The 144,179-nt window shown below is 43.1% G+C and overlaps 5 protein-coding genes and 2 long non-coding RNA genes across 16 annotated transcripts in view; 4 read left to right on the top strand and 3 right to left on the bottom strand.

The window, feature by feature from the left end:
* Window positions 1-1,440: 1,440 nt before the first annotated feature.
* On the bottom strand, window positions 1,441-6,455 carry LOC120039798 (queuine tRNA-ribosyltransferase catalytic subunit 1). Its single transcript, XM_038985177.1, has 9 exons — window positions 6,161-6,455; window positions 5,103-5,171; window positions 4,683-4,821; window positions 4,368-4,562; window positions 3,997-4,135; window positions 3,791-3,866; window positions 3,480-3,589; window positions 3,018-3,102; window positions 1,441-2,940 (listed from the first exon to the last, which is right to left on the bottom strand). The coding sequence occupies exons 1-9, from the start codon at window positions 6,446-6,448 to the stop codon at window positions 2,788-2,790; spliced, it is 1,254 nt and encodes a 417-aa protein (XP_038841105.1). The 5' UTR covers window positions 6,449-6,455; the 3' UTR covers window positions 1,441-2,787.
* Window positions 6,456-6,756: 301 nt separating this feature from the next.
* On the top strand, window positions 6,757-47,450 carry LOC120039808 (dynamin-2). Of its 9 annotated transcripts, XM_038985182.1 has the most exons (23): window positions 6,757-6,810; window positions 6,935-7,228; window positions 25,950-26,023; window positions 26,381-26,530; window positions 26,809-27,012; window positions 27,315-27,413; window positions 27,513-27,673; window positions 27,942-28,084; window positions 28,215-28,350; window positions 28,522-28,589; window positions 29,180-29,318; window positions 32,455-32,541; window positions 32,975-33,045; window positions 34,548-34,599; window positions 35,745-35,756; window positions 35,970-35,996; window positions 39,020-39,130; window positions 40,821-40,930; window positions 41,136-41,247; window positions 41,797-41,961; window positions 42,232-42,455; window positions 42,792-43,034; window positions 43,555-46,081. In XM_038985182.1, the coding sequence occupies exons 2-23, from the start codon at window positions 7,068-7,070 to the stop codon at window positions 43,622-43,624; spliced, it is 2,619 nt and encodes an 872-aa protein (XP_038841110.1). In that variant the 5' UTR covers window positions 6,757-6,810; window positions 6,935-7,067; the 3' UTR covers window positions 43,625-46,081. The 9 variants fall into 9 exon arrangements, with proteins under 9 accessions (XP_038841110.1, XP_038841138.1, XP_038841116.1 ...); XM_038985210.1 differs by lacking the exon at window positions 43,555-46,081 and adding an exon at window positions 46,763-47,450 and having other exon boundaries at window positions 6,774-7,228; XM_038985188.1 differs by lacking the exon at window positions 29,180-29,318 and adding an exon at window positions 30,344-30,482 and having other exon boundaries at window positions 6,774-7,228.
* Window positions 37,709-40,233, bottom strand: LOC120039883. Its single transcript, XR_005475536.1, has 2 exons — window positions 39,944-40,233; window positions 37,709-39,476 (listed from the first exon to the last, which is right to left on the bottom strand). It is a non-coding gene; the product is annotated as an uncharacterized LOC120039883 (long non-coding RNA).
* Window positions 47,451-48,442: 992 nt separating the features above from the next.
* On the bottom strand, window positions 48,443-53,996 carry LOC120039908 (transmembrane emp24 domain-containing protein 1-like). 2 transcript variants are annotated; one of them, XM_038985232.1, is made up of 4 exons: window positions 53,471-53,996; window positions 50,678-50,775; window positions 50,233-50,419; window positions 48,443-50,093 (listed from the first exon to the last, which is right to left on the bottom strand). In XM_038985232.1, exons 1-4 carry the CDS (start codon window positions 53,660-53,662, stop codon window positions 49,875-49,877), a joined length of 696 nt encoding a protein of 231 aa, XP_038841160.1. In that variant the 5' UTR covers window positions 53,663-53,996; the 3' UTR covers window positions 48,443-49,874. The 2 variants fall into 2 exon arrangements, with proteins under 2 accessions (XP_038841160.1, XP_038841167.1); XM_038985239.1 differs by having other exon boundaries at window positions 53,793-53,990.
* A 1,223-nt stretch (window positions 53,997-55,219) lies between these two features.
* On the top strand, window positions 55,220-62,264 carry LOC120039893 (tumor necrosis factor ligand superfamily member 14-like). The gene is made up of 4 exons (XM_038985225.1): window positions 55,220-57,336; window positions 58,721-58,754; window positions 58,952-59,038; window positions 59,239-62,264. Exons 1-4 carry the CDS (start codon window positions 57,136-57,138, stop codon window positions 59,631-59,633), a joined length of 717 nt encoding a protein of 238 aa, XP_038841153.1. The 5' UTR covers window positions 55,220-57,135; the 3' UTR covers window positions 59,634-62,264.
* A 34,530-nt stretch (window positions 62,265-96,794) lies between these two features.
* LOC120039926 (phospholipid phosphatase 3-like) lies at window positions 96,795-126,908 on the top strand. Its single transcript, XM_038985245.1, has 6 exons — window positions 96,795-97,617; window positions 120,811-120,968; window positions 121,266-121,552; window positions 122,012-122,069; window positions 123,705-123,881; window positions 125,025-126,908. The coding sequence occupies exons 1-6, from the start codon at window positions 97,413-97,415 to the stop codon at window positions 125,124-125,126; spliced, it is 987 nt and encodes a 328-aa protein (XP_038841173.1). The 5' UTR covers window positions 96,795-97,412; the 3' UTR covers window positions 125,127-126,908.
* Window positions 126,909-143,189: 16,281 nt separating this feature from the next.
* The window catches only part of LOC120044636, a 2,094-nt gene continuing 1,104 nt past the window's right edge, over window positions 143,190-144,179 (top strand). Inside the window, exons 1-3 of the long non-coding RNA XR_005476573.1 lie at window positions 143,190-143,264; window positions 143,394-143,447; window positions 143,621-143,674. This is a non-coding gene — a long non-coding RNA (uncharacterized LOC120044636). The remainder of the gene's footprint in view (window positions 143,265-143,393; window positions 143,448-143,620; window positions 143,675-144,179) is intronic.

Consider the following 144,179-nt stretch of genomic DNA (forward strand, 5'->3'; position numbering starts at 1 on the left):
TGGCAGCCCATTCTTGCATAATCAATGCTTGGAATTTGTCAGAATTTGTGGGTATTTGTTTGTCCACCCGCCTCTTGAGGATTGACCACAAGTTCTCAAAGGGATTAAGGTCTGGGGAGTTTCCTGGCCATGGACCCAAAATACCGATGTTTTGTTCCCCGAGCCACTTAGTTATCACTTTTGCCTTATGGTAAGGTGCTCCATCATGCTGAAAAAGGCATTGTTCGTCACCAAACTGTTCCTGGACGGTTGGGAGAAGTTGCTCTCGGAGGATGTGTTGGTACCATTCTTTATTCATGGCTGTGTTCTTAGGCAAAATTGTGAGTGAGCCCACTCCCTTGGCTGAGAAGCAACCCCACACATGAATGGTCTCAGGATGCTTTACTGTTGGCATGACACAGGACTGATGGTAGCACTCACCTTGTCTTCTCCGGACAAGCTTTTTTCCAGATGCCCTAAACAATCGGAAAGGGGATTCATCAGCGAAAATGACTTCACCCCAGTCCTCAGCAGTCCAATCCCTGTACCTTTTGCAGAATATCAGTCTGTCCCTGATGTTTTTCCTGGAGAAAACTGGCTTCTTTGCTGCCCTTCTTGACACCAGGCCATCCTCCAAAAGTCTTCGCCTCACTGTGCATGCAGATGCACTCACACCTGCCAGCTGCCATTCCTGAGCAAGCTCTGTACTGGTGGTGCCCCGATCCCGCAGCTGAATCAACTTTTGGAGACAGTCCTGGCGCTTGCTGGACTTTCTTGGGCGCCCTGAAGCCCTCTTCACAACAATTGAACCGCTCTCCTTGAAGTTCTTGATGATCCGATAAATGGTTGATTTAGGTGCAATCTTACTGGCAGCAATATCCTTGCATGTGAAGGCCTTTTTGTGCAAAGCAATGATGACGGCACGTGTTTCCTTACAGGTAACCATGATTGACAGAGGAAGAACAATGATTCCAAGCACCACCCTCCTTTTGAAGCTTCCAGTCTATTATTCGAACTCAATCAGCATGACAGAGTGATCACCAGCCTTGTCCTCGTCAACACTCACACCTGTGTTAACGAGAGAATCACTGGCATGATGTGAGCTGGTCCTTTTGTGGCAGGGCTGAAATGCAGTGGAAATGTTTTTGTGGGATTCAGTTCATTTGCATGGCAAAGAGGGACTTTGCAATTAATTGCAATTCATCTGATCACTCTTCATAACATTCTGGAGTATATGCAAATTGCCATCATACAAACTGAGGCAGCAGACTTTGTGAAAATGAATATTTGTGTCATTCTCAAAACTTTTGGCCACGACTGTAGATAAAGGCGATTTTCTTAGAGAATTCATCCAATAGGTCTACAATATCCCATAAAATAATCTAATTCAAGTGACACGCACAGACTTAGGTAAAAATGTGATTGTCAACTGTGTTGATTCATTAAAGAATAACTTGCTCATTACTATTACATGTTTATTATTATATGTTTAGCATTCTAAACTAATAACTGACAGGTATTCACAATTACAACCCATGTATAAACTCTGTAGCCTATACAGGGTGGCTTTATTTAAAGATCTTGTCTCTCAACTAGAGGTAACAGGTGCTTTTACAACTGCAATGTAGCCTATTAAAGCTTTAATTAGATGTCTTACAATGAAAAACTGAAACAGAAAGGACCTCAATTTCTAACAGAAAAACAGGAACCAATCAAACAAAAAAATCTTGCCTATTGTTTTCCAATGTGTCTTTGATCCTGGTGTGCTTCAATGGCAGATTATGACACCCTATTATTCTCTGTCCTCTGACTGTCTTGACTGCTGGAACTCTTTGTATTGGGTGTCATTTTTTGTTTGAGAAAGTAGCACTTCGGAGGCACAGGAAATTGTGATGCCCTAAGCCACTTCCTTGAGAATTGGTTTGCCACTACTCTGTCTGCCCTCAGCATGTAAATCTGACTAAACCATACATGCTCTACTTCTCTGCTTTTGAACCAAACTGGGTGGGTATAATTCCCATTCCTTCCTATGAAACTTCTCCAGCATGTCAACTAAACAGATGGTGTAATCTGGCTCACGTGCATTTTCATCAGGTTTAGAATATTTTTGCCCTCTAGTGGCCCAAAGTCAAAAGCACAGAAATGTGGGTTCCTGTGTCCTCATCTCTTGCACAACAAAACAGAACTCAATTATAGAAATGTATTCGCTTCCTCCTGCTGGTAAAGGTCGATAATAAGCCCTAGGAAATGTTCCGAATCTCTCTAATTGTTAGTTTATGACCACATTTCTGTGTTAGAAGTCATGCATGGAATTTAAAGAGGGTGGGCCGCTGGTCTGTAGCCATGGTAACAACTAAAAGTGCCTGAATATATCAGAGGAGACAGTTCCTGGACTTCAACAACACTACTCCACTCCTACATTATCATACACTGAAAAGGTCTGCAGTGAAAACTGGATGTCACAAAAGTACTGTATGTCTGACAGGAGTTGAAAGCAGTACAATGTAAATTCATAACTTTCAACAGAATGTTTAGCATATAAATGACAAAAAAAAAACGTACTGTAACAACACATGAACGTAACTAAATCATAAAGACAGTAAAATATTCAGGCACATCACTGTCATTGAACCATTCAGTAATAAGTCTGACAGAATATACAGGCAGAAGCAATTACTCAAGTGAAGCATAAAAGTAGAAAAAGCGATTTCATAACAAACAAAACAATTTTTAAAAAGGAGATCTGATTTCTCATATAAAATGTCTTATTGGCCATTTCAGAGGAAGTCCCAGGCTGTGTAAAGCAGTTTAATTCAATGTGATGTTGACTGTTCCTAGAGCATCCACCGCCCAGCCTGGATACTGTTCAGGAGAGGGGAACATTCTCTTCATGAATGTCCTCACAAAGTCTGGGAAGCGACCATCTATGATGCTCTGTCTCATCGACCGCATCAGAGTGAGCTGGACGCAAAGATAGAGGATAAGGTTATTATCTCATCTATGGCAAATAGTAACTTAACCATTCTAGAAACACAGACCTGGTAGGAGATGTTGTGGATGGTAATGTGATGCATGGCTGCGGTGTCACTCTTGAACAGAGCATGCAGATAGGCCCGACTGTGCCTGGAGTCATTGGGGAGCAAAAGAAAACCGATAATGTATTTAAAAAATAGATATATTTAAACTTTATTTAACTTGGCAAGTCAGTCAGTTATATTATTGACAATGATGGTCTTGTTCAGGGGCAGAGCGACAGATTTCTACCTTGTCAGCTCGGGGATTCAATCTAGCAACCTTTTGGTTACTGGCCCAATGCTCTAACCACTAGGCTACCTGCCGCCCCATGAGAAAACAATCCTCAGAATCATTCAGCCTACAACTAAAAACATCCATTGAAGAGAACTGAGATTTGTAAACCAGTTTCTCTAACCCCTACAAACTCCATTCCTTCAACCCTCCGTATTCTGTCCCTCAGTGTACCAGGGTTAATATGGCTTTACCTCCTGCAGGTGGGGCACTGGCAGTCTGGGTCTATTGCCTGTAGATCCTTGGCAAACTGCTTCTTGGTAATCGTCAGAGATCCCCACGGGACCAGTGCTGAGCCAAACCTCTGGGATGAAAGGAAGAAGATCACTTCATTATCATCATAACCATAATCATCAACATAATCATTATGAAGAAAGTAGTACTGCTATGGACTAAATTATAAAAGAAGCTATTGGGTATCTCTGCACTTGTGATAAGAATACTTATTTCGAAGTAAATTAATAGAGTAGGTGACTCATAATATGTAAGAGAATGGAATACTTACTGCAGTGCGTGTTGGGAAGACACAGTCAAACATGTCACAACCCAGAGCAACACACACCACCAGGTCTACTGCATAACTGTGACCCACAGCAAAACACATGAACCACATACATACAAATATCTGTACGGCACAACAAAACATTTGCAACTTATGTCATTTATGCATGGAAATGTGCTGTTATAACATAAGGAAGATGGCAGCCATACCCAACCCCCATGAGGTAGCGAGGCTTCTCCCGAGGCAGGTGGTCTGTGCTGAGTGTCACCATCCTCCAGAAATCATCCTTCTCTTCACCTCCGCTCAGCCCACCGATAGCAAAGCCAGGAACATCCCGTTTTGTCATTTCTGTAAAAAGCACAGGAACAGAAAAAAATGATATATGTATCCTCTGGAAATACGCAAATTGCACGACATTTGGTATCAGCATCTGCATAGATAATGTATTTTTCATTAGCTCTTTTCCACTGTATTTCCAAAATAAGATGTTAAACTAATTAGCATGAAGACAGAGCAATTTGCTGTGCTGAATGGCTTTGAGGGAGGTTAGTCATCGATAGACATAGATGAAACATCTTACCGTCTAGACAGGCTTTGCGCAGCTCTGCGTTCAGGCCCCCCTGGATGATGGCAAACAGGTTCTGTCTATCTGGATTCTTATTGGCTGCAATGCAGCGGTCCAGCCAGCGAATCGATCTCCACGTAGCCTCCTCCACCCGCGGCCCAGTCACCGTACTGCTGACCACGTCATCCAACTGCATCATGATGTCTGACCCTGGACAAAACAGAAATGGTGCGATATTAAAATTAAGAACAGGAGTACTACCTGAAGTATAGTGGCTTTACTTTCCAGACTGATTCATTGGGAGTGGATACTGGATTGTGTCCTTCTTACCCAGACTGTTCTGTATGGCAATTGACTGCTCAGGACTCAGAAGGATCTCCTTCCCATCGTACGGAGATTTGAACTTGACCCCCTCCTCAGTAACCTCAGATAGTTCAACAAGAGACACCATCTGAAAGCCCCCACTGTCCTATGTAGAAATGGTAGGGATTCAAGGAAAATTCCAACCAAAAACTATCTTTTGGTTTGTGTTTCAATAGTCCATCATTGACATACTGTAGTCCCAAAATGTTTTTCTTGTCAGCACTCAAGTTTTCAAGATATGTGACCTTCAAAATACAGAAATCCTCCCCATATGATGCATTTTGCATCATATGATGCTCACATATCTTGAAAAGCAGACATTTGGGTGAAAGAGACCCTTGTTCTTTTTAGCCCACTTACGCAGTCAACACATTAGCTGATACTCACAGTCAAAAGGTTTCTTTTCCAGTTCATGAAGCCATGCAGGCCATTTGCTTTCTCAATCAGCTCAGGACCCTGTGATCGGACAGACAGACAACACCATCCTCACTGTCTGCAGCACACCAGACACTGACAACAAAGAGCTGTCTACAAGGTCAATCATCTTTGATACACAATGTGAATAGCCCTAGCACCACTTAATGTAGCCCTTGATAATGACTCTCAGTGCCATTACATTACACATAAGAGTTATTGGACGAAGGCGTCTTCTATACAGGGGAGTTCTGTTAAGAGCCCTGAAGCTCAGTCTGAACATTAACACGCATCGCTTGCAGTACAGTTTTGGAAGCATAAGGACCTTATATCTTTCATATTAGCAATAAATAATTAAATCAAATAAAAAGTTACATTTATACACAGCTTTATAGGGTTATACACAGCTTTACAGCTTTTTGTCAATGAAAAACACTGTTGGCCGCAACTGTGTTAAACCAGTTAAAACAGTCTACAGTAAGTGTGCATTTGCGAAATTATTTTGATGTGATATGAAAGTAGAGGGATTTATGTTTCTAGAACCGGACCGCAAGTGAGAATCAATTGTTTAGATGGAGTATTTGGCTGTTTTGGCTTCCTGAGCAAATTTGCCTTTAAAGCGCAAATCAGCAGTTGAAACAATAACAAAACCCCTCTCCACCACTGTTGTAACCATTCTCAAATTCATAGACAGAGGTATGGATGCAAGGACTGACCATCCATGATATCAGAATTATAGCTTTGACCATGTTTTGAGGCTATACTGTGTTTGTTTACATTAACTTTGTTTACAAAGATTGGAGTAAAACAAAGTTATATTTTATATATTTTGGGGGTATGACAGTTGAACTAAGCTCATGAGGCATTTATAAATTATATTCTTCAAGAATCAATGGGTACATATCATTAATGTATAAATCCAAAAATGGATGTAGCAAATTCTGATTGCCCCTTTAAACAGAACATGTAAGGTCCTTGGACTATAACGAGTAACGTTAGGCTCCTTTCTTACATTATTGGGCTACACTTACCGGCCTCATACCCAAGTGGTATGTGTTGCCAAGACAAATCTGACATCCCAGATCATCGAGTTGGTCCACAGTGATTCCCTTCATCGTGCCTTGTGTACCAACAGGCATGAACACTGGGGTGCTGACCGTACAGTGAGGAAGTGTGAGATCACAAGCCCTCGCTTTGGTCACTGGACATTCGGCGATGATTCGGAGAGCAAGAGGAGCAACGATGGAAACGGCTTTCTTGACAACCATGCCTTTTTCAAGGCTGCTCGTTGCAGCTACTCTGGCCAGGGACGCAGCCATGTTGTTGCACACAGACGACGTCAACAAGCACGTGACATACCGGAACTACAGTAATCTAATATGTGCATTGAGTTGTCAAAAATATGTCTTCATTACAATACTATTGACAGCAAACTCGTAGAAGCTATCCTTGCATGTCTTGTCATTTAATAATTGTATCATCAAGTATTAATTTGCCCATTGAAGCAATGTCCAGGGGTGAACACACCCCTTTGACGTTGAAAACAACTAGCCAATGAAAGGAGAGTGATTAGAGACAAGCAGTGAGATTGACCAATTATTTAATTGACAGGAGGCGGTAGCCTAATCACCGGTTAGGTCGGATGTCGACTTGCCTGACCGGATGGTGGAAGTTTTGTTTTGTGAGTTTTCTATCCGTTTCGTTTGGTTGACTTTGAGTATTTTTCGTGTTTATAAGAACACGTTGTTGTAATCCCACTAAATTGGGAGTTACACAATTGTAAACAGCATATTTTCCTTTGACAGAGTGAAGACAGGGCGGCTTGAAAGGTGGAATTCAACACTTCGGAGTAACCCGAGCACCTTGCTAACTAGTAACGTCAACGTAGTAGACTAACGTTAGTTTGCTCTTCGGGAGGGGAGCCGATCCAACGAAACCATGGGGAACCGGGGGATGGAAGATTTGATCCCCCTTATCAACAAACTTCAGGACGCTTTCAGTTCCATCGGCCAGAGTTGTAACTTGGACCTACCGCAAATTGCTGTGGTCGGTGGGCAGAGTGCTGGAAAAAGCTCGGTCTTGGAAAATTTCGTTGGCAGGTTGGTGGTGCTCAAAGCTAACGTTAGCTAGACAGCTATTATATTTGTGGTTTATCTCACTCAACTCAATTTGCAAAAACTCCCTGGAGTCAACTTTTAGTAAGGAATTTCGCTAACTAGATAACCAGTTGGTAAAGTTGTGAGATGATCCGTGATCCTAAACGGGTATTTGGTCACATACTCATTTACGCACTTGGCGTAAGCAAACAAAACAAAACGAAAGAGGAGGAACGAAATGTAGACGTTAGTTGCGACGTTTGCGTGGCAAGCCGGGGCGAATAACAAATGTTTCAAAGGAAATCGTGAGAAGTTGCCTGGAGGCACTGGTCTAGGACCAGAAATCTTACATAGTAGTATATATTTATGTAAGGAAATGAAACAAAATGCAATAAATATGGACCAAATAACTTTGCTATCTAGCGTTTTGGGGGCAACTTGCTCCTGCAATAGTGTCAGCGGTTGTCAGCAGGGCCGAACACGGAAATCAGGCTACTTCAGTCGACTGATCAGTAGATTAGATTGATAACTTAATTATTTGTGTATTGTAGACTGTTCCCAGTACACATTGAATTGTTTTCCATTTAAGATGTATGTAATCTATAACTCTCTAGGTGACATGATGACATTACACAACAACAGAACACAACTAGCTACAGTAGCTGCTTTTTTCAGTCTGACAGGCTATGTTGAGCATAATCTGTATGGAGTGTGGTCTAGACTTTAGGTATATGAAAAACATTTAGTTGAATATTAGGCTGCTTGTCCCCCTTTAATCCACTTAAATATGATGCTGCGCTTGTCAAGATTGGGTGCCACAAAGAGGCCAAGAACATTGGTTTCCCAGTGGTGTTTGCATAGGATCTGCTCTTATGTATAATTTATATACCCTTATGAATTTTATACCCTTTGCCTGGAAATAAAATAAAATATTACCGGTAGTTAGGCAATGTATCCTGCATAAATGTTCTGTATAGTTTTGTGGGGTCCAAAGAACTCGTTTATAGTGGGTGAGTACAGAGATAATAGGTGGGTGTAGTGTAGACTGGAGAAAAATGTATTTTGTGTGATGTCACACTGGTGTTTAGCCCTTGAATGACTCCGTTCCATTACATTACACAAGTCATTGGAGGAAGGAGCTTTGTTGATATCCCCGACGCTCGGTCTGAACATTAACGCCTTGATCACACTGACAGTGTCATTGCATTTTGGTACACCAGGAGTACATTAATTTCCAATGGAACACTGCGTTTGCCTTGCAGCAGAGCGTTCTGTGTGGGGCATACGTTGGATTTATCAAGGGTATGCGTCCAACTGTACGCATAGACGGCTTGACAGAAATGTTAGCAGAAGGTGAATGTTAAACTTTTGTTGCACACCATCCAGATGCTGCAAACCATTTTGCACAAGCAGACTGTAGGTGTGATCGAGGCGTAACGTGCATCGCTTGCGGTTCGGTTTTGGAAGCATGCGGACCTTATCTTTCATATCAGCGGGAAATAATTTTCTAAAACGAAAGCATAAATTGATATACACCTTTTTTATATGGTTATGGTTAATGTTCTCACAGCGCCATATCTCCATGTTACAGCACATGTTTATGCGAGACATATGCTAATTAGCTATCTAGCATGCTATGAACACCTGTGTGTGACGGAAGATGGCTGCAAGAAATGTGTTGTCACTGAAAATACTGTCAGGTGCAACTGTGATAAAGCCTGCTAAAACATTGTATACTAAGTGTATGTTTTGCGTAGTGAAATGATATTGGTGTAACATTAAAAATAAAGGGCTTTATGATTCTTGAACCGTTTCGCAATTGAGAATCGATTCACGTTTAGATGGAGTTGTGGGCTGCCAGAGCCAGTCTACCTCCTGAAAATAACAACACAAGATCCTTGGACCTTAAGGAGTAACGGTAGTCTTCTTAAGAGTACATCTTGGGCTAACTGATGTTCTGCCCTTGTTTCAAAGGGAAACCTCGGTGTAGGCTTGTCTCCCATTGGTCTATTTATAAGTTCCATGCCACATGGACAAATTCTTTGGGACAGGACCCAGTATGCACAACCTATATTATGGCAGTCTATCACTAGGCTACAGCCTATACTTTTGTGTTGCTCATAATAGCCTTGGGCCTAATAGTTTCCCCCTGTGAGGCTAATGAATGAAAATGTGTACTTTATACATGAGCTGCACCAGTTTTGTTAATTTATAATGCACTGACTGTCCCTCTCACTCACTAACCCAGTTTAGTGTTGGCTCTGAGGAGACTGTTGGATAGGATGTGTGTATGATGTATGAACAGCAGGTGTGTACCTGGCCCTGTGGGGTCTGTCATCATTTCCTATTTTCTCGCTAGCCTAGTCTGTTTTTAAACTAAAATGATCTATCAGCAAGAAATAGAATTTCACGACTATAGCATTGTGTTGACTCATACAGCTTATTGCAGAAATAGGCAACTCATCATTTCCACTTGAGTGCTTCCTCTTTCTCACCACATTTGATTGTTTTCTATCGAACAGTAGAAATTCACAATCTCTCCTTGCCTGTTTGTGTTGTGTGCTCTAACCCACAGCCCTCTTTAACAGGCGGGTCCTGTCTCTGTCTCCCACATCAGCAGTGTGTGAGATCACCCTTCATATAAAGACACAAAACAAGCACCCATGAAAGCAGCTCGTTAAGCAGGTTTTCACAATTCAAAGACTCACTCAGAAGAATATGACACACACACACTTTTTCTAGCTATGCATAGCCCTCAAATACATGGAGCATTTCCATAGTCAAATGGAAGCATACTAGATGACCACTCAACATACATATGTAGTTTCAGATGAGGGACTTTGCACTCAAACAGCACTTGACACATCTCTGCTGTGATTAACATTAGTCATTTGCTGCTGACCTCAATTTTCCTGCCAGAACAGACCTCCCACATTCCCCTGTTGACAGCTCTTAGGGAAGTAAGTTAACACACAGGTGCACGCACAACATGCCTACACAAATACACAACAAAGCCGTTTTACGCTCATAGGGTTATGCACATATGAGAGGGACATGTGTAACGGCCTCCCGGGTGGCGCAGTGGTCTAGGGCACTGCATCGCAGTGCTAGCTGCGCCACCAGAGTCTCTGGGTTCGCGCCCAGGCTGGGCTGGGTTCGCGCCCAGGCTCTGTCGCAGCCGGCCGCAACCGGGAGGTCCGTGGGGCAACGCACAATTGGCATTGCGTCGTCCGGGTTAGGGAGGGTTTGGCCGGTAGGGATATCCTTGTCTCAGTATGTAAAATGTATGCACTCTACTGTAAGTCGCTCTGGATAAGAGCGTCTGCTAAATGACTAAAATGTAAATGTAACGGGGGTCAGTGTGATGCTAACAGCTTAGCTTCCTCCACTGTCCGACTGCCCTTGCCTGGCTACCCAGACACCTTGCTTCGGCCAAATGCTACGCCATCCCCACGGACCTTAGATCCAGACTCATTGCTGAGAAGGAACTGAGTACCTCCCCGACCCTTTACCGAATGCGAACACATTCTGGGCCGTCTGATTGGTCCTGAAACCGATGGGTTGAGCCAGAACACGTGGGTAAAGCAGCTGTTTAAAAATTTGTGATTGATTAGAGACGATCCAATCGCTGATGACTTTGTTTTGTATGACACCCCTGGTCACCACAAACGACTTCAGTGATGGCAGTCTCAGACTAAAGTATGTAGCGAATCACAGAGCAACGGAACAATTTAGTATGAGTTTAGTATGAGTTGTCAGGCCCATACTGGGCTTGAACCTGTGATCCTCTGCTTTGCAACACACGTGACCGCCCTCAACAACCTTCCAACGGGTTATGCCACCCAAAATATATCCAAATTGGATTGTTACCACCACATCATCAACATTAAGGGACATGGGCAGCTGTGAGGAGCAGGGTTTATTCTCCAGGTCTTTAACTGTTTTCCAGAACTTCTTGGGGTTAGACCCACAGAGAGAGAATTGCTCCTTAAAGTAACTAACTTTGGCCTTCTGGATAGCCTGAGTGCACTTATTTCTCATTTGCCTGAACGAGAGCCAGTCAGCCTGAAGATGCTTGTGCCGAGCTTGCTAACGTAGCTAGCACGTCTCTGTCCACCATTAACACGGAAGGGTTTGGGTGCTGCTGCTGATCACTACGGCAATTAGACTGTTCAAAATGTTTTCTTCTGTTTTGATGTTTTTGGGTATCTTTTTGTTACATAAGTTCAAATCAACATGTATTCGTCATATGCACAGGATACAGCATAAACGGTGCAATACATTTTTTTTCTTGTGGACTTCCTCAACACTGCAGTAATAATACAATTACCAATAAAACTAAATCTGTCATTAATAGTATAAAAGTGTACAATAAAGTAATTAAAGGATTTATATAAGTAATAACTAAGGATTTATTGTAAGCATTTACGGAATATACTGTGAATATTACAATGCCAGTGTGCTGATATCAAGTTGTTGTGTTAAGGGGTGCTTAGGCTATATGAAGTGTTTTAGCTCTTGGTTTGAGACAGGCTTACTTTAAGAGAGTATGACTCCTTTGGCATAATGCAAGCTACAGAAGCAAACATACATGGCATGTGGGTGAAAGAGAAACCTTCTGAGAGAGAAGTGGAGTGTTTGACTCATTTTTATGAATATCCTTTGAAGTAGCGTCATACCATCACAGAAGTTCCTCTGGGGGTGAAGATGGTCATTTCTGTCAGTGTGGACATGGAGACATGCGAGAGAAGTGTAATGACAGACTGGTTGTGGAGGTTTCTCTCTCTCTGTGTGTGTGGGTGGGGGGGACTGGCCGTAGTATATCTCCTCTGTCTACAGCAGCAACAATGAATGAGTCCACCAGTAGGAGTGGGAGTGGGAATACACCCTAGAAATTAGAGCAGCTCTTGTTCTGTCCCGCCTTGGCTGCCTGCCTCCAACATTTTGTTGTGCTAGGTGAATTCCGTTGAGCTCTGATGTCATCAAGCCTAGTGGTTGACTGGCAGCCGCTTAAGTCTTTGACTCTGACTCATGCGTTCCTCTTCCATTGATTATGACGTTTCACAACATGCAAAAGTCAGTTCGGTTGTCATTGAAATGTACCACCGCAAGATATCTTGTAATGAGTGGTGTAGCAGCCTTTCATAAGGCAGTCAAATTGAATGTGGACCTCCGTCTCCCAGGTGCCATGATGCTATTGACTGTCGCTGGTCAGGTGGGATGGCGTTAGTCTGTGGTATTCTGTTTATTTTGGAGACGTGATCGACTTTCCTTGTTGTTCCCTGAAACTGAACAGAGTGGTTGTTTTTTGTGTGATTTTAGGACATGTTTATATATCAAATCTAATTACGCTGCATATAGAGACTGGAACGAGCTGCAAAAAACACTCAAACTGGACCGTTTTATCTCCATCTCTTCATTCAAAATCTCAATCATGGACACTCTTACTGATAGTTTTTAAATGTGTATGTGTGTTATTGGACTATGAATAACTTGATGTAGATCATTGAGGATCATGTGGTCTCCACTCTGGCTCTCTGTGTGGCTGTTGGACTGTGATGTCATTGTCCCTGGGGGTGGGAGTATGGAGGTCATATCTAGCTGTACAAGCTGGTTGGGGCTGGGCTGTTATCTGATTTGCTGTGCCAGTGCTGGCAGCGGAGTAGAGGAGACTAGTGGACTGTGAACCTGGGAGGTGACCAGGAACTGACTCACTCACATGGTTTGCGAATTGGAAGGTTTTGCCTAAATGGTAACAAATTGAGGGGAAATGATACAAACCCCTTGGAGGGAGAAGCAATAGGAATGTTGACCATCTGAAATCTGTCTTGTACATCAAGCTGCAACTTTGCAAAAGCTCAGCCACATACATTGTCCACTCCGCTTTTGTAGTCTATTTGATTCTTGAAAGTGGACTGAAAGCCTGGCGAGGCAGTCAGACTTGAGGCTGTGAATGTGGGAACCATGATGATAGAGGTCTAAGATGCCACATGAGTTAACCCCACGCCTCTCACCAAACCTCAGACCCATGTTTGTGTTCCACACCCCTCCTGGTAAACCAGTGACCTCAACATTTCAGTCTACTACATAGTCATCCACGTACAAAGTCTACTACACACCGTCTACTACACAGTCATCCAGAAACAGTCTACTACACACCGTCTACTACAGCGTCATCCAGAAACAGTCTACTACACACAGTCTACTACAGTCATCTTAATCTTTTTGCATCTTAATGAAAACAGACAAACATTATTAATAATTATAATTTATTAATTGAACATGCTAACCTTTTGTCTTTGTTTTTAAACATTTTACTATGGAACCCTTTTATATTTAGATCAGGCCAGTACTCTACACAGACCGGCGCACCATAACCAATCAGAGCTGCAGTAGGCCTATATGCAAATAGACATTGCCATATATGGATCTGCAATTCACTTTGAACTGGACTGTGTTTACAGCATGAGCGGTCACTAGATGCGCTTGTTTTGAGATCAAAGCGAGAGCTGCATGTAGCCACCCGTGCACGTGTTCATATTCCTTGCTAGTTAGTGAGTTATTATTATAGTTATAGTTAACTTCTAGTCAACAATGGAGTGGTTGCTTCCTAGAAGAGTTCAAAATGTGGGCATTTCTAGCCATCTTTGAAAAGCGAGTCAGTTAAAGAGCTTTTCTTTTGTCTTAAAGGTGCAGTGTTGTATTTTGAGACTGTATTGAATAAGCTAAGTGGAACAATAGGCAGAGGGTAGCATCATTTGTCTGATTCTCTGTAATAATGGTATGGGAATAATGCATTTTATTTTGTAAAGGGTTTTCTTGCATCAAACAACACATTTTCAGTCACCTTGTCTGAAGGACAAGTGGATAAACAGGTTAATGACAGGCCCGGCATGTTTCTTTTCAAAAGTCTCATGGAATGTACAGTAGTTGCTCCACTAAAAGTTTTGCAATTATGCTGCGGGACTTGGAGGCAATTTGTGCTTTAGTGCAGTACCCTGCGTCACCACTTCATTGCGCCAGACTGGGAGGGGATTTATGCTTTTGCATTTATGCTTTTGGGTTCTACTGTGTCTCTAACTGACTGACTACTGTGTCTCTAACTGACCGGTCACGTTGTCACAGCGCCTGAGTGGCGCAACGGTCTAGGACACTGCATAGCAGTGCAAGCTGTGTTTCTACAGATGCTGGTTCAATACCTGTGCCGTCCTCTACTGGGAGACCCATGAGATGACTGTCGGTTTTTGGTTTCTCTCCCTCTAAAAACAGAAATAAATCATTCTAAATGGCTTTATTTACAAATTAGTGACATTGTCTCACTCCATGTTCAAGAATGGCCTTTTTTCTCTCTCATTTTACGTTATTTGAAAACGAAATAATTTCCAAAATATTGTTATTTTTTTAAACAAAGCGATTATTATTAATTTAGAATGATATAAAAGCCTGTTGAATATTCTCACAGATATATTATTATTAACCCTCTTATTAGCAGGACAATATATATTGGTCCCAAGGGGGGGCCGCCACACTGGCAACATCTTAAGGGGCATTGCACTAATAATGGCGCTGACTAGGGAAATGTTCCCGCTGTTCTGTTCTTAGTGCCAGTCTGCACGTTCAAACTAAAACAATGTAACTAATAATGGCATCTTTATGCTTTCGTTAATAAAATAATTATAATACTCTTTCAAAATGCCAATATTTATTTAGTTATGGATCCGTAACGAATTACTATGGGAATAAATATCACTGAATTACAGAAATATTGGAACAAAGTTGTCTAATGAAGGTAAACAAATAGTTGCTTACTGGAAATACTCTTTCAAACACACACGATCACGTTGTACAGTGCCATTATGGATATTAGCAGGGCTATATTTTGACCTTTATGGGCAGCGCACAATTGGCCCAGTGTTTCTCTCCCTCTAAAAACAGAAATACATGTTTTGGCATTTACAAATATTATTTTGGCCTTTATTCAGATTAAAATCGCTCATGTTTTTTTAACGAAATAACCTGAAATATCGTTATACACTGCTCAAAAAAATAAAGGGAACACTTAAACAACACAATGTAACTCCAAGTCAATCACACTTCTGTGAAATCAAACTGTCCACTTAGGAAGCAACACTGATTGACAATACATTTCACATGCTGTTGTGCAAATGGAATAGACAAAAGGTGGAAATTATAGGCAATTAGCAAGACACCCCCAAAAACGGAATGGTTCTGCAGGTGGTGACCACAGACCACTTCTCAGTTCCTATGCTTCCTGGCTGATGTTTTGGTCACTTTTGAATGCTGGCAGTGCTTTCACTCTAGTGGTAGCATGAGACGGAGTCTACAACCCACACAAGTGGCTCAGGTAGTGCAGTTCATCCAAGATGGCACATCAATGCGAGCTGTGGCAAAAAGGTTTGCTGTGTCTGTCAGCGTAGTGTCCAGAGCATGGAGGCGCTACCAGGAGACAGGCCAGTACATCAGGAGACGTGAAGGAGGCCGTAGGAGGGCAACAAACCAGCAGCAGGACCGCTACCTCCGCCTTAGTGCAAGGAGGTGCACTGCCAGAGCCCTGCAAAATGACCTCCAGCAGGCCACAAATGTGCACGTGTCAGCATATGGTCTCACAAGGGGTCTGAGGATCTCATCTCGGTACCTAATGGCAGTCAGGCTACCTCTGGCGAGCACATGGAGGGCTGTGCGGCCCCACAAAGAAATGCCACCCCACACCATGACTGACCTACCGCCAAACCGGTCATACTGGAGGATGTTGCAGGCAGCAGAACGTTCTCCACGGCGTCTCCAGACTCTGTCACGTCTGTCACATGTGCTCATGTGCTCAGTGTGAACCTGCTTTCATCTGTGAAGAGCACAGGGCGCCAGTGGCGAATTTGCCAATCTTGGTGTTCTCTGGCAAATGCCAAACGTCCTGCACGGTGTTGGGCTGTAAGCACAACCCCCACCTGTGGACGTCGGGCCCTCATACCACCCTCATGGAGTCTGTTTCTGACCGTTTGAGCAGACACATGCACATTTGTGGCCTGCTGGAGGTCATTTTGCAGGGCTCTGGCAGTGCACCTCCTTGCACTAAGGCGGAGGTAGCGGTCCTGCTGCTGGTTTGTTGCCCTCCTACGGCCTCCTTCACGTCTCCTGATGTACTGGCCTGTCTCCTGGTAGCGCCTCCATGCTCTGGACACTACGCTGACAGACACAGCAAACCTTTTTGCCACAGCTCGCATTGATGTACCATCTTGGATGAACTGCACTACCTGAGCCACTTGTGTGGGTTGTAGACTCCGTCTCATGCTACCACTAGAGTGAAAGCACTGCCAGCATTCAAAAGTGACCAAAACATCAGCCAGGAAGCATAGGAACTGAGAAGTGGTCTGTGGTCACCACCTGCAGAACCATTCCGTTTTTGGGGGTGTCTTGCTAATTGCCTATAATTTCCACCTTTTGTCTATTCCATTTGCACAACAGCATGTGAAATGTATTGTCAATCAGTGTTGCTTCCTAAGTGGACAGTTTGATTTCACAGAAGTGTGATTGACTTGGAGTTACATTGTGTTGTTTAAGTGTTCCCTTTATTTTTTTGAGCAGTGTATATTATCACGTTGATGACATAGCCCAGCACCTACATAAAGCTGAGTGACTCATTCATTAATGGCTTTGGATCAAAATAAATCAGTACCAACATGCTTTCTGATAGTCTTTAATAAAGAAATGTTTTGGCCTAGACACCATGTACAGTATTAAAATAGCCCATAATGGCTATTAGCAGGACAATATACCTTTACCAACACCTCTCTGTATTTTGATACATTGTGGATGGGGGCTCCTGCAGTGCAAAATGCATTGCTACAGATGCAGGTTCGATACCCATGCCGGCCGCCACCGGGAAACCCATGAGGTGGCTTTTGGTTTTAAGTTAGATTCCTCAAATCCTCTATATGTAATTATTGGCGGAGAGTCATGCCATATTTTTTGATATAATGTAGGCCTACCGTAGACGACGTGAGTCTCACTAGTGTTGAGTAATGTGCTGTTAAAAGTGGTGTAGGTCTTATTTATTTAAAGAGCATATTGAAGTTAGAAGCAATAGGATTTGAAGCAATAGCCTACAACTATTTTAGAACCTTTCCTGCTGCTCTGAGACAAGCATGGGGACTGGTCTTGATATATCAATGAGATTTTATTTTCTCTGATTGGTTAGACTAGAATTAGAAAATGTTATGCTCTAAGTGTAACCTTTTATTTAACTTGGCAAGTCAGTTAAAACCTCTAACGAGTCACAAACCCGGATCCGGGATCCCCCCCATCAAAAAAGCTGACTAGCATAGCCTAGCCTAAAGCGACAGGGATATCATATAATAAAATGTTCATGAAATCACAAGTCCAAGACACCAAATGAAAGATACACATCTTGTGAATCCAGCCATCATTTCTGATTTTTAAAATGTTTTACAGGGAAGACACTATGTATTTCTATTAGCTAACCACCATAGCAAAAGACACAACTTTTTTTCCCCACCATTTTTTTCCTGCATAGGTAGCTATCACAAATTCGACCAAATAAAGATATAAATAGTCACTAACCAAGAAACAACTTCATCAGATGACAGTCTGATAACATATTTATTGTATAGCATATGTTTTGTTCGAAAAATGTGCATATTTCAGGTATAAATCATAATTTTACATTGCAGCCACCATCACAACTCTCACCAAAGCAACTAGAATAACTACAGAGAGCAACGTGAATTACCTAAATACTCATCATAAAACATTTATGAAAAATACGCAGCGTACAGCAAATGAAAGACAAAGATCTTGTGAATCCAGCCAATATTTCAGATTTTTTAAGTGTTTTACAGCGAAAACACAATATAGCATTATATTAGCTTACTACAATAGCCAACCACACAGCAGCATTGATTCATGCACGTTAGCGATAGCGAATAAACCAGCAAAAGATATTACATTTTTCACTAACCTTCTCAAACTTCTTCAGATGACAGTCCTATAACATCATATTACACAATACATATATTGTTTGTTCGAAAATGTGCATATTTAGCGGCACAAATCGTGGTTATACAATGAGAATAGTAGCCAAGCTGCCAACAAAATGTCGGGAGAAATCTTGGGAGAGGCACCTAATCTAATCAATAACTAATCATAAACTTGACTAAAAAATACAGGTTGGACAGCAAATGAAAGATACATTAGTTCTTAATGCAACCGCTGTTAGATTTTTAAAATTAACGTTACTACGACATACAGCGTGCGTTAAAGCGAGACCGCACCAAAATTAATGGCGGAATAGTAGTGTAACATTTTTCAACAGAACAACGAATTAACATCATAAATTGTTCTTACTTTTTGATGAGCTTCCATCAGAATCTTGTGCAAGTTGTCCTTTGTCCAGAATCATCGTTGCTCGGTTGTAGATTGTCGTCTTCAACTTAGCTAATGTTTGCTGCTAATTCCTATGTGGCCCAGACGTGTCCAACTCTTCATAACGCAGCACAAAGAAAATTCAGAAAATCGCAATATACTGATATAAACTGATATAACTCGGTTTAAAATAACTACATTATGATGTTTTTAACACCTATATCGAATAAAATCAGAGCCGGATATATCTAAGGCATATAACGAGAGCTTTTCAGAATGCCATCCTGAGGTCTGTCTTGCGTCATGACGAACGTTGAAAAGAGTGCACCCCCGGTTCCAAGAGCTTTTATACGGCCTCAGATCTGCCTAACAACCCCATTCCAATTCTCACTGCTTACTGACATCTAGGGGAAATCGTATGCAGTGCATGTCGACTCATAGATTACATGCAAATTAATAAACTGACCCTGGAACAGAGTGCCCGATTTCAGATTTCTCACTTCCTGACAGGAAGTTTGCTGCAACTTGAGTTCTGTTTTACTCACAGATATAATTCAAACGGTTTTAGAAACTAGAGAGTGTTTTCTATCCAATAGTAATAATAATATGCATATTGTACGAGCAAGAATTGAGTACGAGGCAGTTTAATTTGGGAACGAAGTTTCACAAAGTGAAAACAGCGCCCCCATATTGACAAGAAGTTAAGAACAAATTCTTATTTACAAGGACAGCCTACTCCTTCTTTAGCTAAATTTAGCTAGATTCTATAGATAAATAGCCCAGTACTGTACTCCAGACCGTCACGTTGTACAGCGCCGTATTTTCCATTCCATCCTAATGGAAACCCAGAGGGTTTTTCATATTTCTTGGAGTAGAAACACCATAATATTAATTAAGCAAGTACCAGTGAAAAGTTTGGACACCTACTCATTCCAGGCTTTTTCTTTATTTTTACTATTTTCTACATTGTGGAATAATAGTGAAGACATCACAACTATGAAATAACACATATGGAATCAGTTAAGAACAAATTCTTATTCACAAGGACAGCCTACTCCTTCTTCCCCGTCGGGGAATTGAACCCTGGTCTCCTGCATGCCAACACGACATGGGGATTCTTTAGCTAAATAGCCCAGTACTGTAGCCTACTCCCGACCATCACGTTGTACAGCGCCATATTTTCCGCTCCATCCTAACGGAAACCCAGAGGTTTTTTTGTTTGTCTTGGAATAGAAACACCATTTGCAGAAATGTTGCTTAATTAATTTTCTTAATATCAGTCCCATATACTATGTTTTTACAAAAAAGGTTTTAAATTCTCTAGTACAGCCACTATTGAAGGCTATTAAATGCTTCTCAAAGATGCTCTCTGGTGGTCAAACTAGCATTAATGATACCAGTGGTTGACACTTAAATAGCGTACCATAGAATTCTGCGGCACCATGCAAGATGCGTTGCTGTACGCTGCAACTTTTAAAGGGCGAACCACTGTATGCCTACACTGAACACCACACATTTGCTGCTACTGTAGACTGAATGATAGAACATCTATTTCTGTAATGTTATGGGATGCTTTTTCACTTCATTGTTTTTGATGGTAGGCCACTCTGGTAGGCATACATTATGATGAAATAGCCACAGTACACTACTTGGCCACTTAAAACTGTAAGTTAAAGCGGGTACAGCCTCCGTGTTCACAGTAAGCACACGCCGGAAGTTGCACAGAATTTTGACAATGTTCAAATTTGCGCTCCGCTGACCTGAAATGTGCACCTTTCCCTCAAAAAAATGTAAGAACATTGCTTAGAACTATAAGTTAAGAATAACTATAGGAAATCTAAGATGCGTCAAATAAATGATATCCAGCTCGGCGCTCCAGCTATGCATTTTGGTTTGCTAACTAGCTAGCTAAGGGGCTAGATGTCAAGATCAAGCTTCTTGGTTACACCAGAGACATTCAATCCCCTCCTGGACCAACATCTCTGTTGCCTAAATTGTTTTGTGCGCCCAAAAATATAAATAAAATATACATTATTTTGAAATAGCGCCCCTTGTCTGCACTTCCGGTAATACTGTATACCCTGGAAAAAAGGGACATGAAGGGTATGACGGTATGAACATCTAGATACCGCCCAACCCTACAGTCTACTACACAGTCTACTACAGTCATCCAGGGACACCGTCTGGAACACATCTACTACACAGTATACTCAGTCATCCAGGTACACTGTCTAGAACACATCTACTACAGTAATCCAGGGACACAGTCTAGAACACATCTACTACACAGTCTACTACAGTCATCCAGGGACACAGTCTAGAACACATCTACTACACAGTCTACTACAGTCATCCAGGTACACAGTCTAGAACACATCTACTACACAGTCTACTACAGTCATCCAGGGACACAGTCTAGAACACATCTACTACACAGTCTACTACAGTCATCCAGGTACACAGTCTAGAACACATCTACTACACAGTCTACTACAGTCATCCAGGTAAACAGTCTACACAGTAATCCAGGGACACAGTCTATAACACATCTACTACACAGTCTACTCAGTCATCCAGGGACACAGTCTAGAACACATCTACTACACAGTCGACTACAGTCATCCAGGGACACAGTCTAGAACACATCTACTACACAGTCGACTACAGTCATCCAGGGACACAGTCTACACAGTAATCCAGGGACACAGTCTACAACACATCTACTACACAGTCGACTACAGTCATCCAGGGACACAGTCTAGAACACATCTACTACACAGTCGACTACAGTCATCCAGGGACACAGTCTACACAGTAATCCAGGGACACAGTCTATAACACATCTACTACACAGTCTACACAGTAATCCAGGGACACAGTCTACTAGTCATCCAGGGACACAGTCTACACAGTAATCCAGGGACACAGTCTAGAACACATCTACTACACAGTCGACTACAGTCATCCAGGGACACAGTCTACACAGTAATCCAGGGACACAGTCTAGAACACATCTACTACACAGTCGACTACAGTCATCCAGGGACACAGTCTACACAGTAATCCAGGGACACAGTCTAGAACACATCTACTACACAGTCGACTACAGTAATCCAGGGACACAGTCTACTAGTCATCCAGGGACACAGTCTACACAGTAATCCAGGGACACAGTCTACAACAGTCAAGTAGTCTACTGCAGAGCTGAGCATATGTAATAGGCTTGTCACACAGTCTATTACTGTCATCCAGTCTACTACAGTACATAGGCTTCTCTGAACCAGACCATGCCGGGCTGCTTCCAGCCTCAGTATAACAGTCAGGGTTGGTTGAAGTTGGGAACAATTCCATTTCTGTCAGTAGATTTATTCCATAGGGATCCTACTCAAACCCTGATCTTGAATTTAGATGGAATTCACCCCAACCCTGATGGCTGTGGAATCCCTGGTAGTGAGAGTCAGATCAGAGGCAGGGGAGTGTTCAATGTTGGTTCTGTCTGACCCTTCTCTTTCATTATATCTATTTTCTGCGGCATTGAAGGAGGGAGGCTCAGAGACTGCTGGTCTTTGCTTGGCCTATTCATAATGCATAGAATGATACACAATCTGTTCAGCTCCTCTATCATTTACAGCACATCAATAATGGACATGCACCCACATGTCCTCTCTTCCCTTCTAGTGGGGGCTTTTATGGCTGTATATCTTTGTGGATATGGTGTGTGTGTGTGTGTTAGGTCATGTATTTCTTCTGTGCACAAAGTGCATGTACTCACAGAAGTATGTTGTTCTGGCCGTGTCTCTGACTATCTGTGTGATACTGTGATCATGTGGCTGTGTGTCCGTCTTTGTCCAGTTGAACTGATGAAGTGTGTGTGATGGGAGAGGTGGGGTCCAGTGAAAGTGGTGGTGATGTATAACTAGTGTAATACATTAACACTTGGAGGTCAGCTCTCTGCTCCTCAGCTCCCTCTCTCAACACGTCCTCAGTCTGCTCTCTGTGTCCACTCCACTGAGGCTAGTCCAGCTCTTGCTCTCCCATTTCCCTCTCCCTCTCTCCCCTATTCCCGCTCCCCTATTCCCTCTCTCCCCTATTCCCTCATGCCCCATCTCCCATTTCCATCTCCACCTCTCCCTTTCCATCTCCACCTCACCCTTTCCCTCATGCCCCATTTCCCCCTCTCCCTTTCCCTCTCTCCCCTATTCCCTTTCTCCTTATTCCCTCACGCACCATCTCCCTTTTTCCCCCCTCTCTCTCCACCTCTCCCTTTCTCTCTCACCCCCTGCCAGAGCTTTTCTATACTGGCATCCCACTCTCCCAGTTAGGCAGGCTTTCTCTATGACAAACAAAGCACTCTACATGATCTGCAGCACACAACATTAGTGCTGAACTCAGGCCATCCAGAATGTTCCCACTGTTCAACAGGTCTAGTCTATAGTGTGAGTGCCTCTGTAATAGTCAACAGTATGACTCCATCCTGATTGTCCTGTGTGTGACACATAGAGTCAGTCTGCTTTAGACTAGAAGCTATCTCCATTCCCTCAGGCGTCTCTCTGCATGTGGCATTAGATGTTGGGTTAGAAAGAGGAGGAGGAGGTAGGTTTGTTGGACTGTGCTGTACCAGGCCCAGAGTTCAGCATTATTACCACCAGATGTAGGGAGTTTTCTGTTGCACATTTCATTTATTTTATTTAACCTTTTATTTAACTAGGCAAGTCCATTAAGAACAAATTCTTATTTACAATGACGGCCTACCCCGACCAAACCCTAACCCGGACGACGCTGGGACGATTGTGCGCCGCCCTATGGGACTCGCAATCACGTCCGGTTGTGATACAGCCTGGAAACGAACCAGGGTCTGTAGTGACTCCTCTAGCACTGAGATGCAGTGCCTTAAACCGCTACGCCACTCAGGAGCCCCAAAGTCAGGCTAGAGGCTACAGCAGGCAGGCAAGCAGGGCCCCAGCCCAGAGCGGGAGAGTCCTGGGGAGAGGCAGGGTGTGGTGGCTGGTGGTTGTGGGGTATGGGTTCCCCTCTGAGAGATGACTCAATTGGGCTGTTGGGTTAGGAATGGTCCTGACTGGTGCCTGGTGATGGTCTGTCACTTTTTAAGAGGGAAACAGACATAATATACACAAGAAAGAAACAACAATAGGCAACTCTATGCACAGTTGCACATGGTCAGGCTAGTCTGCACTGTAGGCCCATGTTTCTGTCAGACTAAAGTTCAAATAAACTCAGAGAAATAAAGAAACGTCCTCACTGTCAACTGCGTTTATTTTCAGCAAACTTAACGTGTAAATATTTGTATGAACATAACAAGATTCAACAACTGAGACATAAACTGAACAAGTTCCACAGACTAACAGAAATGGTGTGATTAATTATGTGACTAACAGAAATGTAATAATGTGTCCCTGAACAAAGGGGGGGGTGGGTCAAAATCAAAAGTAAGTCAGTATCTGGTGTGGCCACCAGCTGCATTAAGTACTGCAGTGCATCTCCTCCTCATGGACTGCACCAGATTTGCCAGTTCTTGCTGTGAGATGTTACCCCGCTCTTCCACCAAGGCACCTGCAAGTTCCCAGACATTTCTGGGGGGAATGGCCCTAGCCCTCACCCTCCGATCCAACAGGTCCTAGATATACTCAATGGGATTGAGATCCGGGCTCTTCGCTGGCCATGGCAGAACACTGACATTCCTGCCTTGCAGGAAATCACACACAGAATGAGCAGTATGGCTGGTGGCATTGTCATGCTGGAAGGTCATGTCAGCATGAGCCTGCATGAGGGGTACCACATGAGGGAGGAGGATATCTTCCTTGTAACGCACAGCATTGAGATAGCCTGCAATGACAACAAGCTCAGTCCGATGATGCTGTGACACACCGCCTCAGACCATGACGGACCCTCCACCTCCAAATCAATCCCACTCCAGAGCACAGGCCTCGGTGTAATGCTCATTCCTTTGGCGATAAACGCGAATCCGACCAACACCCCTGGTGAGACAAACCGCGACTCGTCAGTGAAGAGCACTTTTTTGCCAGTCCTGTCTGGTCCAGCGACGGTGGATTTGTGCCCATAGGCGACGTTGTTGCCAGTGATGTCTGGTGAGGGCCTGCCTTACAGCAGGCCTACAAGCCCTCAGTCCAGCCTCTCAGCCTATTGCGGACAGTTTGAGCACTGGTGGAGGGATTGTGCGTTGCTGGTGTAACTCGGGAGGTTGTTATTGCCATCCTGTACCTGTCCCGCAGGTGTGATGTTCGGATGTACCAATCCTGTGCAGGTGTTGTTACACGTGGTCTGCCACTGCGAGGACGATCAGCTGTCCGTACTGTCTCCCTGTAGTGCAGTCTTAGGCGTCTCACAGTACGGGAATTGCAATTTATTGCCCTGGCCACATCTGCAGTCCTCATGCCTCCTTGCAGCATACCTAAGGCACATTCACGCAGGTGAGCAGGGACCGTTTTGGTGTTTTTCAGAGTCAGTAGAAAGGCCTCTTTATTGTCCTAAGTTTTCATAACTGTGACCTTAATTGACTAAAGTCTGTAAGCTCTTTGTCTTAACGACCATTCCATAGGTGCATGTTCATTAATTGTTTATGGTTCATTGAACAAGCATGGGAAACAGTGTTTAAACCCTTTACAATGAAGATCTGTGAAGTTATTTGGATTTTTATGAAATATCTTTGAAAGACAGGGTCCTGAAAAGGGACGTTTTTTGTTTATCTATGTTCGATGTGGACTGGCTAGGACTAATGAATCATCTTAATTGTCAGATAAGTGAATGTATTACATATACTTCCGCTCAATGTCAAGTATCATGGCTACTGTGGACGTAATCTTATCTTAGGCGATATCTTACATATTAACACAGCCAGCTTGCAACACACACAATCACTTGAAATATTCAACTGAAAGTATGCGCCTCGCCTTGCTTCCTCATCAAGAGGCTCTCCCCTGTTCCATCGTGCTGTGAAACCACGAGTGACTGAGTGCATCGTTCTAAATCGCCACATTACCCAAATCTGTGTAACCATGGCAACAAAGTGGCTGAGCAAATTAATTGATCTTCAGGGGCATCATGAGACCAAATTACTTTGTCACTTCTAATTTGTTGACAGACGGGTCATGAAGTGTTACATTTCCCCGTGCTCATCTATTTCGCACAGGATATAGTGTGAGGAAATGGACCTTTTAGTGTACTGAGTAATTTGACTTTCTGTTTTTTCTGTCTGTCTGGGGCTCGCCCCCTCACTTTCTTGGTCTCTTTTTCTCTCCCTCACTTAATACATTTTTCCTCTTCTTTCATTTCTTTCTGTCTCTCTCAGGGATTTTCTTCCTCGAGGATCAGGCATTGTTACCCGTAGACCTCTGATCCTGCAGCTGTGCTTTAACAAAGCCGGTGAGTCTGAATTCTCATACAACCATGGCCTTGTCTGTCCTCATTGCTGCTGCCATTGACCTGCCTCCTCCACTCAGCAACACTGTCTGGTGCCTGGTAAAGACTTTCTTCTCTCTCTCTCTCTCTCTCTCTCTCTCTCTCTGTCTCTCTGTCTCTCTGTCTCTGTCTCTGTGCCTCTCTATCTGTGCCTCTCTATCTGTGTCTCTCGCTCGCTGTGTGTCTCTCGCTCGCTGTGTGTCTCTCGCTCGCTGTGTGTCTCTCGCTCGCTGTGTGTCTCTCGCTCGCTGTGTGTCTCTCGCTCGCTGTGTGTCTGTCTCTCTCTCTCGCTCGCTCTGTCTCTCTATGTTGTGTCTGTAGAGTATGCAGAGTTCCTACACTGTAAAGGGAGGAAGTTTGTGGACTTTGAGGAGGTCCGGGCGGAGATCGAGGCGGAGACAGACAGGATCACAGGCTCCAACAAGGGCATCTCCCCCATCCCCATCAACCTCCGGGTCTACTCCCCTAACGGTAATGCTCACCAACAGTTATTCATTTGGGGGTAATTTTAACATATGTATGCACACGTTCAGTTGGACACATGCGTACTCACACATAAAAGCGCAGCAAACACTTGCATTCATGTATCAACCTCTCAAAGAAACTACCTTCGCCATGCCATACAAGGACATGTATACACAATGTAACACACACATCAGGCAGTCTACATGGCAACAGTGATAACCTTCTCCCTCCCCCTCCATCTCGCCCTCCATCTCTCCCTCTCTCCCCGTCCATCTCGCCCTCAGTGCTAAACCTGACTCTGATCGACCTGCCGGGGATGACTAAGGTGGCAGTGGGGGACCAGCCGCTGGACATAGAGCACCAGATCAGGGACATGCTGCTGCAGTTCATCACCAAGGAGAGCTGCCTCATCCTGGCCGTCACCCCCGCCAACCAGGACCTGGCCAACTCAGACGCCCTCAAGATCGCCAAGGAGGTGGACCCACAGGGTAAGGGACTAGCCTAGTGCTGCTGTACTGGTTCTCTATTGGAACTCCCAGGACCAAAGGATGAGGATGGGTACTTGATTTCTGGGTGGTGTTCATTTGGTGCACCAAATAGACTGAAACATTGACGCAGTACCTGGACTTGTTCAATAACAAACGCTAATTGATCTTTTTCCCCCCATTGTTTTTCCTACTGAACAATTGTGTTGAGTTGAAGGAGATGAGGAATGGAAGGCTGGGTGGATGGTGGACAGGCAGTAGTCAGGATTAATATGATGAGATGAAGACTGTTTGGTTCTGTTCAGGTCTGCGCACTATTGGCGTGATCACAAAGCTGGACCTGATGGACGAAGGGACGGATGCTAAAGACATCCTGGAGAACAAACTGCTACCTCTGCGTAGAGGTGAGGGGAGACACACACACACACACACACACACACACACACACACACACACACACACCTCATTGACTGCAGAGGAATAAGTGTGCGCTCTCTCTCCAGGTTATATCGGCGTGGTGAACCGCAGTCAGAAGGACATAGACGGCAGGAAGGACATCCGCGCTGCGCTGGCTGCTGAGAGGAAGTTCTTCCTGTCTCACCCGGGCTACAGACACATGGCCGAGCGCATGGGCACCCCACACCTGCAGAAACAACTAAACCAGGTGAGAGATTACTCAACGTTCACCTTTCTGTTATTCTACACTGATGTTCTAGTCTGACTTCCAGATCAGTTTTTTTGCTTTCTTGTGAAGTCTGAGAGACGGCACCAACAGATCTTAAACCAGGCTATAATGTTCCTTGAAACTCACTTGATCTTTCATTCACTACACATTCTCTCCCCTCCTATTCTCCTTCTCGCTCATTCTATCCCTTCCATTTCTCCTCCCTCCTCTCCTCCCTCACTCATGGTGTCCCTCTCTCTCTCCTCAGCAACTGACCAACCACATCAGGGACACTCTGCCTGGGCTGCGCAGTAAGCTGCAGAGCCAGGTGCTCTCCCTGGAGAAAGAGGTGGAGGAGTACAAGAACTTCCGTCCCGACGACCCCACACGCAAGACCAAGGCCCTGCTGCAGTGAGTAGAGGACACGCTCACACACCTACTCGCACACCTACACACACACACACCTACACACACACACACACACACACCACCATAATGAGTAGCTCCAGAGTTGACCCTGACTCTCTGTCTTTCTCCCCAGGATGGTGCAGCAGTTTGGGGTGGACTTTGAGAAGCGTATCGAGGGCTCTGGGGACCAGGTGGACACAGCGGAGCTGTCGGGCGGTGCCAAAATTAACCGGATCTTCCACGAGCGCTTCCCCTTCGAGCTGGTCAAGGTGAGCGCTGCGGTCTCAATACTCACTGTCACAATATTTCTACAAGAAGTTCATCTGCCTGCTTGACTGTTTTGACCACAGTTGGTAGACTTGTTTAGAAGTGTGAATTTTGGAGTGCAGAATGGATGAACAGTTTTTCTATTGTTTGTTCTTCTCTCTTTTCTCTGTCAGATTGTGTTTGATGAGAAGGAGTTGAGGAGGGAGATCAGTCATGCCATCAAGAATGTCCATGGTGTCAGGCAAGTGGAGGAGAGGGGCCGTCCTGTGTCTTCACACACCACCACCACTGTGTTCAGCTCCTTCCTCTTCACTGTCAATCCTCTCTGTTTCCTCCTTTCATGTAAAACTGACACACAGCATGCTTAGCAATCCCAGAGCAATTAGCCTAAAATGCCCACAGATCACTCTCCCACAGAACGGCCTATCATACACTCAAATGGTGGTTGTTCAATGTGAAATCTAAACCATGTAATCTTCCCCCACTCCTTCCTCCCCACCTCTATTTGTCTGTCATATCTTCCTTCCTATTTCCTTGTGCATACATCAATCACTGATTTGTGTGCTGTTTCGTGTTTGTATGCTGATAACCTTGGCTCTGCTCTCTCTTCCTTATTTCTGTCTGTCTGTGAATGTCTGTTTTATTATCTTTTATTTGATTTTTTTTATATGTACTGTTCTCATTGTCTGGACTGACTCGTCGATCTGCTTTTGTCTGTTTGTCTGTTATCTCTCTGGACAATAACTTGTCTGTCGTCCTACCTCTCTGTTTTTTTTTTTTTTTGTCCCTTATCTCTGTCCTCCCCCCGTCTGTGTCTTTGTGCGTCCTCAGAACGGGCCTGTTCACTCCCGACCTGGCGTTTGAGGCCATTGTGAAAAAGCAGATCATTAAGCTGAAAGAGCCCTGTATCAAATGTATCGACCTTGTCATTCAGGAGCTCATCAACACAGTCAGGCAGTGCACCAACAAGGTACTGCAGCCTGGTGTCCAGACTCCCGTCCTGTCTCGACCCAGCCTGGCCACAAGGGGGCGACGCTGAGGGGGGCACAACACTGACCCACTCTGCTCCACAACAGCTGTCCATCCATGGCCTCTATGACCCTTTAGATAGTACAACTAGGGCCCAGAGATTTTCCAGTCAGGTCATGTAGTTAGTTAGTAAATAAAAACTCCTGGCCCTAATCAGAACGTCTACTGTGTAACCACCCGGGGGCTCCTGAGTGGCGCAGCGGTCTAAGGCACTGCATCTCAGTTCAAATCCAGGCTGTATCACAACCAGCCGTGATTGGGAGTCCCATAGGGCGGCGCACAATTGGCCCAGCGGCGTCCGGGTTTGGCTGGTGTAGGCCATCATTCTAAATAAGAATTTGTTAAATAAGGTTAAATAAATAAAATAAAAACACGCTATACACACTTGCATAGTGTAGATGTAGTGTGGTGTATGTCCAGAGGACTGGATGGTGCAGATATGGGGACAGTTTGACTCCCCCCTCAGCCAGCCACAGCTAGCCTGTGTGCCAGGTGCCGCTGTCGTGTTTTGTGACGGTTGTGGTGTCGTCGTCGTGGAGACGGGATGGTTGGGGATGGCCATTCCCCGAGCATCACTGGTCTCACATGGACAAGCTGCAGGTTTCATCTGTCTAAGAATGATACACACTTAGGACTGACATAGCTAGGGTGTTAGTTATGTGGGTACTGTGAGTTGAATGTGCCCACATATCTATATTATACACCTAGTTTGAGAAGAACTGCCCTGTCAAGAGAAGAGGACGTGAACGCCTGCGGCTTGTCCTTATCTTCTTGCTTTACTTGTATTTCTAGAGACCAGATTTCTAGTTTGACAGATAACTAACTAAACTAAGAATCTTCTTGTTTTTCTTTCTTTCCTGTATTTCTCTCTCTCTCTCGCCTCTGTTGTTATTTCTCTGTCTATCCCTCTCTCTCTCTATGCTGCCCCCCTACACTACGCTCCCCCACTCCCCCGTACCCCCTCAGAACGGGCTTGTTCACCCCTGACCTGGCCTTCGAGGCCATAGTCAAAAAGCAGATCCTCAAACTGAAAGAGCCCAGCCTGAAATGTGTGGATCTGGTAGTGTCCGAGCTGACCGCACTCGTCATGAAGTGTTCCGTCAAGGTAACCAAGAGCAGACTCACCCCTCACAGGAAAGAGGGGGGGAAAGAAGGAAGAGAGAGAGAGTGTTCCGGAGCGTATTCTCTCATCTGTGATTGAATGCCCGTCCCTGTTCCCCTCGCACCTCTCCTCCACCGCTCTCCAATCAGCAACCTATCCTAATGAAATCATCCCCCACGCCACCTCTCCTCCACCGCTCTCCAATCAGCAACCTATCCTAATGAAATCATCCCCCACGCCATCTCTCCTCAGTGCCTGGATTGTGTGTGTATCCCTCCCTCGCCACGCACATCCTCTCCTTTTGTCCAAGCCACACGTGTCCGATCAAGCATTGACTTGCAAATCACGTCTGATTTTAAGCAGCGCGTCTTAACTTCCTTTCAGCAGCCCCTCTCCTCACCCGTGCCCTGTTTGATTTGAGCACATTCAGACTGATTCTCCATCTGCCTCCACCCTCCATCTGCCACCTCCATCCCCATCTCCCCTCCTCCTCAAGACCCAGACCTCTGTCTATCAGAACATCAGAGCCCAGATCTCCAGAGCTATGTTTACATGTCCTGCAGAGCTCCAGGGCTATAAGGCTGTGCTCCCTCACTGACCCAGCACTGCACCATTGACATTATTCTGTCTGCCTAACCGGATGGAAATACAACGTGAGGGAAACAATATAAATATCTGCTGGCGCGCTGTGCCGGGGGTTGCCATAGCAACAGTGCTGCTCAACAACCATGCCATCTTGTGGATGGAGGGGGGAATTGCATTTCAAAGACCCACCACAGTCCATCCCTTTCACTGTCACTACCTCTGGTATTAGTTCAGCTGAAGAAAGGATCGCCCTTCACTCTGTCCTTCACCCTCTTCTTCTTCATTCTCCTGATCTGTTCGTCACTAACATGAAATAATATCAGCAATCACCGTCAGCTTGGAATGATTGTTTACTGTCACAGGAAAACAATAGTGTCAACTGTAAGTTAACTTACTTATTTTTACGTTGAATGATCTAATTTCCTAAATGTTTCTACTCCAGTCAACTAGAGCTAATCATCATGACATCAGTCCTCATGGTGTCCATCATGGTCATTCCCAGCTGAGGCTGAAAGCGCTGCCCTTATGCCATAGATCACAGACATTCATCCTGTGTGCATGCCCATTAAGGTGTGTGTGTGTGTGTGTGTGTGTGTGTGTGTGTGTGTGTGTGTGTGTGTGTGTGTGTGTGTGTGTGTGTGTGTGTGGTAGTCAGGCATTCAGCAGTGAATATAGTAATCATACTATGTCCTTCCCCTTTCCTGCACACTGAGTGTAAGAAACATTAAGAACACCTTCCTAATATTGAGTTGCACCCCATTTTGCCCTTAGAACAGCCTCAATTCGCCTGGACATGGACTCTACAAGGTGTCGAAAGCGTTCCACAGGGATGCTGGCCCATGTGGACTCGAATGCTTCCCACAGTTGTGTCAAGTTGTCTGGATGTCCTTTGGGTGGTGGACCATTCTTGATACACACAGGAAACTGTTGAGTGTGAAAAACACAGCAGCGTTGCAGTTCTTGACACACAAACCGGTGCGCCTGGCCCCTACTACCATAACCTGTTCAAGGGCACTTAAATATTTTGTCTTGTCTATTCACCCTCTTAATGGCACACATACACAATCTGTGTCTCAATCGTATCGACGCTTAAAAATCCTTGAACCTGTTTCCTCTCCTCATCTACACTGATTGAAGTGGATTTAACTTTAAGGTGACATCAATAAGGTATCATAGCTTTCACCTGGATTCACCTGGTCAGTCTATGTTATGGAAAGAGCAGGTGTTCTTAATGTTTTGTCCTCTCAGTGTATGCGCTTCACCTCCTGTCTGTTGTATATGTAAATGGAAGGTAGGTCTGCATGGATAGTCATGCCAGAGTGTTAGTGTATGCTAGTGATTCTCTTTGTCTATATGGTCAGTGTTGCAGTTGTTTTGTGTTACCTTGCAGCTGGGTTCCTACCCCCGGCTGAGAGAGGAGACCGAGAGGATCGTCACCACCTACGTCAGAGAGAGAGAGGGCAAGACCAAGGACCAGGTCAGTGCATTTAGGGCCTGTTTTTACAAGGAGTCTCTGGGTAGGATTGCTGACGTAGCATCAGTTCAGCCTTTTAGATCATAATGAATTAGATGATATGGTCAGGGGGACCTGATCCTAGATCAGCACTCCTACTCTGAGATGCTTTTTTAATGCAGGACCTGACCACTGACAGAGAAACACTCCCAACAGGAGATTTTTAAGAAATATTATAAATATTATTTAAGAAATATATATTTCTCCATTTGAAATCAATTGTTTGTACTTGCCTTTCTTGCACTTGTCTTTTCTGTACAAGGACTGGCTTTGCTTGATTGTGCTAAGTGGTTGTTGATGCGCGGATTGTAAATTACGTCTGTTCAACGACTAAATGAATGTAAATGTGATATAAAATGAACTCTATTGTCATAGTGAAGCTCTGTCTTCATTCTAGGTGATGCTGCTGATTGACATTGAGCTGTCCTACATCAACACCAACCACGAGGACTTTATAGGCTTCGCCAAGTATGAATCCTACTACCCCCCCCCCCCCCCCCCCCCCACCACCCTAATACACCTCACCCTTTACCCAAGCTCCCCTACCCTTCCCCCTCTCTCCCTAATGCTCGTGCCCCAGCTCTCAGCTGAAGGTGTGGTTGTGATGTAGTCCTGGGCACCAGACTAACTCAATACTGCCCAAAGTCAGATGTGTACTGTTTGCTGAACTGGGCATGGACTGAACTGAACTCTGCTGAAGATAGATCTGGTAGAGTCCCATAAGCTTGTGTGTCTGACTGCCTGTGCTTGATAGTTATTCCTACAGTAAGTGCCATTCCCTATAGACTTGAAACAATCAATACCTCAATTGCTGTTTGGCCACTTTATCACAACCCCCAAAGACACTCACAGAGACCGCTGTCGCTACAAACCACAATTACCGCTACTTTTATCAGTATTACTGAGCCTAACAAGGGGCTGTATCTGTGGATCCTTGATCTACATGCTGTAAACCAGCTGTGACTCAGTCAGTCTGATTGATCCACCATGAAGGCAGATCAATGAACGTGGTTAGAGCACCGTAGAATACGCTCTAGGGGAGGCTAGGGGTCAGACAAGGTCGATCTAGCTCTGCTAGATCGTTGCTGCATGGTCCGTCACGGTTAGTTCTGCCTCTAATGAGCTGAATCAAGCATGCTAGTTTGTGCACCCTCCCTTTCTGACTCTGTCTCTCTGGAGCCGTTTTGATTTTTCAAGGACCCTTATTTGTTGTGTGCTTAGGGATTGACCTGAGTGAGTTAGTGGAGTTTTTATCTGTTGACTGCATTGGTTATTACTAATAACATGGTGTTTTGGAATCCTGAGTTCTTGCATCTTGCTAATCGGCCAGCCCTAGCCACTCATACTGGATGTCCTACCAGAGCTTGACATGTGTTGACCTCTGCCCTCTACACTGTCTCCAGTGTAGCAATTACTATAGGATGCACAGCATGTAGCTAGCTGAGTTGAAAGTCTCTTCCATAGAAATATAATGACTTCTGTTTCTATGGTCTCTTCCCTCTGCCTGAGGTATGCATCTGATTACGTAACATAGCATTGTCCTTTGCGGGTCTGAATGGCGTGCGGGTTCCTTTCCAATCATCCGCATGGAGAATGGGTTGATGGATTGATGAGAAGTGTTGTCAGGTAGGTAGGGGTGGTAACTTGTCTCTCGTGGCGTCACTTTCAGTCTTGACTTCAGAAGGCACGATGATGGTAGCCCACCAGGGTACGGCAACAACAGGTGGGCTGTCACGAATCGGGTGTCCCTCTTCCTCTCCGCCTGTTCCCCCAGACCCCACTCCCACTGTTCCCCCAGACCCCACTCCCACTGTTCCCACGACTATGTTTGATAACTTGAATTGTAGGACAGGTTTGATAGCTGTAAAACGATTTGATTGATCAATACACATTATTACCCAAACATTGTTGATGCTGGTTGTGATTTTGAATGTGTTTTTTTTCCTTCTGAACCTGTCCTTTTCTAACAGTGCCCAGCAGAGAAATACACATCAGAACAAGAAGAGGGCCATTCCAAACCAGGTACACTTGGTCCCTCCTCCTCCCACCCTCTTACTTACCCAGCCCTCCCAATCTGATCAACCCCCAGATTAAGCTTCCCCAGACTGACACTTCCCCCTCTATCATATTTACATGTTGTAACATACCTAACCTCTGACCCTATGCTACCAATGAATAGACTCAACTACTAGTAACCTGACACTTACAACCTAACAGCACTTATTTACGTAAGTATAAGTAGCTTCAAGATAACCCCTGCAAATCATGGCCAAGTTACCATCCTGTCTTTAAGTCAGATGTTAATTTGACTCCTTGGCCACTGTGTTATAAACCTGGCACCTCTCTTCCTGTGTTATCCAAACAGTTCTAAAAGTGTTTTGAAGTCTCTGCTTTATTGATGTGATATCTAAATACCTGAAATCATGTGACTATGTTATGTCAGCTTCAATGTCATCAACACTTATAGAGTGCACTTCTCAGGTTCCTGGAAACCTAGTAAGGGTACATATTTTATAGGATATACATTACATCCTATAGAAATACCTTCTAACACTGTATTTCAGCGAGGGGAGAGTTGCCCTAGACTAGAGTCATTCAAGCCCTCCCTGCTTCCCTGCATAGGAAATGAACAGCTATGTTTCTACTACAACTATCACTACCTTATCACTATTTGCACAGCACTATAACACAACCAAGGCATGATACCCAACAGCAAAGCAACAATCATAGAATTGTTTATCAACTAACCCAAGCACTTTTTGTATTGTAATTCAGATTGTGCATGGGACCCAGCTTCGCTCAATGAAGCAACCAATATCAAATAACCGATGTGTGGTACTTGAAGGAAATCTAATCGCATGTAACTCTTGTTCTCTTGCTCCCTCTCTCTCATCTTTCTCTGTCTCCATCTTTTCTCTCCTTCCATCTTTCTTTCTATCCCTCAACCTCTCTCTCCATCTCTCCGGTTGTCTCATGGATTCCTTCCATTTCTGTCTCTTACCTTCAAACCTTTCATTCTACCATTTCAAATGTCCCCCCCACACCTCCCCTTGCCTATTTTCCCACTCCCCCATCTCCCTCCCTCCCTGGCTTGCTTGCTTCCCCCTTTTTCCCCGGTCTATGATTTATCCTGCCATCTTTTGCCCTAACCACTCCCATCCCTGCAGGGTGAGATTCTGGTAAGTACCCCACAGATTCAAGCCACACCCTGTTAGGAGTCAGCAGGGGTCACCAGAGCAGGATTACTGAGGCCAGACATCTGACACTTAGGAAAGAATGGGGGGTTATGGGAATTGGTGTTATGACAACTTGTTCCAGGTTACTTCTTTGTACAGAACTCCTCTTCAAAATGATGAGCTGTTTTTTCTCGTCATATCTTCCCTACTCCACAGGGACTGAGAGAGGGCGAGCAGGAGAAGGTAGTAGAGTCTCAAAGTCTCAAGACTTATGGCAAACCGGAGATCAATTAGAATCGTATCGTAGAGATGTAATTCTCCTCGGCTTTACCCTTACCCGTAATCGGTAACGGCTTTCTCAATAACATCCGGGTTATGCTCAATAATTATTGGTTTCACTTAACAAGAAAGCAATTGTCTTTAATTGGACAAGTAGATAGTAATATTCTAACATTTTACTTTTTACTCTCAAACCTATTGAAACCAGTTCTGTCCAAGCACAGGCAGAATTGTTACATTTTTTTGTCACGTTCTTGAACCACACTGAAGTGTAATGTCATGATTCCCTGTGAAAGACTATGGAAGAGTTGGGAGGATGTGAGAGTGGCTGGTGTCAGTTCTCCTGCTTTTGGTCCTTACCCATGCTGCCCTGTCCAGGGGTTTAACTAGTGACCGCCACAGTTTGCCTTGCTGTCGAAGGGTCCTGAACATTCCAGGGATGGGGGGAGGAGACATGAATCACCAACAATCATACACTAGATGTTCACATTTTCATCCTTTTGGTGTCATTGAAATCTCCTCTTGATGTTTTCTCTCTTTAGCTTATCGTGGCATGTCAACTTTCCACAACTCAATATTCCAATCATCACTATAACAATATGTTAGTAGCACACCTCACAACTGTCCACAAACCATTCTGTGTGGGACCTGTGACTGTCATCCAATCAGGGACCAGAGGGTGGCAGTAGAGGGTAGAAGGGCATGGGGGGGTGTCATGATTCAATCAATGATTAGAATTTACTTAAAATAACTCTGATCAAATATGATTTTGAAGTAATATAAATTGGGTTTAATAATGATTTGGAATGTGTGTATATCCATACATCTAATGTATCAATGTTTGATTTACCAGCTGGTAGAAGACCTAAAATAATGTGTTTACTTTAGAAATGAGTGACTTCAATGTAGGGAAGCTTTTGACAGGAATTGAGGCAATGATGGCATCAAGTGGCCTAACTTTTCTAGAGTGATAATAACCTGAACATTAGATGTAGCTGAAGATGGAACAGGCTAAATGTCTTTCTTTTGTCATCACTGACCTATCCTGTATGTCAGGGCTTCTGTTTAGACAGTGAGGTAAGAAGTGTCATGGCATTAAAAGCATCTCACTATCCCTATTCTGTCACCTCACACTCCTCTTGTCTGTCTCTCACCTTCAACACTTACGACACTGAACACTGACTGCCAGCCAGGTTTAAAAAAAAAACTAAAAAAAACGTTCTCATTACAGAGGGGTGTAAGGCAATTCCTCGCCAAGGCAAACTGAGAATTAAGCTGACTCCTATGTTACAGCCTCTTCCTCTCTCATTTCTTTTGCTACTTTCCTACTAATTACACCCCCCCCCCCCCCCCCCCCCGTCATAAACCCCAACCAGTCTTTAGGACACAGGAGAGGGAGAGGGAGGTTGATGTTCTCTCTGTCTTATCGGCATAACTTGACAGCATCCTTGTCCAAGCTTGATATCTGCCGCCCCTGATGGTTCTTTGTAATGGCACTAACAATGAGAGCATTACTCTAATACAGGGGTACTACAACCAGGGGTCAGCAACCCCCTAGGTATCCAACGAGGTACTGCAGGGGGTCCCAGAAAAGTGATTTTTATTTAAAGGTTTTTATGAACATCGCTAGCAACAGAATAAGCAAATGTTGAATTACATGCAGTGGAAAATAAGAGTATCTTTCTGATATCAACTTTATTTTTCAACTCCTAATATTGAACAGATTACACTCGTTAAAGATAATTACACTCGCTGGTGTATCTGACATAGGCTTTGAAACAGCACCTGTGAATAGACTTCCACTGTGGCAAGTGCTGCTGGCTGCTGCAAAGCTTTGTTGACTTGGACATACATTTTTGGCCAGACATGGCTAACCTTTGTTTAACCAGCGCTAAACAGTTGTTCTTAGCAAAAATGTGTTTGGAGTTACCTTTTCTAGCGAATAGGCTGTTAGTTTACACTTCCTCTTCCAGTTATAATGTGGCGAGGTCAAAATAATGAAAAACTCTTTACCAAATCTATTCATTTTAAAATGTTATTACTTCTGCTTGACATTATCATTCACCTGATAAGACAAGTCGTGAAAACAATGTTTGCTAACTTAGGATGGGGTTCCCTGCGTTGTCGGTTTGCCTGCGACGGCGTCCCTGGGCATGAAAAGGTTGAAGACCCCTGCTCTAATACAACTTGTCTACAGAAAGAACCTCTCAACCCTGACTCATCTCTCTTTCCTCCCTCCCTCTCCCTTCCTTAAATCCTCCTTTTATTTTTTTCACCCCTCTCTATCTACCCGTCCGCTCCGTGAGCTGTGGCTCAATCTACCCGTCTCCACTGTCTCTGCATATCGCTGTATTCCTCTCCCACAGTCTGGCCCACCTCTTGCCTCTCCATCTCTTTTTATCTCCTGTTCCTTAGATAGGCGTTTAGCCTCCTACAGTGCCCTACACTGGAGTGTATGTCTGACGACTCTGCCCAGTTAACCCACTAACCCTAGTCTGTTTTGGCTAACCGTGTATAGGCAAGCTTTTACTGACCCGCTCACTCTAACATACCACCGCCGACCCTTGATCCCTGACCCTGTGTGGGTCCCATTTGGTCTGGATGACCCATATTAGTTAGTATTGAGGTTATTAAGGTTTGTTTGAGGTTTCCTGTTTAAATCTCCACCCCTTCAGTTAGTCATCCTTTCTGAATGATACTTTTGTATGCTTACTGTATACATCAGGGTTCATGTTCAGAAACATTGTTTAAATTGTAAATCTTTATACTCAGAATAGAAGAGTAAATTTAGAGTATGTAGAACATCTTAGTGCTTATATTGGTAAGACAGGATCAACCAAAACTCAGTTAAGAGTGTCATATCACAAGATCTCCAGGAGGTAAATCATGAGTACTTTAATGACATGTTTTCCCTCCATCTTCCTGGTATACCTTGTCCCCCACCACCCCTCGCTCCCCTGTTCCCCCACCCCTATCTCCCCTAACAGGTGATCCGCAAAGGCTGGCTCACCATCAACATCAGCATCATGAAGGGAGGCTCCAAGGAGTACTGGTTCATCCTGACCGCAGAGTCACTATCCTGGTACAAGGATGAGGAGGTGAGTGTCTAACACTGGGATAAGTACAACACTAAATAATACAATACAAACTGCCAGAAAGATTCTGCTACTACTCCATGGGCTGATATATGATCTGCATTGCATGCTCCCTCCTCCCTCTCATTGTCATGGTGGAGAATCAGATCCGGCCAGAGCCTCTCACCAGAGCCCCTGCTGGCTGGTGGTTAGATGTGTCCTGAGTGTGTGTGTGTCCCGGCCCAGCCTAACCAATGTGCAGACTACTGTTCAGCTTCAGCCTGATGAACAGGTAGTCTGAACACTGGGCAGGCGGGGGGGTGAGGAGGGGGGAAGGCCCGCGGGGTCGCTCCGTCTGCAGGTCACTGCCCTAGGGACAGGACAGAGGTGGGGGGGAGAGATGGAGGGAGAGTAAACATTCCTCTGATAAATAAAGCAACCAAACTCAGAATGAGGTCCAAATATATAACTGTATTGAATAATTTAGTATGTTGATGTAATGGAGAGATGTTGAGCTTACAACTTTTTTTTAATAGAATTTGATCAACTTAGTGCACATTAACAAAACAGAAAAGTGTTTGCCCACTCTGTGACCACACACTACTCTCTACAGTCAGATTTCAAATGCTCTGTAGGCCATTTCAAAGGCTGTAAAATATATGGAAACGGCATGTCGATAATACATATTTTATGATGTTTTACTGGAACAAAGTTGAAATAATATTAAAGAAATAAACCAAAAGCACTAGGGATCAGAAAGCACTAGGGATCATCCTAGGAAAGTTAAACATTTACAGACGGATGCATTTGGAAATATGTTCTTACTTTTAAACTTACCATTAGTTCGGTCAGAGCAGCCCAGGCCTTGGCAAAGATGTCCCCTCTCTCAGCGAAACAAAAAGAGCTTCAAAAGATATCGCTGACCAGAGCTAAAGACAAACCTTTAACCCGTCAGTCTGACTACGCCTCAAAACAACTGGTACCGTTCAGTTTCTACCAGTCCTCTGTGGCGGAAAGAGCGAGAGAAGGAGAAAGTGCAGAAGAGAAAGAGGAGCGAGGGAGGATGGTGGAAGCAAACTGACGTGGCAGGCGGGTTGAAATGTTCCAGCAGGGATCTGCCTTTGGAATTTGCAGGAAATCGTACTGGGTTACTTGGGGCGGGTTGGGGGGTGGGTGGGGTGGGGGTGTGTGTTTGTCTTGGTTTGTGGTTGTATGCCACTTTCATGCATCTATGTGTTTACGTGTTTGCATTTGCACAAGCACATGGGTGTTTGTATGTTTTCATGTGTGTGGTTATATATTTGTGTTTCTGTGTGTGTGTGTGAGACGAGGACATTGGCTTAGAGTGGTGTAACTGTTGGGACTGAGCGGCTCTGTGTTAGTGCAGACATAAACGCTTCCAGATGCTTCTCCTCAACAGTGCAAAGCTGGCATCCCTCCCCCCATCTCTCCCTCATGCTCCTCCTCTCTCCCCCTCTTCTCACCAGCCTGGTGGTCTGGGTTTTATACAGAGGAAATGCATTCCACTCTGTCTGCTCATTGGTGGAGAAGCCTAGTGTTGTATTCCACTGTTTTTCAAAGTTACCCATGAAGCAGTTTCTTAATGGCTCCCTCTTATTTGTGTACTTTAGTGTTTTTAATGGCTTCAAGGATTTGTTTCTCAAGATGTTATTGCTATGAGTTCAGGTCCCCGTCCCCCCTCTCTGTGTTTTAGGAGAAAGAGAAGAAGTACATGCTTCCCCTAGATAACCTCAAGCTGAGGGATGTGGAGAAAGGCTTCATGTCCACCAAACACGTATTTGGCGTCTTCAACACTGAATCCAGGTCAGGGAAATGGATGTGTATGTGGGTCCTGTTCCACACAAGTCTGTCATTTCAATTCAGTGAATCAGGAAGTAAACTGACATTTTAAATGTTACAAAATTTTCATCGAGAAGCATTGAGGGAAATTCACTTAGTGAATTGACTGAAATTAAATAGAATTTACACCCACCCTGATTGTGTTTGTGTTTTGCCATCCATCAAGCAGGAATGTGTATAAGGACCTGCGTCAGATTGAGCTGGCCTGTGACACCCAGGAGGACGTGGACAGTTGGAAAGCCTCCTTCCTGAGGGCTGGGGTCTACCCTGAGAAGGACCAGGTACTGAACCCAAACTCACTCAAATAGTCTATGGGTCGCTTTCCCGGGCACAGATGAAACCTAGTCCTGGACAGACTTAAGGACATGCTCAACGGAGATTCTCCATTGAAAGGGTTTTGTAGTCCAGGACTAGGCTTCATCTGTGTCTTGTAAACCGACCCTTGAAGTTTGATTGTTAGCAGAAGCAGAGGTCAAACGAACAGATGCGTTGTGGTGACAGCCTTTGTCAGTATTTGATGAACACTAGGCATGCACCTATACTTCTTGATGACGTCACTGATGATTGTCCTACTGCTTGTTTCTTTCTTCTCATGCACGCCAATTCATGATTCAAGGGAGATTATGAGGTACTAATATCAGAGCGATTGGATGTATGATTCACAATGGCATACATCTACCGCAAATGTATCCCAATGGCATGCAGTAGTATTAGCTATGGTGTATTGACCTCAAACACTCAGAACAGGTACGTGTGGCCTCAATTCAAAGGACCTGTTTGGACCGGTCATGTGTCCTCACTCAGAGGTAACGTCTCTCTGTGTTCCTCAGGTGGACACTGAGGATACGGCCCCTTCAGAAACCTTCTCCATGGACCCCCAGCTGGAGAGGCAGGTGGAGACCATCCGTAACCTGGTGGACTCCTACATTGGCATCGTCAACAAGTCCATCAGGGACCTCATGCCCAAGACCATCATGCACCTCATGATCAACAGCGTGAGTGAGAAAAGCCTAGAGACAGTCTATACTTAGCAGGCTCTGTCTTATAGCAGGGGATTCCATCAGATGGTTGTATGCCAGCTTTGTGTTCCTGTGTGTTGACGTGTTTCCACAAGCGCCGGGGTGTTTGTGTTTTCTAGCATCACTGAAGATTGACTATTCAGTGACTCCATCTTTCCATGCAGACTAGTATGATGTGAGTAGGGAAAGGAGTAGGACACCACCGTTTCTCCGTAGTCGATGGTCTTCCTCTCCTCTCCTCCCCAGGCTAAGGACTTCATCCACTCAGAGCTGCTGGCCTACCTGTACTCGTCAGGTGACCAAAACAGCCTGATGGAGGAGTCAGCTGACCAGGCGCAGCGCCGCGACGAGATGCTCCGCATGTACCACGCCCTCAAGGAGGCACTGCACATCATCGGTGACATCACCACCACCACCGTGACGGTCCCCGTGCCGCCGCCCGTCAACGACAGCTGGATGCAGGAGGCCAGGTGAGAGGAGAGAGTGTGTGTGTGTGTACACATTCACACATACAAAAGGGATTTGTTGACTTTGACGTTAATGTGGATTGAGTGAATGTACCTTAAATTCTCTCAAATTCATGTAATGGAAGATGTTTTGCTTCATCCATTTTCACATGTGGGAACTAAAGGGGGTCATGTGGGAACTAAAGGGGGTCAGAGCTAAAGGGGGTCATGTGTAAGAGACTGTACAGTCGACCAAAGCTTATTGTTGTTGTGCAGTGTTTGTATAATGTATATTTCATTGTCTGTCTGTTCTTTTTCCATTCCCCATACCTCTTTCTCTCTGTTCTCGTCTCTCTCCAGTCCTACCCCCCAGCGCCGCCCCCCGGCCGCAGCAGCCCCTCCCCCAAGCCGTCCTCCTGCAGTGAGTGGCCCAAGGCCGGGACCACCCCTCAACCCCTCCCCAGCGTTTGGGGGGCCCCCCATCCCCTCTCGCCCAGGCCCGCCGCCCATTAACGCCTTTGGCAGCAACAACCATCAGGACCCTTTCAGTGCCCCCCCACTGATCCCCTCTCGGCCCGCTCGCATCCCCCCTGGCGTGCCCAGGTAAGACCACCTCTCAGAAGGGAGCAGTACCTACCTACTTATCCTCACACAGGAATAATGTCTCCTCATCAACACTATTTTAACCTGTGTAACCCTCTTTATTCATTGTTGAATTGCCAGGTTATCACTAACTGCAGCACCTGGCTCTGACTGTCTGTTGACGTCAATAGATGGATTTAAGTTTCCTCCCAGTCCCACCTTTCACATTACTACTTTAACCTTTTCTTTACACACTTCTCTTCCTTTCTCTTTCCTCTATCTTGGTTATCTTCTCTGTTTCATAAACCCCATCTCTTAACTCCTCTCTCTTTTGTGCTCAACTCCCTTTCTCTGTTTCTTCTTCTGTTCTCCCTATCTCTCTGTGGTAGTGTTTCCCTCCATTCACGTCTCACAATCTCTCATCTGTTCTCCTGCTCGCTCTATCTCTCTGGGTTTGTTTCATTGCTCTCTCTCGTCTCTCCGTGAGCGTATCTCACCTCCTGTTCTTGCTCTCTCTCTCTCTCTCTCTCTCTCCCCGCAGCCGAAGACCCCCTGGCGCTCCTCACCGGCCCACCATAATCCGCCCTGCCGAGCCCTCCCTGCTAGACTAGACTACCCAGTAGAACCAGCCAGGCTCACCTGTGTGTGTGTGTGTGTGAGACTATGTGTGTACTGAGGCCAGAGGGGAGGGCTAGAGAGCAGGGGAGGAGGGGGCCCCTATACAGTATCTATGCACATTGATATATGCTATTTCAACCAGACTTATCTAATGTAGTCGACTCAAACTGTTCTCTGATATAAGCTGCTAACCCTCCCTTAGTCTCCTACACATGTGGGCTCTCTCTGGTCTCCACATTCTAAAGAAGCAAAGGAACCATAACCACTTGAATCAGAAGAGATATAATTACACTGTTTTGGATATTGTACCATATGTATCAAAAGATTCATAAAGACTTAATCGCTCACCTTTGACCAGCAGGGTGCAGTCACGGCATCAGATGTGGATGGTTACATGGAAGTGACATGCCCCTAAGTGACCTATTTTCTGTGGTAACAGAATTGTTAATTTCCTCTCTGAAAATGTGGACTGCAGCATAGTCCACAACCTTTCTAAACGTAAAAGGCTAGCTACCCTCCCTCCATCTTTAGACGTGCCCTCACCTCGTGCTCTACACCCTACACCTCTGTGTAATATACACAGACATCCTGTTCATTGTTTTGTGGTTTTTCTAACTTGATTTCATACTGGAAAATAGTCATTGTAATTACGACTACGGTGGTGTTGATTACTTTCTTCTTGTTATTTTATTTGAGTGACTTGCCTGTTTTAATGCCCCTTGTATGTAGCTTTAAAACCAGTCTCAAATCACAGCAAAAGGAGGCATAAAAAGACAATTTAGCAGTGCAGTGCTACATATGAGGCTGAGAGCAGCCTTATAAAATGTGCCCGTTGTTACTGGAATGTCCTGCCACTGTTGAGAAAATGTCATCTAGATTGACCACTTGAAGCACTCCTTAAGTATAGAATTATCCCAGGACCTTAAGTCAACCTCACTGAGGCCTTAACCAACCTTCATTCAAAGTCCCATTCAGGACAGGGACAGGTAAAGGGGAGAGTACAGTAGGGTCTCCTGGAGGAGGGGGGGGGGGGGGGGGGGTTAGAGCTATAGAGACGGCAGTTTACGACCGAAACTTCTTCCTGTCACAATTCAATGTTCATTTGTCTTTATGGACGAGAGACCCTCCCGGTGTCTTGGAAACACCGTTGTACATAGCTGATGGACAGTCTCAGTACAGACACAGAGATGGTGATGTCTCCAGTTTTAAAAAGAATGGATGGAGAATGATGTTTAATGGTGTTCATTGAAAACCAAACATTTTAATGTGTACTAATCGTTATACTAATTGAAGCACTAACACACAGCCGTTATATTGACTTGGCTTGGGATGTAGGGAAACGTTGAGATTTGTGATCTCCAGATCGCATTAATTCATTATTTATAACCCTGGGCATTTGTCATGTATCGTTTTGATAGAAATAATGTCCGCTGTATACTGCACCTGCAGCCTACTACTCCCCCTCTGGAAGACTGAACGTCTTTCTGCTAGTGAGTTCCACTACAGGGTTCTAGTTGCAATAACTGTTGCCACGGGGAGGGTTTAAATAGGAGTGAAGCTGGGATTCTGTACTGATGAATATCATTTGATTCCTCTGATGGTAATTTGATCATTGATTTTGGGGGTGGGGTGGGGAGGAGTTTGGAGGGTGAGTGACAAATGGACTACATTGATGTTTTGATTTGGTGATAAATATTGAGGGTGAGCAGGGGGTGGGAGTTCAACTTTTGTTGCTCTTTCTGGTGTACATACACATCCTGCCTGGAGAACCTGTCCAAACTATATAGAGCTCAGTCCAATACCTTGTACCCCTTACAGAAATCCATTATATGAGTAAATGTGGTACAGGTAAAGGGTGAATTTGGTAGGAACTGTCTAAAACCATATTTTCTGGGCAGAATGTGCTTTTCTTCCCATACATTTCCCATCAGGTCTGTCTACAGTGACCGTGCTGCTAGTGGGTGTCTGACTCTGATCTCAGCTAACTCCAAGTAAAGCCTCTGGGAAATGGAGTCTATCCATGCTCCAAAAGGTTTCAATCTCTTGACCAAGTATAGAACCCCTACTAGGAAGAGATTTGACCTTACATTTATGCTGTCACTCTCTGATGTTGAAGAGTCTTAAGGGAATCTAAAACGTCCTGTTCTTATGAAAGTGTCCCTGTTCACTGATGGTACCGGTCACTGTAGCCTGTCCCCCTACACCCCGTCTCCTGATCTGTAAAGTGTAAGATGTTGGTGACTGCCTTTCTCCATAATGGATATCGTCATCCCCCACTCACTCATGCTCTGCATCTTTCATATTGTGGGTGGGGGGAACTGACCTGCATCAATCTTTCTATAGTTTTTGCAAAGCCTTGTCAAGTGCCTCTAGTAATTTCCTGGATTTGAATAAACAAATGAACCCATTTGGAACATGAGCGCTAAATAAAAGGTGTTGTGTACAATAAAGAGACTGGTGGTTGGTGTCTCCTTGTGTGGTCCCCCTTCTCTCTCCTCTCTCATTGGTTGTCCTCACTCATGGTTCTCTCTCCTGGTATGCCTTCCTCTCTTCTCCCCCCTCCTTCACTGTGGATGTTGCTATGGTGTTTCTGTGCTAACGGGCTGCCTGCCTTTTGACTTGAGATGAAAGTTGTGAAGGACAAGAATTCCTGGAATAATAACTTATTCATTCTTCTTTCTTCCTTCCTGATGTTTCTCTGAATGCAAGGTGCATATACTCTACAACTCAATACTCTGCTGTAGTGTTAGTAAGAATAGTGGTGGGTTGTAGAAGGCCTTGGTGTACAAGTATACTGTTTTTCAATTAAATGTTTATGGACTAATCAACTTGATTTGATTTGTCTCTTGCTGCCCATAATAGATCACATTGCCTGTAGAAAACAGGAAGCTATGGTAATAGGAGGAATCATCAGCTAAAGAAAGCAGGAAGAAGTAGAAAATGTGATGGACACAAACTCAATTATAGGAAATTAATGTTGTTGGGTCTTCCCTTTACAAAAAACTTTTCTCAAAAGGTCTCTTGTGAGTTGTTAGACCCCTCACAATCACCAAACTGTATTACGTATCAAAAATACTTGAATGGGAGAGAGTTATTAATGTTGGTCTGTCATTATGATTGTCCCTGAACAGGCGGCCTGCTCCTGCTCGTCGTAACCAGTGGTGACCTTGCCCCAAAGCAGGATAGGATTGGAGATGCACTGTCCACATACCAGCAAGAGAACCAGACCTGCAAAGAATTTCTAAACTTTGAACACATTAACCTTAAATATTCTCCAAAGAATAGGTTTCAGAACTGATTAAACTCTAAAAGCCATAACTTAGTTTATAACATGAAATACAAGAGGCAGCTTTTTCAATGGCAACTGTCAAACGTACTCGTTTCACAATAACTGACGGCATTTCAGGAAAATCGGACTCCTTTAAGTTTTTTTTCATAAAGTGAAATGAAATCTCATTGCATAAGCTTTAATAAAATACTCGCCACGTGGTAAAGAAGACAACTTTACCCTCACTCACCATCTCATTAAAACTGTTAAAGGCCCAGTGCAGTCAAAAGTGTGATATCTCTATGCTTTATATATCGTTCCACACTATGAGGTTGAAATTATACTGTGACAATTATGATAATGTACTTTTAGTGTAAGGGTGGTTTGAAAAACGCCTGAAATTTCAGCCTGTTTTGGTGGGAGGGAGTTTTAGCCTGCCTGTTGTCGTCACCAGGCTGTATATTACTAAATCCACCAGTAAGAAAGAGACTTCCAAACCTTTCTGCCAATAACAGCTAGTTTTCCCCTCCCCGCTCAGACCACTCCCAGACAGTCCTAGCAACATTCTTGGTTGACAAATTGCTCTTTGCTAAGAAGCTATTTTTGTTTGTTTTCAGTTTAAAAAATGTAAATAAATCACAGTAAGGTACTTCATTGTTACCCGGAAATGATTTGATTTTGAGATAAAAACAGCTGCATTGGGCCTTTAACAGCTGGCACCTACCCAGACTGTCCTAGAAGTGTGGGGGATGTATTCTGAAATTTTCAACCCCTCCAGGGGTTTTAGCGAGCTGTAGCCTGGCTGAATTCTGACACCACTCTCAGTACGGGTTCAACTTCTGTTCACTATTTCCATACTAAACAAACATTGAGAAAATGAAATTATTTTTGTACTGATAAAATTGTTTCACTGCTCATGTGCCAAATAATGAAATCCAGTGATTGTTTGTGTTAGCTATCTCCTGGGGCACAACCTCTCCTCTTGGTTTTATGTACAGTGCAGTTTTAAAATATGGGCATTTCTCAACAGATTTGTGTCTGAATTACTATTGAACAAGTTTGTAGAACACTCCTATAAAAATGATTGAAGTCTAGAAGTTTGGTTTATTTAGATGATTGTAAATACATTGTGTGTAGGTGGAACTGTAGATATGATTATTTGAGATCTCACTCATACTGCATTGTGTTCGATGCTACAGTTAATCATTTGACGTGTCAGTTGGGGAACACCACATGGGATGATGACAGCCATTAATATTATATGGTAGTGTATTGGGAGGGCCCCAAAAACCAAACAGTAAGTTGACTATTTGAAGGGATGAGGTGAAGGATGCTAGGAACAGTTCAATTAATCAGGTAGTGCTGGGTACTCCACTGCTGAGTGAGCACAGAAGCATACAAAGCTTTTAACAGCGAGCGTCATGTCATGTTCAGAAGAGAACTTCAATCCATGTATATTCCAGTTCCAGTGGATGCCTTACGCAAGGGTCAGTCGGTAGAGAATTGTGCTTGCAACACCAAGGGCCATAGGTTCGAATCCTGCTGGGACCACTTATACGTGAAATGTATGCACGGATGACTGTAAATCACTTTGAATAAAAGCCTCTTCTATATGCTGTATGTTATTATTATACAGTTTATTTATACTGTAGTAAGGGTAATTGTATGAAGAAGGGCAAATACCGGTAATGTGATTATAATGTAGTACAGTGTCAATAATAGTTCCAACTGATGTCAACTGCAGAACTTTGCGATATGCCTTTAATCCAGTGCTGTTTTATGGTAGCCAATAAGATTGCCTTATTTTCTTTCGCTGCACACTTTTGACACTCAAACTTGCACTACTGTACCTGTAATTGAAAGGAATGGATCATTAAGATTTTATAAATACAATCTTTTTTTCAAATGAATGATTGTATCTTGTTTTGTGGTGTTGGAGGTGTATATAACAACTATGCTTGTGGTTGACTTTGCAACATTCTCCTGGCAGGAATAATTTTTGAATGTCTCAACTCTTTGGCTTTGTCTCACCAGATCTCTGTCAAACACTATACATTACAATAAAAATGAAATATCTGTAATTCAATAAAACCATCCCATGAGAACAGTCATTGTTGCATGTAAGACTTCTTTCTCTTGCCTCGTAATTACCAGACTGATAACCACTGCAGCTTTGAATGTAAGCTTGCGGGATCAGAGCTTTACAAGGCTACTCTTTCTCCAGAATTAATTTATTTCACAGTATAATGTTTTTTTTGTGTGTTTATTTTGTTGTAGTTGTGTTATAACCATGTCATTAAATAAATTATATTTGTAAAGTCACTCTTAAGATCCCATGTTAAAAACATACAACCACATGATCTATTGCATTGATATCTTGTTTGATAGATTGACACTAAATTGTCAAAACATCATTATACAGTGTTTATGACTCACATACAAACATGCACTTTTCTGCCACTCAAAAGCTGAATCAAGCTCATCACACACAAACATCACTAAATCCTTACTAACAGTCCCTCATTTACCACACATCACTGTTGTCAATAGTCTATCTCTCTTCTTCAATCTCTGAGACCATTACTTTACAGTAGGTTCCTGTTAGTCCCAACACCCTTCTATGGCATCTTTGCGGAAGATACCACTGGGAAGGGGGTGGTGGAAGATACCACCGGGAAGGGTGTGGGGGTGGTGGAAGATACCACTGGGAAGGATGTGGGGGTGGTGGAAGATACCACCGGGAAGGGTGTGGGGGTGGTGGAAGATACCACTGGGAAGGGTGTGGGGGTGGTGGAAGATACCATTGGGCCGTGTGTGGGTCTGCTGGAAGATATCACTGGGCATGATGTGGGGGTGGTGGAAGGTACCACTGGGAAGGGTGTGAGTCTGCTGGAAGATACCACTGAGAATGGTATGGGGATTGTGGAAGATACCACTGGGAAGAGTGTGGGGGTGGTGGAAGATACCACTGGACACTAGGGTTTGCAGACCCTCTTGTCGTCGAAGAGGCGTCGGAGGGTGTAGACCTGTGTGACGGCCACGGTCAGGATGACCAGGAGGCTCATGGAGGACCAGAAGGAGACCCTCCACAGGTTGTCCTCCAGTAGGTAGCGGTCCCGGGCCTCGAAGGCCCTCAGCATGGTCTGAAGCTGGCGGCTCCGCTCCAGGTGCCTGTGCACTGAGTCCATGGTCTCCTACAGGGAGAGACAGTGAGTAAGGTGGGAGAGGATAAGAGAGAACATGTGACAAAAAAGGGGATGTGTAAAAATAGAGGGATAGAAAGACACCAGTCCCAGTGGCTGAGCGTTTGGGTGTTCCTCCTGTCCTTCTCACCCTGATGTCTTCCAGTTTGTACTCCACCATGCTCTCTGGCTCGGCCATGTCAGCCCACTCTTCGTCGCCCCAGGCGTCCCCAGGCTGGCCCTCAACAATCACCTCGAAGAACACCATCTTCTCAGAAAGCTTACTGAAGCTGTTGTCAAAACACAGCCGGTAGTCTCCGTCCTCTGTAGGCTCCACCCTGGGAGACAGACCAATGAGGAAGAACAACATGATGTCAGAGAGGGTCAGAGCAAGTCAGACAGTATTCAGACTGTCATATAGAATAGTGTAGAACTTTACTGTCTGTAAGCCAGAGGATGGAAAGGTGTCTTTTGCATCACCTTACAAAAACTTTGAATCACAAACCATCGAGCATGGTGAGACCTTCATACCACTCCAAAGAAGTTAGAGGAGGTCAGGTTAGTAGGTCTTGTGTTACTAGGTTTCGCCCACTCACGTGTGGATGCCGTCAGATGTCCTGAACTCAGAGGCCAGCTTGTATCCGCTGGGGGAGATCAGGGTGAAGCCCACATCCAGGCCTGCACCTGCAATCACCTGGAACAGGAGGGAATGTATTGAATGATATTATAATCCAACTCAAAGTGTTCCTATGAGAATATCCAGTGTTACAGACAGACACTAAAGACAGACTGAAATCCACCACGTCTACACACACACAGGTCTTCACTTCCATACATACTGTAGACACATGAACACTGTGGTGGTGGTATAGTCAGTGTTGTGGTGGTGGTATAGTCAGTGTTGTAGTGGTGCCTGGAGAAGTGATTTTACACTAATTTTGCCCATTTCCAAAATGGCCCAGCCGACGACGGAAAAGTGCCCTGTGTAAAAAATTGAATGACAAACAGTGACATACACTCTGAATGGCCTAAAATTATAAATCACATAATGGTCTTTCACAGTCAGGCCAACCCAAGCTGTACCGTGCAAATCAGAAATTCAGTCAAGTTTTTACATTTTTTTTGCTTTCAAAGTCACACTTAACAGAAAAACTGGTCTGGGATAAATAAATAAATACATTTTTTGAATGTAGTTACCTTTTAATTCAAGTGCACAAGCACCTAGTACTGTTGTTTGGTTAGCTGTGTTTCTGTAGCACATGATATGGAGTTTGCAAAACAAATTACCACTGGATTGATGCAGATAATCATGATATCATTCTGCCAGGGAAGCATAGACTACTTTGTAGCTAGTTAACATTTCATTGATACGGATTTTGGGAAAGCCTTTCCATCTATGCATTGTTATATTTTTCCTGATCCTTAATTGTTTGAAACCTGGATGTTTTACTTCATATGAGTCATGTTTTTCTTTGCTTCAAAGTAGCCTAAAGCCAAAATCCCACCATAGAAACGTAGAGGCAATTCCTTTAGAAAGACTTCCTCATATGCGTTCTCCTGTTCTATTGGTTTTCTATAAATTGTCTGTCATTGTCTGGCAGGCAAAGGCATGATCCTAGTCATATTAACAACCCATGATTGCTGTTGCATCTTTAGATCTCCCTTCTTTCTACATTTCTAACAGATGTTTCCATCTCTCCATGAAATCGCTTTTTAGAACAGTGTTTTCATTCAAATGTCATTTTGGAACATTTGTGCATAGGTCTACCTCATAATAGTTTATCAACATTATAAGCTAAAAATTCTGATCTGTTCCATCAGCCTTATTAACTGATATGGCGTATACCTCCACTACACTACTTTAATATGCTTTGTGGGGATTAAGAAGTGAGTATACGCAATGCCAACTGAAAAATAAGTGTGTATACAGTGTATACCTGCATATACCTTCCACTACAACAAGGATATAGTATTTTTCCAAGTATTTGCACAGCTCATGGTTCATCCGGTCATTAGCAGTCTCAGATTGTCATATTCAAACTCTACAACACAGTAGATATGAGTTAAAATAGATCCACCAGGTCAGGACCAACCTACAGTAACTTCAGTTAAAGCTACAATCCAACAGCAAGGAGAGGCTAGCCAGTACACCCACTCCCCAGCACCTGTCTGTTTATGTCAAACACCACTCTCAGGCAGCAGAAACATAAGGAGGGAAATACAGCATGTTAGGCCATATAAACTAGGCCTTAGGCATGAGTCACTACCATTGCCAGTGTGGTGTCATTGTCTTGGTTGAGAAAGGGTAACAGACGGACAGACAGACAGGCAGGCAGACACACACCACAGACTGCTGTATAAAACGCCTCAATCCCCACAGTCCTTCAGCTTGCTCTCTCAAGCTGTCATCTCTCTCAGCCCTGTGCATCTCAGCTGTTGCTTTGTGGATACCACAATAAGCCTGCCAGGCTCCACACAGACTACACACACACACACACACACACACACACACACACACACACACACACACACACACACACACACACACACACACACACACACACACACACACACACACACACGTCCACAGTAATGTGTCACGGCTTGGCGGGTTGGGTGGCGAGGAACATGACATCGTATCACAGTCATGTGTCTGCCAGAGGGCCTTGGTACAGTGTGAGGATTGGGAACAGGGGTTTCCAGTATATAGAGTAGCCATTGATACCGTAGCATGATGAGCATCACTTCAACTTTAATCTATGAAGGGCTTAACCTGTAGTGGTTTACACTTTTATACTAGTCAACTGACTAACTCTGCAACCGTGTCTACTAAATGACTAAAATGCTATATATAAATTGTAACAAGGGATGGCTCATCTTCATATTTAATATGCATTTTGCAGCAAAGCGCATGACTACTAACACACCAAGTAGGCCTACACTTGGTGGTAAGCGCTCTCCTTCTCTTTACATGTCTAGAGGAGAAGAAGAAGCCACAGGCCTACTACAGCTACTATAGCTCAGAGGTTAGTTAGAGTGTCTGGCCTCATGCTGACACAGTGGATCCCTTTGTAAACACTTCCCCTGCCTTGACCCTTCATGCCAATGCCAGCAGCTATTCAAGCTGGCTTTGTCTTATAGACTCCACCTGTATGGAAGGAAGATGCCTTATCTTATTATTTGCATCTGAGCAAAGTCCTTTGGCTGTAACAATAAAGCATCCAGTAACTGACTGACAAATACAACTTATAACATTGTTATAATAGAGGCACGAAATTGCACCACACACACACACACACACACACACACACACAGAGAGAGAGAATGACACATAGAATGTCAGCTGTGTTTTCAATACCACAGAAAACTAAATTGTCCAAGCCTGCTACCTGGTATTCTACTTCCAGGCTTCCGTTCTTCGTAGCTGTTTGGTAGAAACATTCTGTTCTACCCGCAGGGAGTTGAAACGTGAATTCAGTATCTTGGCTTTGTCCCAAGCCTAAAGTGATGTCCACAGATACAACGAAACAAGACAGCAAATAGAGTCTTACAGCAGCGCTCAGATCAAACATGGAACCCATTTGTAGCCTAGAAGCGACCTTGGACTTCAGTTAAAGTTACAATCACTGTTGACTCATCGGCAGCCATGAATGCTTGTTCTTGTAGTCTAGTAGCCTACTTCGCTTCACTCATACCGCATTGTATACGTACATTTTCCATAGACTGTCAGCGACCACGAGTTGTAGGCTATTTATTGCTTGTGATCAAAGTTAGTCATAGCAGAAATCAAGTCGCCTACTTCACCGAACAACTAACTTCAGATCAGTTCTGACCACTGTGCGCGCAACTGAAAGTGAGTCGATTTTATGGTATCTCACCCAACAAGATAACCTATTATATCGAAGTTAGACTAGACCACTGGAAGAAAAAAATCTCACCCTGTAGCCCTATCTTTTACAATAACTTCTACAAAGTAGCGCGTATGATTGACTGGAAGGGTGTGCAATACCAATGTATAGCAGTGGTGTGAAGTACTTTTAAGTAAAAATACTTTAAAGGACTACTTAAGACGTTTTTTTTGTATCTGTACTTTACTTTACTATTTATATTTTTAACAACTTTTAGATTTACTTTACTACATTCCTAAATAAAATAATGTACGTTTTACTCCATACATTTTCCATGACACCTAAAAGTGGTCTAATTTACACTCTTATCAAGAGAACATGCCTGGGTATCCCTACTGCCTCTGAGCTGGCGGACTCACTAAACACACGCTTCGTTTGTAAATTATGTCTGAGTGTTGGAGCATGCCCCTGGCTATCCGTACATTTAAAAAAACAAGAAAATTATGCCGTCTGATTTGCTTAATATAAGGATTTTGAAATGATTTATACTTTTACTTTTGATACTCAAGTAGTATTTTACTGGGAAACTTTCACTTTTACTTGAGTCATTATCTATTAAGGTATTTTTTACTTTTACTCAAGTATGACAATTTGGTACTTTTTCCACCACTGGGGTTATGTCAGTAACCTCCGGTAGCCGCTAGATTAAGCTTGTAACAAACAGAGATGAATGGTTTATCTTTTGAATGGTTTAAGTTACAAAATATTATTGCTCTGCAATTTCACCGTATTTTGGCCAGGTGGGACGCGTACCCTAGAGAGGTTAAAAAAAGTAAACATTGGCTTTTGATTATATCACCCTTTACAAGGTGGGGTCACAGGCTTTTTTTAAATATCAAAAAAGTTGGGGAACCCCTGCCCTGATCCTAATTTTAACCCTAAACCTAACCTTAACCCCAAAACCTAATCTTAATCCTAACCCTAAACCTACACCTAGCTCCTAACCCAAACCGTATCTCCTACACTTAATTGATGTTAATAACATCAACCCCAAATAAACCCCTTAAAAATAGCATTTGACCTTGTGGGGACTAACAAAATGACCCCAGTTGGTCAAGTGTTTGTTTGTTTACTATTCTATTCTGGTCCCCACAAGTACAGTTAAACGCATACACACACACACACACACACACACGCACGCACGCACGCACGCACGCACGCACGCACGCACACACACACACACACACACACACACACACACACACACACACACACACACACACACACACACACACAGAGATGCACACATCCAGTAAGCACTGACTGACGTAGGATGTACATGGATGTTGAAAATTTGGTGAAATTTGGTCAGTCCATCTTGGTCTTGATTTCAACATCAACAGAAGTTAATTTCCAGACCGGCCTTGATTTGGCCCTAAAATTAATGTATATAATTGGTTCAGATTTGGTCCGCTCTGGACCACCCTTGATTTGGCCCAAACATGGACATCTATGATTTCTTAAGATTTGGTCAGCTCTGAGCGGGCCTATGTTTGGTTCAGATTTCGTCCTGTCTGGACTAACCACATTTTTATGTCCGTAAAATACGTATTTTCAATGTTTTTAAAATACATTTTCAACTTTCACTTAGAACTGAAAATTAACTTGACTTCAACGTCCATGTCTTTTCAACTTCTTTCCAACATCATTTTGCTCACTGGGCACTCATTTCATACAGTTTTTTTTAGCCAGAATTGTCCACTCAGTGACAATTTCCACAGTTTTCCAAGGATTCCTGGATTCCATAGAATCAATAAAAACATACACATCACATAAAAGTTTTCTAGATCAAAACACACGTACACAAAAGCATACACAGCATACCCAGTAGTAAACATACAAAAATATGTACACACATACAGCATATGCCGTGTACATACCATTTTTAAGGACAACTTGTTGTACGTTTTAGTTAGATGACATGCAGAATGTTTTTTTTAGAAGTGTGCATTATGGTCAGAGAGGCTGTGGGTGGTGCTATGACCAAGGGAAAGCTTTACATTGTTATTGCAATGTGCTCTTGTTAGTTTTGGATGAGGTTTACTCTTTGCCACTGATCTCAGATTTGTACTGCCCCAGCCTGATAGCTAAGGGGGTTTGGAAAGGGTGTTGATCCTACATCTGAATATGATTTTGAATATATATGTTTAGTTGTAGATTATTTTCACTAGTGGGTGATTGAAAACTTAAAGAATTGAAAATTACTTTTAGAACACACCTTAGAGAGCATGCTGAAGCTAAATATGGACACCCCTGCTGTGTACCTTTAATCCACTTCCTGACATAGTAAACCACAATCCATCTCCAAGTGCCAAGCAGAGACGCATTTTTCCAGTCTTTGGTATGACTTGACCGGGGATCAAACTCCCAACCTCCCAATGTCAGGGAGGGCAAAGAATGATCTTGACAAAGTATGTGGTAAAAAAGAATTAGCATGAAAAGTCTTAACAACACAAGAATAACAATACAATTAACCATATATTGTTGTTTTTTACAAGAAGCTGCACTGTAAAGGAACATGAATATATTGGTCTTGTCATGATTTTATTGTTTTTGCTGGTAGAGTTGACAGCAGACCACTCTCTACCAGATCAGATACTCATCATGAGAGTGGCTGAGAGTGAGTGAGAGGAAGTGTGAACAGAGACAAATTATTGCGAAACTCCATGTATGCTGTAGTAGGCTAGAGTGGGAGGGTGTATGTAGTGTAGTGGGGAGGTGATCATACTCAGTGCATGGACACTCTATAAGATGCTCATTTGCATTTGCCTCGCTCTATCTGACTGATTGAAACTTAACACCAGAGGTAACCGTTCTCTCTCTGTCAAGATTTATTTTGATTAAGACAAGTTTTGCTTTCTGTGACTGCTCTTTGGGGAGGTGGTCGTTTCTGTGAAGGATTTCCACATTTCTCATATCTGGAAGTTTTCTTCCACTACTGTGTGTCTTGTCTTTTCTGCTGACAAGATGACCTGAGGAGTCATACTGTACAACCCACACTAGTGCTTGGTCTTGCTCTGGGAAAGAATCTCTCTGTGTCTCGTTGTGTGCCGGGACCCCTGGTGCGTGGACCTCACTCAGGTACTACTTGACTTCCTCTTGGAGGATCCTTTTTCAGTTCCTTATATTCTCTGATCGGAGACATCATGGCTGAGGGTGGTGTCCCGTACCCCTCCGTGTTCATGGTGGATAGCCATGCAACCTACCCACCGCTGCCCCCCAAGCCGAGACCTCCTGGTCGGGGTGGTGTGGCCCAAAGCCTGCTGTTCTTGCTGGTTGGTCTGGCTTTGTGTGGCTTGGCCATAGAGGCCTGCTTCATCTACCACCTCTACTCTAAACAGGGATCTGTGAGTATTGTCACCATGATGTGGCTGTCTACCCATCTCCATCTCTATTCCGTCTCCCTCAACACCTGAGAGTCTCTCTTCACACATCTCTCTCTCTCACACTACACACATCTAGTAACAACTATGTACTCTTTACTGTGTTCTTTCATCTCTCACTGTTTTATTTCCCCCAATCTCTGTCTTGCTCTCAACCCCACAACGTGTACACTATTCTCAGAAACATCTTTCTTTCATTCCAAAATGAAAGTGAATACATTTTCAGTGTCATTAGTTGATGTGTTCTTTCTCTCTCAAAAAAATAATGTACAACCCATTTGTATCATCATATGGGAAATAATTACTGGATTTGATTTACTTCATAGTCGCAGTCGACAAGACTGAAATTATGCAGAATGCACAGTTACATTAATTAAGACAATACTTTAAAAACCCAAGATACTACATGAAATTAATAAATTATTATTTAAAAAGTCACATTTGGTTACCCAATCTCAATGTATTTTGTACAATGTACAATAGTAAGTTACTGTTGGCTTTTTGCATTTGTTCCTTTGCTCCATTTTATTATGGCATTATCCTGGTTGAGAATAGAGTAATGTGTGGTGATATGTCACTTGGAATATTGGAACCTTGCTACAATTGGTTGTTTTGTTAGACTGTAATTGTGAAAGTCTATAGGGAACAGAAACAAATATTAACTCCCGAGGTACCAGGGCATTATTCACCACCATGTAGGTTTTTTGTCGTGTTAATTTTGCTTTACGTACAAACAGGTCTCATGACAACATAGTCAAGTTCTGTCATGGTCAGCAGTTTCTGTCCAAAGTTTGAGTTGGGATTCCCCTTGATATACGCATTAAACAGTTTTATTCATTCTTGTACATTTGGCAACAGTTGAGATGGAGAAGTTTATCAGAATTGGCATCATTTCGGAGAATATGAATGTTCCGTGACGTACCTTGCTGGAGCAGGGGCCAGCATTCCGTGTTCCACAGAATTGGTTCGTTGGTCAGGTGTTTGTGGTTATGTTGAGCTTCATGTGACATCATTTCCCCTGACCCAATATGGTGGCAAGGGTGCGATGGTTTATTGGAAGAGGATAGAGCTAACCTAGTCTCGCTGCATGCACATGTACTGACAGGGGAAGACAGGGGGGTGGGGTGTTCTGGGATGGGATGGGTGATCTACTTTGCTTAATTACCAGGAACCATAAGCTGTTCTGTTTATCTTTCCTGCGTATCATCTAATAAAATGTAAAGGTCACATTGCTGAAGGCCCAAAGAACCACTTAAATAGGAACAAATTAACATTCTCACACATGCCTGTACTGTATTACCACAAACCTCTCTGTTCATTATGATGATATCTCTATTCTCAACTGCAGGCGGAGTCAGGGTCAGTTGGTATGAGTATCCAAGGTATGTCCCAGACTATATCTCCTTCTCTTGTTCAAACACTGTGACAAAATGACAAGGGACTCATCTTTGGTAGAAGAAGACACTGTATATATTGTATCCCGACTGAGTATTTTGTACACATTTGATAAATGCATTTCTGAATCATTCACCTTCTAAAATGCACATCAGTTCAACATAAACTTTGTCCCCAAAAACAGACCAAGAGGACATTCCGAAGGAGGTTCCCCCAACTTCAAGACCGAACCCTATTGTGTTGCCTTCAAAACCTGTTGCACATCTGACAGGTAAGACCATTACCACCAGGCCATTGCAACTACACACACCCCTTTATATTAATATTTGGTCATGACAGAAGAGGGTGAAATATAAGTATGTAGTAGTACATCAGATAGTATGGTGTTTGAAATAGGACATGAAGATAAATTAAAATGAGCTCTTACGACAGAAAACTTTTCCCACATATTGTCCTGTATTTGTTCTCCAGCTGGACCTCAAGCACCTCATGGAGATGGAGTCATGGTATGGAACATGCAGGCAGAACCGCTCCTCCATGAAATGGAGTACAAAGATGGCAAGCTTGTCATCCAGAAGGAAGGTTACTACTACGTCTACTCTAAGATCTTCTTCAGTGAGGTCAATATTGAGTTCACACACTCAGTCTGCAGAAATACTCCACGGTATCTTGGGGAGGACATTGAACTCCTTAAGTCCAGGAGATATTACCCCAAGTTTGGGAAAATGATGTCCACATCAAACAGCTACCTGGGAGGGGTGTTCCACTTCTTTGAAGATGACTCCATCTTTGTCAAAGTGAAAAATGTCACTCAAGTTCGGATACAATATTCCACAGAGAACGTGTTTGGTATCTATATGATATAATAAGCCTGGGGTTGATGATGAAGATACTTATTTTTAGATAGCTGGCTGATTATCATTTGTTTAAGGCATAATAATACTGTAGGCCAATTTACATGTAATGTTGCTACGCAGGGCCTTCCCCCTTCCCGGCACACCATCATTTTCTTTAAACAAATCCTTGCATCAAGATGCAATTCGATGCGTGGAAAATTGACTGTTGAAGAAAAAGCCCCTTTATAATAAAGCCATAATAACGTTTGCCATGTGGCATACACTAGGCTACAGTTGAGCAGAGGCATTTTTAGGATTTCCACACATGGGGATTTTTTTTAGCAGGGTCGTAAAAGAATCCGCTTTAAAAAAAAAAATGCATTTAACGCAGTTCTACATCATTTACATGACCTAAAGACATTAGTTGAATCTTTTTATTACCACACAACTGACTGAAATGACTGGCTACTCTGACACTGACAAACTGAGATCAATCTGGTCTTGAATTCAAACAAACAATAGCCCAGGCCAATGAAGCGACACAATATTAGGAGGCAATATATATACAGTATATACTGTATATCATAGGTTACAGTAGGTTACTAAATAAAATGTCGAGTGGCACACTGATTCACCTAATGATGAAGATGAAGCCATAGGCTTCTCACGGTGAGGGCTGATGTTAGCTAAAAATTGGGAGTTGTCAAGAACATTTTTTTATTGGTTCTATAGACAGATTAGTCTTCTCTTTTCACTAGTAGGCATTTGCTTTCCAAACTGTGCGTTCTTCCCACAATTTTATTTTGAAATCTGCAAACTGACAGCTGCTTCCCAACCATAGAAGTACAATCCATAGATGGCAGTTCCCATTCAAGTCAGAACTGGCATCCACTGCTGGTGTACCACTTCAATGGAGTATATATCTATGGCCAAAAAGCAACAAGCTGTAGCCTATTTGGGGCGCATGACCTTCCTGACTGTAGGCATACCAGTAACTGCCAAAATAAAGGAAACACATGAGTTAACAAGGGATACAAGGTATACAGTATGTTATGGTGTGGGGGGCATTTTCCTGGCATGGTTTAGAGCCACATGCATAATCTATGCCAAGGAGCATTGAAGCTGTTCTGGCAGTTCATGGTGGCGCAGCACCCTTTTAAGACACTTTTTGTTGGTGTTTCCTTAATTTTGGGAGATATCTGTATGTGCTTGTGATAAAACTTAATTCACAGTTATTTTTTTTATAAACGATTTATCCTCTGCAGCTAAATTATGCTTTCTGGTGTATTTTGAACATTGAGAGCGGTTGGATGGTTGGATTAAAAAAATATATATATATAAAATAAAAAGTTTTATTATTTTTTGCCTCTTGGGCCCAGTCCTTGACTCACACAATTGACCAGTCCTATTTATTTATTATGCAGTTATTATTTATATATTTTTATTAATCAATTACCCAATCAAGACAGGGGACCCCCTACCTCCTCTCCTCCCTCCCTTCTGATGATTAGCAGAGCGACAGCAGGCAGCAGCTAGACTCATTGATAGCAGAGTCCTGAGTCTTCCTGTGGCAGTTGTAGTGAAAAAGTATAAAATATGTGCTACATATATAATATATACAACATATAATATATATATATAACATATAATATATACAGTATATATTTCCTTGATAGTTAAACATTTATTTAAAAACAAAAAAAATCATTGCTGCCTCTTGGGCCCCCAATGGGCCTGGACGCAGGTGTTAAAGCCCCGGTAAACCCCTGCATTAATCAGGCCCTGTTGCTAAGGTAAATCATAAAATCGGATAAAATTATAATATATTGATTGATTTTGCTTTTGTAGAATAAAACACTTTTTTTATCAGTGTTGGTGGTGAAAGTGCAGAATATTCTGGAGTTAACATTATTAGGGATGTTTGTATTCACTCCGTGTTGCTTCTCTTTTGTAAGTAGTGTTGTTATTGATGGGGGTTTAGGTCAGGAGGTAACACATTATGTTGATAGTCCGCTCTCAAGAACAAGAACAAAAGAAGTGTATGAACATTACCTCTGTATGCTAGGGTTCAATGCATATTTACAGACATCAGCTCTTTATACTCTTACTTGTTTGTTATATTGACCTGATTAAAAATAATATATCCATAATAGTATAAGGAAATACATAATATAGATATAGAGAAAAATATTTAGATATTTAGATAATTCCAAATAGAGACAAGTAGATATATTCTACATTATTGAAACGATTTAAGAATACCTGATATTCAGGTAAATTGCATGTAAACCACTGCATAGTGTTCATGATAAGGTCAAATGTTGGACTATCTATTTCCCTCTTTGTATAACCTCCATAAAATTACAAAGTGATTAACTAATTTCAATACCCTCGACATGTTGTATTTCACCTTTTGGTGTTTTATATTTATTTAACATTTTATACAAATGTAAAGTAGTCATTGTCCTCCATATTCTGATAAACACGACTTATCAACTTCCATATATAGTGAGAAATAAAAAATAATATATGTTTTTTCTTCTTATTGGACGCCAATGCTATGCAAGCAGTAGGCTATAGCTGTAACACATACTGTGTATTTTGTATATTCTATCCTGCAAATATTCAAATAAATAAATGTTGCATTTTTTATCTTTCTTACGATTCTGTGTGAGCATTTTTTGTTACTTTAATTGATCCACAAAAGTATATGCATGCAGGAATGTAATCACAAACAGACATACAGAGTCATCATGTAACAAAAGGGCTTCTGTGCTGGAATTGAGTCTAGAGCGTGGCTTCAGTAGCAGCGGATGCTACACCCACTCAGTTGCATTGTAGACAGTCAGCCTGCGACCACACGAGGTGAAAACCACTTCTCATTTCACCGTCCCCCATCCCCACCAACATTACAGTGAAGCATATAATCCCCCTTATACAGTGTCTTTGCATTTCTGCTCCATTTTACTGACATATAGGAAAAATAGCTCTGAGGTCTCAAATCAACAGTAATAGATACGAGTAAGGTATGCGACCTGAGTATATGACAGTATGTGACCTGTGTTCGCATAGAGATTATTGTCTTGTTTCCCTGACCTGATTAACTTGTTTACTGGTGACAGAGGTGATAAGACTGCACTGTGCAGGTTTTAGAGCAATGCTAACCACATTTGATCACAACTTTGATATTACTTCCCTACCAAAAGTATCTGACCTCATTGATTGAAAACACGTAACAAAATACATTTCCAATGTCTTTCCTAACCGGCTCTGCATTTTGTATTGGATGTGTGTATTCTGTTTCCGTTCTGCAGGGCTCATTTGTAAAAGAGACCTGGATCTCAATATGAATCCCTGTTAAAATAAAGGTTAAATGAAAAATGTATACCATGCAATCACATGCATTCACACTCACATTATACAAATACTGTACCTACAGCACATGTCAAAAGTTTGGACACACCTACTCATTTAAGGGTTTTTCTTTATTTTTTTTTTACTATTTTCTACATTGTAGAATAATAGTGAAGACATCAAAACTATGAAAAAACACATATGGAATCATTTAGTGACCAAAAAAGTGTTAAACAAATCAATTTGAGATTCTTCAAAGTAGCCACCCTTTGCCTTGATGACAGCTTTGCACACTCTTGGCATTCTTTCAACCAGCTTCACCTGGAATGCTTTTCCAACAGTCCAACTCATCCCAAACCATCTCAATTGGGTTGAGGTTGGGTGCTTGTGGAGGCCAGGTCATCTGATGCAGCACTCCATCACTCTCCTTCTTGGTCAAATAGCCCTTACACACCCTGGAGATGTGTTGGGTCATTGTACTGTTAAAAACAAATGATAGTCCCATTAAGCGCAAACCAGATGGGATGGCGTATTGCTGCAGAATACTGTGGTATCCATGCAGGTTAAGTGTGCCTTGAATTCTAAATAAATGACAGACAGAGTCACCAGCAAAGCACCCCAAAACCATCACACCTCCTCCTCCATGCTTCACGGTGGGAACCACACATCGGGAGATCCTCCGTTCACCTACTCTGTGTCTCACAAAGACAAAAAATCTCCAAAGGACAGATTTCCACCGGTCTAATGTCCATTGCGAATGTTTCTTGGCCCAAGCAAGGCACTTCTTTTATATGTGTCCTTTTTCTTTGTAGCAATTCGACCATTACGGCCTGATTCACGCAGTCTCCTCTTAACAGTTGATGTTGAGATGTGTCTGTTACTTGAACTCTGTGAAGCATTCATTTGGGCTGCAATCTGAGGTGCAGTTAATTGCAGATTTCTGAGGCCGGTAACTCTAATGAACTTATCCTCTGCAGCAGAGGTAACTCTGGGTCTTCCTCTCCTGTGGGGGTCCTCATGAAAGCCAGTTTCATCATTGTGCTTGATGGTTTTTGTGACTGCACTTGAAGAAACTTTCAAAGTTCTTGACATTTTACGGATTGTCTTAAAGTAACTATTACAGACTACAAAGGGAAGCACAGCCGCGAGCTGCCCAGTGACACGAGCCTACCAGACAAGCTAAATTACTTCTGTGCTCGCTTCGAGGCAAGTAACACTGAAGCATGCATGAGAGCATCAGCTGTTCTGGACGACTGTGTGATCACACTCTCCGTACCCAATGTGAGTAAGACCTTAAAACAGGTCAACATTCACAAGGCCGCAGGGCCAGACGGATTACCAGTATGTGTACACCGAGCATGCGCTGACCGACTGGCAAGTGTGATATTTTCATCCTGTCCCTGACTGAGTCTGTAATACCAACATGTTTCAAGCAGACCACCATAGTCTCTGTGCCCAAGAACACTAAGGTAACCTGCCTAAATGACTACTGACCCGTAGCAATCACGTCTGGAGCAGTGAAGTGCTTTGAAAGGCTGGTCATGGCTCACATCAACACCATCATCCCAGCAACCCTAGACCCACTCCAATTTACATACCGCCCCAACAGATCCACAGATGATACAATCTCTATTGCACTCAACACTGCCCTTTCCCACCTGGACAAAAGGAACACCTATGTGAGAATGCTATTCATTGACTACAGCTCAGCGTTCAACACCATAGTGCCCTCAAAGCTCATCACTAAGCTAAGGAACCTGGGACTGAACCCCTCCCTCTGCAACTGGATCCTGAACTTCCTGACGAGCCGCCCCCAGGTGGTAAGGGTAGGTAACAACACATCTGCCACGCTGATCCTCAACACGGGGGCCCCTCAGGGGTGCGTGCTCAGTCCCCTCCTGTACTTCCTGTTCACTCATGACGGCATGGCCAGGCACGACTCCAACACCATCATCAAGTTTGCCGATGACACAACAGTGGTAGGCCTGATCACCAACAATGATGAGACAGCCTATAGGGAGGAGGTCAGAGACCTGGCCGTGTGGTGCCAGGACAACAACTTCTCCCTCAACGTGATCAAGACAAAGCAGATGATTGTGGACTGCAGGAAAATGAGGAATGAGCACACCCCCATTCTCATCGATAGAGCTGCAGTGGAGCAGGTTGAGAGCTTCAAGTTCCTTGGTGTCAACATCACCAACAAACTATCATGGTCCAAACACACTAAGACAGTCGTGAAGAGGGCACGACAAAGCCTATTCCCCTCAGGAGACTGAAAAGATCGTCAAAAGGTTCTACAGCTGCACCATTGAGAGCATCCTGACTGGTTGCATCATTGTCTGGTATGGCAACTGCTCGGCCTCCGACCTCAAGACACTACAAAGAGTATTTTGTACGGCCCAGTACATCACTGGGGGCCAAGCTTCCTGCCCTCCAGGACCTCTATACCAGGCGGTGTCAGAGGAAGGCCTTAAACATTGTCAAAAACTCCAGACACGGAGACAGACATGGACTGTTCTCTCTGCTACCGCACGGCAAGCGGTACCGGAGTGCACAACTGACTGGCTCAAACACATTAAGAAGGGAATAAATTCCACAAATTCACTTTTAACAAGGCACACCTGTTAACTTCTCTGCGCCAAGGATCCCTTTTACGGGATCACTTTCCTAAACAACCGCTAGAATTGCAGGGCGCCAAATGCAAAAATATTACTCAAAATATTTATAATCATGCAATCACAAGTGAAATATACCAAAACACAGCTTAGCTTGTTGTTAATCCACCTATCATGTCAGATTTGGAAAATATATTTTACAGCGAAAGAAATCCAAGCTTTTGTGAGTGTAGCTTTCAATGCTACAACAGCTAGCCCCAAATTAGCATGGTCACAAAAGTCAGAAAAGCAATAAAATGAATCGCTTACCTTAGATAATCTTTGGATGTTTGCACTCACGAGACTCCCAGTTACACAATAAATGTTCATTTTGTTCGATAAATATTACTTTTATAACAAAGAAACGCCATTTGGGTTGCGCATTATGTTGAGAAAACTACAGCCTCGTTCCGGTCCTGAAAGGAAGATGAAAATTTCCAAACGTATCAGATTAAAAGATATTACTAAAAATATTTATAATCATGCAATCACAAGTGAAATATACCAAAACACAGTTTAGCTTGTTGTTAATCCACCTATCGGGTCAGATTTTGAAAATATACTTTACAGCGAAAGAAATCCAAGCTTTTGTGAGTGTAGCTTTCAATGCTACAACAGCTAGCCTTATATTAGCTTGGTTAGCTTGTTCATGAAAGTCAGAAAAGCAATAAAATTAATCGCTTACCTTTGATAATCTTCGGATGTTTCCACTCACGAGACTCCCAGTTACACAACAAATGTTCCTTTTGTTCGATAAATATTACTTTTATCACAAAAAAACGGTTGCGCATTATGTTGAGAAAACCAAAGCCGTGTTCCGTTCGACAAATTCCAAAAAGTATCCGTAATGGTCGTAGAAACATGTCAAATGTTTTTTATAATCAATCCTCAGGTTGTTTTTAACAAACGTAATCGATAATATTTCAACCGGACCATAACCTATTCTTTAAGAGACAAACGGAAAATGGAGAGCTCCTCTCGCGCGCGCAGGAACTATTCGGAGGACACCTGACTACTTATGAAACATCTCGCTCATTTTTCAAAATAAAAGCCTGAAACTATGTCTAAAGCCTGGTCACAGCCTGAGGAAGCCATTGGAAAAGGAATCTGGTTGATACCCCTTTAAATGGAAGAAAGACGGGCCAGGAAACACATTTAAAATAATAAAAATATCACTTCCGGGTTATATTTTCTCAGGTTTTCGTCTGCAGAATACGTTGTGTTATACTCACAAACAATATTTTGACAGTTTTGGAAACTTTGGAGTGTTTTCTATCCTAATCTGTAAATTATATGCATATTCTACGATCTGGGCCAGAGAAAATGTCCGATTACCTTGGGAACGATATTTTAAGAAGAAAAAAAATTCTGACCCCTAGCGTCAAGAGGTTAATTGAAATGCAATCCAGGTGACTACCTCATTATGATGGTTGAGAGAATCCCAAGAGTGTGCAAAGCTGTCATCAAGGCAAAGGGTGGCTACTTTGAAGAATCTCAAATCTCAAATATATTTTGATTTGTTTAACACTTTTTTGGTTACTACATGATTCCATATGTGTTATTTCATAGTTTTGATGTCTTCACTATTATTCTACAATGTAGAAAATAGTAAAAATAAAGAAAAACCCTTGAATGAGTAGGTTTGTTCAAATTTTTGACTGGTACTGTATATGTTCATACAAAACTTTCAATCACTCATTCAGACACACTCACACTCTCTAGTGCAGCTTTTTTTGTAGGCCTGAGGACATCTTTGTGTCTTTGTCTTGCTCTTTCCTCTCACCCCTGTCCTATTCTAAGAAGCAGCTCTTTGAGGTCTCCCCCGGTGCAGGCGTGTGTTGTATATTAGTAAACTGAAGAGGAAGTGGAGGTGGGGGTTCTGGGTGCTGGTTGGGGGCGATGCAAGCAGCTCAGTATATCTGTTGTTTCGCTGATTCATGGCCTTTCTCTCTCTGGAATTTTCCAACCCATGTACTGGGGACAAGTACATTTACGAACGAAGTAGGGTGCGTGTGAAGGGGGGTAATGAGCAGCTAATATGATATTGAACCCATCCCCCTCAGTAATCATCTCTACAATGATCCAAATGTTTGTTTAATCAAACACACTTGTGTCACTGTTCTGGTATGAACTTGGCTGGTGTTTCTACAGGTCTAATTTCAATCATAAGAATGTCTAATTCTGTGATCATAAAGTCCCAAATGGCATCACATTCCCTATATAGTGCACTACTTTTGACCATAGGCCTCTGGTCAAAAATAATGCACTATATATAGGAAATAGGGTGTGATTTGGGACACATACTGACTTAGGCCTTAGATTAAAACAGCATGTTGAGACATGTCATAATGTTACAGTGTACAGGTGTACGACTGTGTCCATACTTGAGTCATCACCACATCTTCAACCTTCAGTGGTCTAACCATGCCCTGTAACTCTGTGGTAGAGATGGAAAGACAGAGATGACTGTATGAGATGCAGTTGGATTTTCCAGTTCTTACTGTTCTTGACTACTTATCCTGTCCTTAATGGCTCAGCTAAGCATGTTGAAAACGTAGGCCTGTAGCAGCCATTTCATTTGAAGTCATCAACCAACCATGAAGTGGAACATTTATGAAGGAATATCTATACAATAGGCCCATATCAGTTTGAAGAGGCAACACGTTCACATTTGTCTGTTAGTTTTATGGATCATGTGTTTCCTACAACCTTTGGAAATACCTGGGTTGAGAAAGGTCTTGTGGTGTGTAATGTCAGTGAGAAATGTTGTGAGACCCGAGCGAATAAATGTGGTCCTACTTAAAGCTAAACACTGCTCCCTGGTGTCTCCTTCGAATACAACAGCATCTTATTCTATATGGAACCAAACAGACTGGATCGTTGTATCCAATTTGTGTTGGCACATATTCCATTTGAGTTAATGTGTACAGTAAAATATATTTATTTAGTTAAATATGAACAAAGAAGTAATTCACATTGATTTCATATTGAGGTACTTAACCCTAATATGGTTCAGGGGCGCTGTCCTATTTGGGCTGACCCTGTAAAACAACACACCCTGTAAAACAACACACCCTGTAAAACAACACACCCTGTAAAACAACACACCCTGTAAAACAACACACCCTGTAAAACAACACATTTCACTGCACCTATCCTGGGAATGTGACAATAAAATAAATATGTTGTGTGTGTGTGTGTGTGGGGGGGGGGGGGGGGGGTGTCCCCAACTTTGAACATTTCACTTGAAACTACAGGTAACTGTCAAAATAAAGGAAACACTAACACAAAGTGTCTTAATAGGACTTTGGACCACCACGAGCTGCTACAGCCGCCAGAACAGCTTCAATGTGCCTTGGCATATGTTCTACAAGTGTCTGAAACTCTGCTGGAGGGATGCCACACCATTCTTCCACAAGAAATTCCGTCATTTGGTGTTTTGGTGTTGTTTTATTTCTTCACTTACCTATTGTTCACCTAATACCTTTTTTGCACTATTGGTTAGAGTCTGTAAGTAAGCATTTCACTGTAAGGTCTACACCTGTTGTATTCGGCGCACGTAACAAATAAACTTTGATTTGATTTTGTTGATGGTGGTGGAAAACGCTTTCTCAGGCGCTACTCCAGAATCTCCATAAGTGTTCAATTGGATTGAGATCTGGTGACTGAGACACACACACACACACACACACACACACACACACACACACACACACACACACACACACACACACACACACACACACACACACACACACACACACACACACACACACACACACACACACACACACACACTTTAAACCCCCATATGCACTTTTGAGACCCCTCTTTCAAAGTCACTGAGATCTCTTCTTCTAGCCAGGGTAGCCAAAAATAATTGGCAACTGAACATTTTTATACATGACCCTAAGCATGATGGGATGTTTTAATTGCTTACCTAACTCAGGAACCACCTGTGTGGAAGTACCTGCTTTCAATATATGTTGTATCCCTCATTTACTCCAGTGTTTCCTTTATTTTGTCAGTTACCTATACATGCCATGGTGAATGTGTTCCACACTGTTAGAAATATATGTGAGTATCATTTCACAGTTGGGTTGCATCATTCCATATGCTCTCTCCAGAAACATTGTCAAGCAAACTATGAATCTGGATAATCATATTCGTATGTTTCAATATAATTTTCCATTGACTGGGAGAGACAGAGCGTTAGAAAGACAGAACGTTAGAAAGAAAAGAGAGAGAGAGATAGAAAGAGAGAGAGAGATAAGAGCAAATAAACATTTTTAGGAAACTGTCATGATGACGTCTTAGTGCGTGGAAATAAGAAGCAGAGGCAACGCGGACTGCATCCGTACTGAAACACACACAAAACACTCTCTCTCTCGTGTGGACTTGCCCATACCTCCTGTCTTTAACCTCACATCTGGCAGTGGAAAGTCATCACATTAAGAAACGTGGTCTAGGCTTCCTCATGAAGCCTCTCCAAGGAGTGGGTGGACGCTAGTCTCTGATCTCTGTTTACGTGGGACAGCATTCTGGATAAACTCAGTGCGTAATCGGAATCTGTGGTTTTAACAGCTAATGTTACAATGATTAGAAAGATGTAAGGTTATCGTTGAAATGGAGAAAATAAAAAAAATTAAAACCCCAACGACTGGAAAAAATGTGTGTTGTGTCTGGGTTGTGATGAGTCATGCTGTGCTACACAACACTTTCTCTCCCTCCTGCAAGGATATAAGTAGAAAATATCACTGATTTGATGTGCTGTGTGATACCTCTGTGACAGTTTACAATATAAGCCAATATAAGATCTTCTTTACTTAGCTCTCAGCCTCTGGAGGGTCTGTTCCTCGACAGCATAGTTAAAGGGAGGGCCCTTGAATGTATTATTCAACCAACGTGTGGGGGACACACTGTAAGGCCCTCCTACTTTCACTTGATCTCTGGGGTCTCATGGTTCAGTAAGTCACACAACTATACAGATGTAGGATATTAATTTGAGCCAGTTGGTTACAGAAGGAAAATAATCCCTTAGCACCAGGAAATGTGAATTATTATGTGTTTTACAATTAATAGACATTTTTGTAGGGGTACAGTGCATTCGGAAAGTATTCAGACCCCTTGACTTTTTTCACATTTTGTTACGTTACAACCTTATTCTAAAATTGATTATATCAAATGTTTTTCTCATCAATCTACACACAATACCCCATAATGACAGAGCGAAAACAGGTTTTAGAAATTTCAGCAAATGTATTAATAATACAGAAATACCTTATTTACATAAGTATTCAGACCCTTTGCTATGAGACTCTCATCATTCTTCAATGGAACTAGTTTGGAACCACCAAGCCTCTTCCTAGAGCTAGCCACCCGACCAAACTGAGCAATCGGGGGAGAAGGGCCTTCTTCAGGGAGGTGACCAAGAACCCGATGGTCACCCTGACAGAGCTCCAGAGTTCCACTGTGGAGATGGGAGAACCTTACAGAAGGACAACCATCTATGCAGCACTCCACCAATCAGGCCTTTATGGTAGAGTGGCCAGACGGAAGCCAATCCTCAGTAAAAGGCACATGACAGCCCACTTGGAGTTTGCCAAAAAGCACCTAAAGACTCTTAGACCATGAGAAACAAGAGTGTCTGGTCTGATGAAACCAAGATTGATCTATTTGGCCGTCTGGAGGAAACCTGGCACCATCCCAACGGTGAAGCATGGTGGTGGCAGCATCATGCTGTGGGGATGTTTTTCAGCGGCAGGCACTGGGAAACTAGTCAGCATTGAGGGAAAGATGAACAGAGCAAAGTACAGAGAGATTCCTGATGAAAACCTGCTCAGGACCTCAGACTGGGACGAAGATTCACCTTCCAACAGGACAATGACCCTAAGCACACAGCCAAGACAACGCAGGAGTGGCTTCGGACAAGTCTCTGAATGTCCTTGAGTGGCCCAGCCAGAGCCTGGACTTTAATCCAATCTAACGTCTCTGGAGAGACCTGAAAATAGCTGTGCACCGATGCTCTCCATCCAACCTGACAGAGCTTGAGAGGATCTGCAGAGAAGAATGGGAGAAACTTCCCAAATACAGGTGTGCCAAGCTTGTAGCATCATTCCCAAGAAGACTCGAGGCGGTAATCACTGCCAAAGGTGCTTCAACAAAGTTCTGAGTAAAGGGTCTGAATACTTATGTAAATGTGATATTTCCATTTTTTTTTTTTTATACATTTGCAAACATTTCTAAAAACCTATTTTTGCTTTCTCATTATGGGGTATTGTTTGTAGATTGATGAGGGGGAAAACAATTTAATAAATTTTAGAATAAGGCTGTAATGTAACAAAATGTGGAAAAAGTCAAGGGGTCTGAATACTTTCTGAATGTACTGTAGATACATTTTTCTTAATGGAAAATCAAGTCTGAAATTTCAGTGTAGAAATTACAAACTTTAGAAGCCTTTTTAAACCTCAAATACGCTACATGTTATTCTGCAACAGGGGGATCAAATGATGATCCTACATCTGTAGTTCGATATGACCCTTATTTCACTGTGTTGGTAATGATTCACATCTGGTGGTTTCACATCTGTTTATAATAGCTCTCACCCCCTACAGCGTTGGTATGACACCATTAGACTCAAATCTATTTGTGCTTTATTTTTATATAATTTCACAACATGTCATAATTTAGTCCTCATTTCTGTAATTATGGCTTCAACAAACAATATTTGAAGGTGAAATAAAAGCCATATACAAGTCAAATATTGTACTTAATTTATTTCTTTGGAGAACAAAAAATTTCAGTGCTTTCTTAATATAATAGATTACATTCATGTTTCGCAGCGGGAACTTCACTTGTGGAATTCGTAACAACGTACATTTTATCCTAGTTTATTTGGCGCTATAAAGTCGGTTTCCATCCAATTTGCGTTAGATTTTCATGCTAATATTCCAAAATCTGCTAAAACGATATGTGCATTCCCAGGGATGTTTCCAACAAACATACTTTTTTATGGGTAAAAGGCTGTGCTTGAGGACGTAGTGCAGATAAAAATAACTTCTGCCGTTAAATTCCCATGTAGCCTACCGAATGGAAAATGGGTTTCCAACACATTTTCAACTCTACTGATGGAGTAGGAAACGCGCACTCTGATCTTGGAACACGCGCTCTAGCCAACAGCTCGCAGATACAGTGCGGTAGGCTACCAACATTATGCGATTATTGGATAAGAGCAATATTATTTGTATTTGTCAAAAGGCAGCCAAGAATCGATCATCATCGCCATTCACTGCCATTTCTCGCATAACTAATTTTACCGACACAAAAAGATCCCACCTTGTATAGCGTATTTTGTTTTGTCTACATTTGGAAGGTTTACCGAAACATTTTCTGTTTCCATCAGGCCTGTCATTAAATGTTTTACCTGACGTATTTTACTCGCATAAAACGATTGAATGGAAACCTGGTTAGTGACATACATTCATGGATTATCTCTACATCTCATCCTACAACATCTTCAACATGTCCTTGAAAATAGATATAGAAAATAAATAAGAAGAAAATAAATAGGTAAAAAAACGAATATTTTAAATACAAAGCAATACGCAAATATTAAAGTAAACATTAAAGATATGTTGATACTGTGCATTCTCTCAACAACCCTGTGCACATGACTTGATAAGACAATCCCCTCATTCATAGCTTAAAAACCAATATTTACTGGAAAAACATACTAACTATAATCCTGAGCGGTAAAAACAGTGCTACTTCATCCAAGAGAGAAAAAGGCCAAAGTAACAGTACAACCCATAACCCATGATGACCAATACTTTTAAACATATTTTTCCAACATTACAAGACACATGATTATTTTACATTTTTAATCCCCCTTCCCTGCAGGAGGCCTTTTGCATTTTGGTAGGCCCTCGTTGTAAATAAGAATTTGTTCTTAACTGATTTGCCTAGTTAAATAAAGGTTAATCAAAATAATTATAAAAAAATCAGTAGAATTCTGGAAAGAAAATCCTTGCAGCTCAAAACCAGTTGGAAGGCTAGGTAGAGTATAAAGGAGTGGAATAATCTTCTGTGATGAGCAGGGAGTCGGACTGAATCAGTTTCAGTCAAATATACCGTGTCTCCCACATGATCTTCCCGACTACTCCACCTCTCTGACAGGTGGTAGAATGATGGGTTGATCCCAGTTAATTCCAGATCCCCAGGATCTATTCAATCAACCCCTACCAAATGACTCCCTGATCTAGCTCCCAACATGTGTCTATGAAGACAGACCTATGATGCCCAGGTATGTGGCGGTGTAGGTGGTGTTGATCCTGGCACCAGGGGAGACAGTGACTGTGAGGATGTCAGAGGCTGCTAGATCCACAGCCCTGCCCAGGAACCCTGTGCTGAGGGAGGTGTTGGTCATCCTTACTTCCAGCAGGACTCTGTTGGGCTTGTTCACTCTCACTATGTGCTGTCCAGACACCTCTGGTGTCTCCAGAGTCACCTGAAGATACAGGAAGTAACAACCATCCTGGTTGATGGTCAGGGATCCTTCCTTTAGGGAGACAAAATTATTTGCCTTGGACTGCGTCTTCCACTTGATCCCACTTCTCGCCACCGAGACATCATTATCTGTGGATGATACGTTGAAAACTGGCATCAGTAATGTGGCTAGAATTGGAATATAAATGAATTGTGACTATATCTAAAAATTCAAAGAGACTGAACTTTCTAAGAACTCTCACCGTCTATACTTGTGGGTTCAAAGGTGAGCATTTGCCATGGCACTCTTTGATGCTCCAGGGGTATGCTCTGTGGGGACAGAAATAACTCATCATTAGTCACTGATCTCTCTACTCATTGAAGTAATGGTGGGCATCCAAGCAACACGACTCAAATCCTAACAGTAAAACAAAGAAGGGTTGTGGTCAATTCCATTTCAATTCCAGTCAATTCAAAAAGTAATTTTCCTCATTGAAAAGCACTGAAGATAATTGGAACTAGAATTTGAATTTCAGTGTACTTCCTGAATTGACTGGAATTGAAATATAATTAACCCCAACCCTGGAACAAAGTATGATCTTCAAACTTTTTATCTGTGACAGGGTACGAACTACAGCTGTTGTCTATGTTTCCCTGGGGACCCTATTTAGGGAAGCACAGGAAGGAAAGTATAAAAGCACCCCTCAGTATCTGCAGAGACGGAAGAGGAAGTGATTTTTTTATTTATTATTTATTTATTTATATACAGAAAAGCAGGTTGATTTTGTTTAGTTAATTTCTTTTTTGATAGATTATAAGATATTTGATTTAATTTTTACCCACATTATTTCCTTTTTGGGGATCCTTATTATTCACCTGCACAGTAGCTGGCGGAATGCACATCACATCAAATTGTTGCGAACGCCATTATACCATAGTTCACTCAGGCCATTCTTCTTCTATCTTAATTTATCCACCATTTTTGGTATTTGTTCAAGAGAGCTTTTTGTCCCTGAAGAAAATTTGGAGATGTTGTACTGTATTGGTGCTGAGCAAGTTAATGTTTGAGGGAAACCATTTTGAGAATCATGCAGATTTTTTTGAAGAAGAGTTTGGGGTGAGGTCAAATGTGCTCTGAAGGTATGTTTGTTACATTATCTGTATCAATGCTGATATACAGTACCAGTCAAAAGTTTGGACACACCTACTCATTCAAGGGTTGACTATTTTCTACATAGCAGAATAATGGTGACAACATCAACACTATAAAATATGGAATATGTGGAATCATGTAGTAACCAAAAGAGTGTTAAACAAATCAAAATATATTTCATATGTTAGATTCTTCAAAGTAGCCACCCTTTGCCTTGATGACAGCTTTGCACACTCATGGCATTCTCTCAACCAGCTTCACCTGGAATGCTTTTCCAAGGAGTTCCCACATATGTTGAGAACTTGTTGGCTGCTTTTCCTTCACTCTGCGATCCAACTCATCCCAAACCATCTCAATTGGGTTGAGGTCGGGTGATTGTGGAGGCCAGGTCATCTGATGCAGCACTCCATCACTCTCCTTCTTGGTCAAATGGTCCTTACACAGCCTGGAGGTGTGTTGGGTCATTGTTCTGTTGAAAAACAAATGATAGTCCCACTAAGTGCCAACCAGATGTGATGGCGTATTGCTGCAGAATGCTGTGGTAGCCATGCAGGTTAAGTGTGCCTTGAATTCTAAATAAATCACTGACAGTGTCACCAGCAATGCACCCCAACACCATCACACCTCCTCCTCCATGCTTCATGGTGGGAACAACACATGCGGAGATCATCCTTTCAACTACTCTGCATCTCACAAATAACAAAATACAGATTTCCACCGGTCTAATGTTCATTGCTCATGTTTCTTGGCCCAAGCAAGTCTCTTCTTATTATTGGTGTCCTTTAGTAGTGGTTTCTTTGCAGCAATTTGACAATGAAGGCTTGATTCACACAGTCTCCTCTGAACAGTTGATGTGTCTGTTACTTGAACTCTGTGAAGCATTTATTTGGGCTGCAATTTCTGAGCCTGGTAACTCTAATGAACTTATCTTCTGCATAAGAGGTAACTCTGGGTGTTCCTTCCTGTGGCGGTCCTCATGAGAGCCAGTTTCATCATAGCACTTGATGGTTTTTGCGACTGCACTTTAAGAAACGCTTAAAGTTCTTGACATGTTCCGCATTGACTGACCTTCATGTCTTAACTTCTCTAGGATAGGGGGCAGCATTTTCATGTTTGGATGAAAAGCGTGCCCAGATTAAACTGCCTCCTACTCAGTCCCAGATGCTAATATATGCTTATTATTATTAGTATTGGATAGAAAACACTCTGAAGTTTCTAAAACTGTTTGAATCATGTCTGTGACTATAACAGAACTTATTTGGCAGGCAAAACCCAGAGGACAAACCATTCAGATATTTTTTTGAGGTCACTCTCTTTTCAATGGGTTTTCATTGGGAATCCAGATTTCTAAGGGACCTTCCTGCAGTTCCTATCGCTTCCACTGGATGTCAACAGTCTTTAGAAATTGGTTGAGGTTTTTTCTTTGAGAAATGAAGAAGTAGCCATGTTCAGAATGAGGCTCCAGTGAAGTGTACTGTTTGTTAGAGGCGCGTGACCAGAAAGCATGCTACACATTGTTTTCCTCCAGTATTGAACACAGATCATCCCGTCTTCAATTTGATCAATTATTTACGTTAAAAAATACCTAAAGTTGTATTACAAAAGTAGTTTGAAATGTTTGGACAACGCTTACAGGTAACTTTTGAGATATTTTGTCGTCACGTTGTGCAAGTTGGAACCGGTGTTTTTCTGGATCAAACGCGCCAAATAAATGGACATTTTGGATATATATCGACGGAATTAATCGAACAAAATGACCATTTGTGATGTTTATGGGACATATTGAAGTGCCAACAGAAGAAGCTCGTCAAAGGTAAGGCATGAATAAAATCTTTATTTCTGCGTTTTGTGTCGCGCCTGGAAGGTTGAAATATGATGGTCTGTGATTGTTAGCTGGGGTGCTATCCTCAGATAATAGCATTGTTTGCTTTCGCCGTAAAGCATTTTTGAAATCTGACACGTTGGCTGGATTCACAACAAGTGTAGCTTTAATTTGGTATATTGAATGTGTGATTTCATGAAAGTTTAATTTTTATAGTAATTTATTTGAATTTGGCGCTCTGCAATTTCACTGGATGTTGGCCAGGTGGGACGCTACCGTCCCACATATCCCAGAGAGGTTAACATAATGATGGACTGTCATTTCTCTTTGCTTATTTGAGCTGTTCTTGCCATAATATGGACTTGGTCTTTTACCAAATAGCACTATCTTCTGTATATCTTCCCTTCCTTGTCACAACACAACTGATTGATTGGCTCAAAAGCATCAAGAAGGAAATAAATTCCACAGATTAACTTTTTACAAGGCACACCTGTTAATTGAAATGCATTCCAGGTGACTACCTCATGAAGCTGGTTGAGATAATGCCAAGAGTGTGCAAAGCTGTTGTCAAGGCAAAGGGTGGTGTCACGTTCCTGACCTGTTTTTTCCTTTTTCTTGTATTTATTTAGTTGGTCAGGGCGTGAGTTGGGGTGGGTTGTCTATGTGTTATTTTCTATGTTGGGATGTTTGTGTTCGGCCGGGTATGATTCTCAATCAGAGACAGCTGTCAATCGTTGTCCCTGATTGAGAATCATACTTAGGCAGCCTGGGATTCACGTGTGTTTTGTGGGTGTTTGTATCTCGTGTCAGTGTTCGTGCCACACGGGACTGTTTTCGGTTTTGTCACGTTTGTTGTTTTTGTATGTGTAAGTGTTCAGTTTACGTTAATTAAAATATGACCACTTTCCACTCTGCGTGTTGGTCCGATCCATGCTCCTCCTCGTCTGAGGAGGAGAACGACTTCGACAGCCGTTACAGGTGGCTACTTTGAAAAATCTAAAATCTAAAATATATTTTGATTTAACACTTTTTTGGTTACTACATGATTCCATATGTGTTATTTCATAGTTTTGATGTCTTCACTATTATTCTACAATGTAGAAAATAGCCAAAATAAACAAAAACCCTGGAATGAGTAGATGTGTCCAAACTTTAGACTGGTACTGTATATGTGACAATATTACAAATGTTCTATTGTTCTGTGCTGCCACTGCAATAGTGGATTTATTTTATAGTTGGCTGCAGACTATTCTGTGTTTGGAGAGGCATTGGGAGTGCAACCAGTATAGTGACTCAGACCTCCATTAAGGTGATTGTTTATTCTGTTGTGCGTTTTATATTTCAGTGAAATATTTACTGTTTATTTATAGTGTCCAACAAGCAAACCTAAACCTCTAAGCTTAATAACCTTTAAAAAAAATATATATATCTGCCTTTCTACTGTTTCCCTTCAATGGGCATAGTAGAACCTGTAGTTATTATATTACTTATGTCTAGATGTTACATATTCCTACAGAGTTTGCTGTCACTTATACAGATATAACAGTAAGTACAGTTATTTTAACAGTGATGTTCCATATAGGGCAGGGATGTGCAACTTTGATGGGGAAAGGGGCCACACACTATCTGAACTCAGCATGATGGGCTGCAATGGCTTGCAGGTCTGCATACCCACATCCATATCCACACATGCAGTCAGAGCTGGCCCTACCCTTTTGGGGGCCTTAAGTGACATTTTATTGTCTGATTGCTGACATTCTGTTTACCTGTCTAGAAGCGAGAGTGTGCCATGTGAGTGCTCAGTTGGGGAATCCATCTTCTAATTAAATTGGAGGGGATGGGGTTAGCATCAAACGATTGGATTTAATACTTTCTTGTGCACTGCTCAGCGACGCAAACAACAACGTTTCCATCAGAAACGATTACGGACACCATCCAACACGGGAAACATGCTGCTAAAACATGTACAACAACGTTTCCATCAGAAACGATTACGGACACCATCCAACACGGGAAACATGCTGCTAAAACATGTACAACAACGTTTCCATCAGAAACGATTACGGACACCATCCAACACGGGAAACATGCTGCTAAAACATGTACAACAACGTTTCCATCAGAAACGATTACGGACACCATCCAACACGGGAAACATGCTGCTAAAACATGTACAACAACGTTTCCATCAGAAACGATTACGGACACCATCCAACACGGGAAACATGCTGCTAAAACATGTACAACAACGGGTCGGGCGATTTCTCGCAAGCTCTATGGAGTGCCCTTAGACACGGCTTATTGATACATTAAATAGTAATAAAGGTGTCTAGATTTGGGCGAGATGTTGCATGCCTATTATATTTAGGAATGAATTTGAACTAGTTGCCTCCATTAACACTTACTAATGGAGTATGCCACACTTTCATGATCGTAAAACAGAGATTGAAATCTGATTTCAGAGAAGGAAAATCTGCACAGTGGCATTTCCCTGCATGTGGATATGATGTTATGACATGTCACCTTTCCCTGCAGTGCGGTGAGGCTGGTGGTTGAGCCCTCTACTGTCTGAGAGCCTGGAGGATGATAAGTCAGACAGAGAAAGCGGGACTGACGAGGTATGGCCTAGCCTAAGCTCAGGTCCCTTCCAAGATGCATTCAAAATGATCTATTGCCGGGTTTCCAAAACTTGGTCCGGGGTCCTCCCACAGGTACACGTTTTGGTTTTTGCCCTAGCACCACAGCTTATTAAAATAATCCAGCCTTGATTATTTTAATCAGCTGTGTAGTATTAGGGCAAAAACCAAAACGTGTACCCCAGGGAGACCCCAGGACTGAGTTTTGGGAAACCCTGGTCTATTGTATATCCTATTGGCAGGCCATGTACAGTGGGGCAAAAAAGTATTTAGTCAGCCACCAATTGTGAAATACTTATTTTCCACCATAATTTGCAAATAAATTCATAAAAAATCCTACAATGTGATTTTCTGGATTTTTTTTTTCTAATTTTGTCTGTCATAGTTGAAGTGTACCTATGATGAAAATTACAGGCCTCTCTCATCTTTTTAAGTGGGAGAACTTGCACAATTGGTGGCTGACTAAATACTTTTTTGCCCCACTGTATATCATGATGATGATGATGATGATGATGATGATGTTATGACTACTCTCTGTCTTGGAGGGGTCAAAAATGAACAAAACGTTTGCATGGGACATGTTAAAACTTGTTTAGAGGTTGGAAACATGTTTAAACCCGTCTTGTGGTTAGCTTACCAGAGATGAGTCTGCTGTGGGTTTTGGAGCTGAAACTATTTCTGTCAGAGGCTGGGGGAGGGAGATGGGAAATATTATGACGATTGTCCTATCAGTAACTTGTAAGTAACTACATTTTGCCTGAGAAAGACATTTGTATTCAGCTCTACTGTAGGCTTTATGAAACAGTATTAATATGATATACACAGTGATCATTCAGTAGCACACAACCAGCCCTTTCATATTGGAGAACAGGGTTCTGATGTCACCAGTACTAAACCACACATAGTGATGCGTTTCCCCCACCAGCTGTGATGCTACTGAAACCACTTCAGAGGCTTGTACTCAACAGGTGCAACAGGCAGGTGTTACCACAGCTACAATACACCGCTCTATTGACACACATTGATCCAACTTCAAGATCTCATCTTATTTTTACACAAAGGGAGCTACAATACATATCTCAGATTTAATTCAACTTGATTTCACTATGTCCCTCCCTAAGTTGTGATGGTCAGGGGCTCTTTTTCAATAAAAAACTAGCAACAGCATTACATAGTTAACACACACCAGAGAGTGTGTAAGTGTGTGTCTATGCAGGTTAGCAGTCTTACCAGTGCGTGTGGCCTGGTGATGATGAGTAGGGTGATGGAGACCACATGGCTGACGGTGAGGAGACCGACCCAGAGAAGGAGTCCACTGACCAGGCGCCGCTGGCTCCCCTGGGCCCCCGGGCTATGATGGTGGCAGTTCTCTGAAACCTCACAGCGATCCATTGACTGCTGCGGCATCATCAATCTGCAACGTCCGGCTGTGGGGGAGAGAGAGGCTCGGGTAGAGCAACCTCAGTCCCCTGAGATGCAGCAGAGGGAGTGCAGGAAGAGAGAGAGATGGAGCCGCTGTGTGTTTGTCCTCTTGGCTTCCTCTGCTGTGAAACCTCAGAACACTGCTGTGTGTGTGTTGTGTCTGTATCCGACGAGGACGTCTTTATGTCTGTTTTCTGCTCTGTGTTCCTCTGTAGCTGTCCAGGACAGGAGGGAGGTTGGGCTGGTACTTTCCTGAGTGACTGAAGGAAAACAAAGAGACTAGATAACTCTTCACGTAGGGGACTGGCCCTCCTACTATTCACACTACTCTCATAGAGAAAGAGGAACACCACTCACAACCAATGAGAAAACGAGGGCGTGATAAACATTGACCTTTAAGTGAAAATGAGTCATTCACATCCTTCCCCTAAATAGATTTTACAATGTGATTTGTCAGCTACTACTATAAACCAAATCAAACCGATAGATTTTGATAGTGTTTTGGCACTGTTCAATGTGAGTCCATTCACTTTTCTGATGTGTCAGTGCGTAATTCGCTTTCTTTTTCTATTCTCTTCCTCTTTCTCTTTCTGTGCGAAAGTACTGTAGTAAAATACAGGTCAAGTCAACATATTCAAACCCCACTCTTCAGCACATTAATATGATAACATGTCACAAAGTTGTGTTTCAAATGTTTGCATCTCTAAAATCTCCCAGTCTCAGCTGCATGTCAGGCTGTGCTGTGCACCTCTTATGGTTTCACTTTGGTTACTTGTGGCTGACCTGGGGAAAGTTTCCGGACCACACAACAGGGTTAAGGTGTCAATCTTGGTATTTGAGTACACTGACCTGGTTAGTGATGACAAAGGCCAAAACAACACCTACACATATGATGATTAGATGGACATTATGGAACAAAAACACTTCCCTAAGTGAAAGTTGGATACTACTATCCGTTTCTAACGTTGTTTAGGTTGTAATGGAAATAACTGACCTTTCCTTTCTTGTGGCATATGAGCAATAGGCTTTGTAATATACTAGCACACAGGAATGCGGGTAAAATAACCATGTTTATCTGATGTAATTGTGCAAAGTACAGATGATGACATGTAGTAAATAGTAACAGAGCAGCCCTCAGGCACTACAGGTTAGTATATGCATCACATCTCCCTTTCTTTGGATCATTTGTTTCTCAAAACAATGTTCTTTCAACTCAGTGTTTCACATTGCAAACAATATGCAAACAAACGTTGCTTTTTTTTCTTGGTAATATAGACATCACAATAGTCATTACATTGTTATTATTAATGTCTTGTCAATGTTTTATTTTTTCTTCTATTTTGTTTTTTGTTTGTTTTTCAACAGTCTCTGTTTGAACTACAAACACTGACAGAATTGGAATTCTGATAGGTCTTCCATAACGAGTTGAATTCACTGGTGTGTCAGTGTTTACATTGTTGCTTTACATTGTTTGTTTTGGTGTTGTTGGTGCTGGAGAACACACAGGTGAGTAGTTTTCTTCCAGGCTGACACTTGTTTCAGGTTCTCTTTCCACTGGATAAGGTAAGTCCATTATGGTTTCTGAGTGTCTCTCTGGGTGTGTTTCATGTGTTTTTTAACAGGTGTCTCCGGTTCCTTCAGTAGATTCTCTCATTTTGTGTTTGTACTATGTATGACCTTGGCTGGTCATGTTTTCCAATTAAAATTGCTGGTTGCCATTTGTTGTCTTGTCTGTTCCTGACTCGTTCTCCTTCCCTCATGACCAAAAGCTTATAAGTGCTTTGGTCAAGGTAGTGTTTTGTCTCTGTTGTCTGCTTGTGAGCCTGTTCCTGATATGCTGATAGAGTCCTGGATTTAACAATCTCTCTGACTTCAAAATCTTTGTCTGCAGCCTCCCTCCCATCAGTAGGTGTGCAGGTGAGAGACCTACTCCATCCAGGGGTGTTTCTTTACTCAATGAGCGCTAAGTATTCACTATGTAACAGCCTTATTCTAAAATTGATTAAATAGTTTCCCCTCATCAATCTACACACAATACCACATAATGACAAAGAAAAAAAATAATATATTTTTGGAAATAAAATTCAAAACTGAAATCACATTTACTTAAGTATTCAGACCATTTACTCAGTACTTGAAGCACCTTTGGCAGTGATTACAGCCTTGAGTCTTCTTGGGTATGATGCTACAAGCTTGGCACACCTGTATTTTGGGAGTTTCTCCCATTCTTCTCTGCAAATCCTCTCAAGGTCTGTCAGGTTGGATGGGGAGCGTCGCTGCACAGCTATTTTCAGGTCTCTCCAGAGACGTTTGATCGGGTTCAAGTACAGGCCCTGGCTGGGCCTCTCAAGGACATTCAGAGACTTGTCCCGAAGCAACTCCTGCGTTGTCTTGGCTGTGTGCTTAGTGTATTTGTCCTTTTGGAAGGTGAACCTTCGCCCCAGTCTGAGGTCCTGAGCGCTCTGGAGCAGGTTTTCATCAAAGATCTCTCTCTACTTTGCTCCGTTCATCTTTTCCTCGACCTTGACTAGTCTCCCAGTCCCTGCTGCTGAAAAACATCCCCACAGCATGATGCTGCCACCACCATGCTTCACCGTAGAGATGGTGGCAGGTTCCTTCAGACGTGACACTTGGCATTCAGGCCAAAGAGTTCCATCTTGGTTTCATCAGACCAGAGAATCTTGTTTCTCATGGTCTGAGTCCTTTAGTTGCCTTTTGGCAAACAGCAAGTGGGCTGTCATGTGCCTTTTACTGAGGATTGGCTTCCGTCTGGCCACTCTACCATAAAGGATTGATTAGTGGAGTGCTGCAGAGATGGTTGTCCTTCTGGAAGGTTCTCCCATCTCCAAAGAGGAACTCTAGAACTCATTCAGAGTGACCATCAGGTTCTTTGTCACCTCCCTGACCAAGGCCCTCTTCCCCCGATTGTTCAGTCTGGCCAGGCGGCCAGGTCTAGGAAGAGCCTTGGTGGTTCCAAACTTCTTCCATTTAAGAATGGATGCCACTGTGTTCTTGAGGACCTTCCATGCTGCAGAAATGTTTTGGCACCCTTCCCCAGACCTGTGCCTCGACACAATCCTGTCTCTGAGTTCTACGGAAAATTCCTTCGACCTCATGGCTTGGTTTTTGCTCTGACATGCACTGTCAACCTTGAGACTGTATATAGGCAGGTGTGTGCCATTTCCAAATCATGTCCAATCAATTGAATTTGCCACAGGTGGACTCCAATCCAGTTATAGAAACATCTCAAGGATGATCAATGGAAATAGGATGCATCTGAGCTCAATTTCGCGTCTTATAACAAAGAGTCTGAATTTGTTATGTAAATAAGGTATTTCTGTTTTAGTTTTTTTATACATTTGCAAGAATTTCTAAAAACATGTTTTCGATTTGTCATTATGGGGTATTGTGTGTAGATTGAGGAGACAAATAAAATTAATCAAATTTAGAATAAGGCTGTAACGTAACAAAATGTGGAAAATGTCAAGTGGTCTGAATATTTTCCAAATGCAGTGTATGTGGGGCAGCAGGTAGCCTAGTGGTTAGAGTGTTGGGCCAGTAACCGAAAGGTTGCAAGATCGAATCCCTGAGCTGACACGGTAAAAATCTGTTGTTTTTCCCCTGAACAAGGCAGATTAACCCACCAAGCCATCATTGTAAATAATATTTTGTTCTTAACTGACTTGCCTAGTTAAATAAAGGTACAAAAAATAGCTTTTTATACAGGTTCTTCAGTCTGAACTACTCTCTCAGCTTGGCCGTTTGACTGTGGAAATCTAAGGCTCGACGTGACATGTTTGAACTCTCAGCTGGTAGAAAACTCTTGACTCACAAGACATTTCTTGACTCACAAGCTGTGAGTGGGGCACAACATGTTGAGCACCCCATGCTTGGCAAAGATCGACTTTAGTGCTGTAATGATGTGTTTACTTGCTGTCCCACTGAACTTGGAGATTTCTGGGTATTTTGTAGTAATCCACACATAGTAGAAATTCTGTGTCATTGTAATGGAAGAGGTCCACTCTAACTTTGGCCCAAGCTCTCTCTTATATTGGATGGGACATGAGCGGCTGTTTGGTTGTTGTTTTTGTGTTTGTTGCAGACTGCATATTTTGTTACATCTTCAATCTGTTTAGCCACGCCTGGCCAGAACTTCCCTTCCTCTTTCCTTACATTTTACAATTCCCATGTGTGCTTCATGGATTTTTCAGATTTCTTCTCATTTTCTGAGAGACAAAAGTTTTAACTTTTGAACAGCAGTCCATCTGGTATTTCAAGTCCTCTCTGAAGGTGCAGTGTTGCTGTATTTTCTTTGCAACTTTCCCTTTCGTGTCTGGCCATCCTTTTTTAACTGTTTCTGTGACCAGTATTAACTCTCCATCTTCTGCTGTTGCTGTTTTGAATTGCTGCAGTTTCTCCTCTGAAACAGGCTTTTGATCGATGTAGTTTACATCCAGCTCACCATCGAACAATTTCTCTCTCTAATCCTTCAAGTATGCTCGGCTCAGTGCATCAGCGACGTGTATCTCCTTTCCTGGCTTGTCTGTCACAAGTAGACTATCTCTAGTCTCATCAGCATTCTCTGCAGTCTGGCTGGTACTTTCTGGAGCGACTTCTTGAAGATTGTTTCCAAGGGTTTGTGGTCTGACTCCACCTGGATCTGTTTTTTCATACAGGTATTGATGAAACTTCTTGCAGCCATACACTATCGCCATTAGCTCTTTTTCAATTTGAGCGTATCTCTTTTGACAGTCTGTGATGGATCTTGACCCGTATGCGATTGGCTGACCATCTTGCAGGATCACAGCTCCCAAGCCTTTTGAGCTTGCATCCACAGATAGTCATTTAAAAAAAAAACATCATAGTACTTTAACACTGGCGCATTGCTGACAAGCTAATCAAATGGCTATTTGCATTGCCCCCCCCCCCCCCCCCCCCCTCCCCCCTCATTTACCTTGCTGCTACTCTGTTTATTATATATGCATAGTCACTTTAACTCTACCTACATGTACATGTTACCTCGACTAACCGGTGCCCCCGCACATTGACTCTGTACCGGTACCCTCTGTATATGCTACTGTTATTTTACTGCTGCTCTTTAATTATTTGTAACTTTCATTTGATATTTTTTTACTTATCTATTTTTTACTTAACACATTATTCTTAACTGCATTGTTGGTTAAGGGCTTGTAAGTAAGCATTTCACTGTAATGTACCTTTTTGTATTTGGCGCATGTGATTTGAAGTGTTTTCATGCTTTTGAAGCTCTGTTCCTGTGCAGACTCCCAGTCCCACTGAATTTCTCCTTCCAGCAGTTGTCTCAGTGGTGCGCTGACATCTGAGAGATTTGGGATGAACCTTGTGATGTACTGCAACATTCCCATGAACCTCTGAAGCGCTGCTTTGTCCTCTGGCCCTGGCCTTTCTTGTATTGCTCTGACCTTTTTGGAGGCTGGTTTCAAGTCTTCTTTACTTAACACATGTCAATGTAGAGAATTTCTGTCATTCTGATTTTGCACTTGTCCATATTCAATTTCAAGTTGATGCTTCTCAGTCTGTCTAGTAGCTATCTCAGTCTCCGGTCGTGCTGCTCTGTGTCATCACCCAAGACAAGAATGTCATCCATGATGTTTAGACACCTTTCAGACCTTCCGATATTCTGCGCGAGGCACCTCTGGAGCGGACGCGATTCAGAACAGCAGTCTCTTGAATGAATACCTCCCAAACGGCGTATTGATGTGTAGTCGGGAGCTCTCTTCATCCAGTAGGATTTTCCAGAATCCTTGGTTTGCATCAACCACTGAAAATACCTTAGCGTTGGGCATTTCAGCAACTTCCTCTTCAATGGTACGTAAAAGATAATGTTCTCTCTTGATGGCTTTAAGATCCTGTTGGTCCATGCATACCTATATTTTGTTTGGCTTCACGATTGTCACCAAGCTGTTTTCTCCTTTCAGAAGGCTCAGTTTGCCTGACAACACCATATTTTCCATGCGGTTCAGTTCCTTTTCAAGTTTTTATTTTAGTGCTACTGGTACCTTTCTGGGTGAGTGAACCACTGGTGTGACGTCTGGGTCTATTTGTGTGTGATGAACTCCTGGAACACATCCAAGTCCTGTGAATGAATCTTCATATTCACCCAAAATGTCAGTCTCTGTCCTTTGTTCAGGCTTGAATATTCTCTGTATTAAGCCAATTTGCAGACTAGCTGATCTTCCAAGTATTGCAGGTGCATCTTGTTCTATCACTTGACATTCCAGTTCAAACACTTTCTCTTTGTATTTGTATTTATTAGGGATCCCCATAAGCTGCTGCCAAGGGAGCAGCTACTCTTCCTGGGGTCCACACTCATTAAGGTACTTAAATCACACATAAAACAAAAGAGAAAACAGTACATCACATAACATTATTACACCACTACATATCTACAATACAAATATATAATACCACCATACAACAATATTACTATGTACGTGTGTGTGTATTGTGAGTGCGTGTCTTCACAGTCCCTGCTGTTCCATAAGGGGATTTTTATCTGTTTTTTAAAATCTTATTCCACTGCTTACATCAGTTACCTGATGTTGAATAGAGTTCCATGTACTTTAGTCATGGCTCTATGTAGTACTGTGTGCCTCCCATAGTTTGTTCTTGACTAGGGGATTGTGAAGAAACTTGTGGGGTATACATGGGTGTCCAAGCTGTGTGCAAGTAGTTTAAACAGACACCTCGGTGCATTCAGCATGTCAACACTTACAAAAACAAGTAGTGATAAAGTCAATCTTCTCCACTGTGAGCCATGAGAGATTTACATGCATTTTATTAATGTTAGCGCTCCGTGTACATGTATTGGCCACCCGTGCTGCCCTGTTTTGAGCCAATTGTAATTTTCCGAGGTCCCTCTTTGTGGCACCTGACTACATGACTGAACAGTAGTCCAGGTGTGACAACTAGAACCTGACTTGTTGATAGTGTTGTTAAGAATGCAGAGCAGCGCTTTATTATTGATAGACATCTCCCCATCTTAGCTACTGTTGTTTTGACCATGACAGTTTACAATCCAGGGTTACTCCAAGAAGTGTAGTCACCAACTTTGTTCAATTTCCACGTTATTTATTACGAGATTTTGTGAATTATTTGTCCCAAATACAATGCTTTTAGTTTTTGAAATATTTAGTACTAACTTATTCCTTGCCACCCATTCTGAAACTAACTGCATCTCTTGAAGTGTTGCAGTGATTTCACTTGCTGTAGTAGATGATGTGTATAGTGTCTTGGTAGTGGCTTTATTCAAAGCCAGTGGCATGTCATTGGTAAAGATTGAAAAAAGTAAGGGGCCTAGACAGCTGCCTAGGGGAATTCCTGATTTTACCTGGATTATGTTGGAGAGGCTTCCATTAAATAACACCCTCTGTGTTCTGTTGAGCAGGTAACTCTTTATCCACAATATAGCAGGGGGAGTAAAACCATAATACAAGTTTTTCCAGCAGCAGACTGTCAAAAGCCGCAGTGAAGTTTAACAAAATAGCTACTACAATCTTTTTATTATCAATTTCTCTGAGCCAATCATCAGTCATTTGTGTAAGTGCCGTGCTTGTTGAATGTCCTTCCTTATAGGCATGTTGAAATTCTGTCAGTTTGTTAACAGTAAAATAGCATTGTATCTGGTCAAACAGGCTGATTGGTCGGCTATTTGAGCCAGAAAAGGGGACTTTACTATTCTTGGGTAGACAACAATTTTTTCACCTCTTCCACACTAACTGTACGGATTTCAAAATTACAATGCTTGTCTTTCATAATTTGATCAGTTAGACTTGAATGTGTAGTATCAGTGTTTTTTGCTGGCATGTCATACCTAATTTTGCTAATCTTGCCAATGAAAAAAATCATTAAAGTAATTGGCAATATCAGTGGGTTTTGTGATGAATGAGCCATCTGATTCAATGAATAAATTGCCTTTTTGCCCAAAATTTAATTTAAGGTGCTCCAAAGTGTTTTATCATTCTTTATATAATTTATCTTTGTTTAATAGTATAGTTTCTTATTTTTATTCAGTTGGATATGAAGAAAATTATGAGAGATATTAGAAATGTGAGTTGGAGAATGAGGAAGTGAGAATTGTGTAAGTAAACATAGACGTTCTCAGGAGCAAGAATAACATTGGCTTTGAGTCTTTGAAAAGGACAGGGGGAATCTTGGAGCTATGTCTTAGTTTATGGGGATTCCAAATGTGATGGAATGAGGAACCAGAGCAGTTTCATTGGTTACATAATCATACCGTAGTTCTATATTCATGGTTGATGTACTACACAGCAACAGATTGCTGGCATGGACGCTTCGAACGTTATGAATTGTAAATAAAATGTATCACTAGCTAGGTTTCCATGCAATTGGCGACAGATTTTCATGCAAATATTCTAAATCTGCATAAAAACAATATGCACATTTTCCCAACAGAGATGTTTCCATCAATTGGACTTGCTGCAGATATCTCTATGTGCTGAGGTATTGCACATATAAATACATTTTGCGGTTAAATTCCCATGTACGCATTTTCAACTCTACTGATGGTTTTCTCACATAAAAGAATTGCGTTATATAGCGAGTATGCCACTCTGGTATTGGCAAGTTTGCACTAGCTGTTACGATCGTCATGGGAAGAAGTGGACCAAAGCGCAGCGTTGTACGTGTTCATTCTATTTATTTATTAACTGAACACCGACAACAACAAAACAAATTACGAACGTGACGTTCTGCAAGGCAAAATAACAACCAATGCAAAAATAAGAACCCACAAATGAAAGAGGGGAAAAAGGACTGCCTAAGTATGATTCCCAATCAGAGACAACGATAGACAGCTGCCTCTGATTGGGAACCACACTCGGCGAAAAACAAAGAAATAGAAAACATAGAAATAAAGAAACTAGAATGCCCACCCTAGTCACACCCTGGCCTAACCAAAATAGAGAATAAAAACCTCTCTATGGCCAGGGCGTGACACTAGCCAACAGCGCTATCTACTTGCTGTTGGCTAGAGCGCACATATAGACCATGACGAGATTGTTATTATCATGGACAAAATAGTGAGATTATTGTCAAATGGCAGCCAAGCATCGATTATCATGTCACCAGAAAGAAAACTGGATATTTATTGGAAAGGAACATCAAGCTCATCACTTTTCACTTTCACCACCTTGTGAAGTTCATAATTTGTTTAATCTGTAGCCTAATAAACTGCATGCTTTCCCTACGAGTGTAGTGGGACATGCCATCGCGTGACTCCAAATTTACTTTGATATGATAGTTATTATATCAATATTTGCGCATAAAAGCGTTTCCAACGACATTTATCGCATAATAATTTTTTACCAACAGACAAATATCCCACCTTGTCTAGCATACTGTTTTGTCGACATTTTGGAAAGTTCACAGAAAAATTTTCTGTTTCCATCAGGTGTATCATTACATTTTTTTTATCTGACATGTACTTTACTTGGTTAATGAAAAGCTATTCTGGAGTGTGGCCTATGCTACATGTCGTGTTAATTTTCCCTCGTTCCCTTATTTTTTATGACTACTCTACATGCTGTGGCCATAGTTTATTATGTTGCCATGGGGAGGTGGGGCAGAGAGTCCCGTGTAAAAGACAGTTCATTATCGATGTCAGTTGGCCTGAGCTCAAACGTGACCTTTGGTAGGACATGGTTACCTGTACAAGGCCAGAGTACCATTTATTGGTCCGTGCTATCTGGTTGGGACGTCTGTACCCCATTGAAGTTTACATTTTAAATTGGTTAGGTAAGGGTTATGGTTAAGTTTAGGCTAGGGGTTAAGGTTAGGTTTAGTGTTTATGGTAGGGGCATTCCAAGGAACCTGGATAGCAATGACCCTCTTAGTGGGGTGGACTGACAGTTGATCAGTGTCATCTGAGGTGTGCTGTACTCAGGGTTGGGTAGGTTCTTTTCTAAATGTAATCCATTACAGTTACCTGTCACGAATTGTAATCAGAAATGTAACTTTTGGATTACCCAAACTCATTAGTTTCAGTTACTTTTGGATACTTTCACCTTAGAGGCAATAGAAGAAGTCAAAAAGGTGTCATCAAAGTGGTCTCTGACTTGTGGTCAGACTCCCTCAAGTGGAACAAATTTAAACTTGTACTTTTTGTCAATGCTGAATTTAATATCATTGAGAAAACACAGTACCAGTCAAAAGTTTGGACACACTTACTCCAATGGTTTTTCTTAATTTTTTACTATTTTCTACATTGTAGAATAATAGTGAAGACATCCAAACTATGAAATAACACATACGTAATCATGTAGTATGTCACGCCCTGACCGTAGAGATCCTTTTTATGTCTCTATTTTGGTTGGTCAGGGCGTGAGTTTGGGTGGGCATTCTATGTCTGGTGTTCTATGTTGTCCTTGTTTTGTATTTCTGTGTGTTTGGCCTGGTATGGTTCTCAATCAGAGGCAGCTGTCTATCGTTGTCTCTGATTGAGAATCATATTTAGGTAGCCTGTTCCCACCTGTGTTTGTGGGTGGTTGTTTTCTGTTTAGTGTATGTCACCTTGCAGAACTGTTCGTTTATCGTTTTTGTTGTTTTGTTATAGTATTCGTATTCATTAAAAGGAATTATGAATACTTACCACGCTGCACCTTGGTCTTCTCCTTCTCCTCTATACGACGATCGTTACATAGTAACCAAAAATGTGTTATAAAATAAAATACCCTTTGCCTTGATGACAGTTTGCACACTCTTGGAATTCTGTCAACCAGCTTCACCTGGAATGCTTTTCCAACAGTCGTGAAGGAGTTCCTGTAGTGAGGTGCGTACTGGCGGCAGAGAAGTCAGGCGCAGGAGAGCGAAAACTGATTTACAACGGTGTCGTTTAATATCCATAAACCACCGTCAACAGAACAATACAATAAATGGGTCAAACAAAACCCGGTAAATACAGCATACCATACATAAGCACTACAAGAAACAATTACAGACAAGTACATGGGGGGGAACAGAGGGTTAAATACACAACATGTAGTTGATGGAATTGGAACCAGGTGTGATGGAAGACAAGACAAAACCAATGGAAAATGAAAAGTGGATCAGCGATGGCTAGAAGGTCGGTGACTTCGAACGCCGCCCGAACAAGGAGAGGGACCAACTTCGCCTGAAGTCGTGACAGTTCTCACATATGCTGAGCACTTGTTGGCTGCTTTTCCTTCATTCTGCGGTCCGACTCATCTCAAACCATCTCAATTGGGTTGAGAACAGGTGATTATGGAGGCCAGGTCATCTATGCAGCACTCCATCACTCTCTTTCTTGGTCAAATAGCCCTTACACAGCCTGGAGGTGTGTTGGGTCATTGTTCTGTTGCAAAACAAGTAATTGTCCTACTAAGCACAAACCAGATGGGATGGAGTATCGCTGCAGAATTTTGTGGTAGCCATGCTGGTTAAGTGTGCCTTGAATTCTTAATAAATCACTGACAGTGTCACCAGCAAAGGACCCTCACATCTCCTCCTCCATGCTTCACGGTGGGAAGCACACATGCGGAGATCATCCGTTCACCTACTCTGCGTCTCACAAAGACACGGCAGTTGGAACCAAACATCGAACATATGTACTCATCAGACCAAAGGACAGATTTCCACCGGTCTAATGTCCGTTGCTTGTGTTTCTTGGCCAAATCAAGTCTCTTTGTCTTTTTGGTGTCCTTTAGTAGTGGTTTCTTTGCAGCAATTCGACCATGAAGGCCTGATTCACTCAGTCTCCTCTGAACAGTTGATGTTGAGATGTGTCTGTTACTTGAACTCTGTGAAGCATTTAATTGGGCTGCATTTTCTGAGGCTGGTAACTGTAATTAACTTATCCTCTGCAGCAGAGGTAACTAGGTCTTACTTTCCTGTGGCGGTTCACAAGAGAGCCAGTTTCATCATAGCGCTTGATGATTTGTGCGACTGCAGTTTTCCTTATTGACTGACCTTCATGTCTTAAAGTAATTATGGACTGTCATTTCTCTTTGCTTATTTGAGCTGTTCTTGCCATAATATGGACATGGTCTTTTTTACCAAATAGGGCTATCTTCTGTATACCACCCCTACCTTGTGACAACACAACTGATTGGCTCAAACGCATTATGAAGAAAATAAATGACACAAATTAACTTTAAACAATGAACACCTGCTAATTGAAATGCATTCCAGGTGACTACCTCATGAAGCTGATTGAGAGAATGCCAAGAGCGTGCAAAGCTGTCATCAAGGCAAAGGGTGGCTACTCTGAAGAATCTCAAATATGAAATATATTTTGATTTGTTTAACACTTTTTTTTGGTTACTACATGATTCCATATGTGTTATTTCATAGTTTTAATGTCTTCACTATTATTCTTCAATGTAGAAAATAGTAAAAATAAAGAAAAACCCTTGAATGAGTAGGTGTGTCCAAACTTTTGACTGGTACTGTATGTTTTTGCAAACATCTTTTTAAAGGTAATTCAAGTAGCAATCATCTCTAGTTCTTCTAAAGCATCTGTAATCTGATTACAATATTTTTGCTGCTAATGTAACTGATTCAGTTTTTTTGTAATCTGATTACATGTAATAAGTTGGCTGTACTGAGTAGCCTACAATAGATAGGTGTTAGGTGTGTAGTGGTTATCACTAGGGAATGTCAATGTCACTGGATGCAATTAGAAAACTTTTCTGGGGGGGGACTAATTTCCCCCGCACATTGTCTAGGCTATACTCTTAGTTTTGTTCTCAGACATGTAAGCCTGGCAAGCGAGCTTAACTTTAATCACTGCTAAACGCAGTGGAGGCTGGTGGGAGGAGCTATAGGAGGACAGGCTCATTGTAATGTCTGGAATGGAATAAATGGAATGGTATCAAACACATCTAACATATGGAAACCACAAATTTGACTCTGTTCCATGTATTCCATTCCAGCCATTCAAATGAGCCCGTCCTCCTATAGCTCCTCACACTAGCCTCCACTGTGCTGCAGGCTTCTCATCTCTCCTGGCCCGCCTATTACACAGTAAATTACTTTCTACAGCCATCTAGTGGCCATCAAAATTACTGCTAACTGCTTTAGGCTCTTCTATTGAAGACGGTGTGAATGTATAACCTTTCTATCTAGTCCACTTGCTGGCGTCCGGAATCATCCCATGACCTTTGAGTCTGACATTTGAAAAGAAAAAGAGAATTAAAGGTAGACCTGCAGGGGCGGATTGACCATGTGCTGGTCAATTTTTTACCTATTGGGCCTGTCTAACTTAATTTTTTTTCTTCACCTCTACAGATCAATGGTTGAGGGTTTGAAGCTCTATTCAATAAGACAAGTAGGTAATGACACAGACCTGTCAACCTAAATAATTGGCTGTTAGTTCCTTATTTTTATTTTGTTTGATAATTTATTTTCTCACTTTTGTTCGATCATCTTTTCCTCTCTCACAATACTGTAGTATGGCTAAGAATGTTACGTGAGAGGAAGTACCCTTGCATGCTATCAGGCTCCTAGCCACGACTGACTGTAGCATTGCTGAGAATGTTGCATGTGAAGAAGTAACCTTGCATGCCAGGCTCCTTTCCCACAACTGGTGAGGGACATGAGAAACATATTGGCCTGCATGTGAGTAAATGTGTTTGATTCATGAACATAGCTGCCTAGTTTGATGTTTCCTGTGCAAGCAGTTGTTGGCCAATCATGTAAAACTACTGCACAAATGTGCAGTTATTTTACCTTGTGTAGTCTGTTTCTAAGAAACCTTAATATACAGTTCTGAAAAGAAAGAGGTGACAATTTCTGTACTTCTCACCAGGTGGTGGCACTCTCCTACCTCTTGTACCTGCTATTCCATACTGTGTAAGGAAAAATCTGAGACTGATCAGAAAGTATACATTTGAAGGAATTCTCATCTACAAGACAGTCATAAGATATATGCTAATAACTGTGTTATACCTATACAAACCATTTTAGCAGAGACATTCAGGGTTGGAGATGTCCATTGAATATGCGGGTAGGCATAGGGTCTACTGCATGGTCTCCCATTAGGCCTTCACTGACCAGGAAAGTAACTGATGCTAAAGATACATCCATTTATTTGATCAAAGGAAGGATTAGATGTTGTTGGGCAAACGATGACATTCGAAGTGTAAGGCAAAGGGCAACATTTTCTCTCGTTTTTAATTTTTCTAATTTAAGTAGGCCTGGGAAACATAATGGAATCTCTCATTACACACAAATCTACTCACCCATACTTACACTGACACCACAACACAAACTGCAAACATCCACACCCACATAACATGCACACACTATACTGACACCATACACACACGCATGCGGAAACACACACACGCTGCTGCTACTGTCTAATCTAGCCTGTTGCTTAGTCACTTTACCCCTACCTTTATGTACAGTACATACAGTAGCTACTTCAATTACCTCGTACCCCTGCACATACAGTAGACTCGTACTGGTACTCCCTGTATATAGCCGTGTTATGTTCTACTCCCTGTATATAGCCATGTTATGTTCTACTCCCTGTATATAGCCATGTTATGTTCTACTCCCTGTATATAGCCATGTTATGTTCTACTCCCTGTATATAGCCATGTTATGTTCTACTCCCTGTATATAGCCGTGTTATGTTCTACTCCCTGTATATAGCCATGTTATGTTCTACTCCCTGTATATAGCCATGTTATGTTCTACTCCCTGTATATAGCCGTGTTATGTTCTACTCCCTGTATATAGCCGTGTTATGTTCTACTCCCTGTATATAGCCGTGTTATGTTCTACTCCCTGTATATAGCCATGTTATGTTCTACTCCCTGTATATAGCCGTGTTATGTTCTACTCCCTGTATATAGTCATGTTATTTTCTCCTCCCTGTATATAGTCATGTTATTTTCTCCTCCCTGTATATAGCCATGTTATGTTCTACTCCCTGTATATAGCCACGTTATGTTCTACTCCCTGTATATAGCCGTGTTATGTTCTACTCCCTGTATATAGCCATGTTATGTTCTACTCCCTGTATATAGCCACGTTATGTTCTACTCCCTGTATATAGCCACGTTATGTTCTACTTTTTAAAAAATGCAATTAAATAAACATATATTTCTCTATACTCTTAATTCTCTCTCAAATATAGTATTGATTCTAGCATAACATAGATGTTAACAAATAAAACAAACAAAGCTGTTAGTGTAAAACAAAAAAGTAAGATAATCAAATTTTATTCGTCACATGCTTCGTAAACAACAGGTGTGCACTAACAGTGAAATGATTACTTACAGGCCCTTCCCTACAATGCAGAGAGAAAGAAAATAGAGAAATAATAGAAAAGTAAAACACATAATAATAGATACGCAATGGGTAACGATAATTTGGCAATATACACGGGATACCAATTCCCGAGTCGATGTGCAGGGTACTTGTGCGAGGTAATTGAGGTAGATATGTACTGTACATAAAGTGACAGATAGTAAACAGTTGCAGCAGTGTATGAGTTGAGTCAGTTAGTACAAAAATGGTCAATGCAGATAGTCAGGGTAGCTATTTGGTTAACTACTGTATTTAACTAACAAGTGAGGGTGGGTTGTCAGAGGGTGCGACTGGAGCAAAGGAGATATAAACATTTTGCAAAACAAACTGCTGGGTCTGCCTAGTTTTGGGGAGGGACAAAATGCGAGGGAACAGGAGGACTGAACAGAAAATAGTCCAACACATGGAGAGGGCATTTGGAATAGTTGAATGAATGACATATGGGCAAGTTTGTAAGTTGACAGAAGAATTGAGCAATGCGTGTTTTGCAAGTTATTCTTTTAAAATATTGATTTTGTTGGTTTTAGGGTAACGTATCGTGATGTAACGTGGCTAGCCAGCTACAGTAGTTGAAGACTTTGAACAGAACACGATACAGTGGGACAGTGAGCGCTTTAGCTCGCAACACCTCAGTGAACTGCCAGCTTTGCTAGACTAGCAAGAACACTTCTCTTTCAGTTTATCTTTACTCTTCTTTACGCTGTCGTCGAATTTGTCTTACATTTCACAGATAAGCTTGTTGCTAACGGTTTGATACCTGTCAAGTTTAACTTGTGGTTGTTGGACATGGTTTTCAATAACAGCTAGCTAGCTAAAGTTAGTCAGCCATCATTAATTTGTATTTTTCAACGTTGGACGGACTGAATGTTCACCTTTGGGATACTTAACGTTACTGTCAGTAAACAGCAACAATACAACATCAACGTTGTATTTTAAACAAGAGACAATATGCAAAAGTTCAACTCGACACACACTAGTACTCTTCCTCGGGACGCTGAGCTTCAGCAGCGTTTAGCCGACAACGGGGGAGCCGGGGAAGCGATGAAGGAAAACGGCGCTGGGAAGAATCACATCCTTGCAGAACCTGCAGACAGTTCACTCTGTACCAAGAGAAAGATGCTGGTCGGCCTGGATGTTTTCTGTCTGTTTGTAGGTAAGAATTATGGTGAACCCCCTTTGCATATTATTTCACCCTTTTACCGTTTTTATTTGACTGAATCTCAACGTAGCAGCATGACATGATTGTCTGCTTTGCATTAATTTGATTCTTAGCCTGTCTCAGTATTTCCATCTTATTTCCGAGGAAATATGCAGAGGTCAATATCATTAACATGAATATAATTAATAGTATGCATGTCACAGGATGGGCAATTATTGCACATAAATTTAGGACGGCTCACTCTCACATGTTGTCCAAGTGATGATAGACGACCATTTAATTAAACCCAATACATTTATTAGCACAAGTAGTTAAGGAGAAGAACCAACGGCAAAGTGCAACAGGTCTAGCAGTTCAACAGGTCACAATACAAGAATAAGTCCTTTCAAAAGCCAATTCAGCACACCACCAAAAGGGCAAAAAGGGAGTCTGTCTGTACTCTAAGCTAAGCACTGAAGAAAGCAGGCAGGCGAGTTGTCCCGGGAATTCTTGAGTTCCCCTGACAACCATCCATGGGGTTTTCAAGAAAAGAACATTAGAATAAAACATGTTGCTACCACTTCCCTGCTTGTGTTCTAATGGCAAAAATTACATTTGTTCATTGTTTGCTTTGCTTCACTACAGCATTATCCCTTGCCAAGTATCTAAACTCCACTGAGTTGAGCACATTCTAGAGCTTTTGAATTTAACCTCCAACTCCTTCTAGTCGCTATGCCTCGATACTTACCTTGTAGGCCTACCTATGCTTGTCCTTTGTTGCGTGCATTTCTTTTCTGAAATCCATATTTTTTTTAAATAAAACGTTAATCAAATACACCCACCGATGTTTTCCTTGTTGAGATTCAATTGGCATTCGCGGCTGAGTTGCCATCTTAGAGAACCAGCAATGAGGAAACAGTCAGTGGTTGTATTTTATTAACGTCCAGCAAACAAAGGCAACGCAACAACAGAGGACAAACATAGGTACATGATAAGGGTTTAAGATTTTATTTTTATTTTTAAGTTTCGACATATCGCGAGTCAGAGGTTCATTTAAGGAACTCTAGTCTGCACTCAACTCCATGGACGAGTTGAGGTACTTGGCAACAATATCTCTAATGTGTGCAACAAAGTTATTCTGCCAAATTAGGAGGCTATTATATAAATCAATAAAGCATCCGATAATGGCCCTACAGTATGAATGCTGATAGGGTTAGCAGTGTTAAGCCATAATGTGGAACATGAGGCAATCTGACAATCACACACAAACACAGAGGGACTATTGGGTTGCTACTTTGTGGTAGTTATCATTGGTTACTCCTCAACTAACATGAGTGAAACACAATTGTGTGCCTAACTACACCCCTGAAATGAAATGTGGTGGTGGGGGGGGGGGGGGGGGGGGGGGGGGTCGATCAGCCTCTCTGGTGCTGGCACTATGTGAAAGCAGGGAAGAGTGGTTTGTTTTGAAGTCGTTAACATGACACAAACAAGACTATTAGGCGGAACCCGTCCAGGCAGACAGACAGGTCTGCCAGCGCACCGTTGGCGGTTACGAGCTGCCTGCTGCTTCCCAGACAGACACTGACAGACAGGTTCACTCTCACTGTACAGCCTGTTATTCCTCCTTGCCTGCAGGTATGCTATTGCCTCCTCCTCTGCTAGGTAGCATGCTTGACACTCACCTAAGTGTTTAGGAAGTGGCTGGTAAGTGCCAGACAGAGACTGACTGGCCCAGAGTCAGAAGATGGGAAGGAAATATACTTTTTCAGTTCGTAGCTCAGCCTAATGAGAACACGTGGGCTGGTGTTGACTTTCCTTATCCCTGGCTGCTGGTTGCATTGCAACACTAGGATTGACTCAATCACTGGGTTGCATGCTTGAAAGAACATGAGTGAGAGGAAGTGAGAGATTTAGAAAGTGTCTTTTTAAAGTCTCTCAAGACAAAGCGCAGCATGGCATGCTTGCCATCATCTTCCACAATTCACTACCATCACCTCTGGTATCATCATCTTCCCCCATTCACCACCATCACCTCTGGTATCATCATCTTCCCCCATTCACCACCATCACCTCTGGTATCATCATCTTCCCCCATTCACCACCATCACCTCTGGTATCATCATCTTCCCCCATTCACTACCATCACCTCTGGTATCATCATCTTCCCCCATTCACCACCATCACCTCTGGTATCATCATCTTCCCCCATTCATCACCATCACCTCTGGTATCATCATCTTCCCCCATTCACCACCATCACCTCTGGTATCATCATCTTCCCCCATTCACCACCATCACCTCTGGTATCATCATCTTCCCCCATTCACCACCATCACCTCTGGTATCATCATCTTCCCCCATTCACCACCATCACCTCTGGTATCATCATCTTCCCCCATTCACCACCATCACCTCTGGTATCATCATCTTCCCCCATTCACCACCATCACCTCTGGTATCATCATCTTCCCCCATTCACCACCATCACCTCTGGTATCATCATCTTCCTCCATTCACCATCATCACCTCTGGCATCAACCTCTTCTGGCATCAGCCTTGTTAATTTAGTAGGAAGTAGGCAGTAGGAAGCTCTCTCATCCATTTATATGCAGATGATACAATCTTATACTCAGCTGGCCCCTCCCCGGATTTTGTGTTAAATGCTCCACAACAAAGCTTGCTTAGTGTCCAACAAGCTTTCTCTACCCTTAACCTTGTTCTGAACACCTCCAAAACAAAGGTCATGTGGTTTGGTAAGAAGAATGTCACTCTTCCCACAGGTGTGATTACTACCTCTGAGGGTTTAGAGCTTGAGGTTAGAGGTCGACCGATTAATCGGAATGGCCAATTAATTAGGGCCGATTTCAAGTTTTCATAACAATTGGTAATCGGCAATTTTGGACACCGATCATGGCCGATTACATTGCACTCCACGAGGAGACTGCGTGGCAGCCTGTTATGCGAGTGCAGCAAGGAGCCATGGTAAGATGCTAGCTAGCATTAAACGTATCTTATAAAAAACAATCAATCTTAACATAATCACTAGTTAACTACACATGGTTGATGATATTACTAGTTTATCTAGCTTGTCCTGCGTTGCATATAATAGATGCGGTGCCTGTTAATTTATCATTGAATCATAGCCTACTTCGCCAAACGGGTGATTTAACAAGTGCATTCGCGAAAAAAGCACTGTCGTTGCACCAATGTATACCTAACCATAAACATCAACGCCTTTCTTAAAATCAATACACAAAGTATATATTTTTAAACCTGCATATTTAGTTAATATTGCCTGCTAACATACATTTTTTTAAACTAGGGAAATTGTGTCACTTCTCTTGCGTTCTGTGCAACAGAGTCAGGGTATATGCAGCAGTTTGGGCCGCCTGGCTCGTTTGCGAACTGTGTGAAGACTATTTGTTCCTAACAAAGACAGCCAACTTTGCCAAACGGGGGATGATTTAACAAAAGCCCATTTGCGAAAAAAGCACAACCGTTGCACGAATGTACCTAACCACAAACATCAATGCCTTTCTTAAAATCAATACACAGAAGTATATTTTCTTAAACCTGCCTATTTAGTTAAAAGAAATCCAGGTTACCAGGCAATATTAAACTAGGGAAATTGTGTCACTTCTCTTGCGTTCTTTGCACTCAGAGTCAGGGTATATGCAACAGTTTGGGCCGCCTGGCTCGTTGTGAACTAATTTGCCAGAATTTTACGTAATTATGACATAACATTGAAGGTTGTGCAATATAACAGGAATATTTAGACTTATGGATGCCACCCGTTAGATAAAATACGGAACGGTTCTGTATTTCACTGAAAGAATAAACGTTTTGTTTTCGAAATTATAGTTTCCGGATTTGACCATATTAATGACCTAAGGCTTGTATTTCTGTGTGTTATTATGTTATAATTAAGTCTATGATTTGATAGAGCAGTCTGACTGAGCGGTGGTAGGCAGCAGCAGGCTCGTAAGCATTCATTCAAACAGCACTTTCGTGCGTTTGCCAGCAGCTCTTCGCTGTGGTTCAAGCATTGAGCTGTTTATGACTTCAAGCCTATCAACTCCCGAAATTAGGCTGGTGTAACTGATGTGACATGGCTAGCTAGTTAGCGGAGTGCGTGCTAATAACGTTTCAATCGGTGACGTCACTCGCTCTGAGACCTTGAAGTAGTTGTTCCCCTTGCTCTGCAAGGGCCGCGGCTTTTGTGGAGCGATGGGTAACAATGCTTCGAGGGTGGCTGTTGTCGATGTGTTCCTGGTTCGAGCCCAGGTAGGGGCGAGGAGAGGGACGGAAGCTATACTGTTACACTGGCAATACTAAAGCGCCTATAAGAACATCAAATAGTCAAAGGTATATGAAATACAAATGGTATAGAGAGAAATTGTTCTAAAATAACTACAACCTAAAACTTCTTACGTGGGAATATTGAAGATTCATGTTAAAAGGAACCACCAGCTTTCATATGTTCTCATGTTCTGAGCAAGGAACTTAAACGTTAGCTTTTTTTACATGGCACATATTGCACTTTTACTTTCTTCTCCAACACTTTGTTTTTGCATTATTTAAACCAAATTGAACATGTTTCATTATTTATTTGAGGCTAAATTGATTTTATTGATGTATTATATTAAGTTAAAATGAAAGTGTTCATTCAGTATTGTTGTAATTGTCATTATTAAAAATACATAAATACATTTTTTTTAAATAATTGGCCAATTAATCGGTATCGGCTTTTTTTGGTCCTCCAATATTCGGTATCGGCGTTGAAAAATCATAACCGGTCGACCTCTACTTGAGGTAGTCACCTCATACAAGTACTTGGGAGTATGGCTAGACAGTACACTGTCCTTCTCTCAGCACATATCAAATCTGCAGGCTAAAGTTAAATCTAGACTTGGTTTCCTCTATCGTAATCGCTCCTCTTTCACCCCAGCTGCCAAACTAACCCTGATTCAGATGACCATCCTACCCATACTAGATTACGGAGACATAATTTATAGATCAGCAGGTAAGGGTGCTCTCGAGCGGGTAGATGTTCTTTACCATTCGGCCATCAGATTTGCCACCAATGCTCCTTATAGGACACATCACTGCACTCTATACTCCTCTGTAAACTGGTCATCTCTGTATACCTGTCGCAAGACCCACTGGTTGATGCTTATTTATAAAACCCTCTTAGGCCTCACTCCCCCCTATCTGAGATATCTACTGCAGCCCTCATCCTCCACATACAGCACCCGTTCTGCCAGTCACATTCTGTTAAAGGTCCCCAAAGCACACACATCCCTGGGTCGCTCCTCTTTTCAGTTCGCTGCAGCTAGCGACTGGAACGAGCTGCAACAAACACTCAAACTGGACCGTTTTATCTCAGTCTCTTTGTTCAAAGACTCAATCAGGGACACTCTTACTGACAGTTGTGGCTGCTTTGTGCAATGTATTGTTGTCTCTACCTTCTTGCCCTTTGTGCTGTTGTCTATGCCCAGTAATGTTTGTACCATGTTTTGTGCTGCTACCATGTTGTGTTGCTACCATGCTGTGTTGTCATGTGTTGCTGCCTTGCTATGTTGTTGTCTTACACGGAACCCAAACCCGTTGTGCGCGTGCACTATCGTGCATACATTTATTTTGCCCCCCCCCACACCAAACGCGATCACGACACGCAGGTTAAAATATCAAAACAAACTCTGAACCTATGACATTAATTTGGGGACAGGTCGAAAAGCATTAAACATGTATGGCAATTTAGCTAGTTAGCTTGCACTTGCTAGCTAACGTTAATTTGTCCTATTTAGCTAGCTTGCTGTTGCTAGCTAATTTGTCCTGGGATATAAACATTGAGTTGTTATTTTACCTGAAATGCACAAGGACCTCTACTCCGACAATTAATCCACACATAAAACGGCCAACCGAATCGTTTCTAGTCATCTCTCCTCCTTCCAGGCTTTTTCATCGTTTAACTTATATGGTGATCGCATCTAAACTTTCATTGTATTACCACGACTACCGGCAAAACAGTTCGTCTTTCAATCACCCACGTGGGTATAACCAATGAGTACCTGCTTCTATAAACCAATGAGGAGATGGGAGAGGCAGGACTTGCAGCGCGATCTGCGTCAGAAATAGGAATAAGTTCTATTTTAGCCCTTGGCGTCGCAGACGCTCGTTCTAAATTTATTTTGCGACGCTCGCGCATGCGACGTGTCCGGTCTGGTCAGCATGTTAGGTCTCTCTTTACGTAGTGTTGTGTTGTCTCTCTTGTCGTAATGTGTGTTTTGTCCTATATTCATAAGTTATTTATTTTTATTGATTTATTTTAAAAATCCCCGTCCCTGCAGGAGGTATTTTGCCTTTTGGTAGGCCGTCATTGTAAATAAGAATTTGTTCTTAAATGACTTGCCTAGTTAAATAAAGGTTCAATTAAATAAATAAAAATTTACTTTTGGTTCTTTCTTGATAGATATGATTGGCGTCACTATCATCAGCTATATTGTGAATTAACAGTATGCTTTGTCTGTAGTTGTCTCTGTCTCCTCTCCAACAGTATCTCGTGTCTCTACTTGTCTCTATCTCCTCTCTAACAGTATGTCGTGTCTCTAGTTGTCTCTGTCTCCTCTCCAACAGTATGTCGTGTCTCTAGTTGTCTCTGTCTCAACTCCAACAGTATGTCGTGTTTCTAGTTCTCTGTCTCCTCTCCAACAGTATGTCGTGTCTCTAGTTGTCTCTGTCTCCTCTCCAACAGTATGTCATGTCTCTAGTTGTCTCTGTCTCCTCTCCAACAGTATGTCGTGTCTCTAGTTGTCTCTGTCTCCTCTCCAACAGTATGTCGTGTCTCTAGTTGTCTCTGTCTCAACTCCAACAGTATGTCGTGTTTCTAGTTCTCTGTCTCCTCTCCAACAGTATGTCATGTCTCTAGTTGTCTCTGTCTCAACTCCAACAGTATGTCGTGTCTCTAGTTGTCTCTGTCTCCTCTCCAACAGTATGTCATGTCTCTAGTTGTCTCTGTCTCCTCTCCAATAGTATGTCATGTCTCTAGTTGTCTCTGTCTCCTCTCCAACAGTATATCATGTCTCTAGTTGTCTCGGTCTCAACTCCAACAGTATGTCATGTCTAGTTGTCTCTGTCTCCTCTCCAACAGTATGTCATGTCTCTAGTTGTCTCTGTCTCCTCTCCAACAGTATGTCGTGTCTCTAGTTGTCTCTGTCTCAACTCCAACAGTATGTCGTGTCCCTAGTTGTCTCTGTCTCAACTCCAACAGTATGTCGTGTCTCTAGTTGTCTCTGTCTCCTCTCCAACAGTATGTCATGTCTCTAGTTGTCTCTGTCTCCTCTCCAACAGTATGTCGTGTCTCTAGTTGTCTCTGTCTCAACTCCAACAGTATGTCGTGTTTCTAGTTCTCTGTCTCCTCTCCAACAGTATGTCATGTCTCTAGTTGTCTCTGTCTCTTCTCCAACAGTATGTCATGTCTCTAGTTGTCTCTGTCTCAACTCCAACAGTATGTCATGTCTCTAGTTGTCTCTGTCTCCTCTCCAACAGTATGTCATGTCTCTAGTTGTCTCTGTCTCAACTCCAACAGTATGTCGTGTCTCTAGTTGTCTCTGTCTCCTCTCCAACAGTATGTCATGTCTCTAGTTGTCTCTGTCTCCTCTCCAACAGTATGTCGTGTCTCTAGTTGTCTCGGTCTCCTCTCCAACAGTATGTCGTGTCTCTAGTTGTCTCTGTCTCCTCTCCAACAGTATGTCGTGTCTCTAGTTGTCTCTGTCTCCTCTCCAACAGTATGTCGTGTCTCTAGTTGTCTCTGTCTCAACTCCAACAGTATGTCGTGTCTCTAGTTGTCTCTGTCTCCTCTCCAACAGTATGTCGTGTCTCTAGTTGTCTCTGTCTCCTCTCCAACAGTATGTCGTGTCTCTAGTTGTCTCTGTCTCCTCTCCAACAGTATGTCGTGTCTCTAGTTGTCTCTGTCTCCTCTCCAACAGTATGTCGTGTCTCTAGTTGTCTCTGTCTCAACTCCAACAGTATGTCGTGTTTCTAGTTCTCTGTCTCCTCTCCAACAGTATGTCATGTCTCTAGTTGTCTCTGTCTCAACTCCAACAGTATGTCGTGTCTCTAGTTGTCTCTGTCTCAACTCCAACAGTATGTCGTGTCTCTAGTTGTCTCTGTCTCCTCTCCAACAGTATGTCGTGTCTCTAGTTGTCTCTGTCTCCTCTCCAACAGTATGTCATGTCTCTAGTTGTCTCTGTCTCCTCTCCAACAGTATGTCATGTCTCTAGTTGTCTCTGTCTCCTCTCCAACAGTATGTCATGTCTCTAGTTGTCTCGCTCTCCTCTCCAACAGTATGTCATGTCTCTAGTTGTCTCGGTCTCCTCTCCAACAGTATGTCGTGTCTCTAGTTGTCTCTGTCTCCTCTCCAACAGTATGCCTTGTCTCAGGGAGTTCCAACCTAATTTTCCCTAAATGTCAGCAGCAGATTCCTCTGGCTGTTGACCCTCGTTATCTGCCCCGTCAAGGGACTCATTTATTACCGTCACTCTGGAATTCCCCCAAGGCATCGCATTCTAATGGCCTTATGTTAGGAGTGAATCCACTTCTTTGCTCAGTGTGGTCCCTTCTGTCTCAGACAGTACTTTCCTTCTAAGTTTTTACTGCAGTAAAGTAAACACGTTAACACGATGGTATGGCATTATGAATGACTGTTATTAACACGGTGGTATGGCATTATGAATGACTGTTATTAACACGGTGGTATGGCATTATGAATGACTGTTATTAACATGGTGGTATGGCATTATGAATGACTGTTATTAACACGGTGGTATGGCATTATGAATGACTGTTATTAACACGGTGGTATGGCATTATGAATGACTGTTATTAACACGGTGGTATGGCATTATGAATGACTGTTATTAACACGGTGGTATGGCGTTATGAATGACTGTTATTAACACGGTGGTATGGCATTATGGATGACTGTTATTAACACGGTGGTATGGCATTATGGATGACTGTTATTAACACGGTGGTATGGCATTATGAATGACTGTTATTAACACGGTGGTATGGCATTATGAATGACTGTTATTAACACGGTGGTATGGCATTATGAATGACTGTTATTAACACGGTGGTATGGCATTATGAATGACTGTTATTAACACGGTGGTATGGCATTATGAATGACTGTTATTAAAACGGCGGTATGGCATTATGAATGACTGTTATTAACACGGTGGTATGGCATTATGAATGACTGTTATTAACACGGTGGTATGGCATTATGAATGACTGTTATTAACACGGTGGTATGGCATTATGGATGACTGTTATTAACACGGTGGTATGGCGTTATGAATGACTGTTATTAACACGGCGGTATGGCATTATGGATGACTGTTATTAACACGGTGGTATGGCGTTATGAATGACTGTTATTAACATGGCATTATGAATGACTGTTATTAACACGGTGGTATGGCATTATGAATGACTGTTATTAACATGGCATTATGAATGACTGTTATTAACACGGTGGTATGGCATTATGAATGACTGTTATTAACACGGTGGTATGGCATTATGAATGACTGTTATTAACACGGTGGTATGGCATTATGAATGACTGTTATTAATACGGTGGTATGGCATTATGAATGACTGTTATTAACACGGAGGTATGGCATTATGGATGACTGTTATTAACACGGTGGTATAGCGTTATGAATGACTGTTATTAACACGGTGGTATGGCATTATGAATGACTGTTATTAACACGGTGGTATGGCATTATGAATGACTGTTATTAACACGGTGGTATGGCATTATGAATGACTGTTATTAACACGGTGGTATGGCATTATGGATGACTGTTATTAACACGGTGGTATGGCGTTATGAATGACTGTTATTAACACGGTGGTATGGCATTATGAATGACTGTTATTAACACGGCGGTATGGCATTATGAATGACTGTTATTAACACGGTGGTATGGCATTATGAATGACTGTTATTAACACGGTGGTATGGCATTATGAATGACTGTTATTAACACGGTGGTATGGCATTATGAATGACTGTTATTAACACGGTGGTATGGCGTTATGAATGACTGTTATTAACACGGTGGTATGGCATTATGAATGACTGTTATTAACACGGCGGTATGGCATTATGAATGACTGTTATTAACACGGTGGTATGGCATTATGAATGACTGTTATTAACACGGTGGTATGGCGTTATGAATGACTGTTATTAACACGGCGGTATGGCATTATGAATGACTGTTATTAACACGGCGGTATGGCATTATGAATGACTGTTATTAACACGGTGGTATGGCATTATGAATGACTGTTATTAACACGGTGGTATGTCATTATGAATGACTGTTATTAACACGGTGGTATGGCGTTATGAATGACTGTTATTAACACGGCGGTATGGCATTATGAATGACTGTTATTAACACGGCGGTATGGCATTATGAATGACTGTTATTAACACGGTGGTATGTCATTATGAATGACTGTTATTAACACGGTGGTATGGCGTTATGAATGACTGTTATTAACACGGCGGTATGGCATTATGAATGACTGTTATTAACACGGTGGTATGTCATTATGAATGACTGTTATTAACACGGTGGTATGGCGTTATGAATGACTGTTATTAACACGGCGGTATGGCATTATGAATGACTGTTATTAACACGGTGGTATGTCATTATGAATGACTGTTAATCAGAGCCAAAAACCAGGATCACTTCATAATGAAGGCTTTCACTTTGGCTTTGACTTAAATACGTATGTGTGTGACCGTGTGTGTGTGTGACCAGGTAATACTGTCCCCAGGTAATACTGTCCCCCAGATCAAAAATACATCTAAGTGGGATGATTGATGTTTCACAGAGAGAGCATTTTTCTACTGTGTCAGTATGTCTCTCAAGCATACGGATGTCTCAATCTGTGTGTGTGCATTCCTCCTGCACACATTATTGAGCTTTCAAAAGAGGAGCTCAGGTCTGAACAGAATCCATGTTCTGAGGCCATGCTATGCTAGAGACACAGCGTCCAGCAGCATAGGCAGGTTCAGAGGTGGGGGGTCAGTCATTGACGTACCTGTGGGCAGGCTGAGACAAGCTTGCCTGCGTCCTGTACGGCTGCCTGTCTCTCTCTCCAGCACAGGTGGTCCTCACTCTGTCAGTACAGTTATTTGGGCCCTTAAAGGTCATTGGAAGGTGATCTGAAGTCTTGAGTGGTTTGTGAAAACCATCAATTACAGTGACCACACAGTCATTCATATTTGCTCAGGATAAAGATTCATAGATGAAATTAGACCCAAATCAATAGCAAAATTAGAGCATGGATTTTAACTGCCTCGACTAGTCTGTGTCAAATGTTTTTGAATAGCACCTAAAGCTTCTTACGGATCATTGGGATGCTAGCGTCTCACATCGACAACATCCGGTGAAATTGCAGAGCGCGAAATTTAAACATTCATGAAAATACAAGTGTCATACATCATTTAAAAGCTTAACTTCTTGTTAATCCAGCCGCTTCATCAGATTTCATAAAGGCTTTACGGCGAAAGCACAGCATGCGATTATCTGAGGACAGTGCCCCGCCCACAAAAGCATTACATATATTTCCAACCAAGCAGAGGCTTTACTGTTACGGCTCTCGTTGGTGGTATGAAGAGTGGACCAAGGCGCGGCGTGGTAAGTGTTCACGATTCATTTATTTCAAAAACACTCAAACAAAATAACAAACGTGAAAACGAAAGCGCACAGTTCTGTCAGGCAGAAACACTAAACAGAAAACAAGATCCCACGAAACCCAAACGGAAAACGACAACTTATATATGATCCCCAATCAGAGACAACGATAGACAGCTGCCTCTGATTGGGAACCACACTCGGCCAAAACAAAGAAATAGAAAACATAAACTTTCCCACCCAAGTCACACAATAATAGGGATCTCTAACGTCAGGGCGTGACAGTCACGAAAGTCAGAAATAGCGATAAAATAAATCACTTACCTTTGAAGATCTTCATCTGGTTGCAATCACAAGGGTCCCAGCTACATAAAAAATTGTCATTTTGTTCAATAAAGTCCTTCTTTATATCCCAAAAAGTCAGTTTCATTGGCGCGCTTGACTCAGTAATCCACCGGTTTCCCTCTTTCAAAATGCATACAAATGAATCCCGTAAATTACCAATAAACTTCTTCCAAACATATCAAACAACGTTCCTAATCAATCCTCAGGTACCCTAATATGTAAATAAACAATCAAATTTAAGACGTGGAATACCGGAGACCATTACCGGAGATAAATAACGAAGTACGCGCCCTCACCGGAACGCGCAACAAACACTACAGCCAAAATGGGAGCCACGTACTAAAACTACAAATTCTAGCTCATTTTTCAAAAAACAAGCCTGAAACTCTTTCTAAAGACTGTTGACATCTAGTGGAAGCCCTCGGAACTGCAATCTGGGAGGTATTCCTTTTATATTCCCATTGACAGCCATAGTAATCAGGGGTGAGCTGAATAAAAGAAAATTCTGGATGGATTGTCCTCGGGTTTTCGCCTGCCATATCAGTTCTGTTATACTCACAGACATTATTTTAACAGTTTTGGAAACTTTAGAGTGTTTTCTATCCAATACTACCAATTACATGCATATCCTAGCTTCTGGGCCTGAGTAACAGGCAGTTTACTTTGGGCACCTCATTCATCCAAACTTCCGAATACAGCCCCCTAGCCCGAAGAAGTCTTTAAGCTCTCCCTGAGAGACAGTGACCGGTAGACACCACAGAGACGATTACTGGTTGTGTGTTGGACTGAGTGTGTGTGTGTGGGACTGAGTGTGTGTTTGTGTGTGGGACTGAGTGTGTGTGTCTGTGTGTAGGAGGGTAAGAAGACGTGAGGTAGCTCGCCAGAGAGGAAGGCCTGTATCTCCTGGAGTGATCAGAGAAATAGTCCTTGCTATCCGGGATCCTTGGGACGTCCCTACCCCATTGAAGTTTACATTTAAAACGGTTAGGGTTAGGTAAGGGTTATGGTTAGGGTTAGGGTTAAATCAAATCAAATCAAATTTATTTATATAGCCCTTCGTACATCAGCTGATATCTCAAAGTGCTGTACAGAAACCCAGCCTAAAACCCCAAACAGCAAGCAATGTAGGTGTAGAAGCACGGTGGCTAGGAAAAACTCCCTAGAAAGGCCAAAACCTAGGAAGAAACCTAGAGAGGAACCAGGCTATGAGGGGTGGCCAGTCCTCTTCTGGCTGTGCTGGGTGGAGATTATAACAGAACATGGCCAAGATGTTCAAATGTTCATAAATGACCAGCATGGTCAAATAATAATAATCACAGTAGTTATCGAGGGTGCAGCAAGTCAGCACCTCAGGAGTAAATGTCAGTTGGCTTTTTTAGCACGTCCGGTGAACAGGTCAGGGTTCCATAGCTGCAGGCAGAACAGTTGAAACTGGAGCAGCAGCAAGGCCAGGTGGACTGGGGACAGCAAGGAGTTATCATGCCAGGTAGTCCTGACGCATGGTCCTAGGGCTCAGGTCCTCCGAGAGAGAGAAAGAAAGAGAGAAGGAGAGAATTAGAGAGAGCATACTTAAATTCACACAGGACACGGATAAGACAGGAGAAGTCCTCCAGATATAACAAACTGACCCTAGCCCCCCGACACATTAACTACTGCAGCATAAATACTGGAGGCTGAGACAGGAGGGGTCAGGAGACACTGTGGCCCCATCCGATGAAACCCCCGGACAGGGCCAAACAGGAAGGATATAACCCCACCCACTTTGCCAAAGCACAGCCCCCACACCACTAGAGGGAAATCTTCAACCACCAACTTACCATCCTGAGACAAGGCCGAGTATAGCCCACAAAGATCTCCGCCACGGCACAAACCATGGGGGGGGCGCCAACCCAGACAGGAAGATCACATCAGTGACTCAACCCACTCAAGTGACGCACCCCTCCTAGGGACGGCATGAAAGAGCACCAGTAAGCCAGTGACTCAGCCCCTGTAATAGGGTTAGAGGCAGAGAATCCCAGTGGAGAGAGGGGAACCGGCCAGGCAGAGACAGCAAGGGCGGTTCGTTGCTCCAGAGCCTTTCCATTCACCTTCACACTCCTGGGCCAGACTACACTCAATCATATGACCTACTGAAGAGATGAGTCTTCAGTAAAGACTTAAAGGTTGAGACCGAGTCTGCGTCTCTCACATGGGTAGGCAGACCATTCCATAAAAATGGAGATCTATAGGAGAAAACCCTGCCTCCAGCTGTTTGCTTAGCAATTCTAGGGACAATTAGGAGGCCTGCGTCTTGTGACCGTAGCGTACGTGTAGGTATGTACGGCAGGACCAACTCGGAAAGTTGGATTAAGGATAGGGATAGCATTAACCTCAGAGCGAGTTCAAAGGTCCACTTCTTTCCTGCTTATCTACGCTCGCTTTCCCGCTCTTTCTTCTCCTTGCTTCAACCATTTTGGGATGGAAGGTGTCCCAGAAGAGGGGAGGACGCATGGTGAAGTGCGCGTGTTCGTGCGTGTGTGTTTTCTTGGGCATACAGTATGTTTGTGTAAGTGGGCTTGTGTTTCTGTTCAGCTGGCAGGGAAAGCTGTTGAGTGAGACAGTGAGAGGGCCAGCATGCTGCAGCATGCCACTGCGTCAGGAATATTTTAAGCAGTCCTCTCACTCTGGGCCTGTGTGTGTAACCGTGCATGTGAGTTTGTCTCTGTGTTTTTAGTCCTCTTGCATGGTCATGTTGAACAGTATGCGTTTGTGTGCATGTGCCTCTGTTTACAAATTCACTGATGCATTTTCACTCAATGTTTTTAGCCCTAATGGAATACATGATGAAGTCATTACATGGGAGTATTATGACGTTGACAGATGCAGCTTCCAATAAAAGAAACCCAATCAAACGATTAGCTGAAGGAAAAAGTGATGTTGCTCTTTACCCAGTTGCTGTAGGGCATTTCCATCTAAAAGGAGCCATGAGCACCAACATGTTAAGTTCATAGGAGCATGTCAAATCAAAACTAAGAGTCTATATATATATTTTTTTAATTAAGGCATATATACATGTTCCAATTATTTTCCATCCTAAAAATTAGGAATAAGCAAAGACTTTGATTTGTGGTCAAACAGATGGAAAAAGGGTCTTAGACAACATCTAGCAGGAAAAGTCTGACAAGGTATTAGAAATGCATCCATATTGAAGTAAAGACCCCTGCCAACTAATTTCAGCACTTATATTTAGTTTTGGAGAAATTATTTGCCTCCAGTAAGTTTAAGAAACATTGCCTTGTGCCTTGTAATTCCGTTATAAAAAACACACATTATCTTTCAGATATTTTCACATTTCTCTCCCTCATGAGGAGTGAGGATAATGAAAGTTCACAGAGGTAATAGGTAGACCAACCAGTTAGTAATAGTGTTTTTACTGATATCAAGTTGATTAATTATTAAGTGATTAAAACTTGTAATTCTTTTACCAAATTGGTAATTGAATTACTGGAAAATTTGTAAAGGAATTACTGCAATTGAATTGACTACAATGGGAAATCATAGTAGTCACAAACCACAGATGGGTCACCTGCTACTGTCCTCCCTTCAACTGACATACTGTCATGTTCAGCTCATAACTGTTTTTCCCCCTCTTTCTGTCATCTGGGGGGGCCGCATAAGTTGTTTTTCGGTCCAAGTAGTGTAAATAAAATAAAAAAATTATCTGGTTGGAAAAACGCTTTCAGTGTAAACTTAAATGACTAAAGCCACATATAAAGTAAGTAGAAAAGACAATGGATCTATATATTTTAAAATACCATAAAACGTATTAGAGAGAGGCTTCTATTTGAGTCAGGTGTCTATTTCTGTAATTGCACACAGCTTTTGCTATTTTGCATAGTTAATAGTTTAATTCCAGTATTTACTTCCAGAATTGTAATAATTTTCTTAATTTCCTTCACAAATATGTTATCATTTACACACTGTCACATTTATTTTATCATAGTATGCCTCTCTCTCTCTCTCTCTCTCAAAAAAAACAACCTTTTCCTTGACAATAATTATTCTCCTTTGACTGTGCATTTTCACCAGTTTTTCAATTTTTGAATATATATTTTTTAATTATTCTTTTTTGGGGGGAGGGTTCTGTACTGTCGAAGTTGTTGACTGTTTTTGTGCTTGCCAGTTAGCTAGCAGTTCTCAGCTGTTAGCAGCAAATGGCTAGAAGATACTTAATGGCGATTAAAAAAAGATAGTTGCCATAATTTTTTTGAGTCGTTACTGAATTATTTAATGTAACAAATCAAACATTAAACTGCTTTAAAAAATTCATGGTAATTCATGGTAACCTCCGTAAACAATTCATTTAGACCCACCGTTTCTTTGAAACTGCCGTTTATTTGCTGAAATGTGTGCCGCTGCCCGGCTATTAAAAGGTACGGGTGGCTATTTGAGACTGCTTTTAATTGAAGTTTTACGGTACTGTAATCTTTGAAAACTAACAACCACCAAAATGAAAGGTAGACAGTCACGGAGAATAGAAAATTCCCAAAACATTAATATATCAGTATTGATTTTGCTATTATGTTTAAGAAAAAGAACATGGAATTAGCTATGGCAAAATGCATAGAATTGCAGGAAATTACATTTAAAACTACAAACAATTCTCTACACCGCCTAGATAGGAGCCTCTAAATAATTCAGAAATTCAGCCTCACCGATGGGTTGGTCACGCCCATTGGCCTGAAACAGCCCCCGGCTGGGTGAGGCAGGGTGGGGAGTGGGAGCAGTGGCTTTCTCCTCTGTAGGTAAGGATCCACTGCAGTTTCTGGTTCCCCCCCAACCCCCCATTCCCTGTCTGTCAAAACAAATGAGTCCTCCTTCTACCCCCTGCTCCTCCATGTTGGCTTTCAGACAGCCCCCCTCCTGGTGCCCTCCCAGCATGGCCCCCTATCTACCCCATCATCCTATCCTCCTGACACATCTTACCTGCCAGATCCCCCTTTATCCACCTCAGCCCCAACCCTCTTCTGTCTGGCTGTCTGAAGCTCTTCCAACCACAGACAAACCACTAAACCAAACAGTCTGACAGCCCAGTCCTCACTGCACATGTCATATACCACAGACAAGCAGACAGAGCACTCCCCCCACCCTTACTGTCACACTGCAGACAGACAGCCACCTCTCCAGCCACCCAGCCTGAACCACACACACCCTTACCTTCACGCTACGCCACAGACCACCAAACCCCTTTACATACATACCACCGAGACCGCCAGGCAGGCAGGCAGGCAGGCAGGCAGGCCCCTTTATGTTCCCCTACTCTCTGTCAGCCATCCCTCGCCACACATACCCTTAGCTCCAGAGCACGGCTGCAGTGCTGCAGGAAGAAGTCAGTGGAGTGTGGTTAGAACAGAGAGGCTAGGGGGAAGCGTGTCTGGACCTGACGACAGCTACAGTAACAGTTACACAGCCTGGAAACTAGAGACAACACTACCGATAGTGGGTGGGAGGGGGGGGGGGGTTCAGAGGCTTGGAAATTGGAAGTAGGCTATAGCTGCAGTCTTTCATCTCTTCCTCCTGACTTGTTTTTTGAGTTAGCTCTGTTGTTTCGTGGGAACTATGGACAGATAGTGTTGCTGCCTATGGACAGATAGACCGTGTATCGAGTGATTATGTTAGTGATTATGTGTACAGTAAATAACGTTCTGGTTGTGTGTGTACGTGAGTCCAACTGCAGCAGATGCTGCTGATATCAGATAGTCAGTGAGATGCCGTTGGGCTGTTTTTGTTTCCCAGGCTTTGTCCTTTGATGATCAGTCTTTTTGTGTATGCATCATGGCAGACAAAACAGTGAGCAGTGCACCCAGTTAGAACAATCCAGACAATTTAGGAGAATGGACAGCAACGCCCCCCCCCCCCCCCCCCCCATCCTGTACCACCTGGATCAGCCCAACAAGTAAACGCTGGGAGAAAGGACACCGTAGTGCTCATCCACACACACACACACACGCACACGCACACACACACACACACAGTCGCTCTAATAATCAGGAGGATGGTGGTTTACTAGTCATAATCACAGCCCAGGTGCCAATGACTTCATCTCCTGTCTGAGGCTTACCTGGCTCACACCTGTGTGTCCGTGTGTGTGTCCGTGTGTGTGTCCGTGTGTGTGTGTTGCACACCCAACTACTATTTTATACAAAGACTCTTTGTCCTTAAATGTCAGGTGAAACACAAAAGATGTCTGGTCCTGCTCTGACTCTCACTGACTCACCCCAGATAGAGATCACATACACACTATGTTGTGGCCAGGACACATTGTCTAAGAACAGTCTTCAGGGAATAGAAGTCCAGCTCTGTATAGTAGACACATCTACCAGTTACAGTGCTATTATTAGGGATTACAGCAGGGTTTACTAAAGTTAGAGTAACAGCACTTCATAGGTGTATAAAATAGATTCACTACACCAGTTACAGTGCTATTGTTAGGGATTACAGCAGGGTTTACTAAAGTTAGAGTAACAGCACCTCTCTATGTAATGATTCACTACACCAGTAGCAGTAGATTAACTTCTGGATAAACAAGCAGCTTAGACCTGAGGTTGAGGACCAGAGGCCCTGGCACTGGCCCTAGAGGCCTGCCTGGCTGAAGAGAGACGGACCACCCCTGGAGGGTAGTAGGGGAGCGTTCTCCTCTTTGCCCCAGTGACTACCCTCCCCTGCCCAGGACAGCAGGCCAAGTGGGTGGTTGGTTGGGGTCACCCCTCAAGAGATCCAGTGGTCACTGGTCACTCAGCACCCATGGTATACTATATAGTGACTGTCACCTAAAATGTTGGTTGATGCCTTGTTGAGTAGTAGGCTATGTTACAGTCTAGTATTGATATTCATGTGTTAATAATATACTAGTACTGTTTAGTGAAGTTGTTAGTTTGGGTCTGTCTGTGTGTTTGTTCAGTGCCTGTCTACGGGTTGTTTAGTTTGCTGTGGTTTCTTTGGCTCCAGGGTGGTTTATTTGGTTAGCTATGGTTGGTTGAGGTTTTTGTGGGTAGTTTGGGTTTTGATGTGGCTTGTTTGGTTGCGTGTTAGTCCATGTGGTGTTTTGTGGGTTGTTTGTGTGTGCAAGTGGGGTTTGTGTGTTCTGGGGGCATTCTGCTGGACGAAGTGAGGTCCTGTTTACAGAGCAGGTCCCAACAGAGCCCAGTTCTCTGACCCTCACATTCCAGAACCACTGCTAATCATCTCCGTCTGTGAAACACTTCACCACATCTCTCAATTCTCAATCTCTCTCTCCCTCTCTAGAGCCCCCCAACCCCTTATCCATCTCTCTCCCTTTCTCTGTTTGTCAATTTTCCGTACCCCCTCTAACCATGTTTTCCAGTCTTTTGAGTTTGACACTGTTTTATTGACTGGTACACATTATGAGCAATATGCCCTCAAAGCATCCGCATAAATAACACACATAATAACTAACAAGTAACATCTGCCCCCCTCCTCCTCCTCCCTCCTGCTCTCTCTCTTTCAGTCTTTATTCTCTTTCTCCATGGCTGTTCTGTTTTTTCTCTGTGTTGTTGTTCTCTTCTCACAGTGAGCTCATTCTGGGCTGTGGTCATAGAAGTGTAAATTAGAACCAGAAGAGTTTCGTAAGAGTGAGGCACATATCCCCTCTCCTCTCATTCCCTCACCCTCTCTCTCTTCCTGTTTCTCCTCCCTCTCTCGGTCTCTCCCTTTGACTATTTGAAAGCATTCCCACTTTGAGAACTCCGTCCAGCAGCACATTTGGCCCGTGTGTGTGTGGGTCTGTGTTTGTGTTTTTCTCTCTCATCTCTGTTTCTCTCCCTCCCTCTCTCTCTGCTCCACTCTGCTCTGCTGCTGTGTCCTCTGAGGCTGCTCTTGGCCAGGTGCAGCGGTTTGCTCACAGCTGCCTGACAGATGAGGTGAGGGGCTCTGGAGTGTCTTTTGCGTCTTCTTGTGAAAGCGTTTAGAGCCGGTGTAAACCCCAGTGTAAAGACTGGAACTTTACTGGGCCTGGCTGAGACCTCTCAGACCTCTGAGGTTGTATAGGCTAGGTGCAGGCTCGGTTGACAGTGTGTGTTCTGTGTGTTCTCCATGGTTTCACAGTGGTGTGTGTTTGGGAAGTTTGTATAAGATGTGTTTTGTGGATTGAGGTTGGTATGTGGCAAACTGGCGGCCTCTTTTTTTTGTGGACTGTTGTTTGAGAGTAGCATTTTGAGGAGCTCTGTAAGCGAGCGTTGTTGGGTCCCGGCCATGTGAGCCCAGGCTGTCAAATCAAATCAAATTTTATTGGTCACATACACTTGTTTAGCAGATGTTATTGCGGGTGTAGCGAAATGCTTGTGTTTCAAGCTCTAACAGTGCAGTAATATCTAACAAGTAACATCTAACGATTTCAATACACACAGATCTATGTAAAGGAATGGAATTAAGAATATATAAATATATGGACGAGCAATGTCAGAGCGGCATAGACTAAGATACAGTACAATAGAATGCAGTATATATCAATGAGATGAGTAATGCAACATATATAAACATTATTAAAGTGACTAGTGTTCAATTTATTAAAGTGGCCGGTGATTTCAAGTCTATGTATATAGGCAGCAGCTCTAATGTGCTGTTTATGGACTTTAACACACAAATGTGGACATGACAACACACTTATATTTACATAGCGGTCAATACATCATTGACAGGGTCGGTCATAGTTTGCCTACTGAGTGGTTGATGGCTCCCATTACTGTGAGAAACACACTAGAGGACCCAACGCTAACGGCTCAACCAGCCAGCCCCACACTTTTATTATGGCAGGAATGGAGACACTGTCCATTAGCAGACTGACAAACCAGAATAACATTGATTATAACCGTAACTCTGGCCCAGATACAGAGAGAGAGAGAGAGATAATTGTGGTAAAGAAGTAGCCTGTTGTGGTGGATGGCCCAAGCGTAGACACCACCATGACATGTGTTTTCAGAGTAAAGCTATAAAACCTATACAGGGTTTCAGCCCCTGACTTTGTCAGTGTGTGCTTGAGTCAAGAGAACCACATCTCTCTTCTGGGCCGTTCCATATGATTTCAATCCCTTTCTGACTGCACCCCTTTTGATTTGAACAAAACCTTTCATACATGTTTGCCCATGTAGGAAGTGGTCAGAAAGGGACCCTTTTCGACCTGAATGCCAAAACATTCAGGAGATGGAGGTTCTCAAAGTTGACCCATTTTTCATACCCCACACTACCATGAGACATTCATGTCAACTCTGTGTTTTCCTCTCCTCTCCTCTCCTCTCCTCTCCTCTCCTCTCCTCTCCTCTCCTCTCCTCTCCTCTCCTCTCCTCTCCTCTCCTCTCCTCTCCTCTCCTCTCCTCTCCTCTCCTCTCCTCTCCTCTCCTCTCCCTCCATCCTTCTGTCTTTCTGGCCCTCCCGTGCCTTCTCTTAACCAGAGGATATGTCGTTATCTGTGTTTGGTCTTTCTCTCTGACAAACACATACTTCCAGTATTAGCAAAGGTCACAAGCAGACATTTGCTGTATACTACAGTAACTTTACCCTGCTTATAAGCCAATGACGCTACACTGCTTCCTCGTTTTCATTCCTAAATTGTATTGGCCCTTAGGTACATTGATATGTGTGTAGGTTCTTAACTGTATGTCTTGGGGTGAAAGGGTGGCTGTATGGATCTGTTTTGGTAGTATTTATGATTGACTGACTGGTACTGTGAGTGAGATATATCTGCAGAGTATTCATGGTTATATAGTGCAGGTAGACTGAAACCTGTTGAACTCTACCAGAGTCACAGAAAGTCACACTGAAGGTCAGTGAGCCATGTCCTACTCCCGTCTGCTACTGTTGATCTACAGTCTCTAATGGCCTATGTGTTGTCCTCTCCTCCTGTCACGTAGTCTCGCTGAGATTTCCTGGCAGCAGCAGTGTTTGCCTGGGCCCGTTCCAGTTCCAGGCTCTATGATGAGGGAGAGGTTAATCATTAGTCCCATGCTCTCCCTGTTCCATGGGGGAGAGGGCTATGGGGGCATGGGGTAGGGGACTACATGATGGGCTAGAGGGGCTGTGGGGAGCAGAGAGAGGAACTAGGGTAGTTTGGAAGTTCAGAGTGAGTATAGTGGTGTAGATTTAATTTCAGATCTAGCCTTGGATTTGATTTCATCCTCCCTGCTGTGTGACTGGTGCCAGTATCATAACGAGGTTGCACAATCTTTACCCAATGAACTTTCACCAGCAGCAGGGCAGGCTGCAGCGAGGTGTGTTTGCTTAAGAAAGCCAGACCTTGACCACCCTCCTTTACGCCTTCCTTACACACAAACTTTTAATTGGTTAGCCAACCAGGAAATTAACTTGATACAGTATTAACAATCCTTAAAATAGGAAGGTAATGTGTTACTACATTGATTTAATAAATATTCTGCCAATACAGTGGTAGTTAATGTTTAATGTTGTACGCTCCTTGTGCGTCTCTGTGCCACACTACACTATTTCTATTCCCTTATAATTGGAAACAAAAGACTACTCTATTCCCTTTCTATTGGAGGTCTCTGCAGTCACGGTGTAGTCTATACTGTAGCCTGGCTATTAGTTTACTGTAAAACCCTTTGGCTTTCACCACTTTGTCATTTTCTGTGTAATAGACTCTCTCAGTATCCTCTGTTCTCCTTTCATCCTGAATAATCCTTCATTCTGCACTGTCATCTCTGTCTCTCTCTCGTCTCCCCCTCCTCCAGCCTCTCTGGTGGAGCTCCAGTATGTAAGGAATGCCAGATACTTTGGGAGATCTTGAGTCCAGTCAGTGGATGACTGACAGGCCTAAGACCCGCCCCCTCCTCAGATTGCACCCTTCTCATATAAAACAGGATCAAGGATCAATGACACCTCTTTGTCTTGGCTCACTGTGCGATGCGTCACTCTTACTCTTTTCTCTCTCTCACACACACACACACACACACACACACACACACACACACACACACACACACACACACACACACACACACACACACACACACACACACACACACACACACTTATATCTTTTCCTCTCTTTACCTCTTCCTATTCTGTCTCTTCATCTCCCTCATAACTGTGTCTAACCCCCCTTTCTCTGTCTCTCCAGTCTCCATCCCGTTCTTTGCGTGTGAGTTAAAGGCGGTGACTCCGTACCGGAGGGGTTTCTTCTGTGGGGACCAGAGCATCACCTACCCCTACCTGGAGAGAGAGGCCATCCCTGACGCACTGCTCATCGCTGGGGGCATCGTCATCACTGGCCTCACGGTGAGACACACAACACAACACACCACTTACACACTGTAGGATCTTAATGAGTATATACACATGACATACTATCACCACTTACACACTCACTGTAAGCAGACAAGAGGTTCACCAGGAAGTAGATGTATTTATGAGCCATTCCATATTTAGCCTTTATTTAGTCAGGTCATTGAGAAAACCTTATTTTTTACAATACGCTGTGAAAGTGTAGCGTCGTTTCTCTGCCGGTATCTAGCTCAGCTTTTTTACGAAGAGGACTGATTCTAACTCTTGCTCCTCCTCTTCTTCCCTGGCCAGATTGCGCTGGGCGAGTGTTACCGGGTTCGTTTCCGTGAGGTGCAATCGCGGGCCTTCGTGCGCAACTGCTACGTGTCCTGCCTCTACAAGGAGCTGGGCAGCTTCCTGTTCGGCTGCTGCGTGGGCCAATCACTGACCAACATGGCCAAGCTGAGCGTGGGGCGTCTGCGACCTAACTTCCTGTCGGTGTGCAACGTGACATACGCCTCGCTCAACTGCGTCCCCGGCTCCTACGTGGCCCAGGTCACCTGCAGGCAGCCCAAACACAAGATGGTGGAAGAGGCCAGGTCAGTACCGAGAGGGACGCCTTCCCTATTCACACTATAGGGCCAAACCAGGCCTGGCCAAACTGAGCTGGCCTGGTTACACATCCACCATAGTTGCTGGAACCGTGCAGGAAAGGACAATGTGAAAATAAATATCAGAACTAGCACAGTGCAGTTGTGGTTGGTCCTGTAATGTGAATCAAGCTTCAGTGTATCAGAGTTGGGCTCAATTCGAGCTCAATTCCTGTCAGTTGGATTGGATATGAGATTTTTCCATTGTTATGCAATCCTGAAAAGTCATGCACTGACTGGAATTGAGATGGAATAGACTCAAACGCCGCTAGTCTAGTCAAAGTGAAAGTCTGTCTTTGTGAGAAACTATTGGTATGAATGTTTATTAGCATAGATTGAGATGGAGCAATATTGACACTAGATAACTGGGTTAATGAATGACATCCCTGTTATCCCTTTATCTTTCAGGAAGTCCTTTTTCTCTGGCCATTCCTCTTTTGCCATGTACACCATGCTCTACCTGGCGGTAAGTGTCACTGGCAATTGGAGACACACACACACACACACACACACACACACACACACACACACACACACACACACACACACACACACACACACTTGCACGTGCCTGTGGCGACAAAGAACAGCACACCTGCCAAGTAACGTTTATACACTTGAAGTCACCTGCTTTAGCTGGGATTACTACAGATTAGTTGAATGAAGGAAAGAATGATCTTTGACAGTTTTAACTTTCACTGTAATTATGAAAGAAAATATTGGACACTTTGTCCCTGTAGAGATGGAGTGCACACTCACTCACACACATACTCACAAACACTCAGACATTCAAACACACTCACATACACACATTGTACATGCAAACTCTGAGAAAGGCAACTTTTCAAAAGCCGTCCTGCCTGAAATGAAAAGGGAGAGGGAGGAAGTTTTCCACAGGGAACATGAATAGAGGGAGAGATGGAGAGCAGACAGAGCACTCCTTGTTTGGGGTTTGGGGGGGGGGGGGGGCTGCTGAGAGATCGACAGGCTTCTTTCAACAAGAGAACCCCACTCCCCTCCTCCCTCTCTCTCTCTCTCTCACTCTACTGGACCATTGGTGAGGAACACATTGTAGGGTGAGAAATGACAGAGGAAGACAAAAGCCCATCATGGCTCAAGCATTTGTTCCCATAATGTATTCATTCACATTCTAAATGGAATTCCTCCACTTCATTAAGTCTCCAATGGTCCGGAATATGACTGGAATAATCGCAAAACTATTTACGGGAAATATATATGAAACTCATTAAATTTCAATCTGATAAAAGGAGAGGATTCACCATTCAAAAACATTGTTAATAGATTTCTCGGGTCCTCCCCTCCTCACCCCTCCCCTCCTCACCCCCACTTATCAGAAAGGGACAGAGAGAAAGAGGGAGAGAAAGAGAGTGAGGCATTGAGAGCAGTTGAGTGTCCTGAGAAAAACAGGGGGCCTCATTCTTCATTCTGTCTCCTCTTCTCCCTCTCTCTTCTCCCTCTATCTTCCCTCCATCCCGTCTGTGGCCTCCTGGCGAATAGCTAGTACTACTACTGCAGACTGACTGTATCCTTTAGAATCCATGGGACCTGCAGCGACATGCAGCCAGGGCCCTGGGCCAGCTGCTGGGGTTGGAGGGCAAGAAGACTGACACCTGCTTCCAGTCAGAGTGAGCCAACCCCCCTAACCAGCTCCCCTCCGGAGGAATACGTTCCACATGTCCCAGTGACAGGCCCAGGCAGCAGTCACCTCAGAAACAGCACCATGCATCTCTACAGTTAACCCCTGACCCCCCAGTCAGTCTCTGTCTGGTCCCTGACTGACACTCCTCCTCTACTGTAGTAATGATGGGGCCTGCAGGGCAAGATGAGATGGAGGAGAGGTTTATTAGGGTGCTGAGCCCAGTGTGGATGGACTAATGCCAGGTCCTCTTCCTCACCCTCTTGACGTGTGTGTGTTAACTGTGGTTAATGTACCATGTGACCAGATCACTGTGGAAAGAACGAACTACGTTGCAGTTTATGCACACACACAGACGCATGCAAAAATGCATGAGAGTGCCTGCACACACACACTTCTCATATTTGAAGGTTCTGATCATGTGACGCTGCTCTCCTTCTCCAGTTCTACTTGCAGGCACGGTTGTCATGGCGAGGGGCTCGTCTGCTGCGCCCGCTGCTGCAGTTCCTGCTGGTGATGATAGCCGTGTACACCGGGCTGAGCCGCATCTCCGACTACCGCCACCACCCCACCGACGTGATCACCGGCTTCATCCAGGGAGGCCTCACCGCCTACTGGGTGGTAAGTGTCTGGCCCTCCCCTCCCTCTGGCTCTATGGAGCTGTGGGATTGGGAACAAATGTGTTGATGTATGATCTCCTATGTCAGTCAGGTTTACAGGATGAAATAATGTCAACCATGCCTGCCTAAACAATGACATGTCCTATCCATCTGCCTGTACAATCTGTATTTATCTATCTGCCTATATAATCTGTATTTATCTATCTGACTATATAATCTGTATTTATCTATCTGACTATATAATCTGTATTTATCTATCTGCCTGTATAATCTGTATTTATCCATCTGCCTGTACAATCTGTATTTATCTATCTGCCTATATAATCTGTATTTATCTATCTGACTATATAATCTGTATTTATCTATCTGACTATATAATCTGTATTTATCTATCTGCCTAAACAATGACATGTCCTATCCATCTGCCTGTACAATCTGTATTTATCTATCTGCCTATATAATCTGTATTTATCTATCTGACTATATAATCTGTATTTATCTATCTGCCTATATAATCTGTATTTATCTATCTGCCTAAACAATGACATGTCCTATCCATCTGCCTGTACAATCTGTATTTATCTATCTGCCTATATAATCTGTATTTATTTATCTGTCTGTATAATCTATTTATCTATCTCACTATACAATCTGTATTTATCTATCTGACTATATAATCTGTATTTATCTATCTGCCTGTATTTTCTGTATTTATCTATCTGACTATACAATCTGTATTTATCTATCTTTCTGTATAATCTGTATTTATCTATCTGCCTTTATAATCTGTATTTATCTATCTGACTATACAATCTGTATTTGTCTCATTCAGTCCCTATATGGTGGGATCTCATCTGGGTCAGGCTGAGCAGTATAACCAGTCTCTCTGGCGGTTGGGATATAGTGTTCCAGTGTTCCATCTCTATGTATCCGTGTTTGACGGACAGTGTTCCATCTCTATGTATCTGTGTTTGACGGACAGTGTTCCATCTCTATGTATCTGTGTTTGACGGACAGTGTTCCATCTCTATGTATCTGTGTTTGACGGACAGTGTTCCATCTCTATGTATCCGTGTTTGACGGACAGTGTTCCATCTCTATGTATCCGTGTTTGACGGACAGTGTTTTATCTGTGTCTCTCCAGGCCTTCTATATTTCCTCCATGTTTAAGAACAACCGTCCAGACCTGTCTCCCACCAGCATGTCTCTGGAGAGCCCCCTGTCCAGCCAACAGACCGTCTGCTAGCACCACCTGCCCCAACACACCCCTCCTCACCTACCTGGATGGATGGGGGATGGGAGAAAAGACAGAAAGAGAAAGAGAGGGAGAGACAGTCAGATAGCAGAGGTGAGCAGCACATGGAGGGACAGGGAGGGAGAGAAGGTGTGTGAAAAGGAAGGGGGATGAGATAAGAGGTAGAGCAGGTAAAGAGCGTTCTAGCAAGTACAAACATGCTCTGATGAATACGTCAAGACACGCACACACACGCAGTGCCACCTCTCTCTCACTAACACACACTACCATCTAACACACACCAAATCACTGTAGAGTACAACCCGTCCACATGGAGATATGCATAGTAATTTTACAGATATTTTTGTATTCGAAAAACGACAAATGTTTCTATTTTTCAAATGAGAGTCGTAGATGAAGCTGCTAATGATAATGATTTGTTCCTGTTCTTAGTAGAATATGTTTTATATGTGATGGTGGTTAGTGGGCAGTGCATTAGGTTAGCTCTCACAAACACACGGTCAGTCAGTGTCTCTAAATTATCTTCATTGGTCGTCACTTCGTTGGTCATCCTCTGACCAGCCTGGATGATGATATCATCAGCTGGACTCCACTTCTTCAGCTTGACGTCCCCTGACTCTAATTCTGTGGATGTCTCATTGACGTTCCCTGACTCTAATTCTGTGGATGTCTCATTGACGTCCCCTGACTCTAATTCTGTGGATGTCTCATTGACGTTCCCTGACTCTAATTCTGTGGATGTCTCATTGACGTCCCCTGACTCTAATTCTGTGGATGTCTCATTGACGTCACCTGACTCTAATTCTGTGGATGTCTCATTGTGTGAAACGAGACAGTCAGAACTGAACTGTTATTTCAGACCTCTACACGGAACAACAGCGCTGCATGGAGTGACAAACCCTGGCAACCAAATAAGGAACAAGCACTGGCCTCGTGTGCCCTCTTTACCAGTACCCTCTCCATCCTTCACCCTCTAACTACACAGCAACTAGTAGAGGATGTCATGGACAAAGACAAAAGAGAACACTTTGTATTAAACCAAGTATCTTATCTTAACTTCAGTTACCCAGGAGTGATAGGGTGGAAATCTGCTTTGCCCAGGTTACGTCCCCTCCCCTTCACTCCCACGCTTTTCCATGTCTGTACTCTGTACTAACCACTTATTACTGTGTCTCAGAGGCGGAGCTATGACTGAACCCTGTAACCTTTGACCTATTACCCTGACCTCTGAGCTGCACCTTGAGTTATGCCACTCTTACAGGGGAGCCAAAATGTCTGCCTCGTGTTGCCTATGGCAGAGGTCCCCTGTATATTCCTATTAATAGCACTTGAATTACATAATGGAACCTACTCTGATAGTATAATTGATATTATATATATTTTATCTCAAGTTTGAATAATCAGTGTTTTATTTGTCTTAATATGTCACTCTCATACGGTATATGTTTTAGTTTTTTTCCCAAATGATAATTATTCAAATTGAATGTAAATAGATATGTCCTTTTTATAAACCACACAGAATTTCAAAAGTATTATTAGTGCCATTTTTGGACAGTTTTTTCACGTTTATGTGTTATGTGTCTGTGTTGTTGATCAGGTACGCAGAGTTGTTGTTATTGTCATAACGACTAGACTGAGCCAGAGCTATTATCAGAAAGCTATTTCTTGTTTCCAGTTTTGTGTTTTTTGTTTTCTCTGTGAATGCCAGAATGGCTGAAAATAACCACTGTACTCAAAAAACCAAACCAATAAAATGAATGTTGAATCTTTTGACCTCCTATTGTCCACTGATATTCCTTAAAATGTCTCACACACTTTTTTTCTATCCACACAGAAACAATGTTTGTCATCTGACTGTTTATATGCTCAACAGCGTAAAGAATCAGTTGTTCGTCACACACACATGGCCAGTAAGTAAGTTCAAGCTTAGTTCAGGAGAAGTTAGAGGTGAAACCGAGAGCAACAAAAAATATTGAATTCTAAAGTCACAAGGGACTTCACCTCAAGTTTCTGACTGGGAAAGAACACACCTACTTTCTCCCTCCACCACCCCGCTCTCCTTTCTCCCTCCCTTCTCTACCTCCCCCTCTCTTTCAATCCTTTTGGAGTGCAGCAGAGCGCGCTGGGCTTTTTGGTGATCATGCTGCCATGGCGATGCCTGGCTAGATAGTGGGCTGGGGAGGTGGAGGCCTTTTTATTTATTCTCTTTCTTTTCCAATCCACTTCCTGGCTGAGTGAGGAGAATAAAAGGCAGCTGAGATCAGAGTGAGCGAAAGGAAGGCTGCAGTAATGGGTGTGTATGGAGGTGAGGAAAGGGGAGGGCTGGCATGCAGCGGAAGAACGGGATGAAGGGAAAAGCTGGGGTTCAGTAATGAAGGGAAGGAGTAATGGAGCAGTTGGCAGTGGGGACGGGGTGACGGGGGAGAGAGGGAGGAGGGATTTGGGTGTGGGGCTTCGGGCTGGGAATGAATGTGACGGTGGTTGTCAGGCCTGTTTTGTGTCAATACTGTTACTAAGAGGCACATTTAATTCCTTAGCACTGTAAATGCCTGCGCTTGTGAAGATGTTGTTGTCTATCTGTTTTTGTCTAGGTCATCATTGTGTGTGTGTGTGTGTGTGTTTTCTTTTTGGGTGAGCAGGAGAGAAGAGTAGGTGCTCTACTAAGCTTACAACACAGTCTTTCAAACATGACATCTTGATTGCTCCGTAGATGTCTTCCTTGGTGACCCTTTGATTCTCCCTCCAGTCCATAGAGCAGAGAGGCCAGACTAACTGAGGCGTGTGTCCTGTCTATCTGAAAGGTCCCACTAGTTCCAGCCCTCTCCACTGTGTGAGTTGTGGCTGTAGTTTAGTATACACATACAACAGTAGCCCCAGCCGGCCTGTGGTCATTTAGATGAGGCTGATTGAGCCCTAATCTCAGCCTGTAAAACACATTACCGTCTCCACTCTCCATTCTGAAGAAAATAAAGCACACTTTCTCCCTCCTCCCCATACTTAGGGCTGGGGAATTCGTTTGATAAGACATTTGTTTTTCAGATAAAGTACAGGTCTAAAAACAGAATAGTTCCATGGGCGGATGTTACGGCGGGCGATCAGAATCAATGGTGTGGAGGTAGGGAACCCTGTGATGGGTTGCTACTTACTGTAGGCAGGCTGGCAGGCAGACAGACGGGCACATAGCTCACCTGCATACCTGTCTAGTGGAGGTGGAGAGGACACCTGTATCATACCTGCTGTCTGCCTATCATACTATCAGATGGGATAACATCACCCAGGCATTTAAAACTCCCCCACCAGGCTTCCTTTGAGGGCTTCTTTCTGGTAATGTAATGACCAAGACACTTCTATAGTCCGCCAAATACTTCTCATAATAAGGCACAGTTTCAAGCAGCTTAATGTTGTACATTGAATCAACAGTGGAGAAAGAGGAGCTATTTCTTCTTTGCATATAATCTTTTCTCCCAGAGTCGGTCTCCATGGCATTACAGACATAGCCACTGGATTGGAACTTAGTGGGGTTCTTATGCCTCTGCAGCTCAATTCTTGATAGAATTAGAAGGGATTAATGGGCTCTTTAGTATGCTTGAGTTGAGACCTGCTGCTGCTCAGCGACATTAGACTGAATATTCCTCCATATACTCCATCTATCCCAGTAATGACAGTTTGGGAATGCTTTGGCTGCAGCCATTAAGACCTGAGACTGGAGAGCAGAGCACATTGTGTCCTGACTCCTGATACAGGCCTGTGAAAGGCATTAGTCTCTCTGCTCCAGCAACGCAGCGCTAGATATATCTGCCTTCATCATGTTGCACCGAGGGGATTAGACCAGGCCAGATCATTTGGTATGCAGAAAGAGAAGAGAACACGCCAAACGGTGCCAGAAATAGCTTTTCGAGCCCTGCGGGTGGACGTACGTCAGGTCTGCGATGGCAATTAGTGTGACGTGGAAACTGCAGATGGTGTGTGTGTAGTCTCAGACACGTAGCATCACACACCCCACCTGCATACTCAACCCACTGGACAACCACATGCCTCAGAGTCCACACCTGTATAACTATGATATATCTGATGGGGATAGTATCATAGCGTGGGCATTTGGGCACAGCCACACCGCCTCCAGGATAGCCGTTTTGGCAAGGATGGACCCAAGGCGGGGTGGAGGGGGAGCTTTTGTAATCGTTGAATATTGATGAGTGAAGTTGCAATTTTCTTTGCATATTTGGATCCCACCGTTGAATGTTTCATTTGTGCGTGAGACAGACTGGTAAAAAAATATCCAATCTCAACATAATCAATTTAGCAGCTTCTCAAAACACATTTTTGGACATGGCTGCTGTGTCAGCCCAAACAATACTAAAGTATGCAGCAGGAAAGACGGACTATAGTATTGCATTTCCTGTTCGCTGCCAAGCCTTTAAACTTAAGATGGATTGTAACCTTTATCTAGCATTTCAGTATTTGATATGTAAATAATCTCTATTTCAAATATTGTTGCATGGCAGCAGTTGTGGCCCTTGGGGCCTGGGATGTCTAATAAACACAGCCTAACACTGAGGACGGTGAATAACACCACAGGCCCCTATTTACCTACCTGGAAGTCATTCTGTCGGATGTATATGGCTGCTCAATGTGTGGATGTTATTTTACGGTGTTTGACGGTGTGAAACAGAACATTGCCGGGTACATTACCCTGAGGGTGGTATGCTATCAAGTGCTACCACTATCTATGTCAAGGTTATCGGGGCCACTTTGCCCCCTCAGTACACACATGAACATAAACAGCTAGATTAGTCCGACAGGTAAGAATGTCTAATGGTTCCTAAGGAATGTGTTGGACTGTGACAAAACATGGAGCTAAAAAACAATGTTATCTGTACGACAGAGACAAGACACCATGTTGATAGAGATATCAAGCAACGTGTTTATACTGTACGGTCTGAAGGATGAGAGACTACATGCCTGGTGGGTGGGTGTGTGTGTGTGTGTGTCTGCATGCCTGTGGGTGTGTGTTTGTGTTTACATACTCAAGTGCATGCATGCTTGTGTGTATATATTATACGCCAGGCATTGTGGATCGTTAAGGACAGATTGGAATGTGATAACAAGGGCTGGAGAGTGAAAGCATGGTAAGTAATAGTGAGGTGTCAGGGACGAGGGAGGAGAGACAAACCAAACATCTGGGTCCCAGGGTCAGTCCACAGAGCCTCACACTCCCTCACACTCTGACATGTTATCATGACATGACACTCAGTGCCTGTATCTCAAATGGCACCCCATTCCCCAAGGCCCAGGCCAAAAGTAGTGCACTAGGTAGGGAATAGGGTGCATTTGAGACACATCCAGGGTCTGTTTATAGAGGTTGAAGAGCCATGTAGAGTAACAGATGTATCTGCTCTGCAGTTCTCCATTTCTCTGCACTTATTCATCTGCAGTCTGCCAGCGATGAGCTGACACTAGACCAGTCCATTTTAGAGAATGTTGCGGTCTGCAAACAATTATGTAGTTGACATTGACATAATGGCTTACCGGTATTGTTGTTGTTACGTGGTGCTGTTTCTTTTGGGTCATACATTATGTTAACTATTACAAAGAATTGTAGTACAATGTGTGTGTGTGGTGTGTGTGTGAGAGTGCGCATGTGTGTACAGTGTGTCTGTGTGTACAGTATGTGTGTGGTGTCAGTGATGGGGAGGAAGGTGGTATCAGTGCAGTGGTAGTACCAGTAATTCCTCTCCCGTGTTCACAGCTGAAACAACAAGGAGGACTGGACAACCTAGTGGGGTTGAGGTCACAGGGACCAACGTGTGTATGTGTGTGCGTGTGTATGTGAGAGAGTGTGCGTGTGTGGCGTGTGTGTGTGTGTATGTCTTGGCAACGAGTTAAGCCAAGATGTAGGAATGGCTTGGATACACAAGGTGTTGTCACGCTGAGTGCTGATCCTCTGGCCGTAGATACAAGACAAAGACAATAATCAGTGTTAAAATGGGGTGACATCCACACGCATGAACCACTTATATTATCTCTGTCCTTATTAGAACAGTGGCAAACATGTCGCTCAAACACTTTGTTTCTATACTTCTCTCAAACTGTACAACCTGCTTATAACATCCTATTCTAAAGTAGGTGTACAGACACAGTAGGCCAAAGGTCAGCTATTGTAGTAATTGGCCCAATGACAGAATGACACGGTTTCACAGCGATCCGTCTGCCTGCTGTTACCATGGTTATTAGTGTGACCCGAGGGTGTTGAGTTATGACAACGTCTCTCTTGTAGTTACTGTTCCTCTTCCCTTTGGTGGCCAGGATGGATGGGAATCCTCTGGAACCCTCCGCAATCACCGGAAATGATGAGGAATGATGACAGCCGTATGGAAGCATTCCAGGCACCAGGAGGAGCCTGCCTGTCTGGACAGCACCGCCAGCCACCCTCGCTCCCTCTCTTGGCCTAGTGTTCCAACTTCCATCCGTGACCTGTGCTGACCTGTCCCCCCTCCATTCAGGTGAGTACCTGAGCACCTCACTGATCCCACGGGACAATAGAGGATAGACAATGGTTTATCCCAACAAAGCCCGTGTTTATTTAACAGCACGGCTCACACAAATGTGGACAGCTTAAGAGCTGGGTTCCTTCCATACATAAACAAGGAAGTGAGAGAGAAGAAGGACATTCCCATTCCAGGTCATTTATACCACTGTTACTTCTGCTCCCCTTTCCCAATCTCTGGTGTCCGTCAGTCATCGGTGGTGAGGTAGCTAGCTGGCTTTAGTAGTGAAAGAGAGGAAGCAGTGCACACCAGGGCAAGGCAATTATACAGTACAAAGGAAGGAAAACAACCTGTAGAGAGAGTTTGTAACCTGATGTGAGTTTTGTCCTGACATTTACTTCCACCACATGAGTGCAGTGCACAGTAATAATACATTCTCTGACTTGGAGTGTTGTGTGTTTGAGCGATTGTACGCTACGTATGTTTGGCTGTATGGGAGTGTGTGTGTGAATGTTCTTGGTGTGTTTATATTTGTGTTTAGGGACTGCAGAAATACACACGGTGCTGTCTGTGTGAAATCCTGATTGTTTCTGAGGATTATCCTCCACAATACTGGGCTTTATCAGAAGGGCCAGTACTGGTGTAACAAGACACTCTTTACCTTGGGTTCACGGAGCGAAGGAACAGAACTAGAGCCCACACCAACAAGCCTCAACAAGGGAAAAGGGAGAAGGGAGAGGAAGAAGAGGGGTAGCGAGAGGGAGAAGAGAGTGGTAGAGAGAAAGTAAAAGGGAGAAAAGAGAGGAGAAGAGAATGATAGAGAGAAAGGGAGAGAGAGAAGTGTAGATGAGATGAGAGAGAAAGAAGAGGTGGAGAGAGAGGAAGAGAGTGTAAAAGGGAGACAATAGAGGAGGAGAATGGGAGAGGAAGGATGAGAACAGAAAGAGAGAAAGAGAAGGGAAGAAGAGAGAGGGGAAAACAACAGCGGTTCAGAAAGAGAGTGATTTGTTTGTTTGACAGAGATCCCTCTCAGGAGATTCTTCTCTGGAGAACAGATTCATAGGGGCTGTCCAAGTGACTTGCTATGGTTGTGCAATACGTGACCTAACTGTACGTGAATAAGCAGTGCATCACTGTGACATAGTACAGGAAATGACTGTGACATGAGTAGCCTATACTACATTCAGTTCCTGTAATCTATGCACGTGAGGATAGGCCCCTGGGCACACAAAGCATGCACAAACAGACACACACACACACACACACACACACACACACACACACACACACACACACACACACACACACACACACACACACACACACACACACACACACACACACACACACACACACACACACACACACACAGAGAGGTTGTCTTGGATGTCTCAGATCAGGGTGTGAGGGAGAGGTGGTCAATGTGATTGTTTTATTCCCTCCCTTTTATAAGACTTTCTCAGAGAGCTCAAGTTGCTCTGCTTCATCGCTGCATAGAGAGAGAGAGAGAGAGAGAGAGAGATGTGGTTTATGGACGAGGAGGGGGTTTGGCTCGGTCTAGAAGAGGCTGAGATATGGGAAAGGGGGATGAGGTATGGGGATTTGTGGGTTAGCATATTCCCATGCCACCTCTACTCGTAGTACCCTTAAATAACTCTCTATGACTATGTAATGAACTTTATTTTGTGAGTCTTACGTTAATCTAGACATGTGGGCTACATACTAACTACATGGTGTGTGTATGAAAGTACATTTAGCGTGTTTATGTGTATTACAGTGTGATTACTGTTGGCCACAGCACATACACGGTTAGAGCTCTACAACACAGACCTGGTTAGAGCTCTACAGCACAGACCCGGTTAGAGCTCCACAGCACAGACTTGGTTAGAGCTCTACAACACAGACCTGGTTAGAGCTCCACAGCACAGACCTGGTTAGAGCTCTACAACACAGACATGGTTAGAGCTCTACAACACAGACCTGGTTAGAGCTCTACAACACAGACCTGGTTAGAGCTCCACAGCATTGACCTGGTTAGAGCTCTACAACACAGACCTGGTTAGAGCTTTACAACACAGACCTGGTTAGAGCTCTACAACACAGACCTGGTTAGAGCTCTACAACACAGACCTGGTTAGAGCTCTACAACACAGACCTGGTTAGAGCTCTACAACACAGACCTGGTTAGAGCTCTACAACACAGACCTGGTTAGAGCTCCACAGCATTGACCTGGTTAGAGCTCTACAACACAGACCTGGTTAGAGCTCTACAACACAGACCTGGTTAGAGCTCTACAACACAGACCTGGTTAGAGCTCTACAACACAGACCTGGTTAGAGCTCTACAACACAGACCTGGTTAGAGCTCTACAACACAGACCTGGTTAGAGCTCTACAACACAGACATGGTTAGAGCTCTACAACACAGACCTGGTTAGAGCTCTACAACACAGACCTGGTTAGAGCTCTACAACACAGACCTGGTTAGAGCTCTACAACACAGACCTGGTTAGAGCTTTACAACACAGACCTGGTTAGAGCTCTACAACACAGACCTGGTTAGAGCTCTACAACACAGACCTGGTTAGAGCTTTACAACACAGACCTGGTTAGAGCTCTACAACAAAGAAACTCCATAGTGTGGAGATGGCCTTTCAGATGTCCTGGCCGTGGTCACACACCGAAACACACAGACAAACGAACGCGGGCACGCACACACTACAGCCCCCTGCATATTCCACCCCTGGTCGACCCTGAGACCAAAGCACTTCAGAGTGCCATGGTGGGTCTGCAGCCGGCCTGCCCTTCCTCTGGAGATGGTGCTCATCTTTGATCCCACACCATGAGAATAGGGATTACGCTGAAGACTGTTTTAGTTGAATGGAGTTCTATAAGACTTTTAGGCTTTTCTTAGCCTGATTTCACAGTCTTCACACTGTAACGGCTGTCCTCCTCCTCTTCGGAAGAAGAGGAGGAGTAGGGATTGGACCAAAGCGCAGCGTGGAATGTAGACATAATTAAGTTTATTAAAGTAAATACGAAAACCGAAAACACTTCAACAAACTACAAAATAACAAAACGACGTAGACAGACCTGAACATGGAACTTACATAAATACACGAAGAACTCACGAACAGGAACAGACTACATCAAACGAACGAACAAACCGAAACAGTCCCGTATGGTGCAACATACACAGACACGGAAGACAATCACCCACAAACAAACAGTGTGAACAGCCTACCTTTATATGGTTCTCAATCAGAGGAAACGTCAAACACCTGTCCCTGATTGAGAACCATATAAGGCTAATTACCACTAACCTAAACATAGAAACACAAAACATAGAATGCCCACCCCAACTGACGCCCTGACCAACTAAACACATACAAAATTAACAGAAAACAGGTCAGGAACGTGACACACACAGATCTAGGGTGGTACTTTGGGGACTGTAACATCTACAGACCTATGTTATGTTCCTCATTCTCTGTCTCTGTCTTTCAGTCTCTCTGTCTTTCTGTCTCTCTGTCTGTCATGCGCTGACCAACTGGCAAGTGTCTTCACTGACATTTTCAACCTCTCCCTGTCCGAGTCTGTAATACCAACATGTGTCAAGCAGACCACCATAGTCCCTGTGCCCAAGAACACTAAGGTAACCTGCCTAAACGACTACAGAGCCTTAGCACTCACGTCTGTAGCCATGAAGTGCTTTGAAAGGCTGGTCATGGCTCACATCAACACCATCATCCCAGAAACCCTAGACCCACTCCAATTTACATACCGCCCCAACAGATCCACAGATTATGTAATCTCTATTGCACTCCACACTGCCCTTTCCCACCTGGACAAAAGCAATACCTATGTGAGAATGCTATTCATTGACCACAGCTCAGCATTCAACACCATAGTGCCCACAAAGCTCATTACTAAGCTAAGGACCCTGTGACTAAACACCTCCCTCTGCAACTGGATCCTGGACTTCCTGACGGGCCGCCCCCAGGTGGTAAGGGTAGGTAACAACACATCCGCCACGCTGATTCTCAACACAGAGGACCCTCAGAGGTGCGCGCTTAGGCCCCTCCTGTACTCCCTGTTCACTCATGACTGCATGGCCAGGCACGACTCCAACACCATCATTAAGTTTGCAGATGACATAACAGTGGTAGGCCTGATCACCGACAACAATGAGACAGCCTATAGGGAGGAAGTCAGAGACGTGGCCGTGTGGTGACAGGACAACTACCTCTCCCTCAACGTGATCAAGACGAAGGAGATAATTGTGGACTACAGGAAAAACAGGACCAAGCACACCCCATTCTCATCGACAGGGCTGTAGTGGAGCAGGTTGAAAGCTTCAAGTTCCTTGGTGTCCACATCACCAACAAACTAACAGACAGTCGTAAAGAGGGCACGACAAAACCTATTCCCCCTCAGGAGACTGAAATGATTTGGCATGGGTCCTCAGATCCTCAAAAGGTTCTACAGCTGCACCATTGAGAGCCTCCTGACTGGTTGCATCGCTGGTTGGTATGGCAACTGCTCGGCCTCCGACCACAAGGTACTACAGAGGGTGGTGCGTACGGCCCAGTACATCACTGGGGCCAAACTTCCTGCCATCCAGGACCTCTATACCAGGCGGTGTCAGAGGAAGGCCCTAAAAATTGTCAAAGACTCCAGCCACCCTAGTCATAGACTGTTCTCTCTGCTACCGCACGGCAAGTGGTACCGGAGTGCCAAGTCTGGATCCAAGAGGCTTCTAAACAGCTTCTACCCCCAAGCCATAAGACTCCTGAACATCTACTCAAATGGCTACCCAGACTATTTGCATTGCCCCCCTCTTTTACATCGCTGCTACTCTCTGTTGTTATCGATAACTCTACCTACATGTACATATTACCTCAATTACCTTGACTAACCGGTGCCCCCGCACATTGATTCTGTACCAGTACCCCCCCTGTATATATTCTCACTATTGTTATTTTACTGCTGCTCTTTAATTACTTGTTACTTTTATTTCTTATTCTTATTTGTATATATATATATTTTTTAACTGCATTGTTGGTTAGGTGCTCGTAAGTAAGCATTTAAGGTCAACACCTGTTGTATTCGGGGCATGTGACTAATACAATTTGATTTGATTTTGTCTTTGTTTCTCTCTCTCTCTGTCTCTCATGGTCTCCCTCGGTCTCTCTCTCTCTCTCTCTGCCCTAGAGGCTGACAGTCAGTGGGGTTTAAGCTGTGTCCATTCACAGCTGCCTCTCTGGAAGTCCGTAATACCTTATTGGGCTGTTAACGTGATATTGTTTTCAGAAATGGAACCCATCCGGGCCTGCTGTGTGTTTTCATTGTGGTCGTTTTTCCACACGGTGTATTTTAAAACTGTGCCTGTAAGCCATGTAAACACTGGCCAAACAGGGTTCCTACTCCCAGTGTAGGGTAATGTTATTGTTATCACTAACTATTCAGGCAGGGTAAGGCCTCAGCACTAGTTAACTCACACTCTCAGGTGGGATTGGTATTATTTTAATTGAACCTTTAGTCAACCAGGAAGTGGTCAGAGTATATCTCCCTAGGGATACCTGAATAGAGGTACAAGGCTTTATATTAGTTAGACTGTGGAAGATAAGAGGACATGTTTAACCTGTTAGCCTAGTATAATGTAGCGTAGCTTAATCATGAACACAGAAAGGTGTGGTGCAGCAGAACTATCCACACAGACCCCCCATACACCCCTCCCTCTCTCCCACTCCTCTCCACCATCCCCCATTATTCAAAATTCCTCAGAATTCCAGAAGTGAAACCTGTGACCCCCTGGGGAGGAAAACGATGTATCTCTCATCACTACCCTGATGGTAGGAGGAAAGAGGGAGGGAGACAGGTGGCAGGACGAAATAGAGGAAGACAAACAGTTGTGTTGGTCGACAGATATTTATTGACATCCCTTCACCTGGCCTGTATTAGTGGAGGGAGCAATGGAGCATTCAGCTGGGTGGAGCCCCATAGAGCCAAAGCCAGGGCTGTTCTAGGCTGTTTGTTAGCCTGGGCCTGGGGAGAGAGAGACATGCAGCTAGCAGCTCCTTGATGTGTGTTTATAGGCAGACCTGCTTCACTCTCCTCTACGTTCCTCTCCGCTCTCTGTTTATAATGTCGGTCCTGTCCCCCAGCAGAGGGGCTCTGTCTCTATCTCTCTGTCTGTCCCTTTCTCTCTCGCTCTCTCTGTTTATAATGTCAGTCCTGTCCCCCAGCAGAGGGGCTCTGTCTCTATCTCTCTCTGTCTGTCCCTCTCTCTCTCGCTCTCTCTGTTTATAATGTCGGTCCTGTCCCCCAGCAGAGGGCTCTGTCTCTATCTCTCTCTGTCTGTCTCTCTCTCTCTCGCTCTCTCTGTTTATGCTGCCTGTCCCCCAGCAGAGGGGCTCTGTCTCTATTTCTCTCTGTCTGTCCCTCTCTCTCTCGCTCTCTCTGTTTATGCTGCCTGTCCCCCAGCAGAGGGGCTCTGTCTCTCTCTCTCGCTCTCTCTGTTTATAATGTCGGTCCTGTCCCCCAGCAGAGGGGCTCTGTCTCTCTCTCTCTGTCTGTCTCTCCCTCTGTCCCTCTCTCTCTCGCTCTCTCTGTTTATGCTGCCTGTCCCCCAGCAGAGGGGCTCTGTCTCTCTCTCTCTGTCTGTCTCTCTCTCTGTCCCTCTCTCTCGCTCTCTCTGTTTATGCTGCCTGTCCCCCAGCAGAGGGGCTCTGTCTCTCTGTCTCTGTCTCTGTCTCTCTTTCTGGAACACAGCCTGGGTGTGAATACCTCCTACTGTCACATGATATCTATGGAAAATTGATCATATGATTGTATGGAGCCCCTTCCTCTCTCCCCCTTCTCTTCCCCCCCAGTCCCATCCCCTCTGGTAACTCAGGCCAACTCAATCAGGTAGTAGGTCTCTAGTATGTTTAGGAACTGAGAACATGTCAAGTTCACTTGGAGTGTAATTCAACATTACTTAGCTTTTATTTTCCTCCAACTCTATGGATGGGCCTTTGGTATGAACATGCCTGAGAGAGAGAGGGAGTTTGGGAGAGAGAGAGAGAAAGAGAGAGAGACAGAGTGAGGAAGGGAAAGAGACAGAAAGAGGGAGAAAGCGATCGGGCCAGATTGAGTGACACAGACTCCTGTCTGTGTTTTCTCGCTGGAGCAGTGAATCTGTAAATTAAGCATGCTGCTTCTGGCAGCCCCTGCTTTATCTGTTGGTGCGTGTGTGTGAGAGAGAGAAAGAGAGAGTGAGTGTGAAGGGGCAGATGACAGAGGGCCCTTTGAGCGCCTGCTCTCCTGCTCTCACGGACACAATCTGATGGGAGGGTTGTCACGCTGTCTCCATGGACCAGCTCCCAAAGACAACAGGAGGATGTCCTGTGCTATCACACACACGCAAACACATTATCTCACACACACACACACACACACACACACACACACACACACACACACACACACACACACACACACACACACACACACACACACACACACACACACACACACACACACACACACACACACACACACATGCATACACGTGTACACACACACAGTGACCTATGTGCCACGCATTAATGCTACAGTACAGGTCTGTGCTGTAGCTACTGTAGACCCTCACAGATGTGATCATGTACACAGACAGTACTGAGTCTAAAGCACTGTATGTCTGTCTTTGTGTGGTGTCTGATGGCTGTTCACCCTATAGACAGTAATGGAATGGAACAGATGATGAGTTTATTGATGTTTTCCCATGTCTTCCCACTCTGAAATGAACCACAAGTGATCACAATAATTATATTATTTTCAATATCCACAATAGCCACACACCCTCCCCTCACTGAGGGTCAGATGTCACAGTCAACCTAGAGTGTTCATCTTTATAAACATGTTATGCATCAGCCTACTTGTGATCATTTTACCTATTGAATCATTCAATCAGTTACATACCTTGAGGTAAAGTTCAACATGACTCGAATCAGACGAAGGCTTCTGTTTCATTTATTCAACAAGAGCCCCTTCTAGTGGTCAGAATGATGTAGCCCTGAGTGTTTACCGGCCATGTCACTTACCTAGGTACAACTCTGAACTCTGGTTCTCTGAGTTTGTCCTGGTCCTATAGAAACCACCTACAGTGCACTGAATCATGACACCATTCTCAGGCTGCCCCACTCGTAGGAATCAGGTCCATGGAAATGGTGAAAGGAAAACAGGGTTTCAATGACTTGCAGGTGTTTAATATCAGTGCTAGAGCTGAAACTGATTTGCATAATGATGCAAGACTTCCCCAATGAGTCAGACGTCACTGTTAACTCTACCTCTTCCATGTATCATAACTTTCACTATGAGTTATACCTATCTCTTCCGCGTTTGCACCTCACGGCGGCAGGCACACAGTTGTTTGCAGTACTACAATGTCTGTTGCATATCTTTTAACTTTTTTGCTGATCCTCTTGTCAAGTCGAGGTAAGAAGATAGTGTTAGCATTTTAGTCTGTGTTGCTGATGTTTGAATAGCCAGAGGCCATGCTTTGGGTTAAAGCCGTCTCTGCCAGATTTCTGTAGACACACCTTCAGTCTAGTCGTATTGCTTTTTCGATAATATGAGCATTTGTTTATCTATTTTCTATTTGCCATTATGTTGAGGAAGTTACATATTATCTATGGAAAGAGATAGCATTGCAAAATAAAAACTGCGCCACGTGTTTGCAGAATTCTCCAAAATGGCGGCGAATCATTCATTGTGGGGCGCGTACAGTACCAGCAGAATATTAGTTGTTGTGAAATGTCTCTCCTGTACTCCCACTTCCTTTTTATCAGTATCAAGATCTGAAATCTTGAACTGTTATTTTTCATTCAAAGCATTGTTTGTGACGTTGTAAGTTTAAAATTCCTGGTGAAAGAAAAGACATACCTACCGAGATTGTTTCCTACATCTAGTGATGCAGACTATATCCATCTTGTTGATATGCTATTGTGCTTATACAGTAAGCTGTCCCTTCCGGACATTCTAATCTCTTCAACATCAGTAAAGATTTGCACTGTAGATGACTGTGGTAATTGTCTTCCTCCTCCTTCTACAGCCTGTTGGGGCGGAGAGAAAACCAAGAATATAGCTTGTGCAAACCTCAGAACAGGAAATGCTTACAGATACTGTGTAGATGTGAAAGAGGAATCTACAAGGATCTTATGCGTGGAGTGGATGTCCATGATCCCCAATGGGGTGACTTCAACCACAGATGATGTACGACTCGATGATACAAACGGGGGGTTCCATATCCTTCACCCAGAATGTATCTACGGTAGAATCAGAAATACGACTGTCTTTCACACTTCAATATAGACAGTAGATACAGTTGAATGACAAATGTATTCAAACATGTAGAATGTTGTTTTTCAGTGATAGATGTCTAACTTAACTTTTATATTTTTTCTTCCACAGACTGTGGCTTGCTGAACTTTGCCGACACAAAAACACTTCACATGCACCCAATGTGATTGATGTCAGCTACTCCTGCATCACCCTCCTGGAGTGTGTCAATGTAGACCACATTGTCAGAAATGATTTGACTGTGAGTATGGCTATTTATCACTGCAGTTTAGGTTTATGTACAGTTACCTTGTAAACTACAATACCAGAAGAAAAAAACATTCCAAATGTAAACTATTTGATTATAAAAAAGTAAATGTATTGATGTTATCATATTTCTGAATCAGGAGCATTGGACCCGTATCATTGTCTCTGGTGTATCAGGTGAGATGTGTATATTGCTTTTCAAGTTTGAGGACATGTGTCTTCTTGTTAAATTTTATTTTTTTCACATATACAGTGCCTTCGGAAAGTATTCAGACTCCTTGACTTTTTCCACATTTTGTTATGTTTCAGCCTTATTCTAAAATGTATTAAATTGTTGTTTTCCCTCATCAGTCTACACACAATACCCCATAATGACAAAGCAAAAACAGCAGTTTAGACATTTTTGCAAATGTATTAAAAATCTTAAACTGAAAAATCACATTTACATAAGTATTCAGACTGTTTATGCTACAAGCTTGGCACACCTGTATTTGGGGAGTTTTCCCCATTCCTGCGTTGTCTTGGCTGTGTGTTTAGTGTATTTGTCCATTTGAAAGGTGAACCTTCGTCCCCAGTCTGAGGCCCTGAGCACTCTGGAGCAGGTTTTCATCAAGGATCTCTCCGTACTTTGCCCCGTTCATCTTTTCCTCGACCCTGACTAGTCGCTCAGTCCCTGCCGCTGAAAAACATGCCCACAGCATGATGCTGCCACCACCATGCTTCACCGTAGGGATGGTGCCAGGTTTCTTCCAGACGTGACGCTTGGCATTCAGGCCAAAGAGTTCAATCTTGGTTTTATCAGACCAGAGAATCTTGTTTCTCATGGTCTGAGAGTCCTTTAGGTGCCTTTTGGCAAACTCCAAGCGGGCTGTCATGTTCCTTTTACTGAGGAGTGGCTTCCGTCTGGCCACTGTACCATAAATGACTGATTGGTGTAGTGCTGCAGCAATGGCTGTCCTTCTGGAAGGTTCTCCCATCTCCACAGAGGAACTCTGGAGCTCTATCAGAGTGATCATCGGGTTCTTGTCACCTCCCTGACCAACTCCCTTCTCCCCCGATTGCTCAGTTTGGCCAGGCGGCCAGCTCTAGGAAGAGTCTTGGTGGTTCTAAACTTCTTCCATTTAAGTATGATGGAGGCTATTATGTTCTTGGGGACCTTCAATGCTGTAGAAATGTTTTGGTATTTTTTGGACACAATCCTGTCTCGGGTGCTCTACGGACAATTGATTCGACCTCATGCCTTGGTTTTTGCTCTGACATGCACTGTCAACTGTGGGACCTAATACAGACAGGTGTGTTCCTTTCCAAATCATGTCCAATCAATAGAATTTTCACAGGTGGAATCAAGTTATAGAAACATCTCAAGGATGATAAATAGAAACAGGATGCACTTGAGCTCAATTTTGAGTCTCATAGCAAAGGGTCTGAATACTTATGTAAATAAGGTATTGCTGCTTTTTTATTTTTTTTAATACATTTGCTAATATTTCTAAAAACCCGTTTTCACTTTGTTATTATGGGGTATTGTGTGTAGATTGATGAGGATTTTTTTTGTTTAATCCATTTGAGAAAAATGGTGTAACGTAACAAAATGTGGAAAAAGTCAAGGGGTCTGAATACCTTCCGATTGCACTGTACATTCTGTATTGATCATTTGACTTGCCTTTTTCCAACTTTAAATCGTTTTTTGCCTTTCTTTCCCACAGACTACCATTGCCAACAGTGGAGGGAACAAGCCAATGGCATTTGATAAGAATGAGGTGGTAACGATGAACAACAGTTCAATCACCCTCTATAAATGCCAAAATCTGAAAATGAACATAATTTACATTAATTCTACACAGGTGAGCTCTGTAATTTCACATTATTTAGAGGTTGATTATAACAACTTACACATTTGTCTTTTTATTTATGGGTTTAATCCCGTATTGTTAGGATGCAACTGATGAAACAATACCCCTCCCCATTCCCTCTTAGCAGAAGGCTGGAACTGAGTCTAATGGTGAAGAACCCCCAGTTAAGGAGAGATGTTCCCATTACATTGTCACAGGTAGATAGTTGACATTCCTCTTTTCCATCAATTTCAAGTATCTTTCAAGGGCACATAGAGAAAAGCACTAAATCATATTCATTAATTTTGAATTCTGTACACCTTTTAACCTCTGTCTGGCCTTTGTAGAGATGAGGAATGAGGTTGTGACAACAGTACCTTTGAATTCAACCATCAACCCAGGTGAGACCAATGTCAATCCCTTGAGAATTTGTTTTTTTATGTTTTATTTTCTGGAAGCCTGCCTGGAAATTAAACTAAGGGAAAGACTACATAATACATTATTCTGTGTTGTTCAGTATTTTGATTGATTATGTCATGGAAATGACTTTATTCTCTCTAATCATCCATTATAGATGGAGACAATCCTGATGCAAACCGTGGTGACACTAGTTTGACCTGGAAAAATGGTGAGTGTTTACCCAAATCTATCACCACAGCTTCCTCTGTATGAGCAAATGACAAGTAAATCTGAACAGAGTACCAAGCTCCCCATTAGACTGGAGGTAGGACACCTGCAGAAAAGAAGGCTGATATGGAGGATATAATTCAGGGAGAAGTGGAGAAAAGTCCCTCTAATGAGCCTCAAAAAGCATTGATGAATGGTGGAACCTGAATGAATGAAATCATCTAGGTGTGAGTAGTTTATATTACCGGTTTCAGAGAAGGACATTCTGTGTATGTGAGTATAACCTCTGTCACTGATATGGCTTTTCAAGAGAATGTGCAATCTGCAGATAATCTCACTTTAATGCAAACTCTTGATACATGTCACAAACAAAACCCTCCTTCAAGACAGAAACTCAGTTCCCTTAATCCAGTGATTAGAAAACATCGTACCGTGAAACTTTTTCAAACCGTTCATCAGGTTAAAGTGCTCTGGCACCCTCGTTCCAAGCCTACAGAAAGACAGTA

The sequence above is a fragment of the Salvelinus namaycush genome, chromosome 3 (assembly GCF_016432855.1).
Source record: "Salvelinus namaycush isolate Seneca chromosome 3, SaNama_1.0, whole genome shotgun sequence".
NCBI lineage: Eukaryota > Metazoa > Chordata > Actinopteri > Salmoniformes > Salmonidae > Salvelinus > Salvelinus namaycush.

Excerpts from the sequence above, each read along its gene's own strand:
- LOC120039908 (XM_038985232.1), bottom strand. The coding sequence starts at position 53,662 with ATGGGTTCCATGTTTGATCTGAGCGCTGCTGTAAGACTCTATTTGCTG. Across the intron at positions 50,776-53,470 it reads GCCTGGAAGTAGAATACCAG|GTGATTGCAGGTGCAGGCCT; the intron begins GTAGCAGGCTTG and ends CTCCTGTTCCAG. Across the intron at positions 50,420-50,677 it reads ACATCTGACGGCATCCACAC|GGTGGAGCCTACAGAGGACG; the intron begins GTGAGTGGGCGA and ends TCTGTCTCCCAG.
- LOC120039808 (XM_038985182.1), top strand. The coding sequence starts at position 7,068 with ATGGGGAACCGGGGGATGGAAGATTTGATCCCCCTTATCAACAAACTT. Across the intron at positions 7,229-25,949 it reads TTGGAAAATTTCGTTGGCAG|GGATTTTCTTCCTCGAGGAT; the intron begins GTTGGTGGTGCT and ends TGTCTCTCTCAG. Across the intron at positions 41,248-41,796 it reads TCTACCCTGAGAAGGACCAG|GTGGACACTGAGGATACGGC; the intron begins GTACTGAACCCA and ends TGTGTTCCTCAG.
- LOC120039798 (XM_038985177.1), bottom strand. The coding sequence starts at position 6,448 with ATGGCTGCGTCCCTGGCCAGAGTAGCTGCAACGAGCAGCCTTGAAAAA. Across the intron at positions 4,822-5,102 it reads GGAAAAGAAACCTTTTGACT|GACAGTGGGGGCTTTCAGAT; the intron begins GTGAGTATCAGC and ends ATTTCTACATAG. Across the intron at positions 3,103-3,479 it reads CAGTGCCCCACCTGCAGGAG|GCACAGTCGGGCCTATCTGC; the intron begins GTAAAGCCATAT and ends CAATGACTCCAG.
- LOC120039926 (XM_038985245.1), top strand. The coding sequence starts at position 97,413 with ATGCAAAAGTTCAACTCGACACACACTAGTACTCTTCCTCGGGACGCT. Across the intron at positions 121,553-122,011 it reads AAGATGGTGGAAGAGGCCAG|GAAGTCCTTTTTCTCTGGCC; the intron begins GTCAGTACCGAG and ends TTTATCTTTCAG. Across the intron at positions 122,070-123,704 it reads ACACCATGCTCTACCTGGCG|TTCTACTTGCAGGCACGGTT; the intron begins GTAAGTGTCACT and ends CTCCTTCTCCAG.
- LOC120039893 (XM_038985225.1), top strand. The coding sequence starts at position 57,136 with ATGGCTGAGGGTGGTGTCCCGTACCCCTCCGTGTTCATGGTGGATAGC. Across the intron at positions 58,755-58,951 it reads AGTTGGTATGAGTATCCAAG|ACCAAGAGGACATTCCGAAG; the intron begins GTATGTCCCAGA and ends CCCCAAAAACAG. Across the intron at positions 59,039-59,238 it reads ACCTGTTGCACATCTGACAG|CTGGACCTCAAGCACCTCAT; the intron begins GTAAGACCATTA and ends TTTGTTCTCCAG.